General features: G+C 37.7%; 2 protein-coding genes across 13 annotated transcripts; one reads left to right on the plus strand and one right to left on the minus strand.

Moving 5' to 3' along the window:
- Window positions 1-13,698: 13,698 nt before the first annotated feature.
- Window positions 13,699-19,639, minus strand: LOC140653410 (uncharacterized). Its single transcript, XM_072865488.1, has 3 exons — window positions 19,571-19,639; window positions 18,792-19,401; window positions 13,699-15,554 (listed from the first exon to the last, which is right to left on the minus strand). The coding sequence occupies exons 1-3, from the start codon at window positions 19,637-19,639 to the stop codon at window positions 15,382-15,384; spliced, it is 852 nt and encodes a 283-aa protein (XP_072721589.1). The 3' UTR covers window positions 13,699-15,381.
- FLRT2 (fibronectin leucine rich transmembrane protein 2) lies at window positions 14,448-82,059 on the plus strand. Of its 12 annotated transcripts, none has more exons than XR_012042969.1 (5): window positions 14,448-14,846; window positions 14,973-15,155; window positions 15,327-15,439; window positions 15,797-16,195; window positions 16,483-16,640. XR_012042969.1 is itself a non-coding variant. In XM_072864189.1 (5 exons), exon 5 carries the CDS (start codon window positions 72,474-72,476, stop codon window positions 74,460-74,462), a length of 1,989 nt encoding a protein of 662 aa, XP_072720290.1. In that variant the 5' UTR covers window positions 14,706-14,846; window positions 14,973-15,155; window positions 15,327-15,439; window positions 15,797-16,195; window positions 72,044-72,473; the 3' UTR covers window positions 74,463-82,059. The 12 variants fall into 12 exon arrangements, 11 of the variants coding, with proteins under 11 accessions (XP_072720290.1, XP_072720292.1, XP_072720287.1 ...); XM_072864189.1 differs by lacking the exon at window positions 16,483-16,640 and adding an exon at window positions 72,044-82,059 and having other exon boundaries at window positions 14,706-14,846; XM_072864191.1 differs by lacking the exons at window positions 15,327-15,439; window positions 15,797-16,195; window positions 16,483-16,640 and adding exons at window positions 67,832-67,903; window positions 72,044-82,059 and having other exon boundaries at window positions 14,706-14,846.
- Window positions 82,060-144,179: the final 62,120 nt, after the last annotated feature.

The following is a 144,179-nucleotide window of genomic DNA, read 5'->3' on the forward strand; positions in this document are numbered from 1 at the left end:
CAAGAAGGTGGCCTCGGGGTGACCTAACACCTACATGGAGGGTGTTGAGAAGATAGAGCCAGCCTCTTCAGAGTGATGTGTGACAGGAGGATGAGAGACAAGAAGCATAAACTGAAAGAGCAGTTCACATGATATATGGAAAAACTTTCTCCCCACGAGAGCAGTTAAGATGAAATAGGTTGCCTAGAGAGGTTGTACAGTCTCCATCCTTGGATATTTTCAAGGTCTGATAGGATAAAGCCCTGAGCAACTTCATCTGACAATGAGTTGACCCTGCTTTCAGCAATGTATTGAACTAGAGTAAAGCAGTACTGTAATAACAGTGGAAAGGAAGCCCCTGGAAGAGAAGAGATGTCCTGGGTGTCAAGTTGTCTCATTAACGATTTTGTCCTGAATGCCCATATACCTCTGTAGCACTTGTGCAAGGTACTACTAGAGTTGTTACACATTATTCTGAATAAACTCTACTTTTCCTCTTCTGGTTCATGCTAATTTCCCACCAAGGAAAATAAGCTATTCCAGTCACAGCACATCTTGGAATGACTATGTCGAAGGCATTTGTGCCAGCCAAGCTGCCCATATTGGTCATGCACTTCTTAATATCTCTGTCCATCAGAAACATATTCCACAAATCTTTGTGATCTCTGGTCTCAGATCTCTGGCTCACTGAATTTCCATTAAATATACCTCTTTCTCTTCACGTTTGTTGCATTTTGGTTTTTTAAGTGTGAGCTATCTTAAATTTTTTTTTATCTTTAGTTAAGTAAGACAATGAAATTAAAGTAAAGCCTTGCTTATGACTTTTCAGCCAGGTAAATATACACAGGAAACTCATTTAAATGTCCTTAGTAGTAATTAGCCCATTTCCTCCATAATACTATGAAAGTATTATCGGAATGCTTTAAGAAATGCATTTTATTCACCCAGTAGGCCAGAAAACTTTCTCTGGGACCATTATTCTACATTGTGTAAATAAATATCCACTCACATGATTATATTCCTCTATTTGCCTATATATATTTTACAGTTCTTGAAATTTTATTTACTCTTCAGCTGCAAGTCAAGCACACCTATGAAAAACAACACTAAACCTGAATATTGCTACAAACCTCCAAAAATGTGCACAAACTTCCAGTAGGTACACAATTAATCACTGGATCTGCTCAGATCACAGCAGAAACTTGTTCTAATTCAACTTTTCACTTACCAGTGCCAAAAATATTGGCATGCCGCACTCATTTGCATGTTTTTATGAGATCTAAAAATTAATACAGTTGCTATCCATGTAAACCTTTTTCTGACATGTAGAGGATGCAGAACATCTGCCACCTACTTTGTAACAGGTATAACTGAAACTGAGGATTAAATCAGTGAGAACAACTCCTGCCTACTTTACAGAAATTCAGAATGGGAGGGTGAAGGAAACAGCACAGGTTTGGCCATTCCTGAAAAGATATCAAACCTTTGCAACATAATTTGTAAGTCTTTTCCAGCTTTTAAGGGATTATATCATCAGTTGCTGTGAAAATAACTACTGCTGTTAAGTTAGAAACAAAACACAGGGGAAAAGCAAGCAAGCAATCAGACTGATGTCATTTTTATGACTTGAGAGTTCAGAGCCTGCAAGAAACCTTGAAGTTTTTGAGGTTTCAACACAGCAAGGCATTTACTGCTAGCCATCATGACTTGTAACTCGTATGGGCTCTTTTGAAAGACTGGAGTCCCTGAGGGTTTACCTTCAGCTAATCATTGTCTTCTGAGAAGATAGGAGAGGGGGATTTTCCATCCTGACAATACCAAGAGATTCCTTCCCCACCCAGCATTCAGTGATTTGCCACTGAGCAAGACATCCAGAGTAGATGCTTTGTGATTCAGACTGGCTCAAAAAGGGCATTGCTCCTTCACCACTGTCCAGCTGGATTTGGGATTGGTAAACGCTGACATATAATTCGACAATTTCCACTAACCTGAGTGGGAGACAGTCCTGTGGTGAGGGGATCCCTTCGCAGAGTACTAACACCAGGTAAGCAATGGAAAAGAGCCTGCTGTCATGTTCAGCTGAAGTAGGACAAATGCCAGGAAGTGATCTTTCCCCTTCTTAGCACTTCCAAAATCATCTCCCAGATGTACAGGGTTTGCAGGGCAGGAAGGGAGAGTGTCTGATCTTTTATTAGAAAGCTGCAGACTTGCTTAATCCAAACACACTAGGATAATATGGAGAGACAAGTTGTATAAATGTTGAATTTGGCTTAAAGATTGTTCCAGTATAGGCAGATCCCTGGCTATACAAATATATTTATTTGTGTATACATGCATTTGTACACTATACATATATCTGGATGAAGATCCCTGCCTATGCTAGAAAGAACTAATGAAAAATTATTTTCACAAAATATTGCATTGCAAAAATTAATAAAGCAAACAACCTTAATTTACATTTAACATTGAAAAGTGATTGTTTTTTCCTGCTGTTTCATGGTTTGAGAAGTACATCCAAATGAAAAAAAAAAAAAAAAAAAAAGGCAGGCTGCTGATTAACAATACACCAAATCAAAATGAATACGGAACAGCTTTCAGATATCCACTGTTCCCAAACTTTCCTCCATCCATACTTCATGCTTTTTAGTTTTCATATCTTTGATTTTCCTTTCAGCCTTCCTCTCACAATTCTACTGAAGGTTGCACAAATGGTGTAAATTATAGACTGTTCCCTCCATCTTTTTCTTTAGGGGATTAATTTTGTTAATGGCTTTCAAATCAAGTGTGGTGCCACCAGCCATCATGTCACTCTTTCACCCTGGCGGGAGGAGCTGATGAGGAGACAGAGGTCACAGACATGCAAAATATACAATATAAGCCAGATGAACTATTTGGATGAAGACAGCAAGGGTTGTCTCATTTTAGAAGGCCCTCATAATCCTCCCCCAACACATGACCAAAATATGGCCACTTCATTCCCAAAATGTAAAAGAGGTCACATCCATCCTTTTTCCAAAATGCTTTTATGCTCTGGTGGATGACCAGAAGGTATCTATTAAGTTTCAGTCACAGTGTAGACTTACTGTTATCAGAAGATGGGGAAGGACCTAGGATATGTGAGCTAAAACACTGCTGAACCCATTCCAGTCAAAAGTTCTTCCCCCCCCCCAATTTGGTTCATGAAGAAGACTCTTGATGGTAACTCCACAGAGCAGGAGACCCTCTGTGACTCACTTTGCATTGACTGACTCACTTTGCATTGTTTTTGCCTGTGGGCAAGTTGCATCGAAGTTGAAAGTTGCTAGCATTTGCTGTCTGTCCTGCAGGGACGAAAATGGCTGTATAAAACAGAGGAGCAGAGATTAACTAGGGCATTTTCCCTGACCCTTTTTCATTCTCTTTTTTAAGTTATAACAGCACAGTCACTCGTGCTTATTACACTACACTTTGTGATTTAGGGCTTGAGATTCTGGGGTAAGATAAGGGAAGTTAAGAAATGACAGGGTAGGGGAAAGAAGGAGGGAAAAGGAGTACAAGAAGAGAAAAGCAGGCAGCATGAAAGAGTTATCTCCTTTTAAGCAATAAATAAATCAAAGTTAAGAACTAATAGTAAGAGTTAATCCACAGCATACCTCAGCATAGATTAATAAAATAACCTCAATTACACAAGTGGCAGCAGCGGAGCAGTCAATCCATTGACAGAAAGGAGGTGAAAGCTAGCAAAGGTGATTAAATGCAACAAAGAAGAGTCAGTCAAAAGGCTGGAATGTGCTATAGCATTTAGCAAGGCAAATTAAATGGCAGGAACAAGCAAGCTGTGAAATGGCTGGACAAAAAACTGATGGAATTTGTGACAGACCAGCAGAGAAGCAGAGGACATGGGAAGTCAGAGGTAAAGTCCTGTCTGTGGCCCTGAGGGCCAGGAGAATGGAGATCCTTCTGGCTGCTGCAGTTGGAATATCACTGGCTACTGTGGCAATACCACAAATTTATTCCATTCCCATTTTGTGACCAGTCATTTCTAGTGGAAGTTCAGAAGTTTCTTCAGAGCCATGTTATGCTCTATGCTGATGAAGATCAGGAAATAGACTAGAAATAGAATTCCTCAATCTTTCAAACATGGACAGCTGCCAGGAGTCTTGGATAAGTACCTATTTCTTGATTGTTTCTTGAGAATGAATGGCAGTATTGATAACAGGTGATGCATTCTGCTGTTTTGGATGGAAAATGAGACAGTGGCAGCTGGGATGTGTGGGTGGGTGATGCTATAGTTGACAAGGAACTGGTAACCAACAAAAGAGTGAAAAAGAGGAAAAAAAATATTTCATTACTTAAGAGAGCTAAAGGGTTGAATTCATTTCGCTTGTGAAGAGAAAGTTCATATGTCATTTGATCATTCATGATTTATAAGTAGTTGCATGAAGAAAATGATGTAGAATCAGTAGTAGGGACCAATGGCTGAAAATGAAAGACAGACAAACTCAAATGTATACTTATTATTGAAGACAATTAACCATCATGATGGATTATCAAGAGTTTGGTTATCTTTCTAAGCTATATGTTCTTTCTCAGTTAAAACATACTAGCTTAATACAAACATTTTAAAATCAAATTAGGCATACTCTAACAATGCTACATAGGCCCCTTAGATGATTATATCGCTATTTTAAAAATACAACAACTGTTAAAGATTGTTTTGCTTAATTTCATGGTACAGAGTGTATAAAGATATAAAGCATTTCTGGTCTTTACAAAATTAATTGAAATTAAACTAGTATATAAAAAATTAAGAAGACTGGTGAAATATTTTTCACTTTTGTGATGGCTTCTGCTCTTTTTAATGCTATTTAACAGTTTGCACACACTATCAGAAATTTCTGTTTTAGTGAAAGTAGAAAAATGAATTACAGAGAGATATGAAGGTAAACTGAGCCTCAGCAGATTTCTTGTGGCCTGTTACTATTTCTAAAGAATTACTAAGCACTAAATAGTGCTTTGTTCACCTGAACTCAAGTAAATAAAGTTCCTAGGCCTCTGAAACCAGCCTGCTTGATGTAATGATACCACAGTTAGATCTGCCTGAATCTCTGTTAAAAGCAAAACCAAATAAACAAACCCATGCACATTCATGTTTTACTTTTATATAAACCAACATAGTTTCATTGACTCCTTTTAAGTTATACCAATGCACATCAGTTAAGAATCTGAACCATAAAGTATATACTATTTTATGCTTCTACAGGAACCTTCTGTCTAATAACCTTCACCTACTCATGAAAAGGATTTCCTTGTGAAGGAAATGATGCTCATTTGTCCCATTTTAAAGATAAGGAATACAGTATCTGTACAGCCCATAATTAATGTTTTTGACATTTGTTTCTCTCAAAGCAGGCTTTTGAAATTTGGGGTCTTTATCTAAGTTGCAAATCACCTTTTGGGACCCAGCTTTGCCAGGTATTGCATATATGTGAAAAGACAGATTTGCTCATAACATGTACTCTTTTTTAAAATAAGATGTAATGAATGATGAAACAGGTACCTAGGAGGAAAAAGATCTCAAAGACAAGCGTAAACAGTTACATGAGAAGAAAAACCTAAGGAAATATTTTTGTTAAATAAAAATAAAGCATGATGCATAATAAAACCAAGAAGGAATGAAAACCATCAGTAACAGTCCTTACCCCCTCCTGGCCACCAATCTAGTCATTATCAGCTGACAATCTTACCTCACAAAATAAATTACTTACAACAAGGAATTTGGAGTGCTTTTGAGTTTTAGGCTGTGTCAAGGACAGTGTCCAGAGCATAAAAGATAGACTAGGAAAAAGTGCACAGACAGCTGTGGGTTATAACACATCCCCAATCCTGAGATTTATCCTGCCTTGCTTTGGCACATTGATCTTGTAGATAAACATTAGTGTTAAGAGTATAAACACTTGCTAAATGTGGAAAAAAACCATTACCAATATTTCTGGGTTAAAACTGCTAGAAGGTTACAAACACAGCTGGTAATTAAAAAAATTAAAAGCAGAAAGCAGTTAGCAATCAGTAATGGATGGTCGAGGAGGAGTAAATAATGAGGAAGAATGCAGACAAGTGCAGAAAGACATATAGAACATTCAAAATGCTAACAGATGACAGACAGTTCAATGCAGATGAATGAAATGTAATTATGACTTTGACGAGCCTTCATGGCACAAGAATACTCTTTGTTCGAGATAAAATATGAGGAATACAGATGAAAACAGATGAAAAAAATTGGGAGATAAGTCATTGTGCATCATTAATGACTGATAAGAAACAGAAAGAAGAAAGACAAATCAATGCATTTAATGAGTCTTAATAGTCCAATCATGTATGTCTGTGGATTAGTATGCGCATGCTTCATAAAATATGAGCATTTAGAAAATAGTGAGAAACAAAAGGGACCTTCTTCATGTACTGTTAAATACAAGGTGTCTATCTGAGCACTCAGCTAGAAAAAGATCATCAGTTTCCCTGACTTCTGCTTCTTCATCCATAACTTTTTAAATCAAGATATGTAACTTGAACAATTGGCCAGGTGGTTTATGGATTTTTTGCACATTTCTCTAAAGTGTTAAACAATGGCTTGACCAGAAGTAGCAGGGTGTTGGCATAGCTATACCAATTCTTTAATTCATGGCATCAAAATTTGTGCAGTCAGTGTGATCTGACTCAGCTGACTCAATAGAGTTTGCCCTGCAAAAGCAGGAGACATTTTTTGTCCATTTATCTCTCAGAAGTATAGAACTCCAGATTAGTAATGGTAACCAAATCCATAGGAAGCAGTTTCATGCCCTCCCTTTTAGTACAAATACAGAAGAGATATTCCCAAAGGATCTACTCCCATGTCTCCAAGCTTTATCCCACAAGTGTGAGGTCGTTTACCCGGTGTGCAAGACACCAATATACACACACAGGGCAGAAGTATTTTATTTCATGACTGCACAGAGTTGGGTGCTAGGTGGTCATTCCACAAAGCTAACACAAAGTTGCGTCATGCAGGTACAATGTTTATATGGTCTAGTTATACGTAAGCATAAGTAATTACACAAAGCAGTTTTCTACTGATCTACATTTCTCTTGTTTCAACTTAAAGCTACAGTGTCACTTTAATATTCTGTGCATGCTTGCAGGAAGTGGGGGGGTAGCTTTCTTTGGTCTTTAACTGAGTCAGTGGTAGAGATGTCCCCCTGCCATCTTTACCTTTCCCCTAGTTTCCGTAAATTTTGTTGACTTCCTGTTGTGCCATATCCTCCCAGCCCAGCAACCTCCCTTATAACAAGATGTTTCCTTTATCAGTCCTTGAAGTTCCTTGTCTCAGTTTCTTCTTCAAAGGTTAGTGATTAACAAGGCCTGCATATTCCCCTTTTATCAGTCTCTTAGTTTTTCTTCAAGGGCACAGTTGTTAGCAAGGCATGCGTTGTTTATACAAAAGTGTCTTGTTTCATAAGGCCTCTATGGCCCTTACATCACAAGGACAGATTTCCTAGGAGATGATACATTTCTTAATATTATCCCCTGCTGGTCTAGAATAAGCCTAGCTAAGTCAAATCAATTCTATGAGAGCATAAGGTAAGTGACAGTAGACCAGGCCCTGGAGGATACGGGCAATGAAGAGTGCACAGGTACTGCAACATGCTCCTTAGCTCAGATATCACATGGCACAAACATGATTCAGCATTTCTGGCCAGTTTAGAATATGGAAAGGGGAAAAAAAGAAAAAAGAAAAAAAAAAAAGCAAAACAACTGCTAGGTCAAATCCTTTCTCAGTCACACAACTGAAAACCATGAGATTCAAAACCTGCATTTCTAGTGGAAATTATGATGGCAATCTACAACATGATGTGGAAATCTAAAAAAATATTGATTAGGAATTCCTTTTTTCCAGTAATTACCTTATTCACTTACTTTGTATTTGTTGGTTGATGGGTTTGCTGTTTTTTTCATTTCTTTTCCAGTTTGAAGATTTGCATCCTTAAAAGTTAGAGCCTTTTTTTTTCCTTTAAATTAGAGCTGTGACTATTGACTCATTTACAGTGGGGGATCAAGCAGGGCTGGTTAAAGTTGTTACCTCCCCCAGCTGTCCGCCCATCTCTTTCCTCATTTTTCCTCAACAAGAAGAGCTTCCTTAGACTGGCAGCAACTCCTGAGAGTTACCAGTTTACAGCCTAACATAAAAAAGGAAGCTGAAAATTGACCCTGGTCAGTGCTAGTACATCTTTTGCTCTCAACTGCAGAGGTTCAAGAATACATCTCAGTAATACCTGCTGGGCAAAAAGTACCTGCAGGAGCACAGCAAAGACCTTTGAGCAATATTTGCTTAAACCACCTTAGTTTAGGTGACTGCAAAAGTTTGAATGTCTCAAGCAATTGCCTTAGTCTAGAAATTAGCTCTGTCAATATATCATTAATTATAAGGAAAATCATAATACAACTCTTTGAAATGGTAATACTGCATCTCCTCTGTGAGACTGTCCAATCTCATGTACAGCAATGAAAAAGACTAAGAAAAGTGAAGCATTGATACTATCTTCAATGAGCTTAAAAGCTTTCTCACATGTAGATGAACTATCATATCTTTCAAATATTTGCAAATAGTCTAATAAGACTATCTAGTATGGATTGGTAAAATCATTGCTCTCTGAGAAAAGAGCTGAAGCTTATTTGTGAGCTTATAAAAGGGCCTTTCAGAGAGCTGATGTTATGTATTGGTCTAATGAAACATTATGTGTTTTTAGTAAGCCAAGTATGCAGTTGCTGGTGGTTAATATCATAAGTGTCAGAGTCCTGGGGGCACTCATAGGCCCTGATGGGGTCCGTCCTCCCTGGGAGCCCCCACACACTCTCTGCCCCAGTGCGGGGGCTCTGTGTCAGCTCAGGGCTAGCACCCAGACCTGTCCTGAGCACTGCTGGAGGTGTGCAGGTCTCCAGTCTTGTTTTCTGGATGGACCCTTGACATACGTGATAGCCTTCTCTCCAGTCCTGTCTCCAGTCCTGGGTGGATCCTGAGTCTGATTCTCCACCCTTCCCTGTCTGGGACTGTCAATGGACCCTGTCCCCAGCACCCTGCTCTGCCCACCCCACCTCCTTGCTGCAGGACTGCCTGAGGGCACTGCCTCTGGCTGGGGTCACCCTCAGCTTCCAGCTCATGCTCCCTTGTGGAGCAGCCTTGCTGTTGCTGCTCCCTGACAATAAGTCCAGCAATAAGCCAGTAATCATGAGGGTGCCAAGACTGGCCATAACAATGTTCAATAGCCAACAATGAGTCAGAGACCAGAGAAATCCAAGAACAATGACAATGGAAGTATGTAATTACCCTATTTTGTTCAATAGTGGTTAAGGCAAATTGTATTGAGCAAATGCACAAAACAAGCTCCAAAGATATTCCTATAGTGAAAATCCAGCTTGTCTCTGAGCTTGCAGAATTCGGTTCCTCTGTTGAATGAATGCTGACAACCATGCATGTGCTTCAAAAATAAAATGGATGGGTCAATTCCTGAAAACTGTCCTCTCCCTAACTCATTTTATTTGGACTCACTAAAAGTCACCAGTAAACTATTACACACTCAACTATTACACACTGCTTCATGGTCTTCAGGGAGGATTTCACTGCTTTCTCTAACCCTACCAAAAGAATAGCTTAACTTCTCAGCTTTCTTTTTGCCTGAGGCACAGAAAGGAAGATCATTTTTTGACGCAAGTAAAAAGTTCATTTTATCCTGGGGGTATATTCCTGACTTTTCTTCGTAACTGCTCTGCCTAGGACATTGTATGTGTGGTGTATTTAACTAAATAAGTCCATGGTTGATTTCAAATGAAATTTATCACCACCAAGTAAGCAGAAGTAACTGAAGAGAAAACTCATCATGAATTGAGGAGGGCTCTGTTTGAGTCAAAAGCAAAGAAGCAGCAGACTGCAATTTCTTAATTATTGATCCAGCATCATAATAATAATAACAACAGTAACAACAATAAATGATCCAGAAAAACCTTCCCATGTGCTGCTGCCTTTGCATACAGCTGTTTTCTTTATACAAAATGGTCAGCAGTCTCTCATAGGCTGAATGAATATAGTACATACAAAGCCAATATAGGTCATTCCCTAGGGACTGTTTAAGGTCTTGAGGATTGCAAAGACTGCAAAATGGAAAACCAAGAGGAGTGGAATTTCCTAACAACCACCCCTATCTGAATTAAATTCACCCTGAATTTGCAATCCTCGTGCAATTCTGCAGATGGGTTTTCTCACTAGACGGGTTCCTTCAGTATTCCATTAATGAAATAAATCTAGTACCTTTCCCAGTTCTGCAGTAGTATGGGAATGAAATTAAGAAAAAATCTATTGGTACTAGCGACTAAATATTCTTCATAGCATCAAAGTAGTAAGCAGCCTCATACCTTTCACAAGTGCATTTCTGCTTCCACACTGCACACATCCCTCATTAAAGTACATCCCTTCTATTTCTCTGCCAGCAGGCCATGATTAACTGGATGGATGCTGAACCTTTCACTGATTCAGTAGATCTCATCAGACAGCCTTGTTCCTTCTAACAACATTTCCCCTAAGTCTAAAAGGCAATGCCTTCCTGTTCATAAAGAGATTATTGAAGTGGCATAAGCTCTCTTTTATTAGATCCTAAGAAAAAGTTTAGGACTGAACAAAATGAAGCTGGTGCCCTATGTTTCAAAACTGATGAAGAGTTGTTGACTGCTGTGACAACCTTCCTATCCCCCTCAGTCCACAAATCTGTGACGTGGGTGCTTTGCACTGCTGAAGGGCAAGACAAATGGTTTCACAAGATATTTTCATTGCCTCAAAATCCTCTCAAAGACCTGAAAGCTTACTGCCAATTTATCAGGATTCAAAACAGATACCATCTGCCTAGTCATTCTGCCTGGGTTTTGGGTTTTTTTGCTTTCCTTTCAGGTGATCAGTCTGTACCATGGTGACATGCTTTTCTGCCCTCTAGTAATAGCCCCTGGAAAGGGGACCTTCTGGCACAGCAACATGCAAAGACTTTTGCTCATTTATTTCTGAGTTCAGAGGTGTAATCATGTAGCCTCTGATTCTTGACCTTGATGATCAGAGTAATGTCTTTATGTCTTCTTCTTTAGGTAACTGAAACCAATTTTCCTTTTCACCTATCCCCTTTACAACAATATGTTCTACAATAAATAAACAGGAAGGATTAGAAAAGGCTTCAAAAAATGGCATTACCTCTTTATCATAATCAAGGGATTAATCCAGAAAAGGGAAAAATCAATACATTTCAATAGAAAATCTACATTCTCTTTTGTATCCTATTACACATAATTAGCTCATACTGGAATTGAAAGAGGTTGAAGAACCATGTTATTATGAACAACAATTGTCTGATAGAGCTTTTTAAAGATTTTTAAAACATTGTAGGACAAAATTTGCTAGTCTTGTGTAAAGTGCTGCATGGAAATTGAGCAGCTATAAAGCTGTAAGAACTATGCTATGAGCCCTGGGGTCTATGTTATACAAAGCAGCAATTTTTTCATGTTATCTCTTTAAATTATATTGAGAGACTTTGACCAGGCTAATTGTTTTAAAATAATTGTCTCGTGTCCAACTTTTATAAATCCTCATAATTCTAAAGCTGAACGAAAACTGGATCCTCTTAGATCATTTGGAAGGACGCTTCCGTAATTGTAACCGTTCCCTCGGAAATACAAAAAGTTACAGAAATGGACTTGACAGAGACAAAAGTGAAAGAATGATTTTAGCTTGCTGAACCTGTGGATAAGAAAGTACAAATGAATCTGCTTTTTTAATCAGTAGAAAATTAGAATGAGTGAGTTCTTGAGGTCCCTTGGGAGATAGGGCAGACGGCCTTGCGATCAGAAAGTGATGCTTTTTCTAGAGTAGATTGATAGTCTGCCTTCTAGCCTTCTCCACTTAGAATAAAAGAAGAGTGATGAATGCATAAGGGGTAACTTAATGAATGCTGGGTGACTTGCACTCATGTGGTGTTTCGGTTCTATATAGTGCAGCTAGAGTATGACTGATAGAAATGCGTGGATTTTTTTTCCAGAAAGGTAAAAGTTCAGGGACAGAACCAGAGATGGAAAGACTTCCTTTATTTTAAAAGCTGGCTATGACAATGGAAAGGACCATAATGATTTTACTTAGAATCTGGTAAAAAAACAACTTACATGGGCCATTTGTATGCTATTCACAAGGTTCTACTTATGCCTTCCACTCTCACCATGGTAAGTAGACAGGTCAATCGTAAATGAACTTTTTTTTTCTTACATGTGTTTATTTCAGCCAGTTGCTTTTCTCGTCATTCTAATTTCCCCTTGCATTTTGCATATGTGAATAAAACAATGAACCAATGCATAACAATGTTTAATGACTTCCAGATTCTTACGTCTGTTATGATTTACCCATTTCAATTACCTGAATTTCATCAGATGCAATTAATTGTTGGCTGGATTAGTTTATATTTGTGCAACTGTTTTCAGCATGAACATTAGGATGAGCAAACAGCAACTTATACATAGAATTTTGTCTTCCCTGCAGACTTTTTGCTTAAAATGAGATGGCACAATATGCGGTGCAATTTGCCATAGTTTACTTTGGTCATGAAGTGTGGTCAGAAAAATATAGTTTTTATTGTTTCAAATATAATAAAATGTTACAGACCAGTCTTCCTGTCTTACCTATTTATTTATCTTTTTCCAATGTGTCTATCAAATGGCATCTGAGTGGATCTATTTTGATTTGAACAAAATTTGACATGAGTCTCTAAAATATTCAGAAGGAAAAAAAAAATATTTTCAATAGGTTTTGACCAGCTTATTTCCTGTTTTTATTGGAAATCAACTTGACAAAGAGGCTGCAAACAGAAAACCTTGGAACATCGTCCTCAGTATTAAAGACAAAAAAAAGATCTATAAGACTCCCAGATTCTTGTGTCTCCTGGGACAAGACAGTGAAGGATGGTCAAAGGCAATCCATAGAAATAGTTTATCATGATACTGTCAAAAGCTAAATGCAGAAATCCCTTGGAGGAAAGGGAGACCCTCTATTAGGTCAGGGCTATGAAGTGCAGCAACCCAAGGCATTATGCATACTATTACAAGGTCATACCTGACAACATATACAAGTAAAAAAAAGAAGGTAACAGTGGGCTGAAGGGAAAGGGGGAGGGAAGAAAGAGCTGATGAGAAACACAACAAACAAGGACAGTCTAACGCCATACTTAAGTTTTATTACTAATTTTATTTGGAAATGAAATCCAATCCCTACACTCCAAAATGGTAGAAATTTACCGTTTGAGTCATATCACAAACTCTGCCAAAGTCTGTTTCAGAACCAGTATGGTATTTTCATTTTAAGCTCACCATAGAAGTGAGAGCTCAGAGAAAATACATGTTGGGTGTGGGCTTTTCCCAGTCTAATGTAGTTCTAGTTAAAGTGCTTCATTTGTTTCATTAAAGTGGAAAGGAACACATTCATACTTTCATCTTGTCTAGAATTTGATATAACATAACAATACCTTAATAACTCATTGGTCTGTTATTCTAAACTTCCCTTCCCTTCCCTTCCCTTCCCTTCCCTTCCCTTCCCTTCCCTTCCCTTCCCTTCCCTTCCCTTCCCTTCTCTTCCCTTCCTCAAAATAGTTTTTTTTTTTTTTAAAAAAAAGGAACTAATTTTGCCAAAATTTTATGAAGAATTCACTTAGTGATTTTTATCTTCTGACAGCTGCATGAATTTAAGGCCTGGTCCAAAATTTGATATTATTGACAAAACTGGAGATTATTCAGTATGTTTAAGACCAGCCTCCCAGTTACAGAACTACTTCCAGCTCCTTTTACCCTCTCTCTTGCAAGCTGTAGAAATCATTCTAACAATATAGCTGGGAAAAAAAAGACATTTATGAAAAAGGCACTTTCATTTTTATAATCTTTCTTAATGTTACCCTATTTCACATTCTCTTTAAAATAAGTGAGGTTGTATTATGGATCAGTGGACCATCACTCCAGGCTAGCCATCTTGTATGATCACAGATAATTTAAAGAGAATACATTTCTATATTCTCCTTTCAGTTTACAGACTTTCAACCATGCAAAGCAGTTGCACGATAAATAAATACACGCTTCACACATTGGGGGGGGGAATTGTTTAAAGTCCAAGTAATTAGATTATAACCAAGATTAAAGGGGGGGGGAGGCGGAAGTGTTACCAGTTTAAACAGAGTGTGTTGGAGGGAGAAAAGGGGGGAAGTTCCCCCGGCTGCAGCTCCGGCTGCGGCGCCGGCCGCCGATCGTCCTAGCGCTGTGCTCTGCTGCCACCTTGGCCGCGCCGCGGGACGTGCAGGCGGCGCCACGCTGGGGCCGCGGCCGGCCCCGCTCCGCGCCCGCGGGGCTCCCGCTGCGCACTTGCGGCAGCTGGCCTCCGGCTGGGAAACCGCAGTCGGCCAGCCTCGACGCTCTCCACTTATGTCGCCCGCTGCTATAAATAGGACAAGGATATATGCAATGTCTAGAGGGCCTGCTTTTCTTTTGGAGAGGGGCTGGGGGGTGTTCTTCAAAGGAGGTTTATTCGCCTTTTGTGCTTAAATTCGAAACTTAGAAATGTGGGTGGGAGGAGAATATTTTTTTTTTCTGCCCGTTTACTTATTGTAGGATTCTTCTCCTTCCTCGTCCAGCCTTATCTTACACATTTAATGAAGAGAGCACTCAGATTCCCCTTCACACGCCCCGACCTGCCTCCGTGTCCTTCCTCCTGCGTGACCACCGGGGCTCTGGAAGGAGCTCCCAGCAGTCCATCCCTTGTCCAGACTCTTAGCGTCGTTCAGCTGCAGTTAGAGGTCCCCCCCTTTTTTTGGGGGGCGGGCAGAGAAGGGTGACAGAAACATCATAATTCACTGAAAATATATATAAATTAATATTAGAGAACCAATGGAGTTTGCTAATTTCCTTGTTTCCCTCTCTAGATTTCGTGTTACAGTGCTACAGCGTTGTCTTGACATCAGGCTCCGAGATGGTGGTACTGAGTTTGGAAAGCTTTCGTGCACTTCAATTCATCTTTGAATTGCACATGCTTTTTCTCTCATTTTTAAGGCTTTCTTCTGCTTCGGAGGAAACAACATGTTCTGACTTGCTGGAGTTTGCTGGTGGTAAATATTTCCTTTGACTACAAAGTGCATGTGTGAAAAAGGCTTTTTTTTTTTTTTAATGGAAATATGTTTCTTTCTCACTTGCTCCTTTCTCTGCTGTTATTAATAACCTGTAAACGAGTTGAATCGGGAGGTCTGAGCGAAACAGCACTTTCGGATCTGTACTTTCAGCCACACCACGCTGAGGAAAGTGCAGGAGCTCTGTATATGCGTGCTTGAGAGGGATTCATGCGATGCGTGTGACAGTTCGCATACGAGACTCGGTGACAAAGTAGGGACCACAGGTGAGTGCCCAAGACATCTGCTTTGCCGAGAGGATTTTTTCAGCCCCTAACCACAGAGGAGAAGTATTCGGCTCTCCAACTGCTCCCCAGAGTTGTCGGTTCTGATTTGTTTCAACTGAAAATAACCGAGAATAGAAAATGACACGTAATAGAAAGTCCCCAGCCAAGCAGCCGTGAGCGCTGCGGTTCCTCTCAAATAAGCGCTCCCCCATGGGCTGAGGTACCGGTGCCCGGGCGAGAGAAAGGGCTGCAAAGGGTTAAGGCGCTGACTTGCTTGCTAGGCAAAGTTTGAGGAAGAATATGTCTGAGGCTGAGTACGCTGCAGCCCTGCGTTTGAAATCTGTCACCCTCACTTAGGAGCTCTGCATCTCTGGTTGTCACCGGTGAATAATGATCACACGGCGATAAGATCGCTCCGTGGCGTTGCGCCGGAGCCGCCGGGGGAAAGAGAAGAAAGGAAATTACGAGGCATTTAACCGCTTTAGCAGGGTGTTCTTGAGTGTCATCGGTGGGTGTCAGGGTCAAATGACCGGCTGGACAGCAGCTTGGAAAGAAAATTTCCTTCCTCCTTTCCTTGAGAGAAACCTTGGGTGATGGTGACCATTGGCAGCTATGGAAAACAGAGACCTTGGTAGTCATCCTTAAAATAATACCATGCCGGAGCCCAGCTGTTCTGCCACTTTCTCCCCTTTCAACCTGCCGGACCCGGTGGGCTTTGGGTGACCTACCGAGGAGGACCCACCTCCGCAGGAGCAGGTAACGGCTAGTTAAGTCACTTTCTGGATTGACACGATCTTGATTTGACCAAAGTGAGTCCTGAGTATCTTTCTCTGATTTGAAGTGTGGGCTGGCTGAGGGGCCAGAGGCAGGGAGGGGGCAGGCATTATTCCACTTAACCTCTCTGAGCCTGTGGGGCAGGGCAGCAGCCTGCAACCTTGCAGAAGTTTTTAGCATTCCCACTTTCCTCCGTGGTTGGGGGCATAGGGGGTATTTCTGTTTGTGATCGACAAAAGTCTGCTTTGCTTTATGTGTGCTGTCGACAGGTTGCTAGGATCGGGGACATGGAGAAAGAAGGGACGGGTGGACAGAGGATGAGAAAGACTTAGAAGGAGGATTTTTTTCACGAGAAAATGCACCGGTTGTCCATCAGCTTCGGGAAAGAGATATAAATCATGCTCAAATAAGTGCTATGAAAAGTATGCAGAGCCTTAAAAAAAAAAAAAAAGATAAAAAAATGCAGGTGTTAAAAAGTTAAAAAAGACGCAGAACAGCCTTTGAAAAAGGTTGTTCATTCGCCTTTGGACCCTACGGGGCTCCTGATCCTTTCATCCCTCGGGACCTGCTGGAAGGTGCAGGCAGAGACTCGACTTCAGCCCTTTCTCCGAGCGGGGGATACCGGCTCTCCCCGCGGGTCTGACCCGTGCCAGACCCGCTCCTTCCCGGCCGGCTGAGCCCCGCGGAGGGCCCCTCCCCTCCATCCCGAGGGCCCAGAGCAGACCCGGGCCCGAGAGGCAGAGGTGCCGGGAGGGGAGCGGGGTCTCGTCCTCAGCTCCTTTCCCCTCGCCGAGTCCCCTGAGAAATGCCGGGCTACCCGCGCTCCCCTTTCCGCGCCCGTCCCCCCCCCCCCCCCATCACTCCGCGCATCCGCGTAGGTGAGGGCACAACCTCTTCTCCGAGCTGGCTGGCAGCGGGGCTCGGCTCGGGGCTATCAATACACGGGAGCTCTCCTAAGCCCCCTCGGAGGGCACGGGGTGGAGGGCAGGGCGGGTGCGGGGGTGCAGGAGCCGCGCCGAGCACACCGCGGCTGGGCTGGCCCTCGCCGAGGCTCCGCGACGGGCTCCTCGGTACGGCTTATTAAGCCTTTGAAGTCGTGAATAATTTAGCCCCCCCCAAGCGAAGGGCGAAGGAGGTGCGGAGACAATGGCGAGTGATTCAGCTTTTGAGGTACGGCTGAGCAGAAAATGCAAGCTAGTGAGCAGCCAGGGGTGAGGGGGAAGCAAACCCCGAGGCATTTCTGTTGCCTTTTCTGTTTCCTCGACACATGGCATTGATCAGCTCTCCTCTTCTCTCCTCCATTCCTCCCCAGCCCCTCTCTTAAAGTAACTCGCAGCAAAAGCCGTATTGTGCATTTTCTTTAGTAATGGAGGAGTTCGAGGCAAATTCTCTTCGCACACCCCACGTCCTACCTTGACGGCTGTATCCTATCGCTCAACTGCTTCTCGGTATTAAATAGCCTTGCCTTTAAGCGGACTTGTCAGGGCAAGGCAGTAGCCTACTAGGGAACTGGGCGGCGGGGGAAGGGTTACCCCGAAACAAGCGCAGACAGCCCGGGATGCATATACACACACACGAACACTCACACGCACACGCACTGAATGTGCACGGGAGACATTGGGGGGGAGGGGGGTGTTAGCGCTTTAGGGCAAAAGGCGGTTTCTCCAGCGGTTTTGAAGTCTTTCTGACTGATGATGGAAATCAGACGGAATACTAAAGGAGGTCCGTCTCTTCCCTGAGGGTTGGACTTTCTTTTATTCTGTGTTATATTTATTGCGTACTGCTATTGCCTACCCAAAAGTTCGCAGGGGGGGAAGGAGAGGGAAAGAAGGGGGTGGGGGAGGCGGGCTTGTCGGTGGCTGCACATGAAATATCGCCATGTTGGTGGAGAGCACGGTTGTAATTATTGCTAGCGAGGGCATCTCCCAGTTAGGACCGCAGCTCGGGGGGTTTTTCAGCTCACTCCCCGGCTTCCCTTCCGACACACCCCGAGAGCCCCCAGAGCGGCGGGGCCGAGGCAGCCCCGCCGCGAAGGGCGGCGATACCCGCACCTTCCTTTCCCGCAGCCCCGGCCCGGCGGGCTCCGCGGTGAGGCGGGGCGGAGGTCCGGGGCTGCGCAGCCCACACGCCCCCCCGAGCAGCGCCGCCCGCTTGGTTCCCCTCGCTGAGAGTAAGGGGGAAGGGCGAGTCCAAAGGGACGGAGCTCGCAAAACTGCCCTCAGCAAGCAATGGGTTAAAAGCGGGAGAGGAAAAAAAGAAGGAAAGAAAGAAAAAGAGAAAACCTAGCCTGACTTTGCCTCTTGGAAAGCTTTAGGTTGCAGCCCTGCCTTCCAAGCATTCTTTAAACTAGAAATGTGGGAGGGACTCCAGGAGAGAGAGAGAGATGGCTATCAACTGAATTCATTACAGTAAACATCTCCCTGGGGTGTCAGGCGGGGAGGAAAAAAAGGCACGACTTGCATTAGCAGGGAATAGTCAGATCTGAGGCATCATTACTGCTAAGATCAGCCTGCAATCCCGGCTGAAGGCAGGCGCAGGACTTGGGGAGAGCCACACACACACTCACACATATACTCACATATATGTGTCCGATGCCTTCTCCGACTTCCAAGGGTCCTGGGTCTCCGTGCCTGCTCCTCATGTGATCCCTTCATAATTTCCAGAGAACAGAAAGAGAGGAAAAAAGAAAGAGACCCCAAGACCAGGCGTACCCGCGGTCCCTTCTCGTTTATTTTGTACCGGAGAAGGAGGAACGGCGGGGGGAAGAGCGAGCGAATCGAGGAGAGAAAGTGCGTTGGGGATGCCAGAGCCGCGGGCTGCGCGCCGGAGGAGGAGGTGGCGGAGAAGGGGGGAGGACGATGCCGCTGCCTCGTAAGGGCGGAGGAAGGCGCGGGAGGCGCGGGGGTCGCTCCGGAGCGGCGGCGGCCGGCGGGGGGCGGGCCCGCGGGGCCGGCCGGGAGCGGCGCTGGGCGGCCGCGCTGCGCGGCGCGGAGGGCGGCGGCCACCACCGAGGAGCGTCGGCGGCGGAAAAGTTTTGGTGTGGGGGGCCAGAGGCGCGGAGGGGGATTATGATCGGTGCCGTCGAGGGATTCCCAGACGCCGCCAGGTACAGTTGGGATTTCATTTCTCTCTCTTTTTCCTCCCGGTAATTCTAGCCCCGGGCGATTTAAAGCCGCGGTGCCTTTCGCCTTCTCCGAGAAGGCAAAGTTAAGGAGCCGGGATCAGGTTGTGTGTCGGAAATATCGCCTCCGCCTCATTAGAGCCCCGTGTCTGCGAGTGTGTGGTGCGGGGCACACACACGCACGGATTTATGAATGGCCGACGGCAAGTGTTAGGAGGGTCCCCGGGTTATTTTACGCCAGCCTGTGGGTTAGGAGTGGGACTCGGAGGTCGCAGCTGCAGTGGGTCCCCGATCGCCGGTCGCATTTCAGTGCCGAGCGGGAGGGTGCCGAACCTGGCCCCCACCCCGTGGCCCCCGCACGGCGCCGGGCGGGGAAGGGAGAGCCGAGAACTACCCCTGCTGCAGGGGAACTGGCACCACCATTAGTATTATTTGGGAGGTGGTTTTGAGAAACGGGACCTTTAAAGGTGAGCCTTGCTCGGAAGAGGCAGTCGGCTTAGCTCAGCGCTGGCAAGTGTTAAGAGGAGCTGCGCCCGGCAGGAGGACCCATCAGATCCCCATCAGCAGCCTCCGGAGCGGGGCTGGCGGTGAGTGGGTGGGAGCGAGGTTAAGAGAATTGGATCAGGACTTCGGAATACAAAGGAGCCCCTCATAGACCTGATGAGTTAGACGCTGATCTCTGGCAGAATAATAACAAATACTGCGGGGTGTGGGGGTGTGAGGGTGTGAACAAAAAATATAGATCGCAAAGAGGAGTCAAACAGCTGAAAAGACCTGCCTAAGACCATGAGATAAAAACCCATAAAAGATAAAGAAATCAGCAGCAAAGTAAGAGTGTAAGACTCTCCACCTTCTTTTCGGAGTGGGAATCAGTCAACAGGAGCTTTTAATTAATTTTAATGGAGGAAATCTGTTTTAAGGCTTACAATAAGCTAATAAATCCAAGGCACAAATCCGTGTAAATTCCTGTACTGTGTGTGGAAGGTACTGATTAGATTTGTTCAGATGCTGCTTTTTGCAATGCAGAGCTCAGCTAAATAGAAAGGGAGAGGTCCCTTGCATGAGAAGCAGGAAAAGATACTAAAGCAAGTCAGACTTCTCTCACACACACAGACATACATACACACACACACACGCACACGCACACAGAAAGACAGGGTGTGTGTTAAAGAGAGGTTTATTTACTGCATCTAAGTTTACAGTGCTTACAGGGAAATTAAACCAGTTTAGAGGTTGAGACTGATCACTACCTGGGTTTAAAAAAACCCAACCAACCAGACAAAACCCCCCCCACAAATTTCCATGGACTTAATTCCTTGCTTCATTCACTGACATGTTTTTTCTCCAAGAGCACCTTTATATATTTGTAGTTTCAGGGGAAATACATGAATTGGTTTCAGATATATGTATTTTTGGAAGGAGAAAAATCCATCCTGCCATTTTTTCAAAACACTTAAAAGATACTGTACCTATACCTCTATCCCCCATTCTTTCCTTTCTTCCTTTAAAGAGTCAATGTATACAATATTATCACTGAGACATAATCTTTGCATCATCAAAAAGATACAGATGTTATTTAAAAGTCACCATTTCTAAGTGACAAAAGTGATGTTAAAATGTTAGTGTTGATCTTGTTCGTGAAAATTATGTGAGACAAGATTTCAAACATCATTACTATTTGTAGGAGGTTTGCTATTTAAACGGTTGTTCTCTATCCTGACATGGTAGCGAGGCAGTTAAAAGTTAGAGAGTGCAGGCCTGGAGTACTGCAGGTGAAGCAAGTCAGAGCACTGTGTAAATACAGTGTCTGTAAAACTACCTGTGACTAGAACAGTCGTCAGTGTTTTCCAAAGTCCAAGTCTGTAGCAAGAAGTGGTGCTGGAATGCACCTAGCGTTCTTAAGAGTCGCTCCTCACATACACATACACCCAATATTTTGTATAAGGTGATGTTATCTGTGTTTGGCTTTGAGAGTCTGGATCTAATTTGAGCCACTGTTACAAGTCACATTTATATCCTGGTCTGCTGGATAGTTTGATTTAGGAGGTAGACATACCTCCTTTGCGCAACCCTACACCCTCCCAGTTGGAATCTGCATTACATAGGCTTTGGTTTCCTTCGAGAATCAAGAATGTGTTTGCCTTTAACTGCTTAAAATAGCAGTATCTAAAATGTAGGATGTTATTAGGGCTGACTTCCTTACCCTTCCCGCAGAAAAAGGAGAGACATAGTTTTACCAAGTCAAGAAAACAAGAAAGAGTTGAAACAATCATCACTATCAGGCTTTTCCTGTACTGCACTTTCTATTTAAAGGACTAGAAAGAAGGCACACTTAAGATAATATTGTTTCCAGGAAGGTGATAGCTTTACTTCTTAATCATTTCTGCTACCTCTTTAATCTCAAAATGAGTTCATTTTTCACTAGATTACTTTCATGTAACTTTCAGGCTTTTACCAGACAGATTCAAATCCAGTCCATTAGTGACCTCTATCTGTGAGAAGTGTATAGTCAATGGTGGGTTTTTCCCTTTTTCTTCACCATAGTGGATTGGAAAGACAGGCTATAAATTGTTTTGGTCTTTTATACCTGCAAATCGCCTAGCTTGTCAGGCTATCAATGTCATATCCATTACAGACAATGTGATTTCCTAGTGTTTTAAATGGGAAAACAAGAAAACCAAGCTCCAGTTCCGAACATGAATCCAGAACTTGAAAAGAACTCTGAATCTATTCCAGCTATTCCAGGCACAATATGATGAACATTTGCAAAAAATCAGAAAAATAAAAAGTATCCAGTGGTCTTGAACATCAATAATAAAGGAATTGCATTTATGTTCGTCTGATGGTTTAATAGTTACTCTAAAGCAGGCTGACTCTATGTGAAATTTTATTGCCCCTGAGTGCTTACATAATAACTGAAACTTGAGACAAACACTCAGACCAGATATACTATAAGTAGACTTTATAGTAGCAGGGTGTTTAAAAAAAATAAAAAAAAAAATCCAGCTGTGTCTATATTAGGAATACATGTCAGAGATCAAGGGAAAGAGGGTCTTTATAAACATATAGTCTCTTTTAGAGGGGATTATTAAACCCAGCTTCCCAATACTAATTTGTCTCTTGTTTATATCCACAGCTATATTCCATGTTTTAGTTAGTGATTGTAAATGGCAGTTGAGGACTTGATCAGCAATATCTTTGGGTAGGTGAATACCATTGTTTGACGTTTCCCAGATTGTAGCTGATTACCTCAGTGCTTGGTAATATGATGTTTTTAGGTGTTTCCTTCCCTCCCCCTTGGGCAGTCTTTTTAGGATTCTTTCTGCCAATGCTTTTTATTTATTTCCTCAAGAAACGAAAAGAGCTGGAACTTGCCCCAGAGGTATAAAAATGGCTTTTTCTTTTCTTTTGGTAAAACAAATATTTGGGGCTTTTTGTCTTTTATAAAAAAAAACCAATAGAAAATAATAATATATAGTTATTATTGTAAAGAAGGTTAATTTAACATAGACTGAAGATATGAGCTTTAGTTCCCCTACAGCTATGTGTAACCTACACCTTTCAAGTAATTGTCTTCTTTTAAAGAAAAATAACCACAAAAAATAATCATTAAAATATTTCTTGCCAGGCATGTTTTATTCATTTATTTAAAACAAATCCAAACTTTAATCCATAGGTAATACTCAGGAAAGAAGTGTTTGAAATAAAAAACTATTCTCTATTTAACAAATTATATTCTAGTCACATCAAAGTCACATCTAGTCACTATGTCCCAGGAATAGTGCAATTTAATCTGATATTTTCAGCCACTGGTGAAAGGTGTTGGGACCTTCTTATACCTTCCTCTTTTTTATTGATGATTTACCCAACTAACAGGGCTTTTTTTCCCCTCTTCAGTTCCTTCTTCTGACATGGCCCTTTGAACTGAATCAAAATTAAATACTAGCAACAACTTAAAACAAATCCGTCATGCTCTATTCAGCATTCCTGAAAACTTAATGATGCATAAAGAGGTCTGTAAAATATCCCTTCTAACAAGAAATCTTGTGCTATCAGCTCTACCTAGAAACAATCTCCTGTATATTTTACTTCAAGCTATAACTGCTTTATTTATTAATTTTTTATAAAAGAAACCTTTTCTAGTGTAGTTTAATGAGAGGATGTATTTATAAAAGCATATGGCACAGATCATTCAAAGGTAACTGTCATTGAAACTGATCCTTCAGTCCTTGCAGACAAAACTCAATAGGCTTTTGATGTACAGGATCAGATCATTGCTAGACTTGATCCTGCAAAGTGATGATTTTACTTTGGCTCCAAGTGAGAGGTGACTGGCTTCCAACAGGCCTTGGTCAGTATTTTATAGGATCTGCCCCTTACACAGCAGAATATTAAAGGTCACAGATAATATTCTGGCTTGGCCTTCAAGTCAATAGGCCACTTTCATAACACTTAATCACCAGCTATCTATTCACAAGGTAAATTATCATTGTAATTTTCTGTGACAGTTACGGATTAAAGATTGTAGTAAAAAAATTTTGAAGAAAAAGAATCATTTTGAAAGGTAGTTCGGACAATAATCTGTAGATCACTGTAATGGTCTGCAGTCTGGTTTTACAAATCCCGGCCCAGGTAGGGACATATCGAGCCACAGAATACAGAAGAGGGCATTTAGTTCCTTTTATCATCATTTATTTATTAATATATCACAGTGAAAATGTTTGAATGAAGGGGCAGAAGTTCTGCTCTTTGGTCAAAGTCCTTTATTGTGGCCAAATTGTCATGGTAATCGAATTATCTTAAAAATGCAAAATCATATAGACATCAAATCAGTTCCTTCCTGAAAACATGCTAGCTATGATTGAATTAGTCCAAAACTATTCCACAGTCTTTATGCAGACAAAATTGACAACATTTGTTTAATGTCAGGGATCTTGAGGGAGAATTACAGGCAAAAGTTTTTGGAATTCTATCTCTCTGATTCATTAGCCGTTCACTGTCATGCACTGCTGTGTTCAGCAAGGTCTGGGTGGGCTGATGCTAGACACTTCTCTTGTAGTGAATACTGTAAACTGTATGGAAGTACTACATGACCCATTAAGAGCAGAAAAGGTCAGAGCTCTGAATGAAAAGCCTCATCAGCACCTCTGAGAACTGAAATCAGTGTGCAGCAGTGGCACTCCCAGTTCCTGCTGGCAGCTTTTGTCATTCCTTCATCAAAACCAACAGGGAAAATTAAACTAAAAAGAAGAGCTTTTCTGGACAACACTTCCAGTCCTGCACCACATAGCCACACGAGTAGCTCATACCTCACTGAGCTGTTCCATAAGAGTTAGCCAAGAGATATCATGTGGAAAAGGGTTGCCCATGTGGGGAAAGGACACAGCGCTTCTGCAGAGTGTCCTAGCACTGCTGGGAGCCTTCAGTGATGCTCATACACAGTCTCCCATCTTCACACAGGTTGCAGAGGACCAAACCATGGTCAAACTGCAGTCATAGGATCATCAACCACAGGCTTGTAGTTACAGAGTTACAAATATTTTTCTCTTGAGATTTCCTGTGTGCTTTTCCTACAGAGAAAAACAATGCAATATTAGAACTGTTTTAAAATGGGTATGACATTCACAATGTCATTGGAAATGAATGCAACAAAAAAAAAGTATGATTTTATATCAATATCTTACTGACAGAACAAAAGATTTAATATACAGTTCTGAAGAAGAAATGCAGGTTTTATATATATATACATACATATATATAATTTGTGTATGTGTTATATATAGGTGACTGTGACTTTGTCTATAATCACAGAGGTCTCCCTCAGACCCTTCAAAGCATATATAATTCATTTTAATTCAAAATTAATTTTGTTGGTGAACTGCAAATCAAATTAAACAAGAAGAGAAACTTAAATTTTTCCTCCAGTGTGTTGGAAGTTTCTATACTGGGTAAAAAACCCGAGATGCTCCCAAGAGGTATCGCTCCCAAGGTCGATGGAAAGAGTCTGTAGCAAACTTACCTGTGCTTATGAAATAGAACTTCACGGCTGAAAAACTGTTTTTTAAATTAATATATTTGATTCCAGACTCAATCCTTCTCTCTTTCACTGGCAAGTTAATTTCACAGACACTCTTCTCATGATTAGAGATTACTCATGTGAGTAATAACTTGAATTCCAGAAGTGATGTCATTTAGCTGTAATTGAAGATGGTACAACCCCAACAGTGTCTCTCTGGTTATACTAATGTATACATGCTTTCATTAGTAGTTTCTTCATGTGCATATGGGAAAACAAGCTATGTAGGTACAAGTCATTTAAATGACTAGAATTGCATCCATATTAGGGTTGTATTAGTATATGTGTTTGTCACAGACGCAGCCTACATAGGTATACTTCTATGGAACCTATCTGTAGCCTAGGTATCAGGTGTGCATATCATTTAATGAATTATGATTTTGGTAAGTGAGGTGGTTTTAGCGAGCCTGTTGCATGCCTGAAATGCTAGCTGAGACCATGTGAGGTGTCTCTAAATGAAGGAATATTTGTTAGCAGTACCTTATAATTTCATTTCTGATCTAGGAAGTTTTTCCTAGGTGGTGCTTCTTGTGTCATTGAGAGATTTGCATCCAACTAAATGTACCCCATTTAACAATCTTGTTCATCTGGTTTCACAGGCCGTCTTATTGACTGATCTAGGTTTAACCTTATTCTTATCTTTAACCACTTAGCTTTAGAGTTAGTCACAAATGCTCTGAGACTAAACATTATTTCTTGAGCCATATCAGTTGAAAACTTGCCGCTCATTTCATGATTTGTTATAATTATGTAAAAAAAAAAATCACTTTGATACCTGAATTAGTATGAACCTGGATCGGGTGGTTGGAGGACTCCAATTTAATATGTTAATGCTCTATGTGCCTATTGCATCATGTTGTACTGATCCATTACTGTAAGCCCCCACATTATTAATTGAACAAGAGAATCTGGAGGTGGAAAAGACATATAAGGCTAACCAACAGCTCACAGTCATCTCTCTAGCACAGTCATAAAATTTTCGTTCTTGATTTAAATGTTTTCAAAGATTTTGTCTGAGACATTTTATCTTTTGAACTGCCTGTAGAAAATTAATTTCCAACACAAAATAAGTAAATTAAAGAAGTAAAAGTGCTATCATCTAGCCTGATAAATTTCTCCTTTTTTCAAACAAATTTAGCAGTCTAACAACAAATTTCCTCATACTGAATATGAGTATATAGTTAGAGACTGCTAAAATTTAACAGAACATGAACACATACACACAGTCATACAGAGTCATTCCCAACTGTATTGCTAAATCCTGTGTATCAAATTGGTATATGCCCAACAGTGATTTTTGAAATAGCTTGTTCTGGCCCTGTGCCATGCCGCTCAGTGAAGAGCTTCTTCTTGCAGCAGTTCAGCAGTAAATTGTAAAATGCATTTTGCCAGCAGAAGTCTTTTTTTTATTTGAGAAATTACTTTCACTGTTGACAAAATTAATTTCAGAACCTTATTCTTTAACAGTTGTGCAACAGAATAAGAGCCTTTACTCAGAGAGAAAAGTGTCTCCCATTACAGCTTTGAAAATACTTAGGCAAGAAAGAAGCATAATAGACACCTCTCATATTTTTTAAATGTGCACTTTGAATGCCACAGACAGAGCCAAATGGCTTATAATTGCTCAGAGATGCCTAAGCCTCTGTGGCAGAGCATCTGACAGTAAGGTTATTTTAATTGCTTTATCCATGTTGTGCCCTATCAAAATCTTTTTTTTATTCATGTGGTATTGTGTGTTCATAATGATAAACATGCACGTACATTCATGCAGGGACACACACACAAACAAAATGTAAAAAAAAAAAAAAATTGAGAGAATTAGAATGGCAAAAGATCATTTAGCAAAATCTATTTCCTTCTGAAGCTTAGTTAGCATCTTCCTTTTTTATTATTTAACTAGATAGCAGGGCAATCAGTCATACTGCAGAACTTTGAAATGAAAACTGTATATGAGTTTTTCTAGTTTGTTTGCTTTTCTCCCCTAGTGCTTTCCCCCCATAGGAATAGATAACTGTTTTCACAAGCAGTACTCTGTTTAATACAGTTTTAAAAAGAATGATGCAATTGGATTTCTATTGTTTTTTTGAGTGCTGGCTACAGGGTGCTGAATCCCTGTCTTCACACTAGAACCTTAATTTTTAGTTATGTATAATTCCAGGAAAATGCAGTGATTTAAAATTAAATACAAGGGGGGAAAAAAGTCAACAAACCAAACCAAACCAAACCCAAAAGCATAACCAAAGGAAACCCAAACCCACAGCCGAGGAACTATGGAAATCTCAATGCTAACAAGATGGTTGTTTTCTGCCCCACACTGGATAATCTTATCAGTATCTATTTAACTTAATATTTAGTACCAAACACAGGTTTCAACTAGATAGTCTATTATCACAGAAGTCAAACACTCTATCCTCAGATCAGCACAGTGGATCTTTTTAAATCTGGAATAAATGACATGTTAGAGTTGCTGCCAGCAGCTCTGGCAACAGAAGTGTTGATCTGCCCAGATTCTCTTTCCTGCAAAAATTTCTTATCAGCAGATCCACACATCCTACACAGTGTGACTGTGGATTTACAGATAAGAGGACGGAATGACTGAAAACGGATGGATGGCATGAGCATAAATAGGTCATGAGTTACCAACTGTGGAGCTTGATCCTGAGCACTGGGAGAGGCAATTATAAATTTCAGAACCCCTCTAAGGATAAGGAGCTCTCTAGGTAGAAGGGTTTGGCTTTAATTCTTCGCCCTTCATTTGTCCAAAGTTGAAAGTGCATAAATCAGTCTGTACGAGCAGAGATGACTCTGAAATTCATAACCACTCATCTCTGTGACATTGATGGAAACTCTATTGCATCAAATGCATAGGTATTCTAATTATGAACCTCTGATACTCAGAACTTCCCCTAGGCCATCAATATCTCATATGCAATCATATTTTACAAGCTGCCGAATGATTGTCTGGTTATGCATGTGCTGACCGAGAGAAGATATCCTACAGTCCAGCCAACCAGCTGCAGAAAGATGATCCTCTTTAAGCACTAGGAGAATAAACACCTTTAAATTTCAGATAACATCAGTATCAGTTCACAAGCTATTTAGGTCTTGTGAAGAAATATTTGGCGATCTTGGGAAGGGGTGTTTAAGTATAGCCCTGTATATTGTCTTGTGTTGAATGATAACCGTATTTGACAGAAATGCATTCTTTTTAACTCCTTCAATGCTATGCTAAAGAGTATCTCCTGCTTATTAGAAGCAGAAATAATGCAAAGACCTGTAGCCTTGCTATGAAATTTACACTCCCTTCCACCAGCTGGGGTACTTTTATTGACATGTATTTATATTCTGGTAGCAGCATACTTCTCTCCTGTTTCTCTCTCTCACTTTTTCTTTATTTTTTAAATACATGCAGCAGCACAGGCTGAATCAGAATTTTTAGTTAGCCCTTCAGCTAAGAAGGATCTCTCTTTTAATCTGGAGTTCATTCTGTTATGTCTGTCATGTCAGGTACATTGAGGATACGAAGTATCCTAAAGATGCTATCAAAACTAAAATAAACAATAATGCTGATGGAAGCTTTTATTTTCATTTAAATATTTCCCACATTATTTTGCAGGTCAAGTATTGCAGTATTGTGCAGAGGGAAGATAAAAGCAGGAAAGGGAAAGTGACTAGAAAATAACTGGGGGAAAAACAGGATGAAAGTGAGTAATCAAAATTGTCCAGACCGAATGAAATGCAGAGATAAACAATCAACTTCCTGTGCAACAGGAAATCAGAGTTTCCTAATGATCACAGTTTTAACCACCTAAGCTGTTATTCATCTGATAGGAAGATTGTTGACTGGCATGAGAGGGAGAGGTAGGGCAATGCACAATCTAGGAGGAGCTGGGAGGGGAGAAAAGGATCTGTGAAGTTCCCCCAGTTCTTTCTGTAGTGGGCATAGCACATGGGAATCATCAGACAGAGTTAATGCTGTCTCAGAGTGCGTTAGCTCTAGAACAGAACCCTTACTGGTTTGGTGAGTCCAGTTTGGTGAGCTTTGGTGTATTCCCTCTTAATATTATTCCATGTCGTTATTTTTGTGACCTTAGAAACTGTGCATGTTAACCGTAAGAAAAAATGGATACAGTATAAAGATGATATGGATAAAGCATAAAGATGATATGGATAAAGCAATTAGTGAGTAACTAGACTCACATTTTCCTCTCAGACATGGGTATATAGACAGAAAGTCCACTTTACATAGATAAATCAAAGGGGAATAATGAATATTATTTGTTATTTTAAATATATAATATAGATCCTGGCACCTTTTATGTCATTTAGTTTTCTCTTGCCTTTAGAACTCTCATCTGAAAGAGATTAGAGATCCATTATGTAACAAAAAAAGACTGAATTAGAGGAACACTGGGGACAATACAGTGGGGGCAAATGGCACTGAAGTGGGTCTTTATTATTCTTACTTATAAGAAACATGCTGAAGAAAATGATCATCATGCACTGCAACATACAGAATTGTGATGTTGCTTCTGCATCATCAGCGCATTCATGCTGTCCTGTTGATTAAATCACTGGCTAGGTCAAACATTGATCAAACTCTACTTTATGGTCTGAGCTTGTAGTATGCTCTTTCCCCTTGCAGCTGAAGGCAAAGCAGAATTCAACACTGGATTCTAAAAACAGCGAGGGGACAAGAAGTGCTGCACACTGAGGACTGAACCGGCAGCAGTTGCAGAAACTCCCTGCATGTGTGTACATATGGGAGGGTTGGCATTTCTCTTCCCCCAGGCACACCAAATGCCCACAATCATCAGCAGCACCAAGTCCAGGTGCTTAATAGGAAGGAAGGAGATAATTTATGGGGAATGTTATACTAAAGATCTATGCACTTGCTTTGCTAGAGAGGGTGTGCAATTTTTTTTATTTCAGCATTCTCCACAAGTGTTCTGGTAGTAATAATATTTGGGACAATATGTAACTCTACTTATTTGCTTACTGGTAACTTTGCAGAAAGTCTAGTAAAGAATCTGACTAGAATTCAGTTACCGTAACTGTAAAAGAGAAGAAAAAACTCAGTGGAAAGATGGCACTGTATGAGTTAACATGTTAGCCCTTCATTCTTTCAGATCAAGCTTCCTGTGAGTAATAAAACACAAGTCAGATGAATTTGGCTGGTCTCAGTCAAGCCTCTCATGGATAGTTGCCCACATGGGAATAACTACTGCATAGATTAGCTCTGTGAATAGTTCCAGGACAGGTGTGGGACTGAACTGCATTGGCAGAACTGCTCCGGGAAACTTGTGTGCGATGCTTCACTCAGCGGTATCTGTCTTCCCTTTTCATGAGCACTAAAATTCAGCCAAGCATGTTTTTTAAGTAATTGTTTTTAGGGAGTTGGAAAAAACTCATATTTTGTCAGATTTGCAAGTCTTTTATTAGACATTTCAAAGAAATGAAGTACAAGAGTGTATTTTAATTTTCAGAATTATTTCTTACTACCCAACATTTGTTCCTGAGAACACGAGCAATGTTACTGCTTCTGACCCATCTTTTCTAACAGTCTAAGACAAATAACAAAAAAGTGCAATATTTTTAAAGCTTAAGAGGGAACAGAATGACACAGGGTTTCTCCTCCTGAATACAAAATCTTTCTGTTTCTACTTGAAACCCAGACATAGTCTACAGTGATCTATATGAAATGAAAGGTGGACTCAGGTAAACCCACCACTATTAACAGAGCCTCATTTTTCCAGTCCTTGTCAGAAGTGAAAAGATTTATTAGGTAAGGAGGATGAACTGCTCTTTCACCTCCATGTTCTCTTCTTCCTCTGTTCTTACAAAGCAGAACTGAGTCTAAGTCACACTGTACAAGTCCTTGTAAAAAGTACGTTATCAGAAACAAACTCTGCACTATTTTTCCTGACATAAAAAGAGGCAATGCAAACGAAACATAGAAGGAAGAGTTAATAACAGCATTTGATCAAAGGAGTGCTGACGCACAAGCAGATTCAGAAAGCTGCTTGATATTAGATGTGTAGTGCTTGCGTAAGTCAGGGCTGGACCAGTTTACAGCAGCTGAATATCCACAACATAAACCAGAAAACTTCTCTATTGAGTTCCTTGTTAGAGCCATGACTGTAGGCCAGCCTTCCTTCTTTAGCAATAAGGGGAAACGATTGTAGTCTGGGAGCTGACACTCTGCTGTTTGTGCCCTAGCTGCCTCTGAATCAATAGAGGACCCTGCTCTTCAAATCTCTCACACAAAGTAAATATTTTTTTTCTTGATTTAACTGGTGATTTAAGGAAATGCTTGGGCATACGATTGTCTAAGGTCAGGTTTACAGCACTGCTCTAGTTACTTCCTGCACAGTTTGGAGTTTCAGATTCATACGTGGACATGGTTATGTATTATTGAGGCATCTATTTATACTTCAGTTATGCTTCTTATATCTGTCTCATAGCAATTGCTATACCTGTTGTGACTGATATATTTTCCATGACATTTTTCATGCATTACATCATTGCTATATCTAATGAAGCTTGATTTTCACGTGCATGTGACCATCGTGGACATGTAGTATGGCTCTCAAAAATTTACCAGCCTAACCTTCATCTCCTTTTGCCAGAGGACTACAGACATAATGGTTTTATCAATGCAACTGTAGACATTTGGCGCTTGCATTAAATTTCAAACTGATTAGTTTTAGTGAATTAAATAATTTCTCTTGCTACGGGAACTCTCTACTGTAGGAGTGGGGACAATAATGACAGAGGTCCCCTATCAATTAGCCATTTTTTAATTTCAGTTAAGCCTATAGTTGTGTACATTCTGATGATGGTGTTGTCTAAGAAAGATAAGAACAGTATGAGGAAATTGCTTTAATCTTACTGGAGATAATCGAGTACTGCTGCTTAACAGGTGAATATTTACCTCCAGAATATACAGTGAGACTTTACACTGCTCTCTCCAAACAGAAACGGGCAGCAAAGTGTGTGGAGCTTTGCTAGGTGGTAACTGGTGATGTCTTTTAATAAATGATTTAGCAGCCTTTTTCCATACAAATTTCACTAGTACCCCAGAGGCAGTTAATGTCTAAGAATAAATGTATCCATTTTGTTAGTCATTGTTTCCTTTATAGAAACTAGTATAGTGTTTTGCAACCAGATATAAAACAATCTGAATAATAATGAGCCACATTCTGTTCTGTTCTATTTGATCTTATATTCTGCTCATTTCTGTAGTAGCCTAATGCCAATCTGTAAAACTTTAGTGAAAGCTGTCATTACAAAAGAACTCTGCTGTGTCTGATAATATCAAATTACTTTATTTCATGCTGAGAATTATTAATACACAACATGAGACCTGGTCAGTCAGAATTGCAAAGCTTTAAATTCCCTTCTGAACATGAAATTCAGGGCAGTGGTTTGTACCCACGATTATTTATGAGTGCATGGATCGTATTTATAACTCCACCGACTTTATACATATGAACAATCTAGATAAGTAATTAGCAAAATGACATCAATTGTACTGCATATTCCGACTGCAAATAACAGTGTTGCAAAAGTGACTCCCAATGGATCATTCTTTCAGAAATGTAATGTACAGCATCTCTCTCCCACTCTTGCTCACTCTCTCTCTCTCTAACTGCTATCTTAACCTCCAATGCTTAAATCCCCAGATATATTGAAACCTAGGTCTTCCCACCAAGATGAAAAGGTTGTGCTTTCATGGTCCTATGATTCTATCGTATTTTAACATGTCTTATCTGAGAGAGCTACTTTAGGAAGGAGTCTACAGGTTCACTAATAGATATAGGTGCTAAGCTGTCATTTTAGACTGTGTGGAAAAGAGATTAGAGCTGATCTGACAAGAAGAAAATCTCCCCTTCCTTCATTCTAGTTCCTTTTCCCAGGTAATGATACAAGTTGAATTCATCAGCCCAGTATATTGCTTGCTTTTCAGGCAATTTCCAGTAAGAAGATTCTCCTTATTAAAAATAAGTACACATGCTCTATAATTGCTGATAATCACATGGAGATCCTTATTTCTTTCCCTTATATGCATTGCAATAGTGCAAATAAAATCATATGAAGTAAATACCTCCATATCTCATATTACTGGCCTGAAATAGAGGAGGATCTTTCTTACAATTTTTCACTATTTAAATCTTCTCATGACACACCACTACCAATAAGGGAAAAGGAATTATAAGACCTGAAACAGCAAGAACTAGTGTGTGACTGGTCACACTTTCACCACAGATTTTCTCCAGTATAAATCCAGGTTTATTCTTCTGCAATCTGTAATTGTTTTACATCTACATAACTGAAAATGAAAAGACTTACTCTTTGTTTCAAATCTTCATCCATAGGGTAAAGCAGAAAGCATCAGACCAATTGACAGTCTCACTGCAACACATATTTAGGGCAGTAAATAATCAGAAATGCAGTGCATGTGCAGAACTCTGTGAAATGCCTGAAGTAAAGTAGAGGGTGCTGATGGTTTATGAATCAATGCATAGATATCAGTGCATTGACAAATCAAATGGGTAACTACAAAGACCTGCCTATTTGTACATGCCACCCATATCCATAGTAGAGTTTAAAAAGCGAGTGCAAAAATCCACAACATTTTTGAAAACAGAATCAAAAGTAGAACGTTTAGTCCAAAGGGAATGTCCAAAAATTCAGTTTTTTAAAGCGTGTTAGATTTTCATTAAAAATACTAAGTAATAGGGAAATTAAAAAGAATCCTCTACTTTTTAATATAAACTGTGAAAAAAAAATTGTCACAACAGCAAAATTACCACATTGTTTGAGACAAGTTTCTTGATTTATTTTGATGATTAGCATGCCATCCTGTAGAGAAACTCATACATGTGCTTGGTATGTGGCCATTCTGCCCCTTGAGTGTGTGGGGCCTGGGAGAATAATAAAAATAAATCCAGCAAAACAATTGTCTACTTCCAGCCCAAGTGCAAATATTAAAATTGTTACTATAATCAGATAATTCCTAATGAAGCTGCAACTCCACAATATCGGATTTTTCCATAGACAAACTGAATTTGGAGTAAATAGGAAAGGACATTGTAAGGCTGTTCAGAAAGTACAGCAAAAATATGAAGAATACTGAACAAAGTGACTATTACTGTTATGACTTATGTATATATGGCTTTTTACAGAGAGCTATAGGCAGCCATGGTTGATTTCTAAGGGTTTTGCTCTCCATTGTAGCAATGTAAGTCAGGAATATTTTCTCATCAGTATTTCAGTGCATATAGAGTATTGCTCCTGAGGAGAATTGACTCCACGTTACTTGAATTTAATGATATCTAAGACTGTTTTTTTTCCCCCAAAAGCTTAAAAATGATGCAGCTGTACTTCTTTTGCAGTTATTCCATGCCAAAACAATAGAAGTTTCTTTGATTTCTCTCCTACCTTCCCCCCCTACCCCAAAAGTGACTAAGGTGTTACTCCTGTGAAATGCAGGCCTCCATTTTATGCTTTATATGACATTGGCTCCTTCTATTTCCAGCTTGATCAAAAATAAATTTGGGAAGCAGTCCCCTTTCCACAGCTGAGGCCAAGTTCTGCAAAATTCTGCATACTTTCAATTCCAGTCAAAGTCAATAGGTTTTGGACATCATAACCATTTTGCAGGGTCTCCACATATATTTAAACACACAGAAATGGCTTGCAACTATCTCCATTTGAAGGATCAAGAAGCATCACCCATTATGCTGTTAAGTTTTTGAGTGAGAAAGATTTAATTTCAAAATATAGTATGACCTAAAACAGAAATCTGAGACAGTTTGAAATAAAAGCCCTTTCTGAAGATCAGATTTTCTCATGCTGACGTTTTTTGTTTAATTGTAGCAGTATCGCCTGCGAAGTCCACAAAACAACAGCAATAAGTAATAAAAGTCATAAGAATAGGTAGCAAGTTGGCTGGCATACAATGAGAATTAAAACAAAGACCAATCTCCCTTGGTAAATGTTGGTATGAATTATTAAATGAAACAGTGGCAAAATATAGTCTGTCAAAAGCAGTTTCCTTCTAGAGATATGGGAGGAATTAAAATTTATTTCAAAGGAAGCTGTTATGCATGCCTCCAACATCTTGGTTTACTTGAATTGCACAACTTGTCTCTGTACTAATACTTCTCCAACCAATTTCCCGAATAAAGAATGTTTATTGGAATAATTTTTGCAATATGAGGCTTTTCCTAGCAATTTCTCATATATATCTGAAATTTTCCTTCTCAAATTTTTCCTGGAGAGAAATTATTGTAATATTGTAGTGGGTGTGATTCCAGTGGGCTGAAAATATGGCATCCAGTTACTGGATGTTTGATATTCAGCCTATCTAAAGATGCTAGAATAGATACTCTTTAATTTGAACATGCAGGTCTCCTCCTCAGTTGGTCTGTACTGACATAATTTTCTTGGCTTCAATTATCTCATCATTAGATGAGTTATGCTAGTTTAGGATTTTAAGCAAGGAATGAATAGTCAACTAGATGATGTGATCTCTAGATTAGCTTTCCAGAGTAGCAAAAATTAAAGAGAATGTCAGATATTAATGATGATTCCGTTCCTCTTAAATTTAACACAAAGTCATGAATATTCTCTTTGATATTATGCTCATAATTGGCTGAAAATTTTAGAAATATTTTTAAAAAATTCAAATAAAATATTTTGGTTTGGTGAAACAGGGTATCTAAAGTGATGCAGAATTACTTATTTGCTGCCCTAAATACTATTTTGACCTGCATAAACCCCTGAAATTTAATACCAGCCCATTGTTATATGTAATTGATTAATTTGGATATGGTCCATTTTTAGGTACTTGTGTGGCTAATAGCACCAAAATAGCTGAGAGTCTCTGTTTAATATAAGTGACTAAAATTCCTGGAGTCAAAGACCTAGGTGATGTTTTGGCCTTCAGCAAAATCAATAGAAATAATTCCCACTGACATCAAAGGAGTGGGGTAACTTCTTTTGATTACCCTTCCCATATCCCTTATGGCTAATTAGGACTTCATTCAAGCACATCATTCAGTAGTTGCTAAAACTTTTAATATGCTTATGAGCCCTTTATGCTTCTTCTCTTATGCAAAGGAGCATCCATCCAACAAAAGGCCACATATAAACTCTTAACTTGTGATCTGATTGTTAGTTTTAACCCTACTGTAAAATCCTACAAGCCACCTGGAAAGGGATATATTCCTTTTCTTCCTCCTCAGTGCACCGATGGAGCATGGATACTGAGACAAGCATGCACTCCAAAGCCAGACAAAAAATATTGTACAGACACCTGGAATCTAAGCTAATACATATGAGTTCTGTGTATAATTCAGACTCAGTACTGCATGTTAGCATCTTTCAGAAAAAACGTGTAAAAATAACTTCGAAATTAGATGATCTAAAGAAAGTCTGTAAAACCAGGTGCCAATACTTATATGTGTATTCTGCCATATAGACTTGTAACATTCAGGGTTGAATTCTTCGCAGACCCTAATAAATTGCCTTTTTTAAAAGTGTTTGTCTCCAGCTAATAAAATAAAAACCAGCAAGAGACGCTGAGTATTCTTTGAGAAACTGAAAATCATGATACTTGTCTCACTAGCTGGAATGTAATCTTTACTCTTTTAGCCTTTTTCTCAAATAAGCAGAACATCAGGACATTTTTCTAAGAGCAAAAATTATTACACAGCCTCCAAGAAATTATGGAAGCCTCATTTCTAGGCACAAATAAAATTAGCTTTGACAAAGCACTGATATATTAGTGTTGAAAATATGCCTGCAGTGATGGGGCTGGTACAGCTGGCATAAGGAAACTTTCTCATCACTTAAGATAAATTAATTAACTGAGTTTGGTCATTTGGAATAGCAGAAAGGAATGACCAGGGTTGAATCTTACCATAGGATTCATATTTTCTCCTTTAACAAAGAATGCATCGACTACAAGGGTGGGTGAGTAATAAAGAAGATAATGGGAACACATGGCACTGAAATAACAAGAGTCTGTGGGACACTGGCAGAGTTTTTGTCCATGTGCCTATTCATAAGATCTGTTATGTATATATTCCAGATCTTATATCCATAGGCCCGATTTGCTAAACCCTTACAAATGTCTAAATTTCCATTCACTTCAGGAAACCACCTTCACATAAGAGAAGTGCATATGTTGTGGCCAACAGTTAAAATCGTGTACTGTGGAAACCTCTGGAAAGATACTATGATCATTTATATTATTGTGTGCCTCCAGTTCTCCTTTCTTTCCCTGGTCCTCTCTTACTCCCATTGTGCACCTCCTCAAGCTCCTTTTCCTTCCTGATGGACTTCAGTGCAATAAATCATTTTAAAATAAAACTTATTGCAACAGAAGTAATGGCTTGCTGACATAAACTGCTATGTTGCACACAAGATAGGGAGGTATATTTTGTACTTGGATAATTTAGGTGTCATTAATAACATCAATATTTATATTGCCATAAGCTTAGCTTGCACTAGAGTGTCGTTTATATAGTGTTATGTTTCCTGCAAGTATTCTTCCTGTCACGTTAATTTCTGGCTTTTTGAAGGTAAACACACAGCAGAACAAAGCCGTGTGTATGGAGTTTCTAGTATTTTTAATGTTATAGCTATAAAAATAATGACCTTTATGCAGCCATCTGCAGCGCTATGCAATGCCTTCAAACTCAGAGGTTCTTTGAGATTATTAATAGCAATAACATTATCTCAGTAATGTGAAAACTGTAGCTGTCCAGATTGAATGTCACTGGTAAAAATGCGTTGGAAAATATGCCCATCTGTATTGATTAAAAATATAAGTATTAAATCAGAGAATCACTTCTTCCATTTCAAATATTTCTCAAGAATTTTGAGCAAAATTCTGGAGAGTTGTTATCATCAGAAAATTATTGGGATTATCAAGAAAGTATTGAAGATCTCTGAGCTAAGCTTCCACTAATTTTTGAGTGTTGCTGCAAAAACATTAAAAGTGATTTGGTGCTTGCAAATTTTTGTTATAAGCTTATCAAGTATAGCAATAACAAACAAGAAAGAATGAAAAATAGTTATTTTAAGCAAATACCTGAACAGTTTTGTTGTTTTCAAAAGAGGGAAGTCTTAAATCTGCTGGACTATTCGAGTTTCTCCAGACTGATCAAAAATACAATAGTTTTATTTCATTTACTATGTTTCACAGTTTCCAAAGATTTAGGACAGATGTTATCATTGTTTATTAGTATGAGTCCTTTACAAATAAACAAAAGTTATTAAAGCATTTCTAGATCAAGTACACAAATACTGTACATTATCATCATGTTCTTTGGTGCAAATAGCCTGAAATGACATCTGTCTTTCTACAGGAATTTTATTTATAGTTTACTTGATTCAATTTTGGTATTATACTGTCATTTTGATTCCCTATAATAAGTTAATGCTATGCTGGAACTATTTAAAGGGATTATAGTGTCCGTAAATTTTAAACCATGCTACATGCCTAAGCTTACATTATTGAAATAATGCACGATGAGCACTTTTGTGAAATCATGTGAAATCAAGTACATGAGTGGGCAAAAACTATCACCAGCACCACCAACAAAACAGCTTTTAAAAGTTTAGTAACCGAAATGCAATTGTGCACTAAGTAACTTAGTGCAATTGTGCTTTAGTGATTAGAGGAGAGAGAAGCATATTACAGAAACTGAAGTGAAATCCTGTCTCTGCAGAAAATGTTGGGAAATTTATGTTGGCTACAAAACGATGAGATTTCACTACTGGGTCTTATTCCTTCTGACTCTGCTGCTGACTCACTTAGCTTATTTGGTCAAGTCATTTAACCTTTGGTTCTATCTGGTTAAAAATTCTGACCTATCCCAGAAAGTTTGTTCAAAGCTGTGTTGGTGAATCATCTATTGTCTGTAAAACACTTAAAAGTGATGCAATGAAAGATGATATTTGTTTGAAATGTCCCATAAAAATCTAGACATCTCAATTTCTTCAGAATTGAAGTCAACAGCAAAAGAGTTTCCTTTGTTTGGTTTTGTTGCCTCCCCCCCCCCCCCCCCCCCCCCAAATAGAAATATTTAGCTCAGAAGGGAGATGCCCAAAAGGAGCTGATATTGTAATACAAAAGCTATTAAGTAGATAGGGAGAAATAGAATATTCCAAAGTGTCTTTTTCATTATAACAAATCAAGGGTCTATGTAAAGAATACTATAACAATAGACAAATACTTCCTAAAGTGATTGTGTTCTCTATAGTTAGGAGCTATCCTGCTGAATGCAGTGCCACAGGATATCCATGTAGTCCAAAAGTTATGATCAGGAAAAGTATCAGCTATTTATATGGATAACGGGACATTCTTAGTTACAAAATAAAAATATTTTATGGATATGAGGATATGTGCGCTTGTAAGGGAGTCAATAAGACAGTTGTTAATCATTCAGGAGGTAGGGAGAAGCTTAGAAACTTGTTTACAAATATGTGAACAATTAGAATTTAGGCTCTCTCTAGTGTTTTAGTCTTTAGGACTTTCTGAAGCATCTGGTGATGGCCACTACTTTTGACTGGTCTGGCTTGCCCTTCTCCCTTCTGTGATGTATAGCATATATTTTCCATACGAAACATTTATTTTTTTCTAGTCAGGATCTTGTCACTTACCATATTGTTTAAAAAGTTATACTATCTTCTTTTTCATATATTTTTAGCACTAATCCTCTCATTCTGTCTAATACCATGTAGCCTTTTCAGCATCTACTTACCAGGTTTAGTACCGATTAAAGTGCATTTATCTAAGCTACTAGTATACATTACTGAGCTATATTTTATAAAGATTTTTCATGCATATATATGCACCTGCACATAAATGTTATCTATGCTGCATACGTTTCTTATTAGAATTTTCAGCCTATGTAACATTTTCTTTCTCATTTACCTTCATGAATTAATAAGTTATTGTAATAAAACTGCAGCAATTTTTGCCACTGTAAGATTAGTCTGTAACAATAGTAACAGTATAATAACTTATTATCATAGCACAAGAGCAAAAAGATAGACTGTAATGATTTAATCCAGATGCACTCCTAGAAAATACCTAATACGAGAGGTTTTCATCCAGCAGAACTTGTGAGAGACCCAAGAGGTTTAGCATTCGGACGCTTAGGTCATGAGATCACAGTGTCATTTACTGGGGATACGATGATGCCATGGACAGTGCTTTTTATTTCTAAAGCAAGACATAAATATAAGCAAATTGAACCTCCTAATCCTGCTTTAAGTGACGTGTATTTTGTTACCCCTATTGTAGGGAAACAGATGAAGAGAGAAGTTTTTATAACTCCTTCCAAGTAAGTTAAATTAGTCTCAGTATCAGGGTGAGAACTCTGTTACTGAGTTTTCAGTGAAGATTACACTGAAAAATGCAAAGGCAGAAAGGCTAATAGAAAAATGTATTTAAAAACTGATGTTCCTTCATCTGAGAATGCAGCAAGAGTTGATTACACATAAATTTCACCCTGGAAATCTAGATGATTTGAAACAGTAACTCCAGAAGCATCCTTCATAATTGGAGAACATATGAAAAGGAAGGAGAAGAAAAGAAGGAAGTGATCATCTTTGTTGTTGTGGCTAATGATTCTATGTCATAATCAAGGATTTAAAACACATTTTGAGACAAATATTTAAGAACATAGATATCAGTGAAGAATGGGATAGAATGCAATCTGCATTAGCCAGAGACAGAGGGAGGAGTCATGCTAGACTAACCTGATAGCTGTATTTAACAAGATAACTGGTTTTCTAGAAGAAAATTATAGTGTACCTTTTCTGTCTGGACTTCAAGAGAACATCTGATAAGGTGAAATTATTTAGCCTGAAGAAGAGACTTAGAGACTTACGAGACTTAGAAACAGTTAGTTTTCTGAGTGTAAAACAACTAAAGGGAAGAGAGCTAAAAAAAAGGAGTAATTTGTCTCCAGAGGTATTATTATCAGAATTCCTCTAGCATTATCTTTAGAGCTGACAATTATTAGCATTTTTCATTTAGGAATTTAGTTTATTAGGAATAAAATCAACCAATGACACAAATTTGAGATACATTCTCATTAGAGTACTGCACTAATATATGAAAAATCTTTGACAGTTCTAAGACACAGAAATAACAGATTTATGATGATATTAAGCAAAACAAATGAAAATATTAGGTATTGATACATTTATATTGTTAATTAACAAAAAGTTTAACGTGCAGGCTAGGAAAACAGCAGATGGGAAGGGAGACTTGGATGTATGAGTCAATCACAAAACACTTGTGTGACTTGGCCGTGACAGAGACAGAGAGAGAGAAAGGAAAGAAAAGAAGGGGAGAGAGAATGAGAGAAGGAAAACACCTTAGCATGTATGAAGCGAAGTATTTCCAGTAGGTAATGAAAACTTGATGGTTAATAGTAGGAATGGTTAAAATTATTTGGAACATTGTAGAGTATTAAAAAAAAAGATGTTTGAACTGGAGCAGGTACACAGACCAGCTGCTTTGATAATTACAGGAATGAAGAAGCTATTGTACATGAGGGGACTGAAAGAGCTGGACTTAGCCTAGCAAAATAATAGCTGAGAAAAAGTATGATTGCTTTCTATAAATAAACGGGGGGTGGGAGGAGGATGAGCTATTTTTGCTAAAGGACAAGGTTACACAAGAACAAGTGAATATAAACTAGCTATGAATGCATTTATTCTGCAAATTCATAAAAAGGGTTTTAAGATGGAGCTCAAATGAGATGAATGGGATTATATGCAATGATTACTTATGATAGCAGGGAATTGGATTCACTGACCCAGGATGCCTCCTCTAGTTCTACAGCATGTGCTCATACAAATTGCAGTTCTGTGCTTGGACCAGTAGATCACCTATTTCTGTGATTAGTTGTTTCCTCTGCTGAGATCTTGTTCAACATTGTCTAAAGTCTCTTCAATTTTCGTTTCCAGCACTGATGCAGTCAGGGAGACAGTTTTGGATTTGTTTCTTTTTTCTTCTTTTTCCCCCTTCTCTCTCTGTCTTTTATGTATAAGGGAAATAATGCTACACTTCTGCATTTTCCAGTGAATTTTCAAGTTTTGCTTCATGTATTTTTGGCAGAAAAAGAGATCAGGGTGAGTGAAGGCAACAAAGTACATGAAAGGAAGGTGGTAAACTTTCTGAGCAGGAATTATGTATGAGTAGGTATGAACAACAACCAGTTTTACAGCTACTGTAGCACTACTTCAAATATGAGCAGTAATGTATACACACATGCTACATTTTAATTTTGGTATAAAAGGCATTAACAGCTACTTTGATTTAACATTAAAGAAGTATTTTATTTTTACAGACATATAGGAAATTCAAATACAAAGATGTAAATATTTCTCTGTAGATGTTTTTTGTATAAGTTCTGCTGATTCCACAGAATTTTCTTGCTTTCCTAGATCACTGAGCTGATTCTGTGAGCAACCTGATGCCTCGAAGTGCCACGTTGGCTCAGGTGACCTAATTGGCTCAGGTGACTGGGATGATCAAGGTGCATCTGCTCTTCTTGGTGACTCAGATTTCTTTCTTGATGAATGGGGTAGACAGAATTATCTTTTCAAGAACAGGCATTGTTGATAATTTGCCTAGAAGGACATGTGTGTAAGCTATGAACAACTACGTAAAACAGTCATCGGGCCTTGGAGAATTAGCTCTATAGTCCTTGGCCATGATGTTGCAAGAGCTTGTTAGTCAAAAGAAAACCATGTGCAACTGGTCAAACGCCATACATAAAAAATCTCTTTACTGGACAGAAAGTTTCTCTTTGGTTTTGAAAAAGGAAATCTTTGGAATACAGGTGAGTGATTTGGGAAAGTGGAAGCAGAAAGAAAGGAAATTCTGGGAAGAGTTAAACAAGTGCTAAACTTTTTTATTCATCCACTGTGAGTTGTGAGGGCTATTAGTCAGACATAATGGTAAATCAGTCATAACATTCAGGATTTCATCTCTGTCTTCCTGCTGCTGAGCATGTGCTGGATCTGACTATGGTATTGTCAGGCATGTTAGAAAAATATCAAAGGAGTATGAGAGCAGCAATGCAGAAAAATTTGAACTTGTGTGTTGCATTATGCCCTGTCAGTCACAGAGAATGTGGCCTGACACAGGATGGTATTTGTACCCGGATGGTCTCAAGGGCTTAAAATTCTTAAAAGGAAAATTCATCCTGAGCTAAGTTATTAAGAGTTTCATCTGAATAAGGAATGAAGGATGTGGCCCTTCAGAAACAATGGTGTCCCAAGAGCTTCCTATGTCTTTGTCAATTTAAAATGATGGCAAGCAGTAGCAGCATATTTATTGTATAGCAGTAACTATATTAATAGCCACCACATAACAGCTGAAAAACATTCCTTTTCTATCTGGGCATGTCGCCTTAGTACATTAGCAAAGGTTCAAGAACAGAAGATGACAGGCTTTCATAGAGAATCATGTTGTTAAAATAACATTCTCTCCTGTGCCATAGCTTCTGGCACTAGAATCCACCATCCCGTCATAAATTGCTGACATCAGTGTAGTATAGCATTAATATTATGTCTTTAACCCCTTTGATACCATTTCTCTGGGTAAACCTATAATCAGATTTAGAAGGAAGGAAAAAAACTTCACAGGAAAATATACACATATACATACATACACACATACACTGTATCTCTTGCAGACAAATTTTAGAACACAGATTTCAGATTTTCTTTAGAACCCTCATCACTTTTTCAAAATGATGGCGTTAATGATGTAAAGATAGTTCTTTACTTTTTGATGTAATGATGATGTAAAGTACTAATTTTGATGTAGAGTACTAATGATGTAAAGATAGTTCTTTACTTCTCATTTATAAGCGAAAGAGAAATTAGATCCCATATATTTAAAAAACTAATCCTTCAGAATTTCCTGGTAAAGTCCGTCTACATCAATGTATTAATTTCAATAATAGCAGAGTTTAATAGGGAAGAGGGAGAAGCACTCTTTAGCAATTTCAGTAGACAGTTTTCTTTGGTGACTATAACTCCTTTCCCTGTATTGATCCTAAATCACAGTTCTTCTCTATTTAATTCTGTGCAACACTTAGGTTATATCTCTTACTGTGAAGCAGTCTTTGTCATTTTTTGTAGCCATTTTACTCTGCTGATTCTTGATTCATAAAGAAATACATCTAACTATAGATATGACTGAATGCAAAGTAAGAGGACAGCTAGAATGAATGCAGAGTAAACCCTTCTTGGTTTGCAAGAGGACCAAACTGTTTGCTGTGTCAATTTACAAGTTATGGATGAATTTCTGAACTTCACTACAGCTGAAAGGGGAGTGAAAAACAAGCTGTGGTTAGTGATTTGAATTAATATAGAAGGGTCTTGCACACTTCTTGGAAACAGGCAACACAGATAATGTATCACACAAACGTTGACCAAATCCAAGTTTCTTAACCTAGAATCACAACGCTAATCATGACTCAGAGAACAGTCTTTTACATGTTAAATTAATACTTGAATTTAATTCTTCCTGTTCAACTCCTTAAGAAGCTGGCCTTTTTCTAGAACACCTGGTAAATGAAATCTTTCATTTATTTTGTCTTTGCCCTGCATAAGTACCCTGCTCTACAGCACAGCTCTTGCAGGTGTAAAAAATACTTTCTCACACCATATACTGGAGATCCCCAGCCACACTGGGTCAGACTGCTTTGAACTCATGTTCTTTTCTGCCTTTCAAATGGCTATTTCATTTAATATCTATATTTTTGCAGCCCCCCATTGCATGATACATTCTGATATTTGTTTGTCTATAGTTAAATTCAAAGGTGATAGCATAGTAAAAAAGTTGATTAGATTTTCTGCTCCTGTCACCCAGTTCACTGGCAGAAATTCTATTATATACAGTTTGGCCCAAAAGTATTCTTGGCATAATTCTATTAAATCTCGCTTTCTGTTTACATCAAATTCTACTCTCATGTAGGGGGTCTGATCTGATATGAGATTTAACTTACAAGATATGGGATAAGAGAACAGAAGTTGTTACAAGATACAATAGCTTAGATTGCCAAGACTGACGTATTCACCCCTGTGAATGTGTCTCATTTTCTTTCAGTGCACATACAGTGTGAAGAGACAGAGGAAAACTCAAAGAATGAACTTTTATGCTGCAAAATTATATTTAATATACAGCCAGCTATAACAAGATCTCATTTGGTTTAAAATATTATTTTGACTTTTGTTTGCTTGGAAAAGCACAGGCTTGTTCATATATATCTTCTTCCATGTTCCTTTTGCTGAAACAAGGACAGATACGTTTCTTTCCAAGAGGCCAATTACCTACTAACAAAACTGTATGGAGACAGAAAGTATCACTTTGATTCATCCCTGGAAAATAATACCATATCTTCCATTCTGCACCATCATGGAGGCCTACGCCACTATTCATGGAGGTGATGACTGATAGGCTACTGAGCTTCCTAAGCTGCTTGGACTTCTGTCACTCCTTTTCACAGCAGCTCTATTTTTACCTTTTCAGGACTCTGTTAGAATCCAAGAACCCCATTCCTTTGCAAACTACAAACTTCTGCAGTGTTTTTATTTCCCCTACTGCAATTCCAGTTATTATTTGATTTCTGCTGATTTTTTTTTTCATGTTTGTTAGGTCTTACTCCACCATATTTTCAGTTCTTCCCTAAATTATAAAGGGTATATGTCTGCTTGCAAGGCTTGGGGATTTAGCCGAAGGCTCCCATTAATGTTAATGGAGATCCTACATAAATCTTTGTGCAGCATAGAGAAATCTCTCCTTTCATTTTTTTGGTGAAGGTTGATATAAGTGTGATTAATTTTTCTTTGATACCGTATTAAGAAGGATAAGAATAAAGACATTTAAATGGCTTCTCATTTTAATACGGAGTAGAAAATATATTAAGATGCCTATACTTTGTCTGTATTTACCCATCTTGTCATTTTAATGAGTAGAAAAGATTTATTTTCACCATTTTCAGTGATTAATTATTGTAGTGCTGGTTTATAAGACTGAAAGCCTTGAACAATGAAAGTCTCAGATTATTCATAGAAGAAATACAGCAAAAGCAATATGGAAGCATAAGCCATGCTTTTATTCTTCTTTCACACATACATACTGTCTCACTGTGTTCCTCAACTTAGGCCAGAGGGACCTTTCAGTGAATAAGTGGATAATTTCATCTCCATGCTTATTTGCTTTTTTGGCCTCACAAGGGGCCAGCTATTGCAAATGGGAACTGTGATTTTTGCTGTGCACACCTGCCCAGTGATAACTGTAATAGAATCTACTTACTTATTTTATACAGAACTGCCATCAGCTGGCAACAACTGTTGGTTCCAGCTGAGATTGATTTGAAATAATATGCCAAAGTTTGAGGGATCTTGTATTCTATTTTCAAGTTTTTCAACCAAATAATTCCTCATAATTATATTGATCTAATACTATGTCTACAGTCTGTATTCTTTTCAGGACAGTATTTCCAATCTGAACTTTTATAGGCTGAAACTAGGAGCAGGTCATGCAGAAACTATTATAGATCTGTCTGACTTTGATGTGGAAGCTAGGGCTAATTGCAGTTGACCCCTACTGCTTTGGGGCAAATCTGCACTGTCCTAGCTCTAAATCCCGATTATTTTCTATTTGTCCCTCAAAAAAATCTGTGAAAATGAGAACTATGTTGAATTTTATAATTTTAAAATATGTTTTCTTCTTTAATAGTAATGACAAATAGAACTCTTGAGATTTTCCAAGGCATCTCACTTCAGCCTTACTAAAATATTTTATTTTTAGACTTAGTTAGTTAAAACTAGTTTGTCATTGGTAACTGTGAGACCTGGACCTGGCAATATGAACATGTCTGTGGCACCTTGTTGCTAGAATATACACCCAGAAGGAAGACTGAATCCACATCTGCGTGCATCCAAATCCACCTTTTCTCCCTTCCTGGCTTGAGAGAGCTGTGAGAACCTGACCAAGAGGAGGTGCAGTAGCTGATTATGAAAAAGTGTGAGACTAGCTGAAATCAACCCTCAGAGTCATCTGGTCCGAGGTCAGCAGTAGGAAGATGCTGGTTTGTATGAACAATGAAATGTTCACCCATGTCTGAATAGTTTTTACATTCAATTTACAATTAAAAATCTAATGATATCAGTACAGTAAAAACATTTTCAATGTAATTGATTCGGAATTTTCCAACAGGAAATATGCACTACTGAAAAACAAAAACCAGTCTAGTACTAGGCATCTAAAATCCTATTAGAAATCAAGGTACTTGTGGTTGCTCAGAATCTCCAAAATACAGTTCTTCATTTTTCTGATTCAACTAGTTTGTCTACAGTATTTATCTACCCTACAGAAAATTTTGGTGACTTGTTCATGTTTACAACATGCTTTTAAATGTAAAAAGACACATAAATCAAAAGTTACTGTGATGGATGCACTGCTAACAGCTCTTAGTCTGAAAAACTTCCTGATCTCACAAAGGGCTTGACTGACATACCTCTAAGTTTCATTAATTTTTGACAGTCCTTCCTGAGATTAAAATCTTATTTTCTTTGTATAATCACAGTCTCTAAATGGTAGGAATAATAATTTGGCATTTAGAAAACACTCAGATGTTAACATTGTTATGATTATATGAGTGAAAATGGGGAACTTTATTAAAATATTCAAACAGTTGCTTTCGGAATGTAGTAGTAGTATTAGTTGCCTCTAAATTTTTGTTAAATAGAATTAGAGAATTTTATTTTTCATGTCTATTATTCCCATCCAGCTTTTGACTCAATAATTATACTGGGAGCTAATGGCAAATTCTATATTTAGGTTGGCTAGCAATTCCGTTACAAAGGATTACAGTGAGCTCTTTTTTCAGAAACTTTCACATCTGTATTATTTACAGCAGACATCTGATATTAGTCAAGAGATAGCCCCACGGCTTTGTCCCAAACAATTCCATTTCTGATTTGCTTGTAATGCGAAGTCTTAAACATTGTCATTTCTGTTCTCTTGCTTCTGAGTCTATAATCGGTATTCTCAGACAAAGTACAGACTACACCTTTTCCAATCTATCAGAAGCTGCTGGTAATGTTTTGAGGACATCCTTCATTTTTGACAGTGGCCACAATAGCTGGGGTGGGGATGCAGGCCAGAGTCTTCACATATATACATCCTTTCCTCCCCATTAGTCCAAGAGGAGGCAGGTGTGCTAAACACCCCATCACTGAGACTGGGGACATACTTCAGCCCTCCCCATAAAACCCCACATCTGACATATGGCCTCATCCTGTTCTGCTGACACTGTCAGTGAAGTGAGTGAGATAGGAGCTCCTGCACGGCTCTGACAACTGAACAGCTAAAGAGTCTCAGCGGCCAAGAGATGAGAGTAAATCTCACTCAGCAAGCTTCATGGGGTAGTAAGAAGCTGTCAGTAGTACCTCATCCCTCCTAGGGGACTCACATGAACCAGAGCCCAGGTACCCTCATCACTAGTCCCATCGCCTGTTCTTACGGGAAAAAAAAGTGGAGAAAAATAAAGCTCCCTCTTCATTCTCTGTAGGGAAACAGTCTGCATTGTCATCAAGATTAATTTCTAGACACATAGGTAGCATCCTTTGAGCAGTTTTTCATATGCAAACCACTAAATACTTCAATAATTTTTGATGTATACATTGCTTACCTTATAGAGAAATGTTCAGAACTTGTCTTGCAATCCAGCTTTGCTCTGGCAGAACAAAGTAGAAGAATAAGTAGTACTGCTTATTCCCAGTTGACAATTCCATCACTAGAGTGGCCACAAAAAATGGGTTACCCTGGGGGTCAGATGGGCCAGAGCCAACCGTTTACCAGAGGCAACCGCTTGGCATCTGCTTACAATTGCTCTCAGATGGCAAATGGCTGTGCAGAGGCTACTACCAGCCAGAAGGGTTTAGAGCAATCTAAAGTGCCTCTAAATTTTGCAAGTACCAGAGCTACCTTAAAGCAACAGAACAGGCATTATTGTAGAGCAGAGATCATCTGAGCGGAGATCATCTGAGAACCTAGGATTTGCTAACCCTTTGTGGCAGCATTGTATGCCTGATATGTTCAGTAGAGATGTGAGGAGAATACTGATTCTGCACCAGTATCCTCAGTATTGGTAGAAAAATATTGGAAGGAGCCTTGCAATCATTCACATCATTTGCTTTGTCTACTATCATAAGCTACAGGCCAGAAAATACATTTGAAAGCCCAGTTTAAGAAGAAAAGTCAAAACAATTCTGGCAGTAAGAATAACATAGGATTCACAAGTAAGAGCAACCTCTTACTTTTGAATTTATTAAAGAGGACTCCCCATGTAAGCCCCCATGTGAGCATAGGAAGTGGAATACTACCCATACGAGGTAGGACAACGAATAATGCCCTCTCTCCAAAAACAATTGGGAGCGAGAAAACATTTGCTTTTAAACCCAAACCTGACAATCAATTTAACTCAAGACATGTTTTTTCAGCTATACCAAGTGTGCACTTGAGAGACTGTGCTGCTGCTAGGAACACAGGAGAACAGTGCCAGGGAAAAGAGGGCCAGGTGCTTCCACTCCCTCTCCCCTTTGCAGGGGTGGTCCAGCAGCCAATAGAGGAAAATGTCCGAAACCTAAATTATTCATAAGGCAGGTGGACAAATATATTTTCCTCTCCCATACGAGACCATCAAAGCCCTGAAACAAATATGGTGCAATCAATAAATTAATTTAATCTCTTTGAACCCCTGGAGGTAGTAATGTACTAGCTAATTCAGGACTCTTGCCACAAATTTATGCTGTTTATATCCAAATTTGTCTGTTCTGGTTAGAGGCCTTATTGATGTAGAATTCATTTTCTCTGTTTTACATATTTTTGCATTGGTCCCAATTATGGTTGTGTGGGGAAGTCTACTTGTAGATATTTTACTTTTAACCATAGGAGATGTTTCATGATGTGCTCTTTCTGTACTTTTTGAGTCCGTGACCACATTTTTATTCCTGATTCCTGAACTCCCCTTCTGCAATCTTCTCCCAATAAATTATCATTTAACAATGTTTAATAGTAATTTGCATAATTTCTTTGTTCAACTTGTTATAAGCAAATATATTCAGTTATGTAGTGCCTACTTCCTGTGTATCCAGTACTCCTTCTTTGGTACCTAGCATCCCCAAACCCAGACATTTAATTAAAAAGAAGCATTTGAAACAAGTGTTTTATTAAAATCAGTAGGTCAAGAGATTCTTTTCACATTCGGCTCTCAGCAGGGGGGTGTCTGCTGGTTATTATTATAGTTACAGCTGAAATCAAGTTAGACTGAACTTAATGAACTGGCCTAGCTGCATGTCTGGGTTTTTATAGGTTTTCAAATGTTCATTGTTTTCTTAATTATCCATTTGCTGTTTTTCTATTGGACTGGAGCTTCATCACTTAATGTTTCTACTATACTTGAGAGATGAAGAGTCATTTAGCAGAAAAGTACATTTACTGTAAGTGCTAAATGTTGTTATTATCTCCTATGGGCAGAGCCTGGACATCCTTAAATCCATTTATTTAGCACAGAAGACCTCTTGCAAGAAAAATGGATTTATTTTCTATGCTCTTTTCATTCATGCCATTTTGGAAAAATATCAGCACACTAAAGGAAACAAAAAGTTCAGTTCACAAATCTAAGGGGAACTTAGTTGGAGCTGCTGGAGACTCAATTACTTTGATATATGAGAGGGATATAAAAAAACCTTAGAAATTCTGTTTTGAACAATTAACAATCCAATAAGTATTCAGTTTCCAACCAAATACAGTCCTTTCAAAAATCCAGATACCATTTAATTCATTTAAGTCACGGGAGGGAGAGAACAGCAGTCAGAAGCCAGTCTACCCTTGCTGAAATCCACAGAAACCTCCTGGAGTGGACTGTGCTTCATCCTGGGGAGTGGGGAGATGAGGGAGAAAGAATGTAGAACAAATGCCCAGAAGAGAAAAAGGGAAAAAAATGGTGGAAATACAGATGTGTGTGTCTGTGTCTGTGTCTGCGTGTCTGTGTGTGTATGTGTGTGTGTGTGAACTTAGCCTATTTTCACAAAACAGATGAAAGAATATCCGGTACCTGGTTCCGGTTGGGTTCTTCCTTGCCATCTCACTGGTACCAATGATAACTTCGCTAATATGGGGGGAAGGGGCGGGGGGGAGAAGAGAAAGAAAAAGCACTTTAGAAAATTTAACTGACAGCAAATAAAATAGCATTGATTTTGTAGAAACCTGTGAGGATAAAATAAAAAGAGCAATGCCTGGAATAAGTTAAAGTTTTGGCTGACAATCATTAGCAAAGCTACTGTAACATGTAGTGGTGTTTTTATCTTTACTTCAAATTAAATCAGACCATGGCTGCTAGATTTTACACAGTGCGTGATGGTGCATTGCATCACTAGATGAAACTTTAGGATAAATTTTCATTTTGAAAAGTGAATTAGCCACTTAAATATCCTATGAAACTGATGGAGCCCATTATCTTGTTTGTTATTCAGGTCTTTAAAAAATCCCTTGATGCAGCAATAATTGCATGCCTGAATCAACTGACTTTATGTAAAACAAAGGTTCAGATACTTTCTTCAAAATATTGCTCTCAAGCCTGTTATACTTAATGTCATTCAGAACAGTCCCAAGAAACTTGGAGAAAATTGCCTTTTTGCTTTTTTTCCTAATGTACTGAAAGCACTCTCTTGTAGTTTTATGTCCTTGTCATTCCACAAAGTATTAACTGTGTTTTTCTAGTGAGCTGCCATTGTTAGCAATATAACTATTGCATATGCTGCAGAGCTGTATATCTTGAATTAAAGCGGGATGGAGAAATCAAGTGATGTGATTGGCATTCTATGCAGTTAATAGAATATAGCACTGTAAGTGGTGATGTTGGGTTCAGCCCTCCAGACTCATTGACTTCAGTAACTCTGTCTACTCATGTGCATAAAAATTCTTTCAAGATCACACCCAAGGTTAAATCATGGGAACTTGGAAATGGGAAACTTGAAAAAATACTTCTGAAAATAAAACAAAGGGCCAACTGAAACTAATGGGAAATTTTCCATTGACTTCAAAGGCAGTAGAAGAGAATCAGAGCCATGAAGCTTCATACATGGGAAAGGAATCTGTGACTATAATTTTGTACTAGTTTCTCAAAATTGTAATTTTATTATAGGCCACCTTCTTTTACCAATTTTAATAATTTCTGGCTTCTCTTGAAATAAAGAACATAGTCTTGCAGCCTAGTGCAAATAATCCTATTTCCTTGTCAAAAATATAAATATGAGAATTAAAGTATTATAGAACTTGAGTATTTAAAATTAAGCTATAAAATAACTATCATTCACAGTAAAGCCTGTTTTGTACTCTACTAACAACACCAATACTAATTCTGTTGAGAAAGCTTACATGTCTAGATGTTATTCTAACATATTAGCATACAACATTGGAAAGAAGGTCACAATGTGAGCTTTTTAAATTTGTTTTTTAAGAGAGGAAGAGTATTCACATTCTCAAATTTAATTACCAGATTGTGGCATCAGTTTTAAAAAATAAATATTTCTCCACAAATCTTAGATAAGTTTAGAACTGAACCTAAAAAAACCTTTGTAAGGTGCTAAGAATTATACAGCTCCTTTTTACTCGTTTCTTAAAATGTCTGTGTAATCCCTTAGTCAGACTTTGGTTTGAAATGTCAAAATATTGTACAGTATGTTCTCTGCTGGACAAGGACAATAAAATGGCTTGTTTTCATCAACAGAGTATTTGGCCCTGGAAACAGAAATGCCTGAAAACTGGAGAGTTTTTGCATTCCTTTATTCCAGTTATTTGCATTCCTTTTTTCTTGGTGTTTGGGCACATTTGCGTGAGTTTTGAGAAGGCTTTGAAAAGTGAATTGCAAGCTGTTGTGTTGAGTTTGTCTTACACATCTTTCTATGAACATTTCCACCAGAAAATCAATCATAGGAATTATGAGCATTGAACAGGAAAACAGAAGCTCTCCATATGACTAACGTGACCAACTGCAAATAATAAGGACACTTTCAATAATAAGCCATCTCATTGCTGTAATTTGCAGAATATCTTATTGTATAATTCCAAATAATTAATGTATTTTAGAAAATCATTATATTTGAATCAAGAGCACTCCAGGAACAGAATAAGAGGTGATATTTTCAGTTAGCTATTGCAATTTTTTTTGTCTCAGTTTGAAGACTAAGATGGCCCATTCAATTTTATGTCAATAGAAGTGCAAAAAGTGCTGAAACACACAAAGATTATTTAATTATTTAATTTTAATAAATAAAGTAAATAAAGATTATTTACTTTATTAAATTTAATAAATAAAGTTGTCTGCATGATACTGTTGAATCAAGAGATTGGGGTAGTCTGCCTACATGGAGTATCCTGGCATTGCCAACATGAGGTATATTTTTTGCTCATGAAGTAAAATAACTGCCATGAGTTCTACCATGTCTCATTCAGGCTACATTAAAACCTGCATGCCATAAAATCTAGGCACTTTATTTCATGTGGATCTCAATGTTCCAGGTTTATATTTGCTTTCTACTGTGCATAGTTGACACAGTATGTGCAGCTATTCTTTTTGGCTTTGGCTCCACAGTACCATTCAAAAACCACAAAGACAAATTCCCTCTGCAATTCAGAAAAGGCAGACTTGCAACTTCTCAACATTTAAAAGGACTTTTGTCACTGACTGTCAGAGAGACAAGGTAAAACCAGCGTGGTCACTTTAATAGTTGGTACTTAAAACAAAGATGGATTTGAATAGTTGCTGTGGCTTTCGGCAGTGTGTGTTTGTGCTGTTCTGTCACACAGCACAATAGTTTCCAAGCTGTCTTAACCATGGCATCAGGGGAAGCTGTGTACTTGTTTCCTTTTGACCTTGTAAATCATACTGTCCATTTACATGCTTTCAATAAACAAAAGAATTTCTGCAAGTGTTTTCATTAAATTGAGTTCCCCACTGTGACACCAGTCTTCTTCCCTATACTTGCATTGAATGACTCTGTCTGAGGTTGGTAGTAAAGGCTGAAGGGAAAAATCCAAACCAAAATAATGAAGCTGGAACAGTCAAACCTCAGGCCATTAAGGGCCACGTCTTCAAAGCTGGATGTCTAAGCAGAGAGAACATGTGGTTTCATTGATTGAATGCAGACTAGGAGACAGGAACTTGTAACTTTTAATTTTACTTGTGCTCTCGTCTCACTTTGCAACCCTTAAGCAACTTTATTTAACTCTGAGGAAGATCTAGCATTGCCTTTTTTAGAGTTGCAACACCAATCCCAAAGGCCAAGGGAGACTTAAGACACATTTTGAATTGTCTTCATTCTGGGCTGCTCCACGGGTGCAAGAAGGCCTCCTGAATGAAGCTCAGGATAACCTCCCAATGTAGCATGCTTACGTAAGCCTTCCTAAAGCCCTGGCGTTACTCTCTTATATCCCATATACTGGGTCTTATCCTGCATTTATTGGAAAAGTCTGAGCTGCTTTTGATATTGGCTGTGCCAGAGCAGTTTCCTCTGAGGAGACTAAAGGTTTTCTGTAGTTCCTATATTATGCCACAACGCTGTATGCCACAACGCTTCAGCAGTGCACAGCTGAACCCAAAATACACAGCTGCGATGTCTCAGTTTCTCAATCTAAAATGAAAAATAAAAATGCTTTTTGAATTCCAGGAGGAGGCTAGTAATGCTTGTCATGCCGTGATTTTGCAAGGGATCGTTAGCTAACCCTGGGAACGAAAGCAGCTGAAGCACAAGGCCTTATCTCCCCACAGAAAACGGGAAGGGCCACGAAAGGATTCACAGCAGGAAGAACAAACCATACATCAGCTCCTAGCTAACGTATTACCTTCCAGTGACAGGGCCGCCTGCGATAGCAGGGGTCTGGACTCCGTGACCCAGGAGGTCAGTCCCAGTCCTGCATTCCCATAACACACAAACAAACCAGGGAATTAGCCCGTCTCCTGCTGGCAGCCATCTGGTCAGAAACACGGTCAGCGTTGCCGTTCCAGGGCAGAGCTCTCAAATCCCAAAATGACGTGTAAATGAGCGCTGGGGTGAATATAATTAACTGTAGCTTATATTGCCAAAAAATACCTTCACAAAGCCAGCACATAAACATATGAGGCCTGATCTTTTGACTCCTTATTTTGAGGATGGAAAACTAAAACCTGACAAGTTTTAAAAAAATGTATCAGAAAAGGAAATTTTCCCTTCTTTCTGCCATGACACTGGCTCAATGAAGCCTGTGGTACTGCCATGAACCCTGTTTCTTTGCCTGTTGAACACAAACTAGAAGAGGACACTTTATTTTGTTTATTTTCATCACTTTTGTAGAGAGATATCTGGGATAGCCTACACACGCAGCTTGATGGAGAATGCTGTTTTTAGGTTCTTGGCTTCATTTTACCTTCTATTATGCTCAGGAGAGATAGAGTGATCATAAATACTCAAGTGGGAAGCCAGGTAGGATAATTGGATTAATTGGTCATATTTACTTAATGCTCACATTAAGTGTAAGAAACACATCCACTGGTTTTATGCCTGATTATAGGTTCTGACTTGTGAGCTTGCCAGTTCTGATTTTATTGTGAATCTTAAGATACTTGGTGTTTCTTTTATGGCTCCTTCTCCTGGAACCTGTGGGTCCGGAAGAACTTGGGCCTTTCTTCCCTGAGATGCAAGACTTTGTGATTATAGGGATGTGAATAGTGTTTGCAAATGTGAATGCTAATGGCTGTCCAGGCCACCACAGCATTTCTTAGAAAAAGAAATTATTTCAGCAGTTAAACAACACCATTTAGAGCTTCTCTGGGTGTAGAGTTATTTTACTTGGTTATTTTACATACATTAGGAGGATGGTCTCATTTTCAATCCTGTCTTCATCTACTGCTTCCAACAGTAAGGTGGTTTTCACCCAAATAGTTTGTCAGAGAAAAAAGTGTCTACAAAGACAGCCTGAAAGAAGAGAGCCTGAAGAGCAGAGTTTTTTCTATCAGTGGAGTGACACTAGTCTCTCTAAGCACCCCTTTTAGAGGTATGCCTGACTGCTCCTGGCTCAGTAATTAATCAAAGGTTTGGTGCTGGAGTCAGGAAAGAGAAATAAGACTGTCTTACATGCAACTTCCTCCTCTTCACACCGTTTCAGACTCTACTTCTCCTAAGGAATAGCCTTAAGTTGCCCCCTCATTTTTCACCATACTCATCACCCATTCTAATGACTGATGGCTGGACACTACTGACCTAGTCTGGATTAGAAAGGGCGATCAGAAGGTGAATAATGATGTATACAATGACAAGTGTGACTGTGCCGTACAGATCACGGGATATAATTATCCTTTAGCAATAAAGCAGTGTTTGAACCTTCGTAGCTGTGTTAACACTGTAAGATCATGTTCACTATGTCCTGCGGCAGTTGATGCAAAAGCTGAGCTGACTCTCAGAGACAGACTGCAAATACAGCATGGAAAGGAAATTTTCATTTGTGATCACAAATTTGTAACTGCATTTTTCAGAGAAGGAGAAAATAAGCAAGCCTTGTTTGCTGTTACCAAGAATTTACTGACTGCCAGTACCATATCTGTCAGGAGACCATCTCTGGAATTATTTTATTTACTTTAGCACATTCAAACAGCAGAAAAATAATGATAGATTAGAAAAAAAGACTTTTTAAAATGTGATTGTTATTATTTAGGTAATAATGGCAGAGAGGAGTGGAAGTTTTCGAAGTGTTCATCCACCAAAAGGGGAGAGGGATTGATCAGTATGGGTGCTGAGGTATTACTGGTGGTGATGGGATGAAATTGAGTGCAGGATCAGAAGAAGCAAATGTGTGGATATCCTCTGCTTTTGTTTCTTTTTATCACTATATTTATTCTGAAATTTTATTTGTCAAAAGTATCAAATTTAGAAAGAGCTAACATTTTTGCTAAAATCTCTTTATATTGAAGCACAACCGAAGTTATGGATTCTATAGGTTAGTGGAAGATGAGGCTCTTTCAAAATATCTTATCTCAAAGGAGGTGAAGTCAGCTTGTGAGCAAGTCCTTCTTACAAAGGACTCTGTTTGACAATCTTCCCAGCAGCCAAAAAGGAAAAGGCATAACCTATCAAGTTCACACACTTTATTTAAACTTTATATAGTGGCTGGTCTAATGACCTCTTTCACCAAAGTTTTGTCAGGAAACTGAGAAGAAAGATCCCATCTATTTCATACAAAGAATACAAATGGAATTGAAAAAATAATTTAATGATGTTTCTGCAAAACTTAGAGAAATAAAAATTGCATATGTGTTCAAACTGAAACCCTAGATTCAAAACAGTCTGAGCTTCAAGGCAGTGCAATTCTATATACAGACATTGTGGCTTGGATTTTTCTCTACAGGAAAGGTTCAGGGGTCATGGAAGAGAAGAGTCCAAAACATGATGATATGTTTCAGTTCCTTCTGTGGTCACTACTTCACTCTATAAAGTTTCCAGTCCTCTAAAACTAAAGCAGGACATTGCTATTTAGGGAACTAGAACTCACTGTAGCCCTGGAAGCACATTTTTGCATCATCATTTTACCATTTTATTTTTGTTCTCACTTTAAAAATTCATGGTCTCAAAAGCAGAATAGAGCAGTGAAGACTCCCTTTTCCTTTTTTGTTGCATCTGGAATGCTCAGGAGTAAATAGCAATCGCTTGAGATTGCATTATTTGGTCAGTTTAGGTTTAATATTATATTTATGGACATTAGCATCTATCCAGAGTTTCAAAATGCAGAATTTGAGCTGTATTGATGACTTTTAAGCGATCAGATACATTACAGGATGACACCATATTTAATTTCTGACTCAAATACTCTGCAAGTGTAATGGACAGGTCCATGCATGCTACTTTTCTGCTGTTGTGCTCAGTCCCTAGTTCTGACCATAAAGTGTGACTCACTAAAACATAAGAAACTCCCAACTGAGACAGGCCAGCAGTCCATCTAGCTCAGTGTTATGTCCCCAACAAAGACAAGAAATTGTTGGAGTTGCTTTTTGCCATCCATTTTCCCCCTGCATGCCCCCTGCAGTGCCCGAAACGGAACTAGGCATATTAAAGGGTGCATGCCTTCCTTTTCTCTTTAAGGGAACCTGTTTAAAGACCATGAAATTGTGGAATCCTTTTTTGAACCTGCCAAAACTGTTTGCTCCACAGACACCCATGGCAGCAAATTTCACTTCACTATCTGCTGTGTAAAGGAATACTTTTTATTATCTGTTTTAAACAGATTCTTAATAATTTTAATGAATCTCAGTGGCTCTTGGTATTAAAAATATGATTTTCATACAGGAATTTTCCTAATTCAGTGCTTGTTTTTGGGCAGCGGGAGTCAGGATCTTCCCAGGCGAAGACTGGTGCCTGTGAATTTACAGTTAATTTGCTACAGGTACCTATGCAAATCACCTTAAATTTTTTTCATTATAGTGTAGCTCAATGATTTGTGGGAAGTGAATTCAGAAAGCGACCAGAACAATGAACATGTTTAAACATTCAATGCTTAGTCGGTCCTTATCTGTGCTTCAAAAATAGTTGGTTATTAGTAATAATAATGAACACTATTGCTTTGGCAAGCCTTCCTCCTTCATATAAACCCTACACAGAAGATTTGAGTAACTTTTTTGGGGGGGAGAGGAGGGTTAATGCTTAAAATATTTGCAGTGAATGTGGAAACATTTTTTTCTCTTGAATACAAGATGGTTTTCTGCTTCACTGGAACAGAGGAGGGCAATATCTCCCAAGAGGCTCAAAAGCCTTGAAGATAATTGCTGCCAGGGTAGGTTAGTTTAAGCCTGTGTTTGGATAGAGCATGTGGCAGTATCTCTGAGGATGTATGGTATTAGGAAATGCAGTTCATTTTGATTGAACTAGCAAGGAAAGGATTTCTAAAATAATATTATACAGTAAACAAACTCCACTGCTGTGGGCTGAGCTCATTTAAGCTTTTAGGAGTCAGTAAGTCTGTTATCCTCTGGAATAGCTGCAACTGTTTCAGTTTTTGTCCTTTATTATTTCACACCACTTTTTGAATTAAGGTCAACTATTTACTATAATGGGTCAGAGAGGCCTAGATAGATCTGGAGTGAAATGTCTGATAAATTCCTGCCAAATCCAAACTGAAGGGGGGGGGTGGGGTGTGTGTGTGTGTGTGTGTGTGTGTGTAGGTTCAGGTGACTTCCCCCCTTCATATCTATTCTAATCCTCAGTGCCACTTCTGTTGTCTAGTTTGTACGTCCTGAGTAACACAACACAGATCTAAGACAGCAGCCCGAAGACAGAGGTGGAGTAAAGAGGGCTTTGTGCTATAAGAAAATTTCCTTTGTGTAACCAAAACAACATCTGCAGCTACTCCAATTCTCAGAATCATTTTTCCATGCTGCTTGTAATCGCTGCTGCCATTCATCTATCCATAAAGCAGAGGATTTGTTTTTTTTTTTCTCATCTGCTCCATAGGTATCCTTCCACATCTGCATGTATGTATCCAATATGAAATGAAACAGGAGGTGCAAGCCTATGCCTGCTGTTATGTGTGTATGCAATAGGAATATTTCCCTGGACATCAAAGCCGATTTGCTTTTTAGTTCCCTTATCTTATAGCCCCCTATACAAAAGGTTTGTGTAGAGGTCAGAATAGACTAGCAGAGGTAAAATTGCTGAAAATACCATAGATTGGATGTAAAGTTAACATTGGCTTTATACCCTACATCAGTGGGTTACAACAAATGTAACCCACTTTGCCTTATTAGCAAAAGTAGAAGTAAAGAACCTGTGCCTCCAGTATCTAAAATTTTGGTGTAGACATAGGTCAAGATCCAAGATTTCCCATGCTTACAAAGATATTTGTATCAGGGGCCTACCTCAGTTTTTAGTCCAAGCGAAAAACCCATCAGCAAACCCCCAAATCCCTTAGCAGATCTTCATATGAGGTCCATTTAGAGTACCCAGAGGTCTACATAGAAAACGTAAAAGAGTGTCTTCTTATTTGATTCATGCAGTGACCTGAATAGATAGAGTGCTCTGCAAACAGAAGAAAACAATAATTGCATTTCTGAGCAGGCATATTTTGCTGCCTGTAGAATAGCTTAAAACTCTGTCTCACTCTTTTTAAAAAATATTTCTCCCTCTGGCCCTCTCTCAGGTTTTATTGTGCACTGCCTCTCTGCCTTCCTGAACTCATTTGAGATGTCTAGTTTTGTATAAGCACAAAATGCTGATAAGAATACTGCTGTGATTCCTTGCAATAACGACTGTGCTGAAAAGTAGCACAAGGACACATATTGATAAGGAGTCTGTTGCCTGAAATGCTTTGACACATGTCAGATGGAATTTGCTTTTGGGCTGAAGGCCAACTCCGGGCTTCTGCACCTCTTAGGACCCACTTAAAAGCTATTAGGAGAGTTTAAGTGGTGCGCAAATCTCTTGTTGGCTGTCTGCACAGGGCTAAAGATCACCCACTGTGAAACATTAATGGTAGAGGACTATGTTTTTTACTCTACTGCTTGTAGGTGTCGTTTGTGGGCCTGCTGGCAATTTTGATCTCACTGATGCAACCACACACAGACCTCAAAGGCAAAGGGGAGAAGTGGAAAAACAAAGCTGAATTTCTTTCTGTGCTCTCTTCTATCTTTGTCAGGATTCATTCAACATGAAGGCTTTGAACTTCCTAAGTGAAATAAGCTTAGGAGAGCTCTTTAAAAAAAGTTTTAGAGCAGTTATTGAGAAAATATAATGACAGAAACTTTAGGACAGAATACCAGGGGTTTAACCTGCTGTGAACTGCTTCTTCATAAACACACATAGATGGCAGGCTCTTTCCAGTCACTCTGTACATTGTGGAGAAAATTAGACTTATTGCCATTACTGTATCATCTTTCCTCTGTTCATAGTCAGAAGACTTGTGATGCTGTATAGCATGTGAAAATATTCAGACAGAATATTCTGTCCCGCAGCCATCAGCATGGGGCAGAAGAAAAATTGGCTGGAGCAGCACGTTTCCAGCTTCTGGAAATATGATGTCCATTTGGCTCTGCTTTGTCTTTGTGCACCCCTTGTGTTGGCAGCATCTCTGCTCCTACAAGGAAAGAATAGAGCAGGAGGAAGACTGAGAAGTGACTTCAATCATAGCTGCAGATGTAAACACCATTTCTTCTTCTGCTCTGTCTTTTCTTCCCCAGGGAACTGAGCTGCTGCCAGAAATTAAAGGCAGTTAGTAGTTCCTTGGTTCATATAAACTGTTGCAGCCAGTGTTTAAACATGTAATCTGCACTCCTTCATCCTGCAGGACCAGTGCTCTTGCTGGCTGACACTCCTTTGTTTATTACTTTGTGATCCCTTAAGACCTCTCATGATCTTCTTGTGGTTTTAATTCCATGGCTGAGAATCATTGGGTTAGAAATGTCTATTTACTATTTCTAGCTTGTTCCTATTTCTACTTGTACCTAAAACTGAATCTGCCCTATGTTAAGCTCTGTGCAGTCCCATGCAGCCTTCCTTTCTCAAAGAACTTTGAAGTTAAATGGGAAATCTGAATGACTGCTGGGGAAAGGTAGTATTGTACCCTTTTAGCAAAGGACAACCAAACCAGAGCAATGTGCCAAAAAAGTTTGCTATCTGTCAGAATCAGGACTTGAGGATTCACATCCTCATTGCACCAAACAAATTCTTAATCCCACCACCTATCATATTTTCCTCAATCCTTTTATTCCTCAGATGTGTATGTTCTTAAGATATCTGCTTGGCCATCAATACTGAAAAGGGACAACAGGACCCTCTCACTGAAAACAGTTATTATCGTACAGAGTTACTGGAATCCTGAATACAAATGACCAAAAATTAAATGGCAAAACCAAACAAAATTAACTGGAAAAAAAATATCCATAAATGCTCCATATCCTTGGTAAACTGTTCCTGCCTACTGCCTCTGGTGTTTCTTTCCTCCCTGTACTCTAAGGGAAATCACTGGTTCTACTGATGTCCAGGTAAACAGTGGATTTTGAAAGAATGCCACCACATGCTGCATGTTTTTGTACTGCTATAAAATAGTTACTGCTGTATCTTTAGTGTTTTATATTGCTGTAAAATAAAATTTTTGATTCTGATGAAATGTGGGAGCACAAGGTGTTCCCTGTATGAAGTGCTCTAGTGCCATTCCTGGAGTAGTGAGAATATTGCACTTTCTCCACTTGTGCATACAGAAAAGTGTAATTGGATGGCTGGGAAAAGATAACAAATCCAGATCCCCAGACCCTTGTCAGGCACTATTGATGCTGAGATATTGTACAGTCGATAAATAATTCAGCTATTTAGCTGAATAGGGATTTCAGAGGCTTAGCTGTACATTCTGCATCCATCATTTTAATCTTTCCCCTTTTCTGTTAACTGGCTATCTGATGGCAGTGATTTAAAAAATTTGTTTGATAACCTTCTGTTTGCCTGTTAGAGGGGCTGTGTCAAATAAGCAAGATTTGTTCTCTAACTGGGGAACATCTTTTGTTCAGTGGTCCCATAAGTGACTACATCATACATGACAGGTTTTCTGAAGTAGTTAGGGTGCAAATAACTTTATTAATCTTTCTTGATAGCTCCTTAACTGTTTATGGAGTAGTTCTTAGCACTGTGAAGGAGCAGCATGCTAAGTAATATTAAAAGGGGAAGGAGAGATCTCCATCTGGCTTTGTTGGAAAGATGAACGTATGATGATACTTTCAGCTTTATTTATACCAAGGTGCCTAAGAGGTTCAGGGGCAGCTAGTGCCATATTTTCTCCCTGGGCCATATGCTACAAATAGGGAAGATAAGAACATGGCAGCCCACACTCATTTGCCTAAGACCCTAAATGAATGATACCCCACAAGGTAATGTGACACCATGCAGAATCTCATCAATGATGTAGCACCATGCAGCACATTTAAAATGTGTCAAGATGTTGTCTCCACAGAAGCAATGTTTAGTCACTTAGGTCACTAAAAGCAGCTTTTTCAAATTATCCACAGACGCTTTGCCAGGCTGCCCACATATCTCTAGATAAAAGCAAACTGTTTGCTTCACAGTGTAGAATAATTTATAGGTAGGGACCAATTTGCTTGCAAAGAAACAGCAGGTTGCCTTCATTTTTTCTTAGTACAAAATGCATTGTGCTAAACACAGTACAGAACATTTGTGTTCCAAAAGGGGAATTATTTTAAATTAGTTTAGTATTATTAGTTTTTCTCAAACACACGTGTCCACTTTTTGTCACAGAAAGCTGTAAGCCCTCTGGAAAAGGGTCAAGAAAGCAAACAAAGAATATCTTTCTTTTCCATTTACCGTGTTAAGTACAGCTGTCCAGAGGCAGATAATTCCACAGCAGCTTTCACAGTTTTAAAATGCAGTATGTAAACACTATTTTATTAATGTTTTCATGAAATGAAATTGTGTTAAAACTTACCTTTTTGGGTAAAAAGGTCAATTTTTTACTCTTCCTTTATCTTTTTTTCTCTCTCTGCCTCTGGTCATAAATGATCAGAAAGCATTGGACCTCAGGCACATTTCCTATTGAAAACATAATCAAAACCGACAAATCTCCATGAAACGTTTTGGCTTCAGTGAAAACATATATTTTAATGAAAATGGATTTTGTTGAAATGTTCCAGATAGCTCCTCATATAAGATACTTTTCATCTGCCATTTCCAACTTTCTCAGTCCAGCTTTCTATCGTCACATAGTACATTGCTGAGTTTATGGAGTCCTAGATGAGATCCATCAAAACTATTTCACCTAAGATATGAGATCAGTTCTTTGGGGATGAAAGGCTAGGGAATTAATTCACCACCATGCTAAATTGATCATTCTCACTTTTTGAAAATTTGTTAAGTTTTGAACAGTGCAGCATTAGACTGGTGAAAAATTAGACTAGGCTTTGGGGAAAGGTTAATAAAGAAACCAATAACCCTTTCCTAGTAGGTGCAATACTCCATTTAATATGAGTCCTGGAGGTGATCATCTGTTCCTCTTTGCCTACAGGAGTGAAAATATCATGATGATCACCATCTGGAGTAAATTTTCAACAATCAGCAATTTTATAATGAAAACAGGGATATTTCCTTATAAACAGATGCTTCGCCTATCATTACTTTGGGCTGCCTTGAAGTCCTACACAACTCAGAAGCTCACATTAGTTAAAATCCTGGAGTTCCGCACGTTTCCTTCTCCCTTGTGTTCTATGAGAGAGTTCTACCTGCTTGTGCAGGCAATTAAAGATTTTGCTTTTTAATTTGCCACGTGTGTCCTCATTACCTTTTACTCTGACAGCTACAATTAGCTTAAATAGTTGTTTTTGACAATTCCTACATTATAATTCAGGACTCCACAGGTGGGAAGTCCTTAGTGGCAGTTTTCCATTTCTAGAACTCTCTTGCTCATTCTGCCAGAAGCTGAAACGATCAATAGCAAAGGTCTGTGCAGGATTCATCCATGCAGAGAGTCATTCAGATTGGACTGGGTGGTATAACAAGCCAAAAGATAAATTTGGATGGATAGCACAACAGTGTCCACTAATGCAGCTTGCAGTAGGAAATGTGTATTTTCTTTGATGTTTTCCATTAGATGTTCTGTAGTCTTTCATTTCTGAAATTGAAAGAGATATACTCTTTTTTATTACTAAAAATAGTCATATTCCTTGACATACATTGACTATGACAAAAAATTATGTTATCCTATAGGGCATCTGTGTGCACAAGCAGAGATGAATTTTTTTGGTCACAGAATGGAAACACAAATGTTTCTGGGCTCAGAGTTTTAATAATTATCACAGGTGATACAGTCTTCATGAAGTTATGCAACATCAAGTTTTGAGAATAACTTCCTTCTATCATAAATAAATAAATGTTAAGTGCAGGAATGAAGATAGTCTAGGCAGACTGTATTCTCTACATCTGAACTTTGGCACTTCAACGCCCACTTATGGACAAGTCTGAGAAGCTGAGTAGGATGTGTGGCACAGCACGGTGCCCGGCACAGCACAGTGCCCGGCACAGCACAGTGAATGGCAGCCTTGAATTCATGGCTCCACCTGAAGCATTAATGCCATTGCTCTTGTAGCTATTTCAGCCCTGCTTCCTGGAATACAGTGGTCACTCTAGTGATTATGTCTTGTTTGTTCTCTCTTTTGACCTGCCACTGGTTCCTACTAATCTGTAAAAGGAGAAAAATCTGCTGTAGCTGAGCTGTATCACTCACAAACTTCTCTTTCTCTTTTTCCACTGCTGTCTTCACCACCGGCCCCCTTGCATGCCTTCTCATACCTATGCAATAATTGCACTCTGTAGTAACCCACAAGTAAAGAACAGTCTTGAATCATGAAGCACATAATATTCAAGCTGGAAATAATGCTCATTATTAGAATATAGAAATATTAATTTTCCCAGAAACAAAGTGCTATACCGCTCGGTTTATCAGGCATGTAACAGAGATGCTGTCAAACAAGCCAGCAATCACTGGCTATCCCAGACATCTGTGAGGAAGGAGAAGTGTATGCATGTGTGTGGGGACGGACAAAGTGGGAAGAAAATGAGTCCCACATTTATTAATTTATTTGTTTAGTCAGGGGAAAGTTTCCTGCTGCCTTAGCTCCCCCTCCTGGCGGTCAGGAATTCGGCTCTGTCAGATTCCTGTTGACTGACAAGAACCTGTACACCACTCAAATTTCCAAAGACAAAGCTTTTGTTGATTATAATATCATGGCTTTTAAAAAGGGATTTCCTGAAGCCTGCATCCTTCTGGGAAATATGTCTGCTTAATAATTTGCAGGAACGTAGCTGGAAAGAGATAAAAGGCTTGGAGGAACAGAAGGTTAGAGAAGAGCAAGGGTGAGAAGGATGGTGAATGACGTTTTTACACCCATTGTTGTAAGATGTACCACTCTTTAAACTTTCTGCTGCCTCCATCAAGGCAGATCCAAATCCATTTCACTTGCCTCCAGCAGGCTGCCTGATCTGAGCTTTTGAGAATAATTATAAGTGCAAATGGAGAGGCAAAACCAGAAACATCCTGATCAGAGCAGAAAAGAATACATGAGGGAAGAGCTCATTTGTGTACATTTGCTGAATCATTTTGCTAACAATATTGAAAAGGAAATAATGTCTTTCTCTGCCAAAATATGTCCATACAGACTTCATAGTGTCTGTAACAGTGTACAGAGACACTTTAAGGTTTCCTTCCAGTACTAGCTACAGATCATTACCCTAACATCAATATTCACTTTAGAAGAGGGCACCAAGGATGGTTTCTTCTCTTCCTCTTCAACTCTTTTTCTTCCTCCTTACCTCTTCTTCTTACATAATACACACCCATAAGCATGAAGCAACCACAGCAGCAAGCACACAAAAGGGCTTCCTGTAAAAGCATTTTGGTTCCTTTGGGTCATTTTCTCTGTGCCTTTGATGCAGAGATTATAGCCTCATATTACAATTTTCAACACAAAGTTCAAAACCAAGTAACTTGTAGAGAAACATATACAGTAAATGATCACCTTAGGCTCCTAATCAATTAAAAAAAAGGAGGTTGTTCATTCATGTGTAGATGTGAACTCTACTTATGTGGAAAAAAGGGATTTGTCAGGTATTATCTCATAATTATTTTTGTTAGCAGATGATAGAAATACAGGGACATTTTTCTTAAGCACTAGGAACTCTGCACTAGTTTCAGAGGAATGGAATTAGATTTGTTTTCTGGTTGTCATTCAATTCCAGACATAATAGCCTTGTACTTACTGCATATTATATATATAATTATGTAGAGTAAGATTATGACTTGATTATGACCTTGGTCTGCAGTAAAGCCAAGAAAATTTATGCCGAATGGTTTTGTGCTAAATGAGAGTCACTGACTGGTAGTAGTGAAAAGAGTAGATATGACCACTGAGTTTTGGTTTTGCTTGCCTTTCTATTTATGTTGCATGGCACTCAGGTTCAGATAAATGGATGAACTGCTGGGAAAAGTGGTGCTGAGTGGTAAGAATATCAGAGAAAAAACTTGGATTCCTAGGATCTATTTTTTATTATTTTCAGGATTCCTTGAAGGAAAGAATAGCCAAGCATTGTCAATCTTATTCCCTCTAAAAAATTAATAGCCTTAATATAAAATATGCAAAGACTAATAAAGACAGACAACCTGGCTTCAGGAGCACAACAAAACTCCTGTGCTTATAACATAGGGCTGTAAGTATTCATATGCAGGCTGTGGTGCTCCATATGCTACCTCCTCCCTTGATTCTCTGTTATCTCCCCTGAACATTAATAGGTTCTCAGACAGCCACAGCGACCTCGACTGCTACACCTGGGACTGCACATTTGGAAGACTGCAGCGTGAAAGGTGGGGAGGATGCCCTGAGGGAAGCTTTGGAGCTTCTTTAGACACCATAGACACATCCACTGAGACAATATTGGTCAGTGAAGTAGGAAAGAGTTCCATAAGCAGGCTGCTAGTGCATTGTTGTTTTTTTTTTCATAGATGCCACAAATTTATGATTGAGTAACATTTTCAGTAATATATTAATTATTGAAGCACGTTTGTTTATTGTAGCTAAATTATTTCATGGCTATGCACAACAGGGTGACTAAAGCTTGAAGTTGTGTGGATGATTCTGACCAGTGAAGGGGAGCCTCATAAAACTTCCACTTTCCCAACTTGCAGCCAGATGTTTCAGCCTTTAAATACCTTTAATCAAAATATCTGAAGGAGCTGTTCAGATGCAATGTTGAACAAAAGCAAATTTGAAATTTTTATCCAGTACACAAAGCCAGAATTGTTTTTCTCCAGCTAGGATTAGTCATGCCAAAAGGGTATTTAAATAAGGCAGGTTTGAAAAAAGACAATGAGATAAAACCGTTGATCAGAAATTCCTCTTAAGATATGAAAGGGAACATTTCCATTGATGTCAGGAACTCAAGCCACTAAGCCAAATTTTCAGACTTGGCCACCTAAAAGTGTGCATATGTTCTTATCTATTTCAATGTGCTTTCCTCAACTTTATTATGCCATTCCTTAAATCCTAATGGGATTTAATATCCTGGCTGCAGTAAGACAGGAAATGTCCTAGACACTTGGAAGACATGGCTTGTGCTCCAAAGAGGATACAGTGAGAAATAATAGAAATCAAGTGTACAGGGTAAGGAAATAGAAACAAAAGTGACCAAGGTGATGATGGGCAGATATGTTATTATTGAGGCATTTGCTGGTTGATTTCTTTAATTTTAAGTTAACCTTGACAAATTCCCTTACCCTCATCCTCGCTTCCTAGATTGGTTTTCAGAACTTTCTGGCTTCACAATAAGCAAAGTCACTGCCATCTATAGTTTATGAGTCAATTCCCAAGATTTACAATCATGAAAGCTAAGAATATTGAGTGCTCTTAACTCCTCCACTTCCAAAATTCTACTTCTGCAAATTATCAGTTCATTCACAGACTCAGTTCAGTTCTTGTAAGAATATTGAAAATTGAGAGCTTGCTTTAGGAAGCCAACATGGCAGGGATGGGGAGAAAGCTCAATTACTCTACCTGCCTTCAGTGTTGGCAATTTGCTAAAGAACAAACTGTTTCAGCTTTTCCAGCCTTCTGGAATTTATTGAGGGTGTTTTTCCTTCACAGAGTTTCTTTTTTAAATCAAGCAGCTTGTTCAACTCTTCAATCTTTTTCATGTCTTTGGGGTAGAGATTTCTAACACAGGGACACAGCTTCTGCATTTGCTGAAAAATACTGCAACTATGACCACTACTATGAGTTATTATTAAACAGTGATAAATTACTACTGAGGTAAAGCTTTTCCCAAATAATTTATTTAAACACATTCAGTTTTATCTTTGCTTCCTCATTCCTTCCCTCTGTCACACCACAGTCAACCCTGAAGTCATAAATATCTAATTAGATTTGTCCTTGTGCTCTTGCTTAATACAATCAACAGTAGTTACCAATGCATATTTTCTGTACTGAATTTTACAGTATTGGTTTATTAAGGACTGATAGCTGGAGATTAGGATACTGGCATTAATAAAAGGACTCCCTTTCTCACCATGATAAGGGGAGAAAACAATAGGAAAGTTTTAACAGATTTCTAAGGGCAAAATCCATCTAACAATAAAAAGGAGATAAACTCCAAAGTGCCAGCTTCCAAAGTGTTCATATGCTTAATTGACTGTCCAGTCAAAGCTCTTTTACTTGTAATAGGTAATGAGAAGTGCTGTGTGTTTGACCCAATTTACTAGAATCATTACTGATCTTTTATTCAGGTGCCACATTTACCTAGGTGAGAGGTACTCTGGGCAGAGTCCTAGAATAAGGTGAATGCATAAATGCATTTAATAAGACATTCCCTCCTTAGGAGATTCCCAGCAAACCAGGAGCTGCAGCTGCCTGTGGCTGCATGTCCTCAGCTGGGCTTTCTATCATACCCAGGAGTCAAATAAAACCTAATCAGCAATTGGACTTACAATTGAAAGACAACTCAGTGCAGGGCATTGGCCCTGTTAGGAGGTGTAGACCGTCTCTCACCAATGACAAAAAGAGAGTGAGAGAACCACTCTATTTCTGTGTGGTCCCAAGCATCCCAGAGGAGGCTCTGCACATCCTTTCTTATTTTAAAAAGGCAGTGTCATGACGGATCAGAGCAGTATGATCTAGATGGGAGCCAGGCCATATTAAAGGCGGATAAGCTGTCACACAGGCTCATATTAGAATGTAATCCTGTTAGAGTTTCTCTACAGCATCACGTCATCTTACGTAATTGAAAAGAAACCACTCTTGACTGAAATGTGCCTGTGAGAGAGAAAACCTTGAACAGTGGGGTAGCTAATATTACTGTTCCTAGAAAAGGACAACACACAGTATAGGCTGCATTACAATGTAGGTACATTTACCATTTGAATTCATAATGATAAGCTACAGTACTTTTCAGAGCCTCACTTTTTATCTCCAAGTGTTCTAGCCTTAAGACTGATACCTGATGATGCTCCAAATAAATATAGTAATCTAAAAGTGCAAGGTTGCAAGGTTATAACATTTTGATTCCTAAAGAGACTTTAAACACCGTTAGTCCATGAGGTTCCCAAAAGCAGCATTTGGAACATGTTATAAACTGCACAACTGTAGCAGAAGAACAAGCTTTCATGTACTCCTGGATTACATTTCTTTCTGAATTACCTGGATGGTGCTTAAACTGCTTAAATAAAGGAAAAGAGATTTTTAAGCATGATTTCTGTTCACTGAAATTCTGTTTTCCTGAAATCCCAGCCAATGAGTTTTGATCTGGGTCAACAAAATCTGGAAAAATACTGTCCTTATGTAACTGCAGTTCTAGACCCTGAGGTCGATACGTGCTTGGTACTTGTGAAATTTTATATCTTTCATTATGTTCAAGTATGTAAAATGCAGTAATTTTTTTTCAGTCATTGGAAACAGCATATAACAAGACAAGATAATGTCATACGATACAGTATCTTTTATTGAATATTTTAGAGATTTGAATTGTTTGGTTACAGATCTGAATAGTAAACAGTAGCTGGGAAGGTAAAAGTTAAAAAGTACACTTAAAAGCTGAAAATATACATTAAAGAACTCATCTATACTAAAGCTAACAAATTTGTTTATGAAGCCTTTCACACACAACTGTGTAGCAGATTTAAAAGAAGTATCTAACCTTTATGGTTTCAAAGAAAGTGCTCTTCTGCAAAACTGCTGTAGTCTGAGCTGATATCCTAAAACAATAAGTTAGCAGATGTGAGCCCGTTTCATTTAGTGGAAAGCTAATTCTAACATCTATTGACAGCACAGTTCACATCAGAAACAATATCAAGATGATAGTTTCAGCAAATGTATGCCTTACAGCAGGGTATCTTGTATTTGTGGATTACCATACTTGTTTAAAAGACTCTCTTCATAAGTAGCTAATTCACTGCAGTGAGGTGCAATAATCTGACAGTGTGCATTAAGCTGGAGCATATACATAATGGCATTGCAGAAATAGAAGCAGAACATTCCAGAGTCTGGTAGGAAATGAAAAAAACATAGAGTGTGATTAAATAATACAGCCCAGAGTCTACTCTGTCAGGCATCAGTGAATAGCATTCATTGAAGTCAGTGGTTCTGCAAAAGAAAAAAAAATAGCTCAGCAAAAATTTCCAGTTAAATGGTTTAGTTTTAGGTTTGTAAAATGTTTTAGTCTTAGGATTTGAAACAGACTGTGAGAGGAGAACGATAGAAGTACAATATGCAAACACAAGTGATAGATCTAGCCTTCACTGAAGTCACTGAAAGTCCTTCAATCACTGCAATGACTTTGCATTAAATCTATTTCAAGACTATTTAATAGTAATATTAAGCTAATGTTTAATATTAATGTCTTTTTTTTCCAGGAAGACATAAAGACCACAGCCTTAGAATAGTCTTCCAATGGTCTTGATCTTCCCTATTAAACATTTCATGCTATTCAGCTTTTTCTTTTTTCTTTTCTTTTACAGGCAGGCTAGATCTGGCAGATAGCTGATATGAGGACTTTGCTGACTGCAGAAAGCTGAGTGTAACACCAACAGACTTCTGTGAAAGGAAATATTATCCCTCCAAGCAACTCATACACAGACAACTTTTGGTAGCTTTAAATTAACCTGTTGCTCACCTGCAAAGACACAGCTATTGTTTCTTTCAGCACACATGAAAGAAGGCAACAAACTTTGTAACCCTGGCTAATAAGACTGTGGCTTTCTTATCAAAAGTAGGAGGTAGGCCAATTATAAAAGGATTATTTTATACTTAGCCTGCAGGACTTTAACTCCGGCCTGAACACTGGACATAAACAGAAGCCAATTTTAATGACCTGAGATTTTGCTACCTGTGCTTTATTATTGTTATTAGTTCTTTAACACTTTGGTACTTTATTTCTCTCAATTAGAAATGGGTTCGTGGACTAGAATGTGGCCCACAGATTGGGCTGTTCTCGTGAAATCATGGCTTATCTTTTCCCTGGGGTTCTACATGCAGGCCTCCAAAACTTTGGCCTGCCCAAAAGTGTGCCGCTGTGACCGAAACTTTGTCTACTGTAATGAGCGAAGCTTGACCTCAGTGCCTCTTGGGATACCGGAGGGTGTAACCGTCCTCTACCTCCATAATAACCAAATTAATAATGCTGGATTTCCTGCAGAGTTGCACAATGTCCAATCTGTGCACACAGTCTACCTGTATGGCAACCAATTAGATGAATTTCCCATGAACCTGCCCAAAAATGTCAGGGTTCTCCACCTGCAGGAAAACAACATTCAGACCATTTCTCGGGCTGCCCTTGCTCAGCTTTTGAAGCTGGAAGAGCTGCACCTGGATGACAACTCCATCTCCACTGTTGGCGTTGAGGATGGGGCATTCCGGGAAGCCATCAGCCTCAAGCTTCTGTTCTTGTCCAAGAATCACTTAAGCAGCGTACCAGTAGGCCTTCCGGTGGACTTACAAGAACTTCGAGTAGACGAAAACCGAATTGCTGTCATTTCAGACCTGGCCTTCCAGAATCTTACAAGCCTGGAGCGTCTGATTGTGGATGGCAATCTCCTTACTAACAAAGGCATAGCTGAAGGCACCTTCAGCCACCTCTCCAAGCTCAAGGAATTCTCAATAGTGCGGAATTCACTGACCTACCCTCCTCCTGATCTTCCAGGTACACACCTGCTAAGGCTCTACTTGCAGGACAACCAGATAACCCATATACCACTTACAGCCTTTTCAAACCTCCACAAGCTGGAACGTCTTGATATTTCCAACAATCAACTTCGGATGTTGGTAAAGGGGGTATTTGATAATCTCCACAACCTGAGGCAACTCACTGTAAGGAATAATCCCTGGTTGTGTGACTGCAGTATTAAGTGGGTCACTGAATGGCTCAAATTTATTCCAGCTTCCCTCAATGTGCGGGGTTTCATGTGCCAGGGACCAGAGCAGGTCCGAGGTATGGCAGTCAGGGAGCTCAATATGAATATGTTGTCATGCCCCACCACCACCCCTGGTCTGCCACTTATCATCACCCCAGTCCCAGCTACAGCCATGCCAACTACATTAGTTCCCACCTCATCAGTTCTTCCCCCAAGTAGCAAATATAATCCTCTCACTCCCACCATAGCCACACTCCCCACTGTGCCTGACAGGGAGGACAGAGAAAGGGTGACACCTCCTATATCTGAACGGATTCAACTCTCCATCCATTTTGTGAATGACACTTGCATCCAAGTTAACTGGATGTCTCTTTTTACCGTGATGGCATATAAACTCACATGGGTTAAAATGGGCCATAGTCTGGTAGGAGGAATTGTTCAGGAACGAATAGTTAGTGGTGAGAAGCAACACTTAAGCTTGGTAAATCTGGAGCCCAAATCCACCTATCGGATTTGTTTGGTTCCACTGGATACTTATAACAATTACCGAACTGGAGAAGACACTGTCTGTTCAGAAGCCACAACCAAGGCTTCCTTTTTGAGCAATGGCAGCAACATCCCCTCCAGCCATGAGCAGACTACGTCTCAGAACCTGGGCTCCCCATTTCTGCTGGCAGGGTTGATTGGGGGTGCAGTGATATTTGTCCTCGTGGTCCTGCTCAGCATTTTTTGCTGGCATATGCACAAAAAAGGGCGTTACACCTCCCAGAAGTGGAAATATAACCGGGGCCGTCGGAAAGATGACTACTGCGAGGCAGGGACCAAGAAGGACAACTCCATCCTGGAGATGACGGAAACCAGCTTCCAGATTGTCTCCTTAAATAATGATCAACTCCTTAAAGGAGATTTCAGACTGCAGCCCATTTATACCCCAAACGGGGGCATTAACTACACAGACTGCCACATCCCCAACAACATGCGATACTGCAACAGCAATGTCTCAGACCTGGAGCACTGTCATACGTGATAGTGAGGGGAGATGGGGGTGTCTAGGACAAAGAGAAAAAACTGTGGAAAAGAAGTAACTCCCCAACAACAATGAAAAAATTACATTTGATAAATGTTACCCAGATGCATTTATGCATTTGAATACTCTGTAATTTATACGGTGTACTATATAATGGGATTTAAAAAGTGCTATCTTTTCTATTTCAAGTTAATTGCAAATGGTTTTGTAACTCTTTGCTTTTTAAATCTTTAAAAAATATTGCTAAGTACTGTACAGGGTTGTAGAATAAGAACCCAATGTCATGGCAAAGGAAAGAATGACTCATTCTTCAAACATTAACCACTTCGCTGTCGAAGCTGTCTGAGGGATGTTAAGTTTCTAGGTGTCCTGTAGTATAGGAAAATAAGTGCATATTAAAACAGGGTCACTAGGAATGGACAAAGCAATTCAGATAAAATGGGTACAACCCTTCTGACTTGAACCCAGAAGTTGCAGTTGAGCTTCAAAACAGTTGGAAATACTTCTGTTCCCTTTTGTCAGTTCTGCATTGCCTACCTCCAACTGAAAGCTGGAGTTCTGAGTGCTACCAAAAAGGCTACTTTCTTGTTTGATTAGTTTTCTCCCAATATACTTGGAATAGGAAAGGTAGACAGAGCTCAGTGTCAAACTCAAAGTGACCTTGATTCCTATTTGCAAAAGCTACTCTGAAAATGTCCCCCAATACTATATATTTTTATGAGAGAAACTGTTCCTGCTTTTCATTATGATTAAGAAGCTTTAGGCATTCTCTGACCCTTCTCAGAGGGAGATGAAAGTTATCAGTATGTAATAGATAGCTGTTATTAAGTTGTACCTCTCTTTAATAGAGCAGCATTTGTTGACACAGCATGTTCAGGTAAAGCCTGAATGAGGGAAATTCTGAGTGGTCCCAGCTCTGCAGTATTCATGTAGAATTTGGAATCTAAAAGCGTAAATTGCTGAAAACATGATGCAAAATATTATGCCAATGGAAAGGTTGCTATTGACTTTTATGGTTCAAGACCTGGTTTGATTTAGGGGTCTGAGTTCTGTTCAGTATGGAGAAATAGGAAAAAAAGACAAACAAACGGAGAAAACAAATAAGAAAGATCTTTTAAAAATGTATTTATTCCTGGAAAGGCCTCCAAGCCTATCATGAACTGAAATATGTTCAGCAGGGAAAATCGTGTATAAATCCTGTTTTGTTTTGTTTTTTTTTTCCATTCAAGCGTACAGAGATGGACATTAACTAAGCATTTGATTAGCTGAGGAATTTTGAGAACACAAGTACACACTGTCCCTCTGAATTACCCTTCTTTTATCTTAAGCTTTTGGAAGTTTTCCACAATGATCTGTGCTTTATAAGCAGTAGGTGGGCTTAGAATTTGCTCTTTTATTCCCTCAAATTCTTTAGCTAGAATACTTTCCAAGTCCTTGAGCTTTACATGCACTATGTGAAACATCATGCTTGTATTAAAACCATGATGCTGCTCTCAAAATTATATAATGTTCCAACCACTCCATTGACTCTGTGACTGCCAAGAACTCTGAATTTCTTGCCAGCTCAGTGGTGGAATGTAATTCTTCCTTTTTTTTTTTCAGTTTGTTTGTTTTTTAATGTGGCTTACTTTCTCCTGAGCTTGGGGACAAGCAAAAGTTCACAGCAAAGAGAAACAAAAGAGAGAGACAAAACTTTCCTGAGGGAGTAGGGAACCAAAGAGAAAACTTTTTACAGTGAACAACTAGGGACAAGGAGAAGTTGTTAGAAGTGGATTGGAAGTAAAGGCTGAAGCACTTTCACTGTGGAATGCTTAGACTTTTCACTTTATGAGGCTGCTTATGTTGGGAGAGAGGGTTTTAATCCTTTCCTTTGCTCATTTCACTCAACCCATTCTTGAAACCCAGCAGTCTATGAGTGTGCAGTTTCTCAAATTCAAATTGCATGATAACACTCATTTTCTGCAATGGCAAAATGAATCCAGTTATGATTGATGGCAAAGTACAATCATTGTATAAGGAACTGCATCCTCCCCCCAACACCTTTTATAATAACATTTTGAAATTTCACTCTATATTCTGTATATTTGCTATTTTCTTCAGCTATAACAGGTATTTTAGGCAACCTGTGTGGCTACTGTAATAGTAAAGTCACTGAAATTTTGCTGAATAAAAGGCTGCCATATGATCTCAAATGGTGTAATTCTAGGTAGAAACGTCTATGCAAAGTGTTTTTTTCTGTGACTTATTTACTGAATATTATGATGAGAAGGTTGATACTTACATTTCGTTTGTTTAATATGTTTTCGCTGCCAAAGCCCACAAGACAAGCAGCAAATAGTTGTGCTTCTGCACGCTTCCATTGCATGCTGGAGTTTGTTTGAAATTAAGTAGAGCCAGAGATTCCCATTGGGTGTGGATGTAGTATTTAATTTCACTGAAATAACTAGCTGTACATTTTATTTCAAAAGGCATCCTTTGAAAATATGCGCTTACTAGAATTTCGTACTTCAATGACTGATGCTGGAGGAATCTTTGTCCTCCTTGATGAACGTCTTCTGTTCTAGGCCTCAGGATACCATAGTTTCAAGATGAGCTAGGCGCCTTATTTGTAGCAAATGACTCATTCAGGGAGTTCAGCCATACTGTAGGTGAATGATCCACAAGCCCACATTGATGACAACAAGTGTGGTTACTGTCCTAATAGGGTGAGAACAGAAGGCATTCACAAACTGTTCGTTTTGATCTCGGGTGATGAAATGTATATATATCTATCTGTGGACTGTTACTCACTTACCTAGATCAAAAATCAAAATGATATTAAAGATAGCATGGTTTATGCTTCTTTTCGGTATGAAGAAGAATATATATATTGGTATGGGATACTGACAAAGTTTCTTTTCTATAAATACACTTCTGAAAAAAAGTAACAAGTCACTTACTTATACCAAAATTTGTGGATAGAACTGGGAGTATTATCTAAACAAATTCACAGTTGTAGTCAACCGAAAGGTCATATGTTTCATGTGAAGAATTTTTCTCCCAGTTCTAATCGCTATCCAGCTGCAAAAAAGTTAATGTATTTCAACCTACAAGAGAGTTTGGGATGTTTCAAAGAGTCAGTCACACAAACAGCTGAGGCCACATTTCAGGACATGTACATAAGTACATAATGGGCAATTTTCACTAGGTAAAATATTTGAAAAAGCGTTAAAAATGGATAATGATGTTTTGGTGATGTAGAGTTTAATATCAGTAGCTTTTTCCTTGGACTTTGTAAAAATGGGGTCTTCCCTTGGTGCAAATATCTGACCACAGATACTAACTAAAGGCTATAGAGCAGAAGTCCCAAATGGGTGTGTATACAACTCATCCAAAATGTTCACTTCCATGTCCTGATTTGAACAATTTCATTGGACCTGAGGGCAAATGAGTGGTTTACAGACAAAATCTCACCCATCTTCCATTGTATACTGCTAATAGTTGACATAAATGTACAGAAAAGGTTTCTGAGTGGAATAAAATAAGAGTTTAAGTGAAATTATGTTAAAGCAGTATCACAACACTCTTGTGTCCACTGGTTAGGTTCCTTCTGAAGACTTACTTATTTACAAACAGGTTCTCGTTTTCACAGATTCTGTCACTATAACAAGCATTCCTTGCATGTAGCTTGCTGGCAGAAACAAACACCTGATGAATGCATGGACTTTTTGTTAACAGATTCTTATTGGAGACATTATTATTGAATTTATTCATAAGAATATTTAGGGATTGGGTTACTTTGGATTGAAAAGGTATTAGCAGTTTTCCCTGTAAGCCAATAAAGGAGTACAATGAATGTCAACGTAAAACAGAAAAACAAAATAGCATGTGCTATTTGCTACTAGAGTAGTTCAACTATATTTTTCTCTCAATCATTTTCTCTTTTCATGAGAGAAAATTTCTCTCTCTGAGAAATGTATCTATTTTAATTTTGCAAGCAAAATAACTTTATGTGTATTGTATTGTTGTTATGGTTTTAAGGGTCTACATAAGGCACTTTATTAATGACATTGAACTGAAAGTTCAGTCTCAGCTTTTGACAGTGAAGTGGTTAATTCCCATTGAATTCTTCATTTATAGTACTTCACCTTAAATTATAACATGGAGATATTAAAGCTTTTTCTTTAGAACATGAGAATAATGGTTTTACTCATGAGTTATCTTTCCAGCTCAGTGGAAAAACAAAACAGAAATGAGTGCCAAAATCAAAAGTTACGGGCTCTGAGCCTCATCAGATCCTGCCTGATGCTCTCTTTTAAACACAGAGATAATCCTATGAAGCTGATGATCACTCCTTCCCTGAACTCTACTGAACAGGGCATTTTGTATCCCAGATGATAATACAGGCAATATTGAAGAATTTGGCATTAAAATGTTGTACAGCATAGAATGTCTTGCTCTTTAAAAGGACACTGGTTAGTAGTCCATCTGGAAAACTAGTACAAAAGAGATTTGGCAAGCTTTTATTATACTGGGGCTCTGTGGAAATGTGCCTCATGAGAGCTGAATTCTGATCCTCTCAGAAACAGATAAGCTACTAAACAAATTGTTATCCAAATATCTTGGTCCCAAATATCTGAAGATGATCTTTCATAAAATTGATTTTAACTGAGACATGCACACTTGATTCTGTTCTGTGTTTGGTATACTTTCTATCTTTAACATGGAAAAATAGATGGTTTGACGTCTGCATTATCTGTTTTCTGCAATCTGCCATGTTGCACGCATTGTTAACTTCAAAACCTCACTATACACTATATATTATCTTGTTGACATATTCAGTAAAGGGTTATTTAAAAAAATACAACAATCCTGCTGTATTTATATAAGCAAGTTAATGAAAATAAGGATGTGAATATCTGAAAGGGAAAACAGAAAAACAAAAATATCAAAGTTCTGTACTTTCATTTCTGGTAATATTTTCAAATGTTCTACTGTACGTCCACCCTCTCTTCAGATTCTAAAAGACAAATGTTTTCATCTTCTGTCTCTCAAAGAGTTAAACCATTTGTTACTTCAATTTCTCAGATTTAATCTTATCTTTATAAGATTATCTCATTTTCATATGCATATAGGAAAGCATTGTAAAACAAGAACAGATTGTATTCCAGTGTTTGCAATTAATAGGTACACTTAAGCAACTACACACATCTATAACAAATATATATATGTGGAAGCTGTGAACCATTATATGCATAGTCATTTGATAAATGAATTTGACATTCATCATTAACAATCTTAAACCTGCCTCTTACCTATTATTACCTGTTTAATCTGTTTCCTTGAAATGAAATGTGATTTTTTTACCAATTCTCCCTTCAAAATTATTCTTGAATTTTCAGAATGCACAACATTCAGACATAGGCCTTAATAAATTTTTGTATGTCTTATACCTAGCATATATGGTGATATATACAGTATGTATAAAGAGATGCTTTAGCTACTTAGAAATGAAAATTATCCCTCTTCTAGTTACATATACAAGAACTAATTTTTGGCTTTGCCAGAACCTGAAATATTGAATGTTGCAAGCTGTGGCATTTCAAAGCTTAGAAATGTAATATTGCTGCGTGTCACAATTCCTCTATAAATTATCTTATTCTCTGTCTTAGCCCTGAATATCAAGTAAAACTACCAAGAGCTGCTGTGCAATACATTCACATCTAGGCCCCCCTTAATATGCTTCCCTGAACTTGATGTTTCTTCTAAGCCAGATTAGACCCTGGTAACTAAACCTTCTTGCCTTATCACAGGAAGGTGGAGAATAGAGGTAAAGCAAATGATAAACAGTTATGATCCTTTATATATTTCTGGCAAAAATAATGGCATCATCATTTTCATAGAAGATTTTGTTTTCTCTCTCTTAAAAAAAAGTTGACGAACACTGGTTACTTCATCAGATAATCTTCTAATAGCCCAAAATTATTTATCTTAGTAGAGATCAGTCTTTATATTCACTTTTTATAGTTCTAAGCTCAGTTATCTGGAGCTGTTCATGCACACGTGCATGTGTGTATAAATTCCTGGGGCTGGATATAGAGGGTTTAGCTACAAGGAGCCCCCAAAGCAAGTGCACAGAGGAGTATTTTTCAATATTGTTCAGTAAACATCTTTCAATACTTCACTTTAAAAAGAGTTCTTCTGTCTAAGAAGAGTTATGGTGCCACATGGAGAACCTACATTCAGTCATTAAAGTATGAAACAAATATTTTAATTCTACTTGAAGTGCCACTGTCAGTGAAGGCTCAAACTAAAAATCACTGAAATACTTCTATTACATGGGTTCAGACTTGGTGAATTTTTTTAACAAGAATTTGCATTCCTAAAACAAATTAATACACTCTTATGGTGAAATCCTGACCCCACTGATTTCATCTATAAATCAGAATATTTATAGGAGTAATATATATGTCAGAAGGATTATTAAAAGCATCCAGTATGACACACTGTATAAAATGTCACACTATGTATCCCCATATGAAATACATCAACCGAGTAAGGCAGTAGGCCTACGTATCACGTTATAAGCTTGATATCTCTTTTGAAAATCTAGGGGAGCAGTGAAATATACTTTACAGAAAATGAGGGGAGAGAGAAATATGTACTGAGCAACACTGTCCAACATAAAGCCACACAGGATATGGACATTTAAAGCCACAAACAGGCCGCTGAGCATAGCAAGAATGTTCTTTTACACATAAAAACACACATTTTCTGCTTACAACTCCATATTATGGCTAACATATGTGACTGCAAAAATGCATGTATGAATATTAAGAGATTATAGTATAGTTACACTTTGGTGGGAACTTGATGCTGTGCACTGGGTCTATTATTTACCTTCCTCTGTATAGAAAGGATTGATATACAGAAGAAAGTGACAAAAGAAGAACAAAAGTCATGATGATTACACTATCCTGTTTTTTTAAGTGTAGAATGCCTTGAAGAATGAAGACAGTGTGTAAACTACTACAGAAAATCCAACTCAAATGCACATGTGTGTTTACAACTCTAACATACTCTGTGCAAAAGCGAGAAGTCTCCATGATGAATACTAGTCAGAGTGCTAAGCTGAACACAACCATTCTTGACAAGCACAACTGCCAGAAAGATTATGTTAAAATGGTGTATATCTTGAGTGAAATAAATATTTCCACTCCTATAGACTTTGAGCAGGTGATCACACAGATAAATAAAATTCTTTGTGATGGGAATTGGAATAATGTGTCTAAAGATGGAACGCTGTAATTTTCATACTTTTAAACTGCCTGCTTGTGATGAAGAAAAGGCAGATTTTGTTCTGTGAAGATGAAATATAGTAATAATGATGGACAGAATATAGAGATACTCCTCTTTACTGACATTTTATGGACATGAGAAAGGACCCATACACATGCTCTATACATATACATTTGTGACATAATTTTAAATTTCCTTTACAGTTTTCAGACCCTTCAGATGAGATCCACTTCTAACACATGCACAGTATTCCAAAACAATTAAATCCTCAGAAATGACTGCAATCCCTTTCAATGAATAGAATCAAGAAAATGTGATGAAATGAGTATTTACAGAAAGTGCACAATACTTTCTCAAAAGCTTTAGCTGTGGTTAAAAAAGAAAGAAAGAAAGAAAGAAAAAGAAAGAAAGAAAGAAAGAAAGAAAGAAAGAAAGAAAGAAAGAAAGAAAGAAAGAAAGAAAGAAGAGACAACTGTTAAACTAGAATAGCTTCGTATTCCTATTTATATGATGTACTTCCAAATTTCTAACACACTCACTTGAATGTCAAACTTTGGTTTGACTTGAAAGTCAAACGATTTATATGACAGTCTTGTAAGCCGGACCTCATATACCTTCACAAACTGGTTTGTGCATTCACAGTTCAGGAACCAATACGTAATTCATTGCTTTCTGACTTATAATACGAATGTTAAGAATTTTTCCCCATTAAAGAAACATGTTAAGAAAATTTAAGAGTTGGTGTGAAGTCAAGTACTGCAGTATATGTTAATTGACCAATTTCATTTATACAAGCAGGACATTAGCATGTTTTTGTAAGTGAGGACTGCAGAAGCAAAGCAAGCATATTAACCCTATGTCACTTTCAAGAAAACCTTTCTCAGCAGTACTAGACACTACTTCTAGTTGACAAAAAGCAGGTATGATTTACCAAGCATATATGACTTAGAAAAAATGAACAAATGGAAATCCAGGAAAGAGGAGATATTCCAAATTACTATAGTTATTCTAATAGTATACAGTTGAGTACTTTAAACAATTAAAAAAATCTCATTAAAGTTTTGAAGCTTTTCATATTAAAGGTCCCTAGCAAGCAAGAAATGAGTCCCATTCACAAGAAATGAGTTTAGGCAGCTTTTCACTTACATCTGCATTGTAGGTTAGTTTTGAAGTGAACATTTTCTTTTTTTTTTGCTTGATTACAGGGAGTAGCTTAATGGTATTCTTAGATCTAATTGGTCATGGTGTTCATTTGAAAGTCTCCCCATGCACTGATTTACTTTGTTATCTATGAAAAGTTTGAGGGATAGGCTACTTTATGTGTGACACTTGCCTTCATGACAAATTAATAGTTAACTATATTTCTATACCTTTCTGCTTTGGTTTTGGCTTTCCTCTTTATAATTTAACATTAAGAACAAGTGGAAAATGAAGCAAATTTAAAGTAGAGCAAATTTTAATAATTTTCTGCTACAACTATAACAATGGTAAGACTGTGTCTTCCTTTTAGCAGAAGACAAAATTTAAGAATACTGAGTTAAGAAAGTAATTATCTTATAGAATTTTGCTACCAATTTTAAGTTGAATTCATTATTTTTCAACATTTAGTTACGGTAGTCACACTAGGAAGTTGAGCTGGGAAGACTGGATAAACTCAGGTTTGTGGTTACAGGAACTTTGTGTTCATAGGTTCAGTTTTACAGATTATTACTAGTAGCTGCACAAAGAGAAGGGGACAAATGTTTCTTCTTCCTTACTCAGGTACATCAGACACACTTCTGTAGTGATCAAGGAGGAAGACAGTTACTTCACAGAGATGTCCCTCAAAAAATAAAATGTCCAGAACAGAGGGAAAATAACTGCAGTCATGGCATTTCTTTTTGCTGACTACAGAAGCTGGCAGATGCAGAGCTGCAACATTTTATGAGGGGTGCAGCAAATTACAGGTCCTCTGCAGCATTATATAGGACCTTTGGTTTGTACAGGACCCTAGTAAGGTACCTTCACTGAGGTGCATCCTGTTGGAGGTCTGTAACAAAATGCACCACCCATGCCTATAAAAGCGGGGAAGGATCTTTGCTTTGTGGGCCTTTAATTACCTTTTCCTGTAAATTCTGGAGTTCCAGGTTGTCGTGGTTTAACCCCAGTAGGCAACTAAGCACCATGCAGGCTCTCACACTGTGTTCTTTAACTGTATTATGTTCAAGAAGGAGTGTGTAACAAGGCAAGTTTGGAAGGTCACGTTTTTGATAACTCTCCTTTTATCAATGTAAATATTAGAAGGATGCTTGCAGACGAAATTCCAAACCACAGCAGATGTGATGATTGCATTAGTGGTCAGATCGGACACTCTTACTTTCAGTTTAGATGTCTACTACTTTTCTCCATTATTCCTTGTCTGATTAATTGTTTTCTTAACATTTGAAACTAAGCAGTTAGTTAGTACTATTGCTTATTTGTCACAATACAAGGAAAAAGTTTCTACAGAACCATTATACCTGCAAACTGTGATGAAGACTACCCAGCAAAGCTAAGCCACAGAAATGCTGGCAGTACAGTGAACCATTTGTCATGAGGTAATGATCTTCTAGTGTGATATCAATTCAGTTTATACCCAGACTATGAAAAATCACAATTTCCTTTGCATTTGCATCATTTCTTATTTAATCTTTGATATGACATATCAACCTTCTCTAGCATGATTGGCTTAGAGGACAGATTGCTGCTTGCTGCCTCACCTGATAATGTAATTTATAAGTGTTTACATTTAAGATTAAAACAAGAAAAAACAAAGCTGTTTTCTGATTGCCTGCATTTTTGGGCTGCTGTAGTAGTAATTTGCTCTGTACCTGTCTACTGCACTATTTGTCTCTCACCATTTTTACACAGACATAAGACATACACACACAAACATATGCATAAGCACACTGTACTTATACATCTTATATATATATATATATATATAAAGATACTCAAACATACACATAAGCATATATATAGACATATGCTATGTATTTCTGAATGTATAAATATGGATTGGTCCAGTCTGAGCTCCATACTGATCTTTTGCTCTGGATTTATGCATCATTTCAGTTCCACTTAAGTTCTGAAAGTGAGCAAAGATGTAGAATAGCATGATTTTTTTTTAAGAACTGTATTGTCAGTACTGGTGAGAGCGTCTTTTTAATAATGTATGTCCTTTGGCAGCCTGTGCACTAAAACGTGAATAATACAGAGAAGATTAAGATAGTTCCTGGAATGGGATACTATGCACCTTCTGAAATACACTTTCCAATGCTCAAAACACATTTGAGGAGTCAGTTTATAGCAGGACTGTTCTGTGTGATTGCTAAATAAACTGTAGACAGAGGAGAATGTGGGAAAAGACAGTATGCAACTGAAACCCAGTATGAACAAGAAGGGAAAAATTCAGGTGTTTCTACATCATTAGCATTGCAGTTGACTTTTTCTATGTCATTTTCTTCTCTGCGGCCTATTTTTCTTTCCCTGTATTTGACAGTTTTTCCTTCTCATGTGAACTGCCTTTTAACTCACTCTTCACTTTCTGCTTCATGAAGAACCCTTTGTTATGTGGGATTTTTGTGGGATGCCCAAAATGAGGACCTCTCTCATGCATGAGGCAATACATTTGCATGTAGCAGCCCAAATGGGCAGTGTTCACTGCCACGCATTCTCCTCAATTCATTTATCTGTTCCAAAAAGATCTTGCTGAGATGAGCCACACAGCTAGTGTGCTATTACAGGAAGACTTAGAAATTTGTTATGAAATATTCTTCCAATGTTTCGTTTCATAGGTTCTCTATTTGCAGCAAACATGCAAGGAAATTTGCATGCAGCAACAGCCTTCCCTGCTGCACCAACAGTGCTGCAGCAGCACCTTTTCCTTTGTTCCCTGCCATTCCATTTCCATCTGGCTGCTGACTTGAAATATGAAAAGCCCGGTTTACTTCTGTTGTTCATACACAGCTTAGATATCCTGACTCCATAACTAAAACACATGAATGATCACATGTCAAATTCAAGTACTAGGAGCAGGAGCTGCAGGGCTCAGGACAATGACTGTGTGCCTGGACATGTGCCTTCGTGCCTAGCCTACAAGCCAAGTCCTCTGCGCTCCATACATGGCTCCAATCACTTATACTGCTCCTTTCTGAGACAACTCTGGTGTAAAAAGAAGATAATTTCCTTTTAGATCTACAAACCTATCCATCTCTTCCTGAGGTCCTAAATTGTAATATAAGTATTATTTCTCCCAAGGTGAGGAAGAAAGAATGAGAGACAGGGTCTCCACCCATTTCTCCAAAAAAGGGCAAGTCATCCTGGAATGATCTAAGAACGGGCTCCCTCACTGAGTATACGCTGTTTCCTTGTGCTAACCAGGCTCCATGTCTTGTAGTACCCCCAGCTACTCTCCTTCTGCCAGATATGTTAACTCTAGTTAAAATGACTCCTGTCCATGCTTATACTGTAGTTCTGAAGATTCAGAACCTCTATGTTCGCATGCATTGGACTGTAATTTTTAGTTGTTAGTTCACACACTCTGTTTTTGATAGGACTCCTGCATTACTCATTGCTCAAGATGGAAACAAAGCAGGGCAGGATATTTCATGCAGAGTTGTGAACCTGATATTCCCCTCTTTTAAATGCCTGCCTTAGCAATTTAAAAAATATTTTACTATAGGTTTTCAGGGTTTGTTTTTAACCCATAATACTGCATACATTTTGCTGAATATGTCTCTCATATTCAGAAATGCAAAAGCATAGAGAGTGCATATTATCCTAGAATTTGTAAGTAAATGTCATTGTTTTCCAGCTAGAGATCATCCCTTCTAGTAAATGAAATTATACAAGTAATGAAGTTCCTTCTAGTTGCTGAAGTTTCTGTAATAGACTACTCTGAACTTCAAAGCTAATGTAATATTTGGGGTGGGGGTGGGGAGAAAGAAACAGGGATTTGAAAGACAAAAACTGTGCCAGTACAAAATGTATTTTAAGTAAATATGGGCAAAAACATAAAAATTCTTTTCAGATCTGGGATATACAGATAAAATTGTCATAAATATAAAGATACAAAAGTTCCTTATCTGAGCAATGTTCTCTGTTTGTGGGATTTAATTAGGGTTGCTGCTTATTTTAAACGCCTGAATTAATAGACGATTGATAATTTTTCGCCTGGGTTGAGAAAAAGTATTTGCTACGTACATTTTCCAATTATTTATTTTTTAATTTGAACCACTCCAATTTCTTTTTACATTTTTTTCCAAAGATACCAGTGTCTGCTGAGTTGCAGTGAGTTTGTCAGTTAAAATAAAACAAAACAAAACAAAACAAAATTTCACAGTAAACATTCCTCTGCCTTGTTATAGAAGATAAACTGTTTAGAGATAAATTTCTGCAAGCCCCAATAATCTAGCAAACAGAGTTTGATCAGGAGACAAGATTTATCTATGTTTCAAAGGCTGATCTTAATTTGAAATTGTAGAGAAATGCACTGTCAGATGAATGCCTTCGCTGCATTGATTCTAAAAGGTGACATGTACTCATTTGGATTTAGCTTTTGACAGCTGATGAAGAATGAGAGTGAAATAACCATAGCAAATAGAAAAGTTATGAGTAAGACACTAACAGCATTACTCTGTTGAGTACAGAGTATTATATGCCTGAAATAACAGGAATTTCCTTGTGTTAGAATTTACTGCTTACTGTAAAATACAGTTGTATTTTCTAATGAACATTATGGCCTTCAAAATTTTATTCACAGGATATTTCTCATAATTATTTAAAAATTGTGTTTCAGAAACCATCCACTTCAGGAAGGTCTTTTAGTCATGCTAAATACCAGTCCTCTGGTGTACTAACTGCTTCCAGCCCTGACAGGTCTTTGGTAATGCTCTCTTGGATTTGCTCACAGGTTTTTTTCCTTTTGTTTTTTCCTGCTTGACTACCCCCACTGGAGCAGATCATGTGGCGAATATGTCATATTTTTCCATGTGTAGGTTTTTCTCAGGGCAGCCGGGCAAGATGGTGACCCAAGAGCAGTTTGCCATGCACATCCACCTGCACAGCTAACACAGAGCCCTCAGCAGGTGCTGTGAAGGGGGAGGATTACAATAGTGTGATGGACCATCACCATGTCTGTCACCTCACCTTGGTGTCACACCACATGCCACATGTCTCCAACATTCAATCTGATGCATGTAGATCACCAAATGAATCCTTGGTGAATAACTTGTAGTGTGTTTATGAGCCCTTTGGGCAACATGAATGGCGTAGAGGGGACTGAAACCTAGTTTGTGAGTTTAGTTTCATATTCTCCAGTTTCTATTCACTATGTGCACTACAATCTTAAAAAAAAATGTTAGGACCATAAATTAAACTAACAAAAGCCAAAGCTTTTTGAACTTATGAGGAAGTTAGGGTTAATGCTAAAGGCTCCAGCTTTTACATATTATATAATAATTTATATTCATATTTTCAATAGGAGATCCACATTGTTTAAGAGTACTTGAATGCATCTCTTTATTACAAAGATATTAGCAAAATGTGGACTGCATGGGAGTTTAAAAGGTCTGGAATGGTCTGTGGATCGCATTACAGACTTCTTCAGAGCAAATTTTTCTAACAGCTTCAACAAGTTCTGGACTGAATCCTGAATCCTGAAGCATATCTTTAGCCAAAAACATGCTAAATCCACTGTCAGATTAGAATAATTTATGTACAAGGCCATCTAGGTCAGGTATGGTTTATTCTGTAGAACCACATATAAAGTTCTAACTTTCAGTGTAATCTAGTGCATAGAAAATAGAAATTCTGACACCAAAATGCTAATGATCCTGAGTCTGCATGCCTGCTGATTCTTGCTTATAATGGGACAAATGATACATCCTTTACTGACCTACTTGGGATAAGCACTATGTAAAAGCTAGGGATTTTTATTATTTCACCATATGCAGCTATATGACCTCTGCTGAAAAACAGTAGATTCACCTAGAGGCATATTAGTAGGAGATAAGAATCTAGTTTAGCATTTTAGCAGAGAGATTTCTTTAATATGTGGACTCCACAGGATTTCAATAAAGATATACAAACTATAATGGAATTATATAATTACAATATCCATACTTCTGCTTAAAAAGGCTGTGGGTAAAAAGGAAACAATGATTATATGTAAAGCTAGGAGTTCATTATTAGTATAATTGAAATCTTAAAAGTCTAATTAGGGAGTTAGTCAACATCTAACTATAACAGAAAAAGAAGAAAATAAAGAATATAAAGAAAAAGATACCACCATACCAAAAAAACCAAACCAATCCAAAACAAAAAAAAACCCCTTCAATAATAATACAGTTAGAATTGTATCACACATTTTCTAGCTGCTAACCCTTTTTCTGGTGTTGTGGTTACTCTTCCACTGCCCCTCAGGATCCTTCCATCTGTTGGGGTAACATATGGTGAATCGCCAGCACCCCAACTCCTTCACTGGGAAGGCTATGTTGTTGACATTGTTGGTTTCTTCTTCACTTTAGGATCTGCTAGGGACATTTTTATTTGTTTGCTAATTCTCTTTTACACCTTGTTTTTTCTTCATTGTTCTGCAAGTCCACATTACATCCAAATTTACTACATATGATGCACTTGTGATACCCTTAAAACTAGTTTTATCCAGGTCTGCATTTCTTTAACTAACCATTGATGAGCTGTTTATAGCTGCAGGCTTTCCAGTGCAGCCTGTGCCCCACCTCTTATCATCCCATGCCTGTATTCCTCTATACTGCATCCTGTGCCTCCTCTTCCCAAGGCCCCCGCTGTCATACCGGGCCTGTATTTCTCTACATTGCTTCATTACATTAGAGTCACAAATATCTTATTCTATCCAGGACAACTACTTATTACAACTCTATATAAAACTATGGTTATACCATAAGAAGACAAGCTATATTAAAACCAATTAAGCATGGTCATCTGGTTATTAGAGAAAAATAGTTATAACTAAACCAGGTCAAAGCAAGGTTCCAGGCAGATCAAGACAAGGTCAGACAAAGTAAGTCTGACAAACCATAGTCCTGAGGCTTCATAAACTCAGTACAAATCCTGTGGTCTATTACTAGCAATGGAAATACTGTATTACTGAGCTACAGGCTAGGACAGATAGTACATGTGTTAAAAATGCTGTAATAAAGTCCCTGTACATCCTCTCTAACCTAGTTTAGAGACTAGTATCTGGAGTATTATAGGAAAGAGTCTATTTAAGAATAAAAAGTATTATCTTAGTTGCAGGAGTACCTATAAAGTGGCCTAAAGTGTTTAAAGATATAATTAAAAATGTGGTTTAAAAAAATTCATTTTTTTAGTTTTCCACTACTAGTTCTCTACAATTTAAGGTTTATGATTTAGTCTAAATAAAGCCTTCTGAAAGAGAATGTACTGTGGAAACCCATGCCAAAGTAGGTAATAGTTTCTGCAGTGATTCAGCAACCTTAACTTGGGTAGGGAAAAATCTGTTTCTAAGAAATCTTTACAAGCTGTCAATTCCACTTTAGAAGACACTATCCTTCTGAGTGTGATGGTTGGCTTCTCTAATGAGATTACATTTCTCATAAGACTTTCCTAAAGTCTTATTCTCATGCTCTAGCTTATTTTTTTTTCTGAACAGATTCTGAATCTTTAACTTTACCAACATTTAAAGTAATTGATTAATTAAGTCTTGTATTGAGATATTGCCCTCTAAATGAAAAATGTAGTGAATCATTGTTTATTCTTAAGAGGGCAGATATTTTAGATCACTCAATGCTTCTCTAAGAAGCACAGTTTCATGTGTTTGTATTTTATATGCCGATTCCTCACTCATGTAAAGGCACAAGGACCTGAAATCCAGCTGAAGGTCAAATGCAATACTAAACAGATATTAAAGGAAGTTATATCGTATTTAAATGGATGCTTTAGTATATCTCTGTTGTATAGGGCACCTTCTATATTTTTATTACTTAAATAGAATCCTTAGCAAGTTTCCTAAAATGATACAGCCTCGTTCCCATTACTTAAATCAAGGACATCCTCAATGACAAGATTTCTTCTTTTCTTCTTTCGGAAAGGCAATCTTTCCCTTATCTCTTTCTTTTTCAGTGGATATCTAATTATACCTTGTCTCTCTTACAGTTTCAAGTGTGCCTGCTTGATGTATTTGTAAATTTATAGTGGGATAATGGGCTTTGTTTTAATCTAATTAAGGGTTGTCAGGTGGTTAAAAGCAACTAGCCTTTACAACAATGAAAAACTTCCTCTCTTAAAGCAAGAAAACCCATAGTCTCAAAAGAAAGAATTTTCTATATTATTATTTAATTACTGCTACTTATTGTTCAGAGACTTTCTGCTGTTAAATAAAACATCACTGAATAGATAGTGCTGAAAAGAATAAACCTTCATAATAACTATTTTCTGTTGAATTTTCAAACAGCTAACATAACTGAAGGCATGTTTGTACTTCAGCTCTAAAATTCCACATGTTGAATTTTAAAAAAAGTTAAAGGAAAAAAATGCCAATACAATTTGATGGCAAAGCCTACCAGTGTTGCTTTCATTCCTCCAATGATCAAACAAAACAATTTGAAGTTATTTTCAAAACAGACTTTTAATATAGCAAAAACCAACTCCTGAACATGCTGCTTTGTCTCTGATCAATGCTCAGCTGGATGTCCTCCATATGCCTTTTCTCTTTTATTCTTGAATGTGACTTGTTTTTCCAGCCCAGATATGATATAAAAATAGGTTTTTTAAGCTGGGAGAATTCTGTTTTTAACTAGTGGAAGAATGTATTCTAGTCACACCTCTGTGCCCTTCCCATCCATCCAAATATGACTATAAACAGCATTAGATCATTTTGCCAACTTATCTGGCAAGGATTCTTTATGGTTTATTTTCTAAAGTTTTGCTTAGTCCTAAGTATTTCTCAGCCATGTTACTGCATCTAAATGTTTGCTGTTTTAACTGTATTGCTTTTCTCAAAGAAAAAGTCTGTTTATTAACAACCTTTTCCTTTCAATACTTCCATAATTTCCCTTATGCTGAGTATTTACATAGTTTGTATGTGGAAGATGTGGTATCCCGAGCATAGAGAAGTATTACAAGTCTGTATCTGTTTCTCTTCATATTTCTGTTCTTTCCTCTTCCTCCTTGTTCTTTGTTGCCTCTTTCAATTAATTCTGTAGAATATTTAAGTGAACTTACCACAGAATTCTTCCCCAAAATGTACTGCAAGCTGCTGAAAAGTACGAGTTCCCAGCCAGGGTTCTCCCTCCACAATAAAATTGTTGCATGAGCAAGTAACGAAGCTGACCTGTCACGAATTTATTTCATATGTCCCATACCCTTCTCTATTCTTCTCTTCCCTTCTTTTTCATGTCCATTTCCACTGTGTCCTTTCTTTTGATTCAGGGCACACATCTGGTGCACCTCTAGTGCAATATCTCTGTTGTGCCCACACAGCGCTTTCAGCTCCTTCCACATTACCTACCACCATTTAAATATGGAACTAGCTGGGTAACAGGCAAAGGATGCTGTAGGTGACTGAGAGAGAGTAGCAATGCAGTGATGTAGTGATAAGCCAGTGCAGGGCTGTGGATTGCCCAGCTGATTGTGCTCTATCTAGCTTTCCCTGAGACCAGGCATTTACAGAGTCTTTACAATCTACCCAGTCACCAATTTTCACACATTTTTGAGCATCTGGCTATCTCTGAGACTTTTTATTATCCTGCTTACTTAAAAATAACAAACAAATTAAAAAAAACAAAACAAAACACAAAAATACCAACAGAACAACCCAAACAGGGGTGACTGACAATCTGACAGGCAGACGCAGGAAATAACATATTTGTTTTCTAAATAAAGCAATCCAAAAATGGTGAAGTGATGCTGCAAGAAAATCATCTAAGGAATTATACTAGACCAAGCTGAATAGGGAACAACAGGGTATTGCTATGATAAAAGAGCAAGAAAATCAAACCAGTTGCATTTAGAGTTAACAGCACTGCCACATATTAGAAAAAACAGGGTGATTGATTGCATAAGCCTCTCTTAGGGATGAAGTCTGAAAATTTTAAAACCAGAAAGGATAAGAAGAATAAAAGAAGGAAATAGTATCAGAGGATGTAATTCACCCAATGCACCACCTTGTTCTCCTGCTAAAACATTAAGAAATGGACAGTATTTATGAAAACTTCTTTGCATTTAAAAAGGTGTCTTTGTGAAGAAACATTACAGCCTATACTTTGGCATAACTTAAGCAAAACAGATGTGCCCCAAAATGGTAAGACATAAATGTAGGTTTTAATTAACCCATGCTCTGAGGGTCCTCTCAACAGAAGGTTTGATTTGAGGCTCTGCTGAAAGCCTTTTTATTATACTATATTGTGTAATACAGCCTTAAATGCAAGGCCATTTTTTGTACTTCAGAATATGTTTATGTTTGTGTTTTTTAATTTATTTAAATTTCAAACTAATAACGGCACTTCTAGAGAAATACAAACAAATAATTATGTTAAATGATTTTTAAAATTTCACGTATCTTCTAAGGAACAAAATTACAGTTATGCCCCTACTGCATGAGGAGGCTTAGAATATCTTGATTTGGGATGGAATGAGCTGATTCAATTAAATGTTACCAAGTCCATGGATTACAAAAGCTATGAATCAAGCCATCAAATATCCAAATTAAATATAAAAATAATGAAATTTTAAAAAATATACATTTTGCCTGATCCTTGTTTTCCTTTTGCTGAGGAATATTTGGCAATCATCAGACAGATTTTTAAACCTTTTTGCACAAATAATTTTAAATTTTGAAAAAAAAACCCATGTCAATAACATATTTTTGCTTGGTTCTAATTTAAAAGATGACAAAACACCAAAACTGTCAGTTGTACCACTGGTGATAAAATTAAAAAAGTTATCAAAATAAATTATTTCCAGCAGAGGATACAATACTGATTTCCTTGTTAATCAGAAATTATCCCACTGAAGAAAAGCCTAGAAATGTGGAGAAAAAAGTAAATTCTGGTCTCAAAGGACATAGTCAAATTTCAGTATTTTGATGCATCTTGAATGAAGATAAGAAGCTGAAAGTTTCACATTTTCTATCTATCCACAGAAATGTCTAAGAAAGTTTAAAAAAAAGAATCAACCCCACAACAACACATTTTCATTCTGCCTTTACTTCAGTGTCCTACTTTCACAGCTTTGTTCATTCCTACAGTTACTTAAGGTGAATTCAACATTTATTTTTGCCAAAAAAATTCTTGCAATAACTTCCTGTAAAAAATGGGTAACAAGAATAAGTTCCTATGTCATGTCTCCAAGATTCACTCCTCAACATAGTTCCACTGCCCAAAGAATTTTCTTAGTCATTGATTTTTGGCTTTCAGGTATCCAATGCACTGTGGCTTTCACTTAGGGACAGGAAGGTATTCTCTCCTCAAGCTGGTGGCCCAGGTGATTAATTGTGAATACATCAGATGTTCTCCTAATAACCAGGATCTATTTTTTCAAAGACAACTCCAACCTGTTCTATGTATTCTTTGCAGCTGCTTCTGTAAATGATTGCCACCAAGATAATCATGGGCAAAATAATGGAGTCCTGACACCTCTTGTTTAGTTGGTTTCTGAAGTGTAAATTCTACACTGAACTGTCCAGGAGGCACTATCTTGATCTCCCAAAATGTCTATGGTGAATGCAGGTTTGAACAGTTTGAGCAGAATATGACAATATAAACTGATCAAACCCAATGAAAGTTTGGTTGAGATGGCTGAATTGGTTCTAAGTTTCTAGTAAATTATTTACCCTGAAAAAAGGAAATAAATGAAATATTGTCATTGTTCTGAGCCTTTGTAAAGTCATATGGAAAATGCATTTTCAAAATGTTCTTACTGTGTCTCAGGGACTACTTAATTTTGCCTCAGTCCTTAATTACAATGCTCAAACATCCCTGACCTCATATTCCTGCCTGCAACTTTGTCTGATAGGATCTTCATCAAAGCCTGCTATTTTATGAAAAACATTTTTCTATTGATTTTGCGAAGTGTGGTTCTGCCTTTGCAGAAGGAGCTAACTCCCAGAGTGGACTTATGTTCTTGAATGAGCTTCCTTTCGTTGGTGAGTATATCTGACAGAAGAGGGGTTTGGGATCCCTTCTCTTTCCTACAAACCATGTTTATAACCTCTTTACATCTGTAACAGGCTTTCAAACTATTAATGTGTACAGTTTGTGGTAGAGCCTGACTGTGTCATTTCCTGACATTGTAAGTAGATTCATTAACCTGTTCATTTCCTTAAAGGCTTCCCTCCCAAGAATTTTGCATCTTAAAGTAGTTTTCAAGGATTAAGGGTAGCACCAAGTCCTCTACTTCAAAAGAATTCTTGCAACTATTCCAGCTGTACCACTTCTTCCAGGTCCTTTGGCCCTTGATCATACTTTGTTGCATCAAATGTAATGTGGATTTTAAATCACCATATAACACTCTGAATATATGAAGTTTCTCCTTCAACCTAGTGCTGCTTCACAAAAAATATTCATTGAGATCTGAAGATTTCTGTTTTTTCTTTATGGGTGTCTAAACTGATGAACCACACAGATTCCTGAAGTACCTTGTAGTAGCCAGAGAGTAAATGAAGTAATACTATGCTGCCATTGCAATCTTTTTGGTTGCATATATTTTCAATTTAGCCTTAAGCATTTTGATGAAAATGTCTATTAAACAATTTATTTCTGGATAATAGGAAGCAAGTGTCATCATTTTGTAATTATTTGAAAAATTAAGATTTCAGTTCTTATCTGAAAGGACAAAGAACTTGCTTTAAGTTATTACGTGGCAGAATTTCTTGCTGGGATTAGAGGCAGGGTACTTTTCTCCATCTAGCCTGATCTGTAAGTACACTCATAACAATCATGAAGAACATTCAAAATGGCTGTTTGACCATCTGAGAGAGGAACTGGGTGGGACTTCCCTGGAAGCAAATACGCTTTTCAGCTTTTGAGGTCTGGTCACAGAAGCTGTAGCAGTCCTTACTTCACCCTGCCTGCTAGGGTGAAGAAGAATAATTTCCTGAGCACCTCAGAAACATTCTTGACCTTAAATGAGAACAGTAATGTGCTAGCTGTAAAAGTGTCTAACAGTTTACAGGTCTCTCTCTGACAATCCCTCTCATCTTTGAGGTACCTCTCTGCACAGACACAATATTCCATGAGGAATTTCTTTTTTATTTTAAGGCTGCGATGGCACATTGAGACAAGGTCTTCTGCATAAAAAGAGTTTCCTTTTATGACTTTCTCATTCAGCAGGGCTGATCCACACCCCATAACTCCTCTGACTTCCCAGTATTTGTGTCAGTGAGTGGATCCTAGTCTTTAGCTACCTCTGGCTTGCTGACAGTGGCAGCTCCATCTGCCATCCACAACTTCTTTGGTTTTAGCCGTTCTATGTTCATCATGGAAGAAGAGTCATCATTTCAGGCAGCATGACTGCAAGTATGTAGTAACTCCCACTAGTGAGACGCCCCCTACACCTTCCCACTCAAAGATAAATTCCTGCTCTTCCCCAGTCGATTCCTCCAAGTGTATTGTCTTAATAACACTCCCCATTCTTCATGATTTATTCCAGGACTATAAAAGCCTCTGTCTATTCTGACTTTTTTTTCCCCATCACAGTCCTATATTCTACACTCTGTCCATGTTCTCAACAGATGCATTATGTCTTGCTTAACTGCCGTCAAAAGCAACCAGTTATTTCTCTGTGTGCAGTTGCAGCTCTGACTGTGACCGTTCTCTTGGGTAAAGCAGTCCTTGGTCAGGCAAAGGATTTTTTATTCTGCAAATTCCCTGTGCTATCTTATCTTTTAATCTCCAGCAGAAACATACTGGTTGAACCTTTTTCTCTTACCTGTTCAGTAAGGTGAGCCCCTTTCCTTGATAGTACCTTCAAAACACTTATTCTTGCTTGTTTAATAGACTGAGATTCAAGTGGCTGGGCAGTAGGAACACAAACTACCTTGGCTACAGCGCTCTTGAAAAATTCCTTTGGGACCTACAGGCTTCAGTTGTTCTGCTCAGTAGAGTGCCACACACTTACTACTGAAAAATATTTATTTCTCTCTTAATCTCATGATATAGTCTCTTATCCATGCAGCTTAAATGAAAGAATAGTGTTTTTTACCTTTTGAATTTCTTGCATCAATATTTAGCAAAGCTGTGAACTTGATAAGAACCCAATTTTAAGCATCACCACATCTGTTGATGTAGAATAGCTTGCTGTTAACCATACATATTTTACTGGCCACAATCTGAACTAGATTATGGCAAAATGCAAATAAAAACTTTTTAAACCTTTAAATATACAACAATGTTATAGATGCTTGTAAAGGACAGGTAACAAAAGGACACTGCTTTATTGAATTATACTAATATCAGATTTTTCTTTCTATTGCCAGTATTCAGCTGGAGACTCATTCAAGATGGGTCTTCATTTTACTGCATAACTACTTTCTGAGGGCTTCCTCCTGGACAATCATATATTCTTTCTAAGCCACGCTGAGCTGTGCTTGTTTGTTTTGGTTTTGTTAGTGTAAATCTTTTCCTAGGAACTTTTCAAGCCCATAATTTCTCAGGATCCTCTAGGGCTTCCCTCCCCAGACAATTTTCTCTTCCCAAAGCTTGTTCACAGGTAATGATCTAGAGATAGTTTTGACATTCTTCCTATTAAATTATAGACTCTTTGTTTTATTCTTTGGAAATGCAAAGTCACCTGTTCTCGAATTGCTTATTAACATCTCTTGAACTCTTTTAGTAGTAAGGTGCTCTCTTCCCCATTTGATTACTAAATGTGTACATTCCAATGTAAAATGTCTCCACATACAAAGCCTTAAATTTGGTACCAACCTGTAAACTGAAAAACATACTTAATTCAAGGTTATAGATGGAAATAAAATGCCTGCCATTCATTACCAGCTCTTAACTGAGACCAGGCATGACATTAATCAGCACTTTGGAATGATAATAGCCTGGGATAAAAGTTGCCCAAACTAGTCTTTGAGGAATACTGTAGCAATTCCTAACAAGCATTGGATCAGTGCTTTCCGATGAGAAAACAGACAAAGCCATTTTGTTGGAAATGTTATAATTAAAGTCATAACTGAACAATTGTACAACTATTGAGATTAAGTGCTTAGATTAAAATTCCTGAAACAGGACTTGAAAAGTGTGGATATAATTATTGAATCATAGAAAATTAGTCTGGGAAGGATGTTCTAAGCCCTCTAATCCTTCTCTCTCTTCTACCTCATGATATTACAGATAGTTGTTTGTTCAATGCTTTATATTTAGTGATAAATACTATGTCCCAGGGAATTCCATCTGGAGTTTAGTTAAAGTTTCCCAACACCTTGTCTGAACCCTTGCTGAAATTTAAATCCATTATTACTTATCCTGCTAGCCCTGGACATGGAGAATGAAATAACATTTATTTTTTGTTTCTACATGACCTTTTTGAGTTTAAGAACTACTAGGTTTTCTAACCTCTGCCATGTCTTTCTTGACTAAGCAAGACTAGATCCTTCAGTCATTTTGTGTTGTTCATGCTTCTAAGATCTTTTCTTTCGCTTCTTTTCTTTCCTGATGACTCTGTCCAAGCAGTTTGCTTGTTTTTTCAAGTGCATCACAACAAAGTACATATAATATTGAGATGCTACCAGTGCTAAGAAAATCAGAATTATATTGCTCTTACAACTGTTGCTCCACTTTGGCATTTTCCTTTTCACAACACAGCATTACACTGTTGATTCCTGTTCAGCTTGTGATAGCATGCTCTCCTCATGCTTTATCTATGTGTTAAGTGGTCCTTGAAAGACCTCTGGCAGCTCTGTGAGACAAAAAAATTAATTTTCAGAAATTATACTGACCTTCCCATGTATATTATATTCACTATTAGTTCTTTTTATTTTTATACTTTGTCTTCCAGCATGGAAGTCTCATGTGTTGGTCCTTAGCTGTGTCAGTCCCTCATAGCACCTTTTTAAACTATTTGTATTTTTAAATTATTAGATTTTTTACTACATTTCAGAAATTTCATTTCTGAGTGCTTGTAGAACTCATAAGTTAATATTGCATGGGTTGGCTATTTATTAATATTCATTTTATCTGCTTATTCTAAGAACTTAATTTGATGCTCAGTTCAAAAAAGTTCTATGGTTTGTAAGGAGCTTCTGAACTCACATGTTCGGAAACCTCTATCTTCTTGTCTGTGTGTCATGACTATGAATATAAAACATCACTACATTCATGCAAGTTCCCCTTCTGCTACTTCATCCCTCTTTGCACTCTGTGAGTTGTTGGTAACTCTGAGGGTGGAAACAGTTTTGCATCTCCCCTGCAGTGGTTCTATTATACTTCCCTAATTTGTTGATGAAAATACCATGTGAGACAAAAGCTTCACAGAAAACAAACTATGACTTCTACTGCTTCTCCATCTGTAGCAACTGTTACAGCATCGTAGACAGAAATTAGATTGCCTTGTTACAGTTTGTGTTTGACAGTCAAAGTTGGCCAATATTAATCATCATGTTTTCCCTAAGTGCTTACAAATCTGATTTGTTTGCTGACATTATTCAAATTAATTGAAATTAAACCGATTGTTCTGCTGTCCTCAAATTCTCCTTTTCCACTTTGTAGTTTCAAGATGTGTGGAATGGAATCAGTTTAATAAGATTTATAGATCCTACAACACACATCTAACAACAAGAGGAATTTTCATTGAATTTTTCTACATTAATGTCCTTTCACAGATACCTGAGTGTCATGACATTTTAAATGATTGTAAGTATACCAGACTTCAATTTTAGGTCTCATTTGAATATTGAGAACTCAACCAGAACACTGCCTCTTCACATCTGAGGGAACTTCAACCTCATAGAATCAGATAATATTGCCAACTCCACCTTTAGCAAAGCTTGCCCTCTTCTGTGAGCTACCTGCAGGAAATGTATACCACAGTGGCACTGTTGTCTGTGGAGACAAAGACCAGATGGGATGTGGGCACCCTGTGCACCTTCAACTGTCTCTTTTTAAATCTTCTAATAGTTAACGGAACATGGCTTCTTCATGGCTTCTTCATAACACATTAGCAATGGACATGTGAGATGATGCTCTCTTATTCAGACACTGCTTTCTGGAAGTAGGATCAATGAAAATTTTAAAAACTCTGAGTAAATTTTTTTTTCCTTCAGAACCCAACTCTGGCTCTTATTTCATTTAGTCACCTGGCACCTAAAAATAGAAAGGTAAAATCTACCCCTTAGGCAAAGTATTAAAACAGACCCTCCATATATAAAAGGTAAGGCCTTTCTGATTTTTCTACAGGCCTGGTAGATGGGGTTGTTATTCAAGCTCTACTGATCTGAAGGGGGAAAATGCATAGTTTTGTGGATGTGTTGTCTTAGTGTGGCAAGAACTATAAATCACAGTCTGCATTCAGGGTTCAGTTTCTGCAGCAGTTCCAAATAGGAAGTGTGAAAGCAGGCGGTTGGCTTATTTTGCACTGAAGAAAAGGGAAGAGAACATAAGTTTTGTTTTTCTGGCAAAATTTGACACTGTAAAAAGTTGGGGTGAAATCCTCATCCCTTGTAAATCAACAAGAATTTAATACAAAGAAATTTTGTGTTAAGTCCTAATGGACTTCAGCGGAACTAAGATTTCATAAAGAAAAAATTCAGTTATTTTTTCTGGAACTGAGCTGCTCTTCTAGATTGAATGAATCTATTTTGTCCATTTCAAAGGAAAAGCTACTTTAATCAGAATAATCTTGAAAATAGTTTAAGCTAACTCGTTCTCTTTTAGTCTGAGATAGGATTCCAGTGGACACATCATCTGTTACCACCACTCAGTTTTAACTTCCGTTGGAGACATAATATCAGACAATCACGTGGGCCGTGATTGCAGCATCTTAAACTGTTGTGGTAGTTATGGATGCAGTAGCACATAAGAGTTATTACTGAGTTTTTGCTGATCATGTTAGGACTAAGACTTAAATTAAATCTGACACATAACTGAATGCATTTGCAAATGCTGATCCATGTGCCAAAGTTCTTTGATACAGAAACTAAGGAAGGGCTAATTCTTTTCATTAAAGTAGAGCTGTCTCACAGGAGATTGTGTTTTAACTTCCAAAACCACAGTGGTCAAATTCCTTCCTGAGAGAGACTTTTGGTCCTTCCAGGGCTAGAAACAGCTTGGTGAAGGTTTTTGAATCACATGTTTGGATGTTGGCAAGTCTCACAGCCATTAGGCAGAAAGTAGAGCCACTAAGCTATTTTGTAGCGTTCTTTGAACTATACTAATTTAACTTTATTCTTCTGTCTTAAAGAATGCCATTTAAAAAACTGAGCATGATCCAAAATACATGTGTAATGCTTATATAGCAATAAAAAATATTCCTCCTCTAGATAAGTGATTACATTTCAGAAGCTGTTTTTAAACTGCATATTTTCATTATAACACATTTCTATTAAATGCAGATGCTAAAGTTCCACAATGTAGAATTAACACAATAATTAGCTAGAGCTATGTTAGTTTTGTCTTTCTTAAGATTGTATTGGCGGACAGTTTAGCAGATGTCTGAATTACACTTTGTTAATAACAGGGGAAATGCACAATTTGAAGAGATGCCTTTAAGATTCATTTTTGGATGAAACCCTAAACAAACAGGACACATGCCTTAGGCAAATCCAAGAAATAAAAAAGGAAATAAATTGGATACAAGGGCCCATATGCTGCGTACAAATCAGGTCTATTATCTTTGCTTACCTTATGGCAGAGATATCATTTATAAACCATCTTTATTGCTGAGCAGAGATAAAAACTGTATGTTAACAGTACATTATAGCTTATCTCTCACAAACAGGTGAGGAATCAGCTCTTTCTTTAGGAAAAAAAAAACCCAGAAAACAAAAAAACCTAGGTGTGTATATTTACTGTGTTTATTTAATTGCAACACAGTGCAAACATAACTAACAAGAAATACCAGCTTCTTCTTCTCAGACACAATGTATGCCATCTGCTCAGCCTGAGCAATACCAGCTCAGCACCCAGCATCTCTTCCCAGACACCTGAATATTAGAATTCAATCGCACTGTAAAATTATTAAATCAAAAGGCCAAAAGGGTCAAAACTAATATTCCTTGAGGTTGAAAAATGTCCAGGCTACCTCAATGGCTGGTGGCTTTAAATATATTTTGATGATTACAATGAATGTTGGGTTGTTTTTTCATTTCTTTGATTTTTTTAATATAACTTTTATGTGATTGCAAAAGACTTCCTTCTTTCAGACATGCTATTGGGTACAGGAAATGCTCCTGCTCATACGTACGGAAAAACCAAATTCACCTAAGCTTTTCTGATGGTGTTTTAACGTGATCCTACTCTCACCATCATCCTCATTATTTAAAGTCAATCAAGGTTGATGACTAAGTGATGTACATTGGGGGATTAAATCTTTCATTTTTTCATTAGCAGAGGCAGACCCTGTAGTTAGAAACAACATAAAAAGTAAAAAAAAGAAAAAAAATGCTGGAATATAATCTTGTTTCTCTTGCATATTTCCTGTGTTGGTTTAGCCAAGTAACTCAAACTGTTACTGTAGTATAAAATCTAGGATTAGTGTGTATGAAAATGTATTGATGTGATAATGTACAATCATCTTTATCATTGTCTTTGACTGTATTCCTTGTCCATAAAATAGGGACAAGACAGTGATGTGCAGTGCAAAAGAGCTACAAAGCTAAATCTATTAACGTCTAAATTATAACATAAAATTATTCTAGGACAAGCAATGAAGGATATACCTTCATTACGTCATCTGTCTGTGTATACCTTACTATACAAGTACTCCCACCATCTGCTGCTTGCAGTATAATGCAATACTAACCCTGTAAAAGAAACTGTTCTGATTTGGATTAATACATTTTTTTCACTGGGAGTTTTGGAAAAATTCCCAGCTTAATCTAAGCACACCAGCATACTGGAAAGCTAGCATTAATGTTTACCAACTATACCTAACAGTCAGCAAACACATCATTTGTTCTTCTCCTGCAGTACGTTATTTATACTATGTTCCATTAAAAAAACGTGACTGAACAGCAGGGAAGAAGATCACCTGTTTGACCTTTCCTTGCTGCAAAATTCTGGAACCCTTTTGGAGGTGGAGGGGGAGCTTATGCCTTTTTAAGATCAGGAGTGCCTGTGGAAGTGAGGGATGCCACAGAGTGTGTAAGGGGTCAGCAGGGAGAGAAGGGCAAGATGGGAGCATCCAGCAGGAGCAGAGATGAGGAGGCTCCTGAGAGCAGTAGGAAGCAAATACATAGCCAAGTCAAACAAACACAGAGCGAGGACTGTGTGGAGTGTGCTACAGCTCAGAGGCCCTGGAAATTGCTGGAGTGAGAGAAGGAAAGGAGGAAAAATCCACCCTGCAAAAATATGTGTTTGTGTGGGGAGTTTTTAAATCTTTTATTTTAATCTGTCTCTACTGTGTGTATCAAAGGTTCTTAACATAAAAAAAAAAATGCACTAGGTCTTGTCAGTGGAATCCAGTGAGAGAACAAGAAGCAATCAACACAAACTAAAATACAAAAAATTCCATTTAAACATTAAAAAAGAGAGTTTTTTTCATATGAGGGTGACTGAACAGTGCAACAGATTGTCCAGAGAGGCTATGGAGTCTCCATCCTTTGACATGTTTAAAACCCAACTGGACAGAGACCTTAGCAACCTGCCCTAGGTGGCCCTGCTTTGAGCAGGGGGTTGGACTAGGCCAACCTGAACCATTCTGTGATTCTGTCTTGGGAGATGTTGTCTGGGGGGAAGGGGAAGTAGCTAAGTTTATTTTAATTATTTTTTTTTCCCCTGTGTTTATTTAAGGAAAGAGCGTGGACATATCTATCCCTAACCCCTGTCTGACTTGCGCTTCTGCAACAGAAACCTAGCAGTCACTAACATCCGTGTAAATATGCTGCTGCATCGGTAGGTCCAGGTGACTTCCACATATTGAAGGCGCAGGGACACAAAAGGCAGCAAAGGCCACTAGAGGTCACACAAACTATGTAAAAGAATATAAACCAAGTCATTTATACTCCAGTTGGGAGTCTTTTCCCCTTCCATCGGCTCCCCTTGCTTGGTGGCCTCAGGTCACCTCCCTTCCTGATACAAGGCTGTGGTCAGGTATCTTTAGCTTGTTTTCTTCCTGAGCCTGATTTTCAGCTCCGGTTTAGTCATGTGGGGATGATATCACTTTATGGAGAAAATTCTACTGTGATCACAGGCCACAGAAATGTCAAACACTAGTAAAAAATATAATCTCATGCTAGCTGAGAAATGTTTTTCTTGTGTTCCAAATATGGACTCACTGAGTGAGCAAAAGAGTAGGGGAGAGCAAGAGCGAGCAGCAATAACAACAGTACTCACCTTCCCCAAACCGATTCAGCAATCGGCTTTACAATTTCCAAGATCCATTTCACTGGGTTTTATTACAGGAGCTGAGATGAAAGAGAAACTAGTCTTTAATGTTGAGGCTGCCCCACCCAAAGCTTTATCACTACTTTCTCTCTACTCTAATATCTAGTCTCCTGACTTACAAATTTGCAGCTTATTTTCTCGCTACTGTCCCTTCTTTACATCTTTACATTTGCGTTATTGTCTGTCACATGCAGATGCAGACAGAGAAATAAGGTTTCAAATCCAAATACTCTTAGAGTTAGGTTGTTTTTCTGTTTATTATAGTCTCCCCTCCTCCCTTCTCTTATTTGTCTGTTTTGCCTAGAATAGCTATCTATGGATTTTTATTTGATTCAGTATGTCAAACTGCTTCCTTCAAACAGGGCAAAGGAACATATGTGCGGAAGAAAGAAGATAGAGCTCTGCAGACTTGCCGAGAGCTGCAGTGTTCAATTCCTGCATTCACTGTACAAAATAGCTAAACATTCTACTTGGAAACAAAGAAAGAAAGAAACAAGCAGGATTATTTTCATCCTCTACTTTGTTTTAGCTGGAGTTATCATTTGTAAAGAACATCCCTGATAATTAGTTATCCAGAAATTCATTTAAGATGCTTTTGATTCCTATTCCTTCCTAAATACTTTTAAGCAAGTTACACCAGCTATCCCCATGTCTGATATGCTAATTATGGCATTTCCCTATCTCAGTCCATGATGACAATGACTCAATGTGTTGGTACTGATGGTGAGGGTTGTATCGACAGTGGTGAATGAGATATGGCTTTCCTGTTGTATGAAGATAACTGTTTTGGAATATTGCAAGTTATTCATTAGGAAAAGCCGTTTTTATTTGCTCTGTTTTCAAAGAACAGGGAGAAAGAGAGAGAGCGAGCAACGGCAAAAACCAGAGGTCAGTTACCATAGAGGAACACCTGGTGACCAGAGGGGACCCTAAGTCACTTTTATGGTCTGAATTAAACCTGGAACCTGAGCTTCCTGCTGTCCTTAACCAAGGCAAAAGCTCTAAATACCAGGCCCCTTAAATTAGTCCCTTTCTAGCTTCTCTGCATTGGATTTTGTAGAGGTACAGAATAAGTTGGATATAAAAACATCTGTGTCATATCCCTTAATATATTTTGTGCTCACCAGTGACCACAGCAGAATATTTCCTTTGCTGAAGCCTCCAGTAAGAAAGCTAATGATCCATTAAAACATCTCTGCTTTAATGCATGCTCTGTCTTGCACTACAGAAATTCCCAGAGGAGGGAGGAAGAAGCACAGGATTTAGTTTTATGCAGCGAGGAACAATGGGACATGGATTAATTTCCTTTCCCCCTATAAGGAGGGTCTTTTGGCTATCACAACAACAAGGAATTTGCAATGAAAATCTGAAGAATGAGCTGATTGCATATGGCAGGTTACCAGGTGGTTTTTAGTTAAATAGTTAATTAAGGAAAAAGGAGCTATATGAGTTATGAGTTGCAGATTTGTAGTTTCCTTCATAACCAAAATAAACAGTCTATGAGAATATATAGCTGGATGAAACTTCTTCTTTAACATAAATCACTTAATACATGAGTTCGCTGGGTACATAGTACCCGATTTCCTGTACTTTACAGAATGTACTTTGTGTGCAGATGCAAGTTAGACAATTCCTGTTCCCTCCCTTCCTTCCTCTTTCTCTCTTTTTTCTTTCTCTCCATCATTTTCCCTTTCTTCCTTCCTCCCTCCCTTCCTCTGTCCTTACCACCCTCTCTCTTTTTTCCTTCCTTCTTTCCTTGCTTCCTTTTCTCTTCCCCCCTCCCGCCTTCCTTCTCTCTCTCTCTCTTTTCTGCAAAACCTCCTTTTATGCCCAATGTAGAAATTATATTTTGTATCATTAAAAAAAAAAAAAAAAGAAAAGGAGTTAAAAAGTCAGGAAATAATTTTGGCAACTAGTTTGCTTAGATTAATTATTTTGTTGATCTGTTGTGGCTTGTAGAAGAGTGTGTTTTATAGGTTTTAATAAATGAACAGGAAAGCAGAAATTAACTCTTTTGGAACTAAGAGCTGGGCACTCGCACAATGATTGTTTCCGACTTTTCGCCATTTAGGCTGAGCATTTTGTACAGGGCAATGACTTTTCAAAAATCCCTGCTGATTCTGAATCTCACTTAGTTTTGTGCAGGCACATGAGTTTTAGGATAGGGAGGCTGGAGGAAGTGACCCTGCACAATCTGTAATATCAGACAGCATTGTGTGAAGCAGGCTAAATGTCATTTCTGTAGAGGCAGAGTGTAGAGGGGATGAATGTTATTTGCGTGAGGGATGGCTGCAGAAGATCTCATTAATCTTTCATTTTATGGACACCAGTTTCAAAGGCAGACAAAAGTGACTCAGAATGTACAAATGGCATAAAGGCTAGTCTCTGGCCACTCAGGGTACAAGCAAGCATAGTACAGAGTTTGCTTAAATGTCACATTGACTTGTTATCCCTGGCTCTGAAGAGCTTTGCAACTCTACTGGAGCCTGGAAATAAGGCTCACATAAATACAAAGCAAGATGCTCACAATTAAGTCCAGGTGAGAAATATTATTAGGATGCTCCATTAGGATGTATTACTAGGATTCCTACATTACAGGAGAATGTGCCCAGATGCATTGCCACCTGAGACACTCCACAGCCAGAAGTCCAGGAACAGCATGAGGCAGACCTTTATGCATTAGTGACAGCATTCTGCTGCTGATGCTCAATTATTTGTGCATATTGCACACAGAGTAAGTCCAGGAATTGTCATATTATTCTCTTATATTCCTGCTCTTGTGCTGGTGATGAGAGCTTTAATTTTACGTTTATTCAGACCCTCTGCTTTTTTAAACCTGAAAATAAGCTTGTGCTTGAGCCTAATATCTTCCCCTCTGCCCCCCTTTCCCCCCGCATCCTGTACCATTAAGGAGTTACTGGCTTAAGGTACCTCTGGAGGTAGAATAACCACTTAGAGAAGTCTGCTTTGGTGTAGCTGAAAACTCGCCTCACTGAAACCCTGACTTTTATGAAAAGTAGTGAAAGTTTCACAAAGAATCCCATGTCCAGTAAACAGCTCGCTCTCTTAAGGAACTACTTTAAAGGATCCTCAAGGTTTCTAGTAGGATTTTAGCTGACCTTTACCTAAAGAACATCTCTGCAAAGCAGCACATCTTCTGTTTCTCCAGGGTAGGACTTAAGACAAGTTTCATTGTGTACCTAACTGTGTAAACAGCCCAAGTCAGCTTCACTACGTATACAGCTCAGAGTGGACTATGTACATCCACTGGGGGTTCATAATTTTTTTAAAAAATCAGATATGGATGAAACAGAGACTTTAAGGCAACAGTAGGTCCTCTTCTTCAGCCCTACTCACCCACCTTAGTTCTCCAAGGAAAGAGTGAGATTTGTCACAGTGTATGTCAGGGCAGACTTTTCTGTGCTCTCCTGTTCTGGACACCTTAGGAGGCCTCTGTGAGTGCTTGGTGTGACACATTCATTCTGCCCACACTTGCCTAATATGAATATGTCCAGAAAGAAAAATGTGTTTTCTCTATGTATTTCTGCATGTCTCAAAATTTCTTCTGAATTTGCACCTGGTACCTGAAAAAAATAAAAAATCTCTAAGCTTCAGTCTCCCAAATGTCTTAATCCCATTTTAACCTCTAGAACTGTTTTACTGAATAATGATTTCTGTTACAAATTTTCCAGTTGATACATAGGACAAAGGTTTTAAAGATTTGAACTGAAGTTGCCAGAGGAGATCTAACATATTGCAGACCTCAGTGAGAATTAATTTTCTCTGTGTCACTACCACCTAAGCATGAAAAAACAGTGCTAGGTAATTATTTTCTTTATAACCTTAACTTTATTTCAAGGAAAGATTCTTAAAGTCTTTTACTTTCCTTACAGTATCACCCAAAAAAGTATAAGTTAGCTGGAAGTTTTTCACCCAAAGCAGGAGCTCAGCTTCCACATTCAGATAGGTGCAATGTGTCTATATATGCACAACACTACTAAAGAATTATCTGCTATTTGCATTGTCAGGGGACCACTCCTGCAGATTTTTTCTGGTAGGTGAACAGAACACAAAACACTTTTAAACACCTTTTTTTTTTACTTTCCCTATTCCTCCAAGCACGATATTTACCTGCAGCCAGATAATATCAGTTCTTTGTGTGTGCATGCAGCTTGGGAGGAGCACACAAGGAATCTTTTTGCTCTTTTAAAGCTTGTATAAGTCCAGATGGAATGGCTGTTCTCTGTAGGGAAGGAAAGTTTCTATATCTAAGATATTTGAACCTCAAAGTGGTCAGAGCAGAAAAATATTTGGATTATGACCTGCCAGAAATCAGCCAGAAATATCTGATTTACCTACAAATAATCCCCCTGCAAGTTCTAGGAAGCAGTCAGGCTCTTGTAGATGTCTGTAGAACCACTTTTATCTCATAATTAGTAATTGGTTAGATATCAGGTTGACTGTGTTCCTTTACTTTAATTCAGCACAACCACATTCTATGTACTTTTAAGGACCTGCATCATTTCTACACCCAGATAAGGGATTGCAGATTTATGAACTACTTTATTAACTATTGGCTTGCACTTCTAATACAATAGGAGCTATACTCAGTAGGATTGTTGAAACATTTCTTCAGAGCTCTCTTGGCATGCCTTATTTACAGACTGGCTTGAGAGACCAGACTCTGAACTCTTCTCTAAAACATAATTCTATGTATGAAAACATAATTCATCTGTATGATAGGTAGGTAATACTTTATTATAAGCCCAATGAGGCTGTGAGATTTAATCTTTGTTTATAAAATATTCAGAGAGTACTGGCTTAAAGGAAGTGTGTAAAATGACACTGGCTGCTATTATGAGTTGTATGTCCCTGCTGATGCAAAAAAAAAATCCTACTAACATAAAATCTAGCATATAGTGAAGCAAGAAGGGCTTCCTCCACTGAATTATTATTTATTTCATTATTTACTCAAGCAAAAAATATATACAGCATATGAATGGATAATGTTAATGTGTCCAGTATTTTTTGTTTCAAAATATTTTAAATTACGTTATGAAAAGCACATTGATTTTACCTTGGATGGAACTAAATGTCCTAAGTTACTAAGGCTTTACTTATATTAAAGATATTTGCATCAACAAAACTTTGTCAATGTGAATATTCTGGTTCAAATCCTTTCTGCAGATGTTTTTTATAAAAGCAGAGGCAGGCACTTTTGTGAGAACACATGCTGAAAATGTGATAAAAACAGGATCATCAACTTGTTTTGTCCCTCTGAAGAGCATCAAACAGTAGAAGTTTGCAGTGGGTAGTTAAATTACACTAGTACAGAATTCATTAGCAAAGACAGAGCATTTGTAACTATATTACCAGCCTTTTTAACATGTATAGAGGATGCAGTCCTGTCTCCTGTGTGCATCCATTAGCTTGAGTCACGTTGTATGTGCAGTTATTTTGGATATTATTGTCTGTACCTTTTTCATCTGATTGGCTATCAGGTGGGAAAATGAATGCGTGAATAAACAAACAGGACTCAGCTGCTTACACATATGCATGCAGAAATCAGTCCCATCCCTCCTTCCCCAAAGAACCATATGTAGCATTGTTTATAAGCTTAATAAAACAGATATACTTCTTGTACAACTAAAAAGTGGAAGTATTATTATGCCTTAAAATCACTCCAACCCTTAAGCATCATTAGGTAATATATACTTTTTTTCTGAGAGACACAGATGGAACTTTATTTTAGTGTATAACATCAGTCAGAATCTGAGTCTTCCACTGTCATTGTAGAGTAGTTCACCCACAGGGCTGCCACAGAAGGTCCATTAATGTCAGCTGCTTTTGTAGCATGGTGCTTTTTGCACTGGGAGGAGGATTGTTGGCATCTGCCTCTTTGCCATCTGTCACAGTACCTGAGAGTTATCAAGGCATGGACCCTTTACAGGCTGAATGTCCACACAAACTTTTCAGGTAGCAGGAGCTACAGGTATATATATAAATGTATCTGGGATTGTGCCTAGTGCTTGTTCAGTGCCTTATGATTTTCAGACACTGATCATTGTTTTCCTGCAAAGCTATAAAGCGAAAATTAGGTGAATGAAATGTGATAGAGAAAAGAATCTACAGATGATCAAACTAATTCATAGAAACTCTCTCCTTCCTTCTCTCTTTCCTTCTTTCCCCATCTTTTTGTCATACACACATGCAGACACATACAGTCTTTTTTTGGATTGCATTCACTGAATTATAAAATATATGCCATATGCTCTGAAAGCAAACTTTTTTTTCTCTCTGTCTTCCACTGTGGTAAAAAGGACCACTAACAAAATGAATTAAGTACTTTGTAGATATTTATAAAAAATTATGCATGGCAATAATAATGGCTTAACATAGTACTCTACCTGTCAGAATGATGTCAGTGTGCTTTGTGTGTTATATAGAGATGTCATGTTTTTACGGAGAAGATGTTTTTTTGCAGCGTCACTGGATTTTGCAGCTAAGTGGACGGTGGACAACCTGCAGAGAAGCTTGCGTGCCCAATTAACCCCTTTTAACTCTATGCAATTACTGTTCACATCCATTACACTTTTGATGAAGAACATGCATTAGCAATCACACTATGAGCTAGTACAAAATTAAAACTTTAGCAGCAGTACTGCAACAGCTTCCAGGATATAAGAAAATAGTAAGAATAAGATATTGAGTCATCATACCACTCAGCACAGAATTTTTACAAAATGAAAGAGGTTATGCACCACTGGGCTGATTGTTTGGGCAAGTGAAGAGGGGATGTAAGGAAATTGAGTTTCAGTCTGTAGCTCAGTCACAGACTAAGTTGCTTGCTCTCATAAATTCAGCTATATTAAATCTAATTGCTATCTTATATTCATGCACCGTTAGGTAAGTATTGCATTGTCCCTATCAGAATCCACAACAGAAAATGCCCCCAGGACATGGGTTCTTGGTCACTATCTCTGTGTGATGAGTTGAGCTGCTGAGAATGAAGTATATTAAAAAAGCATCCTAATGAATCCGTGTCTTGTTTATTCTTTCCAGCACAGTTCTTAGTTTCTGAGGGGAATCGAACCAAAATCCAACATTTATGTGAAAGCAAGATGAACTCTCATGTAAGACAATGTTAGAAATATGTTTCTTAGTTTGAAACCAGCGTGCAGCAAAAGAATAGCAAGAAAATAAAAACTGAGCTGTTGTTTTCTGATTTCCAACAGTAAAAAAAAGAGATATATGACCTAAGCATGGGAGTCAAAAAGCTCTCTACCTGGAGAATCCAGGCTAGCAATTTGACAGTCTTGAGTTTAAACTTGTTGGACTGAAATCTTGGGTGCTGCACACATTGATACTAAAGAACAAAGCAGAAGGTGTGGCCAACTGAAGGACATCTCCACTGTGGCTGGTATGTTCAGTGTATGTCATGCTGGAAGGCCAGGTCAAGGAAAGCCGCAGCTGGCACTTACACTGTGATGTCAGGAAATGATGCTGCAGGAAAACCTGCAGGAAATCTGCAGGAAATCTCTTCTGCACAAAAATTATACAGATTATTATGAAATTTTAGAAAGACTTACAGGAACAAAAGCCATTGAGTGTATGTTGCTCCACAGAAGTACCAGAACATTTTTGGTACTTGTCTTTCTATCGAATCAGCTGACTAAACCAACTTGCCCTGTAGCTGCATGATCATCAGACCTGACACAAAAGTAAACTACAGTAGTATATGCTTAGGGACATGGGGCGGGACTGTGAATTTTGTTTCTGCAAGTCCCTATTAGATATTGTATCAAAATGAATAAAATTAACATCCTAGAAACAAACAAATACCCAGCAAGTCAGAAGTCCTAGCATAGCAGTCTACAAACAATACTCTGCAAAGCACAAAGGGTTCAGCCATTCTATAACAAATAAAGCAAGCAAGTAAAGGCCTAAAGCATGAGATCAACTTGGTGCAGTAGAACTCCACTTGAATCCAGAAAATCGATATCAGCTAAGTAGAATTATTGCATCAAATAAAAAAGAAATTATTTGCATGTCATTTTCTGGTTATTGGAAAAAGAACTGGTAGGTACATAGAAACTGCAGAGTTACCACTGATTGTGCATTCCAGAGAGCATTCTTGGTAAACCGCAGCTTCTGCTCTGCTAGAGCAGCATCGTAGAGCCAGAAAGGCTTTAAGAAAGCCACACATGGGAGTGTAATATTAGCCTGAAAACTAAAGACATACGTCACTTATCTCATATAAATTTACAGAAAACAGCAATAACAAAGAAAAATAAAGAGAAGGAAGCCTGGAGGAAAAGTTAGCAGAAATAAAAAAATGTTGCATTTTATCTTTTAAAATGAATAAAATGTAGGTGGCTTGTTTGCTTGTTCAAAACCAGTTTCTGTTGACTTTGGAAGGTAGATTGCAAACTGTTGATTGAGACTGGCTTACACTGAAGAATAAAAATGAAGGGTCCCAGTGAAAGTGTATCCAGAGAATGAGGAGAAGTTTGATCAGAAATAGATTATTTCACAGCTGTACTGAAGTTGGACAATATTTAAGGTTAAGTAGAAGTTATACTTCAAGCTTTCATATACTAAGCTTTTCAGGTAGCTTTGGAACCTGACCTGAGTTATATATTATTGTAGCTGTAGGATAGATACACCTTAGGATAGTCTTTCTGTGTGCAGACTTGAGTATTTGAGAGCACTGTATGTTTGAAATTTGTTGTTGATAAAACCTAGTTATTTTTTCTTATCCTAAGTGGCCCACTCTGCTGTGAGCAGTCAAACCAAGCAGTTTAAAAAAACCCATGAGTAACTATCAGAAGATGAATTATTGTTAATTATAATATTTTTTCTTTTTTTTTTTTTTTGAGGGTCTGCTATCATTCAGATAAAATAAATTTATTACCAAACAGGTACTATAAAAATAAAAAAAATTGCCAAAATCTTACCAGTCAATGCTTATAAGCAACCAGTTAGTACCAAACTAATATTAAATACAAAACTAATTTTAAATAAAATGGAAAAATCCGCATATGCATTGTCAGGTAAGCTTTACTTGATCATTTCTTTCATAACTGTGTCTTAATTAGATTGTAAGAACCTCAGGGATCACGTTAATTTTTTAATAAGTTTATAGAACCTGGCATGCATACTAAACAGACCTTCAGCATAGTACTGTAATAAGAGTATTTGCAAGTGACATCAGTATTAACTACCATAATAAATGGAAGCTTTTCTCCAATTATAGTTAAGAACCTCACAACTCTGAAGGAAATCAGACAGTTCAAGGTAGAATCAATGACGTGGGAATTTAGACATTTTTGCTCCCACTGAAATAAGCCTATCTCTGCAGGCAGCAGCCCACACTCCTTAGGAGTTACCAGGAGGTAACCACAGCCTAACAACACTCTCTTTTTCTTAGACATGCTCTTTCTCTGAGTGCTGTCACTTGACAAAAAAGGTTATTCTTACAGATCAGTATCACTGGAGTCTTTTCAACTCCCAGCTAAGCTGGTATTCAGGGAGCTTGTGATTCACGAGGCCAGCACAGAGTTACCTTGACAGCCACAGGAATGAGACTTACCCAAGTGTGAGAGAGATCACAGTAAAGTGAAGAGACTCTCCTTCTTCCTCAGTGACTTGGACAACAAACAGGTTGTGCAGAGTGAAGTGCAAGTCCTTTGACGGCTTCATCGTCTTGCAACTGCTCCACCAACTGCAAGGGTGACATGTGCTACATGTTACAGTCTTGGCTTCTTTGCAGCTGCAGTTCCATTTCTTTATATAATTTGTACTTTGGCATTAGAAAAAGATTATAATAAATGAAGTGTTGCTTTCAAAGTTTCAGACACCAAGATCTTTTTTTTTTATCCTGTTTGGCAAAGGTGCCTTTAATTTGATTTTCACAAGTGCAAAAACCTGTCCCCTCAGAAGCTGGTCAAACTATTAATTTTATAGCAAGGACATCAGAGTACAGTAAAACCTTTTCACAAAGCCAGACAGCTTAACCTAATTAAACGGCTGTTTTGACAGGTGGTTTAAAGTGGAATGAACGCTATTGAAAATGGCTACAGAGTCGTATATGATGAGTGGCTGTGTGTTTATGTGTGCAGGTGAAAATGTGACACTGTGGGGGGTGACAATAGATATGTGTCCATAAAGCATTTTTTTCCCCAAAAGCTGCAGCTGTTCAAGATATATAGATTTATTTCAATTAATTGTGTTAGATATATTGACTCAGGTGAATAACTACACCTGGACTACAGTAAAAGAAAGATGTTTATGAAGGTCTGTGATGTCATTCATCAGGGAAATGAGATGTGCATTTTACAAGGGGAAACAAGCCTTGTAGGAAATATATAAACATTGTCATAAGGGATCTGATTTCTGGTTCTGCTCAATATCACAACAGATCTTTGCCCCAGTAAAATGGTGCATTTGTAGTAGGAAGTAATGAAAATTCAGGTCTCCAAAAGCATGCTGAAAGGGCTCTGAATCCATCAGGGTTTCAGCAGTTTCAGCCATTTGGCACAGTGAGCCAGATTAGCAATCTTGATCCTGCCTGCAGAAGCCCCCCCGCCATCCACCTCCTGTCTGCAAGGATTCCCAGGCTCTCCCTTCTGCAACTTGTACCTACATATGCAAGTCTGGCTTGCAGAGAGCTAGCCAGATATAGTTGCCAAAAGGGTGAGGGCCTTAGGGTCTAAACTGCTATGTAGTCTCTCTATCCACTTCTGTTTAATTCAGATAAGATCCTTATCATTTTAGCTTGACTTGTAAAGTCTTGTGTTCTCAAGTATTTTGATACTGTCTTCATTGTCCTCTAATGGCAAGGAAGAAATTTTGCTCTACTGTAACCTATGCACGCTTTCAAGGAATATTATCTGTTGCCATAAAGTGATGACAATTCAGCTTTAGTATCAGCACAAACACACTAAGCAAGGTAACCTGCCAAAACTGTGGTATGATTTGGGCTAAGTTCACCTATCGTGCTAAGACCGTTTCCTTCTAGAAAGGTAAAGCTGTAATACCAAATACCTTTGTGCCTTTGAAGAAGGTTTTGTTTGGGTTTGGTGGGGTTTGTTTGTTTGTTTGCTTTATACAGTGCTTGCAGGTCTGTAGTTATGCAGTGGATACAGTACAATATATCTCTCTTTAAGCTCTTTTTTTTAATATCTGCCTACAAAATTACTGATGATAAGTAATTCTGAAGAATAAGCAGGCTGCTTTAGGTTCACACTCAGTCTTCAGTACTCTGATTCTCACTCTGCTGATATTTCCAGACTTCCATAGCTCATTGTCTATTAGCTGTGGCGTCTATTATGTCACTAAAACAGAAGAAATCTTTAATCACCTAAACATTGCTCTGGTAGGTCTGTTGGTTATTTCTGTTTTCTTGTGTGAAGGTCAAGGGAGTGTTCTGCAGTGTCGCCTAATGGATTTGAAGCAAGGAGAGAATCTGCAGACCTGACTGTCTCTGGGTTTGCAACTATTCACCTGGGTGACCTCAGGTCCACCTTCAATGTCCCCTTTTCACATTTCAGTTAGGTGCTTTCATCCTTTCTTCATATTTAGAAAGTATTCTCTATAAAGATTCACAAAATTACTTCAGCATGCTCCCACTTACAGCACACTTGAAACTATTTTGTACCGTGATGCCTACAAGAAAATTTAAAGCTCAGGCTGCCACTATCAGTGAAACCCACCAACACGTTAATCAATAATCTCCCTGTTTCTTCGTGCTCCTTAGTCTGGCTGAGTTTATTAGTTGTCTCTGTGGCTGTGTCTCTCACTTCCTCTCTGAGATGTGCTTAGCACAACAGTGTGCCAATGAGCAGATCTCTGAAGCTCTCAAGGGTATGAGACAGCAATGGACTATTTTACATGTGCCTCAGTTTTGCCCATGCAAAAGTGAGAATAATACAAGGTCATTCAGAAAAGCATTCTGAAGTGCACTGAAAAAAAGTCAGGTATCCTAGGGAGAATTTTTGATCTGATCAATAGTTAAAATCCCTTTTCCACCCATCAGTCAAAATTCTTATGTACACAGACCCTACTTATGTAATATCTAATAAGCTAGACAAACGCTTTGCTGAATTATTTCCGCAAATAACTAAAATAACTAAAATAACTAAAACTAAAGTATAAAGAAGTATATCAGGACATTTTTCTTCTAGAAAAAGGTATAGTAAGAGCAGTACCAGCTTATCTAAAACCTTTACTAAGTTTCAGAAACTTTGCTAATCATGTTAAAGCAGCATGGCAATTGAGGCTCCTCAGCCACTCAATCCTAGGTCTTTATCAGTTCTTTCAGATAAAGGGAGAATTGCAATGGTGCATATGGCTTGTGAACTTTTAGCCATTCAAAACATCTGAGAACTATTCACTCATTTGCAACAACTGTATCACCTGTTAAATGGCTTTTACAGTATTGTGGGTTTGAATCAACTTGGTGATTAAAATGGAATAAAGTTCAAGCAGACTAAAGAAATACTTAGAGGTCAAGCAGAGAAAATAAATATTTTGTACAAATGATCAAAGGGAGACAGGAAAAAAACCAGACTCATATTAAGCAAAGCATAGTGAAATCTCATACAATAGAGGAAGAGGATTCTACATTTTAGATATTTCTGATTTACATGTATACATAAAGCTACCTCTTTCTGATAACTATGTCTGAATATTTTGCTCTTGGTCTGACTATTAATCATTTTCCTCCACCTCACACTGCCATTTGGCTTTCCTCCAAGACATTTCAGCATTTTTTCTCTGTGAGTCTCTGTCTGTGAAGATAAAAATCATTTGTATTAAGAGGCAAAGTTTCCACATTCTTTTCATGATAATTGTCATCATCTATTTTTCACTCAGTGCTGTGAGACCTCTAATAATAATGTCAGAAGAAAATCCAAGTAGGATAATGGGGTTAAGAATCTAAGTTTTACTGCATCCTTGGCTGGTCAAATAGATGAACACAAGCCACCAACAGGTTAAAAAGCCCAGGTACTCGCTTCATTATACCTGAATCCAGGAAACTATGTTGTCCACTTCAGTGGCTGTAGAAAACTTTCCTTTTTGTCCAAACTTGGCTGATGTTCATGGGCAGCGAGTTGTCCCAAAAGAGCCCTTGCCAGAACAGACAGTCTGTTAGCTATGTAGTACATCCATAGGGTTTTAGGAATAATGAGCAATCGGGGGAAACCAGAAGTTAAGACAGGAAGAGTGGATAAAAACAGAAGAGAGAGGGCAGAGTCAGGATTCTGAGCTCTTTCCAACAGGGGTACAAATCAAGGTTACCAACAGGACCCACAGCTTTACTGACAGTGCTTAGGGTGTTTGAAGTAATCTCAAAATATGAGCACGCTGCCAAGGAGCACTGAAGACTTGCAGCTCCTATAGGTTTCAAACAACAACAGGGAAATTTCAGGACAATATAGACTTGGAATCTACTGCATTTAGTGACAAATTAATTCAGAAAAAAAAAAAAAGTTTCTCCATAAAGAAGTAAGCTGTCTTCTGTTTTCTATGGCTTCAGGCTCCACTGGGAATGAAAACAAGAGGGTTTTACTGCAGAGGGAAAGGCTGGAATCCATTGGAATCTTGGCTTAAAAGTAAGGAAAAACAAATTTAAAATGGGGCAAGGCCAAGGCCAGAACTGCAGGTAAGAGGTCTAGAGAAAGGACTCTCAGGGAGACAATACAAATCCTTGAACTTGGGCTATGCGCAGCCTGTCCAGGAACTGGGCTGTAATCAAACAGAAATGCCACCAATTGTCTGCAATTAACTCTAGGGGCCAGAGATACTACAGTTTGAAAGCAATTCACTGGACATCTCCCTTCAACATAGTTTCAAGTGTGTCCTATCAGAGCAAATCTAAAAGAGTCCTTAAAAATTTGCCTCCATAACATATTTTCTTCAAGAGAAATGAACACCCATCCTACATATGATACTTAACATGACTCATTCTGTTTTTCATTTTCATTGTGAAACAGCTATAACTGCTCTACAGTTAAGAATGGTCACAGGTTTGGTTTTCTGCCAGCCATCTTTCAGTCGATCCCTTTTGCCTCCTGCTGCAAAACCAATCTCTCTGATATTTAGCTTGCCCCATCACAGCTTCTCAAAATACTAAAAGAAAAACCAAGCAAAGCATTTTTAATAGATTGCATTGCTTAAAACGCACCTATATTTTATTGTATTTAAAACAGAATAATCCTAACTTTTCTTCCCTATTCTAACTCCAAAAATTATTTTCCTTTTAAACATTAGATTTTTGTTGTTGGAATTGATTAATGTCTTTGGACAGGATAGTGTAGGAGTTACAAAGAAATGCTTTTTCATACATACAGTGCAACTGCTGAAAGGAAAAAAAATAAAACTCCGACGTAACGGACCTGATTTTCGTTTACACAGTTCTGGCAGCATAAAAAATCTTAGAGTGGGTATAAATTTTATTTAAATACACGTTAGGGTTCCTTTCTGTTGCCAGAATTTGTAAAGGGACCTTTATGTAAATAAGGATCAGGGCCAATGTATTTTGGGATTATGTTTCTTTGGAAATCTTTGCTATACCTAACCTCCATATTTTGACTTCTGGGACTACTCACAGATTAAGTGTACGAGATTCTTACTCTGAATCAACAATAAATGAAATCAGCCATATACATCCAACAGCTTATTTCCATTACAGAATAAAAGAAAGGGAGAAAGATTGGTTGGGTAGACCTAAAATTTTCAAGACAGTGGAAAAATGAGGAGATTAATTTTAACAAAGATTTTGATTGGGAATAATTAGCAATTCTGAGATCCTTCTTAATAGACAAGTTAGGTACTAATAATGTTTCTGCCATTTCCTGCACTATTACCATATTAATGTCTTCTAGTGACACTTTCATGATGACAAGTGGGAAAAAAGAGAAATGGAAAGAACGGAAAAGTTTCCCAAAACTCGTAATTCTTTCTGGGAATAAAAGAAGCTTCATAATAATGCTGGAAAAAATGATTTTTTTAAAATGAAACATTGAAGGATACATGGTGAGCAGCTACAATGACTAAAATTTATGAAGTAACTTTTCTCTATCACCTCATAATTCAAATTATGAGGTAGCCACATTAAGTTCTGAAGGTCTTTCCTCTGTCACAGGGGATGAGTAATCTGCTGTATCTTTCAGATAAAATGCATTATTATTGCATTTTAGTATATTTGGTTTTAACAAAACCTGAAAGTATCACTAATTATTTTCTCTATGGGCTTAATAATCTATATGTTGATTTTTGTTCATGCTGAGATTTAAAGTGTGCAATTAATTACATTTTTATAAAGTTTTCTTTTCCAGGCACATCTCAGTAATAAAATGAGTGATTATGTTTCCTATGCAATAGCAACACTAAACTACCCAGTCAGAGTTTTAATATTACAATTGTTAAATGAATCATGTTTAAAAGGCTGGTATAAGAACATATTAACTTTTTGCAAGGAATAATTTTTTCAAAAATTTGGAATAATTATGATTAAAGAGAAATGTATTTTTATATTAAAAAAAAAAAGAAAGAAAAAAAGAAAGAGAAGAAATGTAGCTCAAAATAATACCTGACAGAGTTAAGAACTTAATCTATTAAAGAACTTGTTAGTAACTGGGTACCTGGGAGTACAGGGTACCTGGGAGTACATAATGAACCACCGTTTTCAATGTCAGTGATGCCCGCAGTGGTTACAAGAAGGTAATTCAGGTGGCCTATCTGAAATGAATTGTGCAGTCTCATTGGGGAGTGAATTCCTAAGGTCCCCAGATACCTGTGTTCTTATAAAAAGCTACCTGCAAACTATTCAGTCAAACATCCAAGTATTAAGCACCTGCAACAGAATCTCAAACGCTGGATGATGGACTTTGGCTTCCCTTGCGGTGCATAGGGAGACAAATCTGTCACCAGGTCACAATGGGATCTGTCGTCCCCATCCACCTTCTCCCCTCACAGGTACAAAGTGAGGAAAGCCTAAGATAGCCAATAAAAACTTCTAAAAATGAGGGACAACTACATCTAATCCAAGAGCAAGAGGAATTTCTGTTTCCATAAGATCCAGAGCCCAAATTCTGCCTTCAGAATAGACATTGACACTTGTCCCTTTGAGAGGTCTGACCATGTACCTCAGTATAAAATTGGAGCTATCGGAGGCAAGAGGGCTGGTACTATCATCATGTACTGCACGGCCTGGTGATTAAACCATTTGCTCAAGAACTGCAGACGTAAATTCTGTATCTTTAGCTCTAGGGTTAGAGTTCAGGTTAGAGGTAGGGTTACAGGTGAAAGTAATAGAAAGCCTAGAGCTCCAGTTGCAACAGAGCTGGAAAGGGAATGCCAAAGGAAGGGGTTGGCTGCAAAGTGAAATGTCCTTTGGGAGCCCCTTTCATGTCCCACTCCAGCTGGAGCTCTTGGCTTTCTTTCTCACAACCCAAGCCCTAATCCTAAATCTAAACCTAACTGAAGAATGAGCCAACATTTGCCCAGACAAAAAGGTTAGATTTGGATTAGGAGGGGGAAAGATGTGAGGACGATAAATAGAGTGGGGCTGAGAAGAAGTTGCCAAAGTAAAGTGAGGGCTGCTGTGGGAAGCCCCTCAAAACCAGTCTTTGCAGCAGGAACTACACCCTGTCTTTCCTATGCCAGAACCTCTACCTGGAGTCTCAAATCCATATTTTCCTCTTAGAAAAGTATTTTAATGGTTAGACTTATCTGTTTGGAGGCCTTTAAGCCATTGCAGAAAAGGCTTGATTCATGTGTTGAAAGAGAGCATAAACTGCACGCCAACTCTATAGCCTCTCAGTAGGCCTTATTAGTGTAGGCTTAGCAACACACTCACATGGCTTCTGGACTGATTCTGGCTTATACCAATTGGCTTAGTGTTCATGGAATGGACATATGATGGCATTAACTGATCCTTCTATAACTACCTTCTACATTGCCGCATAAAGCAGAGGTCAGCTCCAACATTTCATAAAAATATGAAGAACAATCTCATTTTACTGCACAATTAATGCAAAGTAGCTTTTTTAATGGAGTATTTTATTTAGGGTAGGTCTGCTATAATGGAAGTAGTTTTCACCCTGATTGATGTTCTTCAGAAACCTGATGGACAGGGAGAATGAAAAGTAAAAAGCTGAAGATATGCAGAACACAGAAATTTGCAGAATACCCTTCAGACAACTGTAAAACAGTGAAGAGTACTTTCTACCATCCAGGGCAGTATAATTACTGACATCAAACAGATGTATCTGTGGTGGCTAAAACTTGTACCACACTCAAATCTCTTATGGAGGTTATCACCTTCTTGACTGAAAATTATATGTCTATTTTTGTACCTCCTACAGTTTTGTACCTCCTATGGCTGAAGAAAAAAACAGACAGTTTACCCTAATGGGCCAGTCTTAAACTATGGCTGCTTGCTCATTTGTACAGGGTAAGAGGTAGAAGTGAAGGGAAGATAGTTTTGTAAAGCACAGATGCAAAACTCAATATGTCAGCTCATACTTAGTCTTCCTTGTTTGCTAGTGCAACCTACTTTATGTGTGCACACACACATAATATGTTTTTTTTTTTTTTAAAGTGTGTGAGCTAAAGAAGTACAGGGCTTCACCATGGTTTGCCTTCTACTTTTTTCTGAAATCTTGTGCCTGTCAATTATTCTGGTGCAGAGCAGTAGAAGAGTTTTCAAAGTGGAATTGGCCTTATCTGTTTAAGGACTAAGTTTTTTTACTCATAATAGCACATATCAAAGAAGCACTAAACATCATATTAATATTAATTCCTTTTGGAATTTCTCAGGTCTCAGTTTGATAGGTAACTATATTTACTTGACAATAAACAGGCACATATAGTGCATGCAGAATGCATGAGGTTACAGGTCAAATAAACATATGCACTTATCAATAGGATGGCCAAGATTAAAACTCAGAAATAATTCTTCCAAAAACAGTTATTACACTTTTAAAATAAGCATAGGTTCATGGGTTTTTTGTTGTTGTTACCTAATCTATACCTAATCTATAACCTTCTATACGTTACTTTCCCAGACAAGAAGCTGAGTTGTCATATTTTTGTTATTGTTTGCCCTGTACAAAGAGTCTTGGCTGATATTGTTGGTTCCATTCCAATCACAAAAATTCCCTACTTCCATTCCCCCATATTTTTATTTCTTCCCCTCAAACTTTATGAATAGACAAATAACTGATTTCTGCCTGATGATATCTCCGGATCATCCAAATTGTAAATTAGGAGTTTTCACATTATTTTCACACACAGACAAGATGCCAAAGGTAACCAATTATTACATGTAGACTTCTTTAAGTGAATATGTGTATGGTACTTGTTGTACAGTGAAGCAAGTGAAAAATTATTTTAATCAAGCTACCTTACAGTACCTGCAGGACATTGAGGATTGGGGTGCATTGGCCACTCCAGTGACCTGTGGATATTTGTTTTCTTATGATAACTTTTTTAATATATTGATTGAAGATAGAGGACTGATACTACTTTTTTTTTTTCTCTCTCTTAGGCATTGCTGAATGCTGAAATAATTTCTGTCAGCCAGGGTAAGAAAGGACCAAGTTGCCTATGTATGTAGCAGAGATAAATAAGATCCTCTGACAATTTCAGGAATATGCGCATCCTGAAAAAGATCCCTGCCTACATTTCTTCATAAAGCCTTATTTCTGAACAGGCACTACAGGCAGTGGTGTGGATTTGTACTTCTTTCTGCTCAAGCATAACAGATTTAACAAATACATAATTAATGCTTGGCAAAATGCTGCCAGTGAAGCAATCATTATTACACCTATTTCAAACTTAGGCATGCAATGTTTGAATGTCTAGTCAAAGGTGAAATTTAGTGACAGACCTGGCAGCAAAATCCAGTGACCTGCATGTGAGCCCCTTGCTCCAACTGTAGAAAACATTTCTGCAATAATTTGTATCTAATCCACTCTGCATTGACATTAAAGGAAATGAAGACAAAAATATTTTCACTGAAAACAGTTCAAAAGGTGATTGTACATCTATTTCAGGAGACTAAATTTTGTCATATCTGCCCAGAACAGGGCCAAGAGACTATGAAGCCTCCCAGTGTTGTACTTGAAGTGATAAAAGAAGGAATGCAATTAACTTGTCAGAGATCAGAGAAACCCAAGGTTATTTCCCTTTGCTGATACAGAGGCAAAGGAAAAGAGAGAATGCTCTTTTCATATCTTTAGTTCTTAAGTAAATACTCCATTCTGAGGAGCAAATGATACCCATTTTGTATTGAAAATGTAACCACTAGAGGGTATCGCTGTTCAAAATCACTACACACAATTTCCAGGGCTTTGGGAAATGCCAAATGATACAGACAATCTTGCATTCAGATACACTAGGTTAGATGAGAATATTAAAGTGTCATTGCCTCAACTGGTTATCCTCTGCATATATTCTTCTGCAGATTCTTGGCTGTCTTTCCAAAATGAAATTGTCCCTGTTAGAAGAAAAATAAATGATTTCACTATAAAAATGCATTATAATATATTGATATATATTGATTCTTGTCTGCTGTATTATTTAACATCACAATGAAGGATTGATACAATTTACTACATTTCTAAGTTAACCCTTCATATATCCACAGTTATAACCAGTCAAGGCATATTACTATTGCCTTGAAGTTAAAGCCATTTAAATGGCCAGAGTTACCAAGGTCAAATAAATATGCAAGTAGAATTCATTTGTCAGATTCTTTCTGCTTCTCGTGTGCACTTTGGAATTCTGATTTTGAGACCTTGTTTGGATTCATGTGCAGCAAACTAGGGAGAAGCTGTAAATTATGGAAAAATATTACTTGATGATTTTAAACCTATCCCCCGTTAGTAAACAGAACGTGGGCACAATATCCACGTTCTCTGCGATTTGAAGTCTGACTTCTTACAGAAAACCATGTACCTATAAACTGCTTATCTCTCTCTCCGTTTCCTCAGCTAAAAAAATGATGATAATGTTATTTAACTAGTTTATAGGATATTATAATGTGACAGCTGATATACCTTCAGTCCTTTGAAGATACTGTCTGCAACAATGCATATGGTCAAAGTTCATCTGTGTTTAGAAAGCCATACAGCATCCTAGGTTCTCTTACCAAAAACACCCAAGGGAGTGATGTGGCTTTCTTCATTTTCTGACCATCTTTGGCTTCTCAGCTCAAATAACACAAAAACTATTTGTAGATGAACAAACTGGACACAGCTTGTATTACAGGTATAGATCAAGGCTTAAACTCAAGCAAACAAGGATTCTTAGATGGTCAAGTTGTAAAATGGGAACTTAAGTCACCCAAGCTGCAGTACAGCTTGATAAATACTGTGCCACAATTTTATACAAGATGCTAGGATAATTATTTTTCTCATTTTGAAAGTGAAAAGACTTTGAATGAAGCAGGTGAACCACGACAAATTACACTGAATTTCTCTCCCCCAGTTATAGTGATTTGGAGAATCTGTCCTGAAAATTTTGGCCAAACACAATTCTGAAGAATCTGGATCTGTAAACATAGATTTCTTCCTGGCATGTTCCCCAGCACAACCCTGGTTTGGCCTCTGTGCTCCAGGGAAGTTTTGGCAGAACACAAATCCAAAGTCCTTTGTCTGTGGGACCACAGAGCATTTTGATTCCAGCTTCAGAGAAGCGACTGACATTCCTTGTAACTACTTAGTGACATTTACATCATGAATTTGCTGTGGTTTGGTGCAGTGTAACATCACAGCAAATATTTGGCTTCACTGAATCTGAACTATCTGAACCCAAGCTCTTTCACAACCCAAACTTGATCAGGGTTGTTTAGTTTTTTGTTGTACTGTTACATAAAATCCCTTTGCTATGGCTTAAGGAAAAGGCCCTGGAATAATATATTGACAGATCAACACAAAGTTCACAGTGAGCAGCCACTGAAATTTAACAGCCAAGCGCTTTTCTTTCTTCAAACTAAAAGCAACTGCCTCTGCTTCCTAAATTATAATTAGCCATAACTGATTTTTAAAAAGAAACATTGTGCAAATAATCATGTGAATCAAATGAAATATGCCAGGATCTGGATCCAGTCTTATCAAATTCCTTTATTTGATATAAAATAACATCATTAGAAGCAGGTGCATCCTGAGATGGGTTTTGTCTCCGCTAGCTCTTGATGCTTCCTTTTGGGTGAATGGTATAAATACTAATTTAAGACATGCTGAGCATTAAGGAAAGAATGGCATATTTAGGAAACTGTAGTAGCAGTTGGCATCAGATGGGCTGGAATTAAAAAGGGCTTGCAGCCAACTGGTTATAGCTATACACTATAACCAAAAGTAGAGAGTAAGTGGTAATGCATAAAGTTAAGAAGAAAGACTAAAGAATCAGTTTGGAGTCAGAGTTATTTAGTACACTAATTTCATATTTGAAAAAGAGAAAAAAAGACATGGTTCAAGACTAATTTTATGGTGTTGCACATACCTATCAAGTCAAAACTTAGGAGACAGAAAATACTCTGGCATAGTTAGTCAGTGTACAGAACAGAATGATTTAAAAATTGAGGTTAAGACATGATTATCAAAAAGCCTCAAGTTCCACTGAGAAGATCATTCTAAATTTTGGCTCCATGAGTACTATGAAAAATCTGAACAATTCATATTGAAGCCTATATGAGACCTGAGCTCTTTTGAAAATATGACCATTGACCTCAGTGGGACTACTTAACTGAAGTAAGATACTTAACTCACCCTGGAAAAATGCAGTGTAATACACTTACAGAGAAACAAGACAGAACTTAAGTATTCAATATAAGAGTGCAATCTTGCAAGCAGAGAAGGCCAAGGAGATGTAGGTAATGGGGACAGGAATAAAAATTAATGCTTGTAATGTTGTATGGAGGCTGAAAAACATAGGGAAATCTGAGACTTTTTACAGAAAGACAATATGTTGTTGACCCTCCTACAATATGTTTTAATAATAGTTACACTCTATTTATAAACCATCTCACATGGAAAAGCACTTAGGGTACTGAATAGCAGTCATGGTGCTGTGCCTGACTGACAAAGCCCTGAAGCCGTTACATACACCTCTCTAACTCTTTGATGAAACCAGAGCTGCATTATTACCATGATAGAGAGAAGCTCACAGTTTTAAACTAGTAAACAGTAAGGGCTGATGAACTAGGCAGATAAGAAGGAAAGAGTGAGAGATGTGATTACCTAGAAAATCAAGAATATTTATTAGAAGACGCATGGAAAATTACTTTAGATGCAAGTAGCCTTGTTAAACACTGACTAGAGAATACAAAAAAATTGTGATAATTTCTTGTTTCTCATATCCTAACTCCTTCATGGCTGGCTTCTGGCAATACAGATCAAGGTCTAGTAAGCAGTGACTGCAGATGAAGGACAATTAGGTAGAAGAAGTATATTTGCCTTTCAGATTGCTGTCACTGATGAAAAAAAAACTTAACTGTAATCCCTCACTTTTAATGTTGCCTACCTGCATTCTGTTTGCTTAGTGTTTCATGACGGTTTATTGCTTCTTTTCAAACCAATTGCTGAAGTCTTTGGTGTATTGGTTACCTCCCCTTCTGTATTAATTTTTCATCCTTACTAAGAAGGGCTCAAGTCTTACCTTTGTCTTTCTGGAATAAAAAAGAAAAAGATAATTAAGGGTTTATTTTTTTACAAAAGGACATTAAGTACCTTGGCTAGACCCAAGAACATAAGAGCGGGCAGTGAGAAGAAATCAAGTGAAGAAAAATTTAGTTTGACTATCAGGGTACAATTTCTATAATTGAAATTTATGTCTGCAGAAAAATTTCCCAGGGGACTCAATAGAAATAATGCAAAACTCATTTGAGTTATTTGTGGCTGAACTAAACCAGATGACCTAATAGCTATTCACCTCAATTTTATATGACTTTATGAAGCTGTATTACATGGCCTTTCAAAATAAATATATCAATAGTATCTTTATTCAACACTTTTTTCTCAAAATGTTTGCCAAACTGATAAACAGGATCTATCTATGAAACACAACAGTTGTACAATGGTAAACAACTCTACAGAATTTTTGAACAAGAGTTTAAAAGTAATCTTCAGATAAAAGATTGTGATTATAATTCAATCTGAACTGTGGGGAAGATAGAACCATTACTACTCCTAATAATAGCACATTTTCTTTTAACAAATGTTGCTAATTTTGTAAAAATAGTACAGGGGATCAAAGCTTTCTTGCCTTATAACTGGAGCACAGTAACAAGAGAGTACCATCCTGAAATACTTTGTTCAGTACTGATGTCAAAATAGGACACTAAATGTCAAATCATTTGTCGTGGTTCCAGATGAACATAGATGCCCTTGGTCTTCTCATTTTAAATACTTCAGGGATAAGCATTTTGGTTAATTGAAACCATCTGTGAGAATAACAAGGTAAGTTGGTATGATTACACAGCAAGTTTTATATTAATAAGATTAAGATCAATTAAACTTATTGAGCTTGAGTCTATATTTAGTTTATTTTTAAAAACTTCTATATATTGTATTTAACTGTAAAAGAAGTTCCATATTTTTGATATAGGAGTAGTGGATTTATATGAGTGAAAAAGCCAAAAGTTTGTTTAGTGTGCCACCATGTTTGGAAAAAAACATCTATGGGAAAATACAGAGGTATTAAAAATATTCTTCTAATGGACCTTATTACTTGCAAAAGTAGGACTGGGGTAAAAAAGTAATGTCAATTTTTCTGTCCGGATGAGTTGTATTCCTGTATCATGACGTGGAACTACAGAACAGACCCAAAAATCCTTTATTAGATTGCAACAACAGCAGATTCTTTGCAGACATCTTGTAAGAGACTCCTACAGATGACGCAGCTCTAGATTCTTCCTCAGTAGAAGCTGATTATATTGCAGAGTATTGACCAAACTGTGTGTTGAGCTAGTCCTAATGCTTTGCCTATGCAGTTTTTCATTGATTTGCATGTGTTTTTGAACTTTGCAGAGAGGCATCCTCTGCAGACCAAAATTAGATCTGAAAAAAAAAGAATTATCCTATGCATTCTTTAGGGACAGGATAATAGTGCAGGTGAAATGACAGTCTAGTCCGACAGAATAATTCTCTTGTTCTATTTTGATTTCTGTCATTCTTTTATTATTTTTATTAAATTTCTCCTTGTTTGCTCTCTAACTTCCCAATCAGCAAAAAGTTTCCTAAGACAATTATAGTTGATATTTTGTGTTTAATATTTGTTACACTGTAGTTAATGATATTCCCATTAAAACCTTGTAACTAGATTCTAAGTCTGTCTGCAGTTTTCTGTTGAAATTTCACCCTGTTTTTGTTCAAACTCAATTAGTTTATTGACATTCTCTGAGACTTTCATATTTCCTGTGTGAGGGGCATTGAATGGATTATTATTTATGAATGCAATTTTCTCTGCCCAGGATGTGATTGGTTTTGACCCACATTCCACAGGCATAGGCTGGAGGTACAACAGTTTTTCCTCCTGCTAATTCATTTCTGCCTCTCATATGATAAGATAAATTATTCTCACATGAGATTAATTAACCTGATATAATGGAAGTCTATTACACAGGCATCTTGGATAGAACATGCAATACATTTTTACATCGGCTCTGTTGCCATGGAGGCAGAAGGCGTCACTTGCATCACTCCCTTTCCTTCATGAAAAGCATCCTGATTCTTCTGGTGGTACTTCTGTGCCACCTCATATCATATTCAAACTACATCTTGGCCTATTTTGCTCTGTTAAATCTCAGGTGGCCATTCAACATAATGAAAGCTAAAATCTCAGGGGCTGTATCTACACTCATGTCCATGCCATGTAATTAACTAACACATTTTGAACAATAATACCGTAGAAGGTATTATTACTATTAACACTGGCCTGCCAGCTATGTCAACAAGTATCTTTTAGACAGTTGTCTATGCTGCAGGCGATGCAGCTGAAAATATACAGATTTACATGGCCTCACCCCTAGTGTTTGATTATACATTTTTTTTGCAGTTCTTTTATAATTGTTGTTTTAAATGGTTTTTGCACTTGAAAAGTCATTATAGGTTTGTCAGTGAGGGATATGTAAGCTTATCTGTCTGCCTGTATGCCCTAGAAAATCACTGTGTAATTCAGCAATATTTACTGGATATTAAAGCAGGATTTACAGGATTTTAAAGCAAGTTTACAGCTAGAAACATTTTGAAAATGTATTTTTCAAGTAGAACAGAAATTTATTAAAAAGCAGCTCAGGTACTTGAAAGGGTTTAATTATCTGTTTGGTCACCATTTCAATTACACTGCTATCATGCACCAGGCAAATAAGTTGGATGTGGCAAACATTTTGTAGTCGTGTGTACTCATATACTTTGTAAATGAAATCTAAGAAAATCTGGAGTAACTGAATAGCCAGTAGCCTATTATGTTTCTTTATTCTCAGATGTATGAAAAATACTTGTGAGTGGAAATGACAAATGTGAACAGCATTGTACTTAATCTGCTCCTGTGGAAGTCATTGAATGTTTTAATATTGATTTCCGGGCAATAGGAGACCTACACTTCATGCTTTTGAAAATCCCATCTTACCCATATGATTTTTTTCTCTACTTTCAAATAATATTTTTTATGTGTCACATCTCATTTTATATGGAGTGCTGATTCAATATTCTGTCACTGGATGCAGGACCTGTTCAGCAAGAGCTATTAAAATAAATATATATACTTAAATTAAAACCCCTTTGATATTAGATGCAGATTCTAGCTATCCTACTGCAGACCAGTGTCTAGTAGCTCTTCTTACTGACTTCATGCAAGGCAGCTCTGGTTCATCAGCTATTGCACTAATGAGAGTGAGCTTCACAACATGTGAAGAAAATAGCAATCCTGATTTTGAACTTGTGCAAATTACTTTTCACAGTACTACCTGTTTGGTCCCACTGCCTTTGATCTGTTGTGTTTACTGGATTCAGATGTGAACAAATCCAAAGATACATGGAATATTTGTAACTGGATACAGCTTACTGGCCCTTCACCTGATACTCCTGAAAAGAATATGCGTGCATGTTTTCTATTGTTCCTAGATCTTGAGATTATTTGGTAAGTGTATTTTGAGCATTTGTGTGATACAGTCAAAAGCTTCACCTCCAGAGTAACTGCAGGGTACAGAAAAAATAGAAATAGGAAAAAAAGATACCTTAACATCAGGAGGACTGTAAAGTTGCAAGTGTTCATTATGTTATAGCTGATATTTCTGGATACTTTGATAATAAATCAAATCTATAGACCCAAAGGTCCCTAACTTTAGAAATATTCAGAATTTGGAACTAGAGTTATGTAAATGCCCTTCCTTTTAGAATAAACTAAGATAAACCAAAAATCTAGACTCAAAAATTTCTTACTGGTCAGTGTTTAGTAAATGAAACCCATCTTTACAATAAAATTGATTTCTGGTAAATATGGGTAGAAGCAATCTGAGAACAAGTTAAGCAAATTGTCCAAGTTACACTTCAAGTAAATATCTGTGACAAATACAATTGAAAAAATTACATCACCATTCCTCTGTTCTGATCATGAGACAGTTGAATGCTGTCTCCATATTACAGTTATTATCATTATACATGCTGAAGGAGCTGAAGAGCTGTTCTACTTAAGTTTTTCAAATTCATGCCACACATTTCATATGTGATATTAATGCATTAGCGTCACTAACCTAAGTAACACAATTAATTTACACATGACCGGGAGGTTTACAAGTACAAGTGGTTGGGGAATTCTCATGTGTCATTTCTTATCACATCAGACAGCTCACTGGAAGTCCAGAGTGCAGCGGTGAAAAGACAGACACCTTGCCAAGAGCAATTCCACCCAGCTGCCAGTTCAAGTGCAACCACAGCATGGAGTAGCCAAAACAAGTTTCATCGTCAGAATATTGGGAAGGGATACAGAAAGTGGAGAAGTGAAATGTGAGTACTCTTAGAGTATATTTTTCCACCATGCCAATGATTCAGGGCCAAGAAAAAATTAGATTTATCACTGGAAAAAGTAATTCCTTAAACTCTACTGGCAGTAACAGTGAATGAAGCATTAAGGGTACAGCTCTCAGAAGCAGCTATCTTTTTTCAGCTCCTTCTACACAGTATCAAAAATGACATTATGTATGAGGGAGGACAGGTAGCTGGAAGAATACCAGAGATCCTTGATGTGGAAGACTCAGGGAAGCAGAATCCATGCCTGTGCTTCTCTGCTGCACATGTGGAGTCCACATTTTTACAAAATGCTCCATGCTGCAAATTCCTACAAGTCAGTCTCTGCAGATGGGAGATATGGGATAGAAAATAACCAGATGAGAACAGAAAAGATAAACTTGCCTTTCTTTAACACTTTAAGGTAACATTCTAGGAAAGAAGATTAGCAGGCTGTTCAGAAAGATCCATATGTACTGGTTCTTTTTTCTGAGGGTTCTTTGTATTTCCCTCTGCTTTTCAAATACAGTAATGTCTTGTACAGCTTCCTATTCTCCACATTAGAATGCCAGAAAATATATTGCTCCCTAATCAATAATTCTGTGTTTTCTCTTCTTCTTCCTGAAATGGAAATAAATAAATAAAATTTCTTCCTGCATACATTTATCTGCTAAGAACATTACTCAAAATTATTTCCTTGATAAAATCCTAAAGCTCCATTCCGGTGCTCAAGATTAGATGTAATATAGTAATATTACTTCTTATCTTTAGTATCATAGAAATATTAGAATGGAAGTATCCTATGATGTCAGATATGCCACTCCTCTTATCTGAGGCAGGATCAATTATTTCTACACTATTTTTGGCCACATTTTATCTCTTCTGCTTTTAAAGATCCCAGTATCAAGATTTGCCAGTCCTTCATTAGTCCAGCACTTAGCTATAGTGAAAGTGAGAGCTTTCTTCATATACAGTCTATCTTTCTTAACACACAGCCTAAATCTTTCCTCCTGAAAATTATGTTGGTTACTTTTTTGTCTTGCTGTGGTAAACATGGATAATGATTGACTACTATCTTTTGTATAACAATATGTTACAGTTTCACGCATTATCATACTTCAGTGTAAGTGTTTCTTTCTGGACTAAGCAAATACATGTCTGTCTATTTTTTTTTTTTTCCTTAGAGGTCATGTTTTCTAAATTTTTAAACTGCTCTTTTTAAAAATTCTTCTATATCTTTACTTCAGGTGAGGAGCCCAATGCTGGAAACAATATTGTAACTGAGGCCGCACATGGTCTGAGTAGAGAAAGATAATTATATGTGGTAGATGACTGACTTACTACACTTTCACTTCTCTGTTACAAAATAACATTTGTGTATTATTTACTTAATTTTACAAAAGCACCATTGCATTGACACATTTTTCTCAAACTCCCATTTACCTTTTGCTAATTCCTAGCAATATTTCCCCATTAGTGTATTCCATTTTTCAGTTACCATTTTTTATAAGGATGTTTGATTGTTTCTTCCTCAATGTAGATCCTTTGTAATATCGCCATTGAATTTCCTCTTCTGTGTTTTAGACTCATTTATCATTTTATTGCTTTTTGGATTCCAGTCCCTGAATCTTACAATGCAAATTTTAGTGATTTACTCTATTAATAAAGATATTGAATAGTATCACACTCAGGAAAGGCCTCTGTAGAATTCACCAATGACAGTAACCTTTTTTTTTTTGGTCCCATAAGACTTCAAGAATAAATTTAATCATAACAATAGCTTAATGCATCTAGCCTGTTTATGTTTTATTTACCTTACTAATTCCCTGCTGTGTCTTATGCTTCTACCACTTTGTTGACAGTCTGTGTTAAGCATCTGATCATGATTTTTATGAAGACTAAAACAAAATGCCAAAGAACTTTTCATTACTGCATTTTTAAACCTGTTTGAAAACTCTTCCTGACGTTAGCCTTTTACGTGTGTTATTAATTGTGAGTTATCGTGCTCTTAACCTTTGTAATACTGGTCTATGTTATTCTGTATTTACTCAAGGACATATTTCCTGGTTTCTATTTTCCGTACTGTTTTTCCCTTTATTTAATTCATCTTCTGGTCTTTAAGGATTGCCTGATCTACCAAATTTATCTTTTCTTATTATTATCTTTATTCTGATGTGCAATAGCAAAAATAAAATAGAACTAAAAAGTAATTTTGAAATGAAAAGTGGAAACATCTTATTCTGAGAATATTTCAGATGTCTGTATTTTCGTTGTTCTTTTTTGATCTTTTGCAGTATTTTTATTTTTTAATGAAATTTTGTGACACAGAGTTGTTTCTATAAAAAACAGTTTCATTTTTTTCACAATGTTTTGCAAGAACAAAATGATTCATAGAGTGCAGTCAAATCTAGTTGTTCCCTAAAAGAGCACAATTTTAGCACAGCTTTAGCACAGCTTTCAAGTTTGTCTCCTGCTTTGCCTTTCAACACCACCTGCTTCTGCACCCTATTTAAATATAACTTAATATATCCTTTGCACACAAAATTTATAGAAAAATTTTATAACATAAGAAGCACTAAAAACTAGATACAATTTGACTGAAAAACAATGGCATGTATTTGTTTTTTATTTATGCACTATAAAGATCTGTTTTAAAATAAGATGATATAGTTGAAATGCTAGTAAACAAAAGGATCTTATCAGGAGCTTGTAGCCTGTAGGCCTCTCTCCTGGTGTTTCTTTTTGATATAAGTATTGAAAATGTAGCATACAAAGTTATCTCAAAGTTATCTACCTGTTATGAGAATTTAAATAATTAATTTTGTCAAATTGTCTGTAGAGCTTCTCATACACTAGGACTGGGAATCTAAATCATTTACTTATTTAAATTTTTGATGACTTAAAGAAGTTTCACATTTGTGAGAGCCTGGAGGTTTTCTTAAAGAATTCATAGAAGAAACTTCCTAAACAACCACTCATCAATTTTTCTAGCTTATACAGGGAAAAGAAATTAGCCAGACACAATATCTGCATTTTTAAATGTGCCAATTATAATTTAGGACCTGTAAGGCAGGGTTCCTTAACCTCCCTTACAGTTGCTGTTGTGGTGGCGTTCTCAGCAGACGATGCATCTTTCGGTAGCTCTGAGTCAGTAAGGCTCTCCAAAGGTGATCTTAGAAGCGTAATTCATTTTTATCCATGATGATAGGCTCCAGGGCAGTGTTATCTGAGAAGTAAATATTCCTCATGTAAATTCATGAAATTCAAAACAGTCTGCTGCTAGTGAAGTTCAAAATGAAAATTTTCTCCCTTTTTCTGGAGTTCACAAACTCAGTAGTGTGGATGGGCTACATGGCCCCATCTATGGTCTGGCCACACCTGCAAGCCTGTATGCCATTAAGATAAGAATAGTCTTAACAGGGATCCACCCATGTGTCTCCCTTGCAAAAAAGTCCTTCGGGCCAGTGTCTACAGCCACTGATAGGAATATCACACTCACAGTGTATGCATGTGTAACCAGTGAGCCTCTGGGCATTGTGATACCTCACGTGGGAGACCAATTCTCTGGTTAAACTACCACAATTGCTTTATTTTCTGCTGTGGGGCAGAGAATTTGCATAATGTCCTGAAGAACCACTGCCATGAGTGGTCAACATGAGGTAGTGAACTGGGGGACAGGGTCAGAAGCAACTGTGACTGTAATGTGGTTTGAACTAGGACAGCGACTCTTTGGTTACTCGGGCGAAGGATTTTCAGCAGATACATGGTGAGATATAGCCTCCAAAGTGGTAACTAAGCTAGCAGCTGAGAGCATTCTCTCACCTTAAAGGAATCGTAGTTACTCCCACACCTTGTGCTCCTACTTCCCCAGAGACACAAGGAGGACAGCAGAGAGTGAGTAAAAAGCAAAGATTTAATTATCAGAACATGCCTTTAAAGAATTTGGGGAAGGTGAGAATCTGCTGAAATGAAATAGATCTCAAGGATCTTCTATGATTTGGGGTAGATGGATAGGAAGGATTAATTACACTAAAAAGCAGACTAATTGCCCATCCCGTTAATTCACGAGCAACAACTCTTTTCTCATTATAGAGTTGGAAAAAGACCAAATTAAATAACACTTTATAGCATTATTAATGCTTTAGTGGGCATCTGATTTTACTTAATTTGTTTATTGTAAAAATAATTTTCTGTAATGTCAGTTGAGGTGACAAAACTACTAGTAATTCTTTTTGGTAATGTGATATAATTTTCTGGTATTTTATGAAGGGGAATAACATACCTTGTGTCGTTTCTAAGGGAAATATCTGAGCTTTGATTATAGTACTTTTAATTAATTATTCTGGCAGAGAAAAATATTGCCAACATGAAGGACTAAAAATACAAGGATCATTCCTTAGAAGGTCATGAGACAAACCTTCACAAATCCCAATCTTTGGCTTTTATTTCTCTCCCAAAGAACATAAAAAGAAAGATAAAATGCATCTTATTGCAGGATTCAAAAGTGAATCTCTAAGAAAAACATCAGACTCAAGCTCATTGTCAAGCTCAAAATAACAAGCAGCAAAACAACACTTCTGTGGCTAGGAATTTGTTTGCCTCATTTCTGTTGCTAAGAAGGCATTTTCAAGATTGTCGGTTATGCCACAAACATACTACTACACCTAAGTGTCATACTTCAGTTTTCATTTTCCTAACCTCCATTTCGCAGTCACCTAAAAACGGTGAAAGGTATTTTTATTGCTTGTGAAAAAGGATAAAATTTTTCTCTCAGAGAGACCCTTACCATAAATCTATTCAAACAAGTAAAGTTAGTGGCAAATTGGTCTAAAATTAACTTTATGACTCCTCAATGATTTCTGTGGAAATAATTTTGTAGAACACATACTGACACAAGAATGGTATTATCCACATATGCAGGTACCTATTTTTGTCCCTATTTGTCCATATAAAAATTCAGCAATTATTGTTACTTTTTGAAATAAAATTAACTTGCTCTTGTCCCTTTGATTAATTCAGCTCATATTCCTCATTAGATTGGAATTGCTTTGTCTAAAAGTATCAAGGGTGTGAGCCGACCTCAATTAGGTAGAAGCCAGAGTGTCACTGTCAGTCAGTTTTCCCTGTGTCAGTGGTACCCTGCCTCAGTATCACAGCAGGTTCAACCCCTAGAGCAGCCCAACACGATAGTATTACTTGTACCGCTAGAAGTGTTACACTTATGGTAAGGTGCCCAGAATATAGGTCATAGCTTTTGAAGGTTCAAGAGGTAAAGAATCATTCTGAAAACAGAAAAAATAAAGTCTGTGTATGGCCAACACCCTGCACAATAAAAGGAAAGGTTCTCCATGTAGAAAGCTGTATGAGCAAATATCTCAGAGCAAACAGCAGTAGATAAACCAATTTTCATTTGCAAACAGAAAATACAAAATGTAATAATTATTTAAATTATTAATATATTTTTTGTTTTGTTTGCAACTATTTCTTCTTTGCTAGACCCACAGTAACACTGGATGCAGTGAAAAGTTACTGCCTATATTCCTTGTTCCTCCACTGGATGATACATTTGTATATTTGATGCAACGTTTTTTATCATACCTGCATATCTCTGTAAATGTGAGGATAGTCAGCAACATCTCAAGCATGCAACCAGTTACAAAATAAGCTAGTTACAAACTATAAGAAATTTCCACAGGTATTTTTTTGTTTGGTTGGTTTTGGTTTTTATTTTGTTTGTGTTTGTTTTTTTTAACTGAGGCTTGAATATATTATAGAGATCTTGTGCATTCATGCACCTGTGCTGTGGCATGCAGTGAGGATCTAGTTGGCTATCCACAAGCTCACTTATATGGGCATGCAGCCACTCCAAGTGAGAAAAGGAGCATGCAGGAGAAAGTTTTAAGGCATTCATAAGGTAATGGCCATAAAAGCTGAGAAGTCTCTTGTTTAGTAGTACCTTGATAATGAATAACCTATTCTGTTCTTCTTTTGTACCATACAGTTCGGAAATTTGCATTATACATATTCACATGAAAACTGAGTTTATTCCAAAATTCCAGCATTCTTTTTTTCAGTGTCTCCCTACTGCTAAAAGCATTACAGCCACCATCAGTTCAAAGAATCAAGTATTTTTATAAATATTGAAGTTTTTATCATGTTGCAAAGTAAATGGAAAAAGAGATTAAATCAGTTGATTTAATTTATTCATTACATTTAGTGCACGAAGTTGGTCATGTTAGTGTGGGGTTTATAAATTTATTCCGTTAAGCATCTGTACAAGCAAGGGTGAACAAGCATGAAGGCTAAGGGGTTCATACTGAATTCAAGGCAGCTCATAAAATTCCTCTTATCTTGACACTGATCAACCTCACATCCTAATACTCTACCAAAACCTTCAGTCTCCATCTCTCTCCAGTGTAGATGTTTCTATTTGCTGATATATTTTCTTTAGAGAATATGGCAACACAATTATTCTTGACACCATTGTGTGCACCTTAAGAAAACGTTATGTTTTGCATCTTCACAATTCTTTTCATTGTGAACTGCTTTGCCCTGTGAAGTCAAGAAAGCTGAGTGCTGGAAGAGACCAGGGTAAAACCCTCTGCATCACTAGCATTTTTATTTAATCCTGTTAAACATTGTATAAGCTAAAACTGTGCTTGCAGTTTTCCTCTCTTGATTTTCCCTCTGGCAAAAGTATTGTGATGTCTCTTGAGCTCCTTTAAAGCAAAACAAAAATAATTTAAAAATCCCTTTTCATATGTCTCTACTGCTCTGAAAACAACAGAAACTATCAGTTTCCACTCAAACTGTTGAAATGGAACATTCTTTCAACCTGGGGTCAGTGCATACATACCGGTACAATTCCATGCAAACCTCAGTCCAGAAAAGCTTATTTCCATGATCTGATCTGACCAAGTATTTGTCTGCCAGGAAAATTCATCATTACTGAGCTGAGATCTATGCCAAATGTATAGAACCACACATGACAGCACATTGCACATTTAAAGTGATCCCTGGAAAAAAAAGAACAAAGAGACAGAAAACTTGCTAATACTACATACTGACTACAACGGGCAATTTCCTTTTAAGATTCATGCATGGCTTTAATTTTGGTGTCAGTTTGTAGTAGGGGTAGAAAGATGTTTGACAATACTCTTCCCCATGTTAATTAAATACACATTTTTGCTAATGAGTTTTGAGTTGGCTATGCCAGCTTGTACAGTGCAACAATCTAACATTCCTTGTTATTAGATATGTGTGTGTTCCAGTTTCTGCATTACAAATTCAGTGTGTACAAGGCTTGAATTCTGGAAAAGACAGGTGAAACCATATATTATTGAGTCTTTTAATTACTTACCCATTTTTGAATAGTGAGGCTAATCTTTTATTAAATCTCTAACCCAACATTTTCAAACTCAAATTCTCTTTTATTTGGGATCTACAGTCTTCATTTACATGCTTAACTTTAGAAAGACATTTGAAAATGTTGCCATTAACTCTAAAAATGCCTTTAGAGCCTAAAGGCCTAACTCTAAAAATGCCTCACCTACACTTGCTCATAGCCATAATTACTCCATGGTCTAAATCTGTGGGCAGGAAGAGTACCCAAGAGCCAGAACTTGTCAGATAAAAGCACTGGGATTTTAGCCCTCCCCACCCATGGTACAGATTCAGACTGTGGAGTGACTCCTGTTCTGCCAATGTATCCTCCATGTTATTATCATTCCTGCATGATCATTATTTTTTCTAATGTTTTCACCTTTCAATAAATTTTATTTTATCCTTCACAGTGCATTTGTCAGTCTGTCTTTTTTCAGCAGGCAATAGACTTCTACCTATTACTTTCTTGCATATTTTTGTCTTGGTTACCAAGAGCTACAGTTTATTTTTCTGGAGTTTCAAGAGAAAATGGTAGTCATTCTTTCTGAATGCCTCTGATAAACAGTAATGAATTATATGCTTCACTTAATTGTATGTTTTCTTGGGTTATAAGTGAATACATTTTTTCCTGAACTTATGTCTTAGTGTAATCAGCATTTTCTTTCTTTTTTCCATCAGAGATGACTAATTATGAATAAATGGGATGAGGAAGTGTCATTCCAAATAAAGTGTCAGTCAGAAGTAAGCCAGGGAATAAGACGAATGTCAAAGACAAAATTTCATAAGCTGTTCTTGTAATTTCTTGATTCAAAAGAGGAACAAATTTTGTGAGATAATTTGCTTTCATACAGGTTCCACAGTCCAAATCCTGGGCATTGTCCTAAATTAGCCAAGATTTCAGACAGTTCTGATCTTGAATCCTTTGTGTTGGAAAAGATATGGAAAAAAAAACCAACCCAAACTGTTAAGGTATGTTACAACCTAAGGATTACTCCCAAAACTATCTAGAAGTCTAAAAGGGATTTGGTTTGAGTCTGAAGTTTTGCTTTTTCAAAAAAACCCCAACAAAATACCTTGTGCATCTATATCTCTATCTATATACCATTGAAATATTTCAACTTCAGATTTTCTAGAAAACAAAAAAACCTACCAGCCTCCTTCCCTTCACCTCCAAGCATGTAATATTGTATTGTTGGAAAACATTAAAGTATGTATTTCTTGTTTTGTTGTTCTTTGAGGAAAGTAAGACCTGTAGGGACAAAAATCAGCTTTTCCTTCACTTATAAGTTGGTCTAATAAAAGATATTACCACTTTCCTGAAAATCTTGTTCTCCCTAAAAAACAATGGAGGAACAACTATTTTATATTTTCTCTTTTATTTTATATGACTTAAATTTGCAAGGACTAAATAATAATTTTACTGTTCCTTTTATAATAATTTATAAATTTACTCAAGGAACCTCTCGGCTCTCTACATTCAGGAGAGGTTCTGACTGAAATTAAACAGCATGAAGGGTGTTGAAGGCATCCTAATGGCAAGGGAAACCCAGAACAGTGGGGGAGAGATACGAAGTTCTTAGACTAACTCTGAGCTATCCAAACAGGCATGCACTGTGACCCACTGTGTGCCAAATACACACAGCAGCATGTGCAGCTTATCTCCATTATGTGCAGAGCAGTCTGTGAGCCAACTGGTTGATGTAGTGTAAGATGGAAGAGGACCCTGGGGAGAGGTGCAGAATCAAAATTACAGTTAAACAGCAATGCTTTTTGCTGCTGACTGCATTCCTTCCGTCTGTTGTTGTTTCTGGCTTTTAATTTTAAATATAGTTGCATTAACTTCTGATGAGATAATAGTTGGTCCATCTCCAGATAGTTATTCTGGGATGATATCTTCTGTTTCTGAATAGTTGACTCACAACTTTATTTTCTACAGGGGAATATGAAGGATGGCAGATTACCAACTTGGTAACATGTATTTCAGTCCAAGCTCTGATTTTTGTCCTTATTGATGTAATTACTGAAGGAAACAAGGATTTAAATTACACACAGCTTGTTATGGAGAGTAAAAGCACCACTTGGTCTGGACTATTTATCTTTCTCATTTTGCTTGAGGCTGTGATGTGAAGAAGATAGGGGTCTTACATTAGATTAGCTAGACAGGCCCATGCATACAACTCCCTCTAGAAGAAGGTTGACTGGTTGAGCAGCTCAAACTTCTTTTATTGTGAGTATATTCATCCTTGGTCTTCTTTTGTTATTTTTCATAAGGTATCTACACTTTCTTTGCAAACTGTATTTATGTTTCCACAGCAATACAACTAAAACAAAGGAGATTTTGTGGGGGGAGGAAGTTGAAATTAAGTTTCAGTCAAAAGATATGGGCTGTACAGCGCTATACTGTTATTTCTCCCACTTAACTTTGGCTATTTACAAGTTTGCTTCCCTATCTGTTCTAGAACTCTAGGTGCCCTAAATAGGGAATGGAAACAGAAAAATATCATCAAAGAGCAGCTCATCTCAGTTAGTTGTTACTTGTTTTTAAAACTAGATGAATTACCCTTTGATCAGTATTGAGTACAGGAAAGGATAACTTATTTGCTTAGACTAGATATCTAAATTTTAGATAGCTGAAGTTAGAAAGAAAGATTTTTATTTAGGAAGACTGAAGACCTCTCAGTCATGAACAACATGGGAAATGACAAGGCAAGTTTTCTATATCCTGTTCTTCCAGATTTTAGAAAGATTTTTCTCTAAAATTGAACCAGAAATTCCGTGTCTATAGTAATAACATCTTTTGCAACTCAGGTGATATTTCCTGCCCATGTATGAATAGTACTACTTGCAGCTCTGGATTTGGAGGTCTAGACAACTGTTGATTTTGAACACAGAGACCTGAAGATCATTTTCTACCAAGCACCACTAAATTACATCAGCCTTCTATTTCCTACCAATTTGGATTCAAAGGAATCTGAAGTAAAAGTATTTATACTCCAATATCAAGCTCTTGGGCCTTCCTGTTCCTCACCCACATAATTTATTTACTTATTCATTGTGGGTGCCAAATTAGATGAGTTTATATTCCTGGATAGTTGTAAAATATGTGAATAACTGTTAAAGGAATTTCTTACCTGAAAACCAAAACAGTAATTAATTAAACTCCTGGGACATAAGTGCTAACCTCCCCCATCTGCTGCTGGCAGGAATCTCTGCACCCCATATGCTTCCATGGTAGTACATCTAGCCAGGCTATGGGCTTTCCTACCAGTAGCTATCACAACAAGGCCAGCTTTTCTCCTCCTAGGGGAAGCCTAATGAATAGAACACCAGCCATTAAAATACATGGGTTCTACCTATGAAAACATGTGCTAAAATCTGGCCTTTAATTTTCCAAGGAGGGTTTTTCATCCCAACTCTAAATTCCAGAGTGGCAGTTGCTGTCTGGTTACACAACATTTCCAAATCATCTATCTGGAGCAAGACTGGCCTTTCATTTCTTTTCCTACTTACGGGTGGTGAACTTTGGGGATAGGAACTCCATCTCCAAAAAGGCAAAGCTGCAGGTTCAAATATTGCTTTCAAGACTTTCAATTTTTTCTTTATGTGCTTGTTATGATTTAAATTTTGTAAAATACTTGAAACAAAAAGACAGGATTAGTTTATTTGCAACATTAACAGAGGGCAAGCAATGATACATAGATACAAGTTAAAAAGAAAGAGAATAGACAACTGCAACTTCTAAAAAAAATTGAACTGCTGGATGGAATATGTATTTGTGTGGAAGCTCATTAAAAAGTTTCCTTCAAGAAAAAAGGATGTCACCCATTCTCAATGGCATAAATATCAGTCTAGTTTTACCATCTTCTCTGATGAAAGCAATGTCCTGTGGCATTTGACCTCTCTACAGGAGGAGGAAGGGGTAATTTAAGCAAGTGATCTAACCCCCTTAAAGACAAGACTGAGCAGCAGGGAAGGGGAGACCTTTTTCTGAAGAGTTCACTACCTGTCTGTAAAACATGAATATGCAGATATTGCTCCCATTACATTTCTAATCTAATTTCTCACCTGCTTAAGCATATGGAAAGATATCCATCTGTTGAAAGAGACTCCTTTGCGTTGGGCCACAGAGATATTGATATTTAAATATTTTTTTCCTGTCATGCTTTTCTTGCTGCTTCAGATTTGGTGCATCTCCCAAATAGATTCCAAGTCTAATTAAAAGAAAGGTCTGGTGTAACATGAAAGATATTTCAATCCTTATATTTCATTGCAAAGGAAAGGAAACTAAAAAAAAAAAAAAAAAAAAAAGAAAGAAAAAAGGTCTGAAGCAGATTACAGAAGATTAATCAACAACTACATGAAAAACTCATCTGACAGTGGCTGAAGACTAGATTTTAGCAAGTATTAAATAAAACCTTTTCACAAACACTTTGTTGAATAAAACTTCCATCTACTTGAAAACCTTTATTCACTTTCATGTGTAAAATATTTATAGAAATGCTCATTTCAGAAATATTTGCTACATAAAATAGAATTTTCTTGTTTGGAGGTCATCTAGTCATAGAGCAAAAACTATTACTGGGGTGACACAATTCTCTGTTCAAACAGTGAGTCACCACCAGCAATATTTAAATCATTTATGAGCCAAACAGAAGTTGAAATTTGTTTTCATAAAGTTTTGACATAAATTTATGAATGATGAAGTAACTCACTCTGATCAAAGGTAGGTAAAGATCATCCAAGCTGCTGTAAAATTATGCCTGTGATTAGGGAAAAGAAAAAACAACAATGACTGCAGAAGTAAAGTATAATACTAGTTGGCAGTTTTAATTCCAACTTCTACTCTCCCACTCAAAGGATACACACAGTTAGGATCACACATAGGATAACACATTCAGGACACTTGCAAGTTCTCACATGAATCAAGGTCTATCTTGAAAATAGTTTACTTATTTTATATCATTTTTCTAACAGAAAACTGTTCAGAACCTCACTAGAGGCAGTTAAAATTTTACTGGTTTTTAGCCTAAATGTATTCATGGCCAGTATTATTCATTTTTTCACTTTCTAACATTGCCTGCTAGAGCTCTTTCCCATGGGACCAATAATATGCACTCTTCTCTCCATTTTACTGGAAAAAAATTCTAAATGCCTTTAAACATTTTGTGGAAAGAAGTCTGTCTTGCATCTACGATCTACTTCAAGAGAAAACATTGCAACAAACATTAATTAGCCTCCCTTATGTGAAGAGCTAAACAGACACCAGCATGGATGGGGTGATTATACCAAATGCACTGTTGCTGTCACATGATTGAGACTGTACACACCATAATTAAACTGCAGCATAGGAGGCTAATGCCCCCTTAGCTGTCTTGATAAATCCAGGTCTTGTCACCTCCACCAGTGACAAAGTAGTACAACACTACAATTTGTTAAACTCCTGACCTTCCCTAAGGATGCCAGAGTACTTTTGTGAT

The sequence above is a fragment of the Ciconia boyciana genome, chromosome 6 (assembly GCF_034638445.1).
Source record: "Ciconia boyciana chromosome 6, ASM3463844v1, whole genome shotgun sequence".
NCBI lineage: Eukaryota > Metazoa > Chordata > Aves > Ciconiiformes > Ciconiidae > Ciconia > Ciconia boyciana.

Excerpts from the sequence above, each read along its gene's own strand:
- LOC140653410 (XM_072865488.1), bottom strand. The coding sequence starts at position 19,639 with ATGCGACCGGCGATCGGGGACCCACTGCAGCTGCGACCTCCGAGTCCC. Across the intron at positions 19,402-19,570 it reads CTCCTAACCCACAGGCTGGC|GCGAAAGGCACCGCGGCTTT; the intron begins GTAAAATAACCC and ends TTCTCGGAGAAG. Across the intron at positions 15,555-18,791 it reads AAGGCATCGGACACATATAT|TTGAAACAAATCAGAACCGA; the intron begins GTGAGTATATGT and ends GGTTATTTTCAG.
- FLRT2 (XM_072864189.1), top strand. The coding sequence starts at position 72,474 with ATGGGTTCGTGGACTAGAATGTGGCCCACAGATTGGGCTGTTCTCGTG.